The sequence below is a fragment of the Dromiciops gliroides genome, chromosome 1 (assembly GCF_019393635.1).
Source record: "Dromiciops gliroides isolate mDroGli1 chromosome 1, mDroGli1.pri, whole genome shotgun sequence".
Taxonomy (NCBI): Eukaryota; Metazoa; Chordata; class Mammalia; order Microbiotheria; family Microbiotheriidae; genus Dromiciops; species Dromiciops gliroides.
The window spans coordinates 585,186,878-585,331,056 of NC_057861.1; the positions used below are offsets into that span (position 1 = coordinate 585,186,878).

The following is a 144,179-nucleotide window of genomic DNA, read 5'->3' on the forward strand; positions in this document are numbered from 1 at the left end:
CTCCCAGAAAAATGGAACCTATTATTTCAGCACAACACAGAGATGGAACAGAGTCCTAGATAAGAGATTGAGAGACCCAATGGGAAAGCCAAACAGCTTCCTCTTGGAGAATAATGTGTTTTGTGTCCTCAGCAGGTGGGCTCTATCCTGAGGAGCAGACGGGTAAATAATCAATTGTCTAGCTGGGAAAAGGCTCACCATTGCCTCTGGCAGCCTGTGTTGATCATGAAATAGGGCTTTGTTTGAAATTTCCAATATGCCAGCTCTGTAGATTAGACTAGAAGGAAAGGGGGGAAATGCATTGATACTATACATTCTAGCTCCTCCCCAGTGCCCAGACCTTCCCACACCACATCTCCTCAGGCTAGTTACTGGATGCAGAGTACTGGGTCCTCTTAAATAAGAAACTTAAAGCAAAGCCTTGTTCAAGACCAGTCAGGAAAATTGCTCTCTGGAGAATGTCCACACCCCTCTGCTAAAATGATGCTTGTTTTTCCAGCCCACTGTAGGAAATTTAAAGATATTGTATCAGGGCAGCTAGGTGGCGCAGTGGACAAAGCACCAGCCCTGGATTGAGGAGTAGATTTCAAATCTGGCCTCAGACACTCGACACTTACTGGCTGTGTGACCCTGGGCAAGTCACTTAACCCCCCCATAGCCCTGCCAAAAAAAAAATATATATATATATATATATTGTATCCATCTGATCAAAGGAAAAGGTCAATGTTATGATCAGGTTCAAGAAAGCAACTGTCACAATCTTCAGAAACATACTCTTTCTCAGGGAAAACCTTTCTAGGCAAAAATCTTGGGGTCTCCTGCTGGAGTCCCATGGCCCAAATGACCTAGAGCTCCCAGCAAAATCAAACTCCTTTAGTTGTCTCTCAGGGTGGACATCTTTGGAAGAAGTCCTCCAATTATGAAGCATGCACTTTGTGCCAAGCACTGTGCTGAGCACTGTGGGTATGAAAAAATAGCCAAAGGCAGTCCCTGACCCTCTAGGAGCTCACAACCTAATGGGAGAGAAATTGTTCAAACAACGATGTACAAACAAGCCATAGACAGGCTAAAGAGGAAGTAATCAAGAATTAAGAGGGGTTGGAAAAGGCTTCCTATAGAAGATGGGGTTTTGCTTGGGACCTGAAGGAAGCCAAGAAAGCCAAAAGGAAGAGATGAGGAGGGGGAACATTTCAGGCATGGGGGACAGCTGTGAAAATGCCCAGAGCCAAAGGCCTTGAAGAATAAATTAACAAAAGGATGGAGATGGTTCATAGGACCACAAATTTAAAGGTAAAAAGAAGCTTAGGGATCATAAGTCCATAAAGTGTGGAAAGGGTCCAGAGGTCTACTTCATCCCACTCATTTTATAGATGAAGAGACTTAAACCCAGAGTGCAATGACTTTCCCAAGGTCACGCAGGGATTAAGTAGTAGAGTAGGAATTTGAATTCAGGTCATCTGACTTCAAACTCAGCACTACTACCATAAAACTACCTTAAGGTCAGTCATCCAATCCAAGCCCCTCATCTTACTGATGAACTGAGGACCAGGAAGGTTAGGCAACTTGCCTGGGGTCACACAGTTAGTAAGTACATGTGATAGGATTAGAACCCAGGTCTTCCTCCCTCCATGTCCAGTGTTCTTTCACTATATCACAGTTGACCAACAGAAATAAGATCTATCAAGTTTAAATGACACCAGCGACAGTACTAGGGTTTGTGTGGTGATTAGACTGGGGTCAAGCTGAGTGAACGATTTGGCATTCAAAGACTCACACACATGAACACTCCTTTATTTTTTTGCTTATCTCATAATACTTCATTCTATGCACTTATACTAAATTACTCTCTGAATCTTCCACACATCCCCCACTCTTGAAGTCACTCAGTACTCTCCCACATCAGTGCCTTTTCTTAGTCTATTCCCTATGCCAGGAATATCCTCCCACCCACGTGGGCTATTGCAACAGCTTCCTTTCTTTCCACCTCCACTCTTCTCTCCTCCAATTGATACTTTATCATTTTGCCAAATTAATCTTTTTTGTGCATATATCTGGTGGAGTCACTCTTTTGCTGAAAAAATACCCAATGACTCCCTATTGCCCACCATGTAAAGTTCTAATTCCTGGGGATTCAAGGCTTCCTACACTCCTACCTTTTTGGACATCTCATGCGCCAGATCGTGCCCCCCAAACAAAATTATTTTCTGTAGCTACAAAGCACACCTTTGTACCTTTGTGCCTTTGCTCAGGCTATTCCTTATGCCTGGAATGTTTTCTCTACCCCTATTGTATTTCTACTTATCCTTTTAAACCCAACTCAAATACCACTTCCTCTGTGAAGCCTTCTCTGATCTCCATGAGTGATGAACATCCCCCACAGACCTCCCTACTTTAACTCTATAGATAGATAGAGATAAACCTATCTATAAAATCCCTATAGCTAGATAGGAATGGATATAGATCTATCTATACATAGAACCATCTATATCTTTTTTGTCTACCATGAAAAAATAAGCACATTAGAGATTTAAAGTACTATGTGAGTGAGGTATGAGGGGGAGGTTTGTCATTCATGGAGACTAAGACAGGCTTCCCAGAGGAAGTGGTGTTTGAGTTGGGCTAGAAAGAAAAAAAATAGAGAGAGAGAGAGAGAGAGAGAGAGAGAGAGAGAGAGAGAGAGAGAGAGAGAGAGAGAGAGAGAGAGATCAGGAACCAAAAGAGCAAAAAACCCTCTGCCAGCATCCACTTCCTACTGCGTGCCCTCCTCCCAAAAATGGGAGGCTCCTCAAGTTGATTGGCTGGTAGCTTTGATAGTACCCACGAGCAAACGTCACTTCCTGATGCCAAGGAAATGACTACATGGCATGTCCTCAGACACCTTCTCCTCATGGCGGAGCTTTCCTACAGTAGCTCTCCAGCAGGTAGCATCATTCCAATCATTACAATACACACACAGAGGTATGTATGTGTTTGTATATATGTGTGTACGTATGTATATATGTATGTATATGTGGTATGTGTGTATGTGTGCGTGTGTGTGTGTGTGTGTGTGTGTGTGTGTAGAGAGAAAGAGAGAAGGGGGTGGTGGTATATGTGTGTATATGTGGGCAGCTAAGTAGTGTAGCCAATAGACTGCTGGGCCTGGAGTCAGGAGGACCTAAATTCAAATTTGGCCTCAGAAACTTACTACCTGAGTGACCCTGGGCAACTCACTTAACCCTGTTTGCATCAGTTTACTCATCCATAAAATGATGTGAAAAAGGAAATGGCAAACCACTCCAGTATTATTGCCAAGAAAACTCCAAAAAGGGGTCACAAAGAGTCAGATATTACTGAAAAATGATTAAACAATATTTATGTGTGTATCGATATATATATATATATACATGTTCCATGTAGACACACACATATATATGTATATACAAAGCAAAATACACAGATATACTTACATGTATGAAATGTATACTCACATGGTCATTTGTATCTACACGCATGTGTACATGCATTGTACATGTACATGTACATGTACATATATACCTCTACCTCCACCTCTGCTTCAGCATGGACACAGACACAGACACAGACACAGACATAGACATAGACAAAGACAAAGACATGGACATATCACATGTCATGTGGATTGGTAATTTCCCCCCTACTAGATCAGAAGCTTTGGAGGTCACATACTATCTATAATCTAAGCTTTGTATCTACCCCCAGCACAGTGATACAGCCCCAGGTCATGGGGTGCTATTAAGCCTGCAGGTAGGATAGTGGGAAAATGTGATCATCTCTACCCAAGGCTGGATCTATGAAGAGGTAGCCCTAGGTCCAAATATTGACTACCCCAAATTATTAACAGACTGCCCCACCACCTACCACTACCATGATATCCACTGTCTTTCCATATGGACTTTGAATCATCAGAATCACTTATTTGGTTTAGGGTGCAGTGTCTCCAAAAGATCACTATTAAAATGTCAATATGTTACCTCAGAAGGGGATTAGGACCCATTCAGACATTAGCAGGGATTTACTCACAAAGTAGTTTAGAAAGAAGAGAACAAGGCCTGTAAATAATGTAACACAAGACATTTTAATTACAAGTCATAGGGTCAGAGAGACAGTGCAGTTTAGTGGGCAAAGCACTGATCTGGAAGCCTAGGTTCAAATTCTCTCTCTAATATACAGTGGCTGCCTTTATGCCATGGAGCAAATCACGTGCTTATTATTCATTTATTTATTTTAACATTCATTTTTTAAAAATGTTAAGTTCCAAATTTGTTCCCTCCAGCCCCTCCCCCACCCATTAAGAAGCAAACTCATTATACATATGAAGTCATGTAAAAACATATTTCCTTATTAGCCATATTATAAGGGGGGAAAGCAAGAAAAATAAAGTGAAAAGACTATATATAAGCAACATTCTAAGGTTATAAGTGTCAGAACTAGAGCTGACCTGCCCTGGTTGTAGGAGGTTCCCCCTGTTATAGGATCATAGTCAGATCTAGAAGGAATCTTGTTCAGTTGTGTCCAAGTCTTCATTACCCCTTGGGCCATACTGTCCATGGGGTTTTCTTGGCAAAGCTACTATAGTGGTTTGCCATTTCCTTCTCTAGTGGATTAAGGCAACAAAAGTTAAGTGACTCACCCAGGGTCACACAGTTAGTAAGTGTCTGAGGTCAGATTTGAACTTAGATCTTCCTAACTCCAGGACCCATGCTCTATCCACTGAGCCACCTAGCTGCTTCTAAGAAGTTCTTAGGAAGGCATCTTAGAAACCACAAGATCCCATTCCATTTACAATGGAAACTGAGGATGAGAGTTGAGATTAAGTGTGATACAGTCATAGACTCCATCTCTCCCCAGTGTTACAGATTAAGATCTGGAAGGGACCTTAGACATCTTCTAACCCAACCTCAGTTTACACACTGAGCCCCACAAAAATTAGGTGCCTTCTACATTGTCACACAGGTATTCAATCAGTCAACAGGCAATTATGAAGTGCCTACCATATACCAAGCACAAACAATCCCTGCTTTCAAGGAGCTCACAATCTAATGAGAGAGATAATAATCATATATTCCATGAGTGCATTTGTAAATGAGTGCACTAACTACCTTGACCTGCTTGAGCTCCTTAATTATCCAGGTAACAGAGAAGAGCAATATGAGGATTGGCTGTATTGACTAAGGAGCACAATTGCTTGACAGTCCTTTGTGGTGACCAAGAGTAACCTAGCTGGACATGCAGAACTCAGAAGTCAATTAAGCTTGTATCAACCCTGACGCAGATCCCGAAACATTTAGTGGTGGTGGTTTATGGACCTTCAAGAGACATTCCCTCAAACTTCCTGTGCCAAGATGGCCGAGGGAGGAAGGAAACCCCTGGAGCTCTCTGAAATTTCCCTTCCAAAGAGACATAAAACTGCCTCTGAATCGTGCCAGGAACAGGGAAGCTGCCAACCAGCCCAGGAGGAAAGGTCTGTCTTACCTGGGTAGGGAGAGAAGTGAGGTCCAGGAGCAGCAGCAGCTTCTGGCTCATAGCAGTGACCTTCACCAAGCAGCCCACAGCTAGCAGAGACCACCAGGGAAGCTTTGAGGCCATTGCTGACCAGTAGTGAAGCCCCGCCCAAGACTGCGGAACAGGAACAGGAAGTTCCTGCCCCTGTGAACTCCCAGCGGAGAGACTCTTTCCGGAGCAAACAAGCAGCAGGGGGCTCCAACCCTCAGCAACATGGCAACAAAATTACCCTAACAGGGCCTGCTAGCAGAGGGACTCAGTTACCATAGCAACCCAGCAGCAGGACCCCTATACTTTGGCAGATTGGAAACAAAATTATTCCTCCAGGGCCTGCTAACAGAGAGACCCTGCTAACAGAGCCAACCAGCAGCAGGACACCACCCCTGGAGTAGGCCAACCCACACCCAAAGGGAAGACTAACCACCACCCCCCCCCAATACTAATTAGAAGGGAAGCTTACTCTACAAAGAAAGCAAGCAGCTAAGTCCTGAAGTCCAGTGAAAGCCACCAGCAAGACCCAGAGTCTCAGCACAAAAATTTGGGACAGTGTAGGAATAGAGCCCAACTCTCTCAAAAAAAAAAAAAAAAGCCATGGCACAAAAATGGGCAAAAAAAAAAAAAAGCTTGGCAACTGACAGTTACTACAGTGATAGGGAAAAGCAAGGGATAACTATAGAGGGGGACAATAGTAACAAAGTGGCTACAGGTGAAGCTTCAAAGAAAAATGGAAATTGGTCTCAGACCCCCAAAAAATGAATTCTTGACAGAGCTTAAAAAGGACTATAAAAAGCAAATTTGAGTAGTAGAAGAAAAATTGGGGAAAGAAATAAAAGTAATGAAAGAGAACCATGAAAAAGAAATACAAAAATTTACTGAGGAAAATAAATCCCCCAAAACAGATTTAGCCAAATGGAAAAGGAAGTAAAAAAAGGTCACTGAAGAAAATAATTCTTTAAAAATTAAAATTGAATAGATGGAAACTAATGATTCTATAAGAAACCAAGATACAATAAAACAAAAAAATAAAAAAGTAGAAGAAAATTTGAAATTTCTCATTGGACAAACAACTGACTTGGAAAATAGATCTAGAAGAGATAATACAAGAATTATTGGACTACCTGAAAGCCAGGCCCCCCAAAAAAAGCCTGAACAATATATTTTTGAGGAATTATCAAAGAAAATTGTCCTGATATATTAGAACCAGGGGGGGAAATATAAATTGAAAGAATCCACTGAACACTGCCTGAAAGAGATCCCAAAATGAAAGCTCCCCAGAACATCATAGCCAAATTTCAAAGCTCACAAATCAAAGAAAAATATTGGGTGAGTTTATCCCATTCACATGTATAGCTAAGATGACTGTTTATTTCTCTCCATGCTATTTTTCAACTGTTTATCTCCCCCACTCTTACTCTCCCACCCTTTCTCTACTCTCAAGTATTTTACTTAAGATCTCCACCATCCCCAATGTCCTCTCCCTTGTATCAGTCCCCCTCCCCCTTCTATTATTACTATGGTAAGATAGATTTCTATAACCAACTAAGTGTGTTTGTTATTCCCTCTTTGAACCAACTTTAATGAGAATAAGGTTTTAATTTTTGCCCATCCCACCCCATCTTCCCTTCCATTATGATAGTTCTTTCATGCCTCTTTTGTCTGTGTGTGTGTGTAGAATAATTCATCACATTCAATTTCTCCCCTCCTTCTTCCATGCAATTTTTTTTACCCTTTTATTTTGTTTTCTGGGGTGTCACTCCATCAATGTCACCTTATAACCATACGCTCTGTCTACATATACTCCTTCTAACTATTCTTATAATAAAGCTATTAAGACTTACAAATATTATCATCCCTTCAAACACCTTGTGACCAAATCCTCTCTCTACATATACTCCTAATTGCTCTAACTGATCTTCTAATAAAGCTGTTAAGACTTACAAATATTATCATATAGAAATATAAACTGAATTTCTTAGTTTTTCATTCTTGTTTCTTTTTTACCTCTTACATATCAATATCAAACCCACAAAGATCATATGATTATCTCAATAGATGCAGAAAAGGCCTTTGACAAAATATAGCACTCATTCCTATTAAAAACACTAGAGAACATAGAAATAAAAGGAGCCTATCTAAAATAAGTACTATTTATCTAAAACCATCAGCAAGCATTATCTGTAATGGGGATAAGCCTTCCCAATACAATCAGGAGTGAAGCAAGCATTCCTATTATCACCTCTATTATTTAATATTGTATTACAAATGTTAGCTATAGCAACAAGAAAAAGAAATTAAAGGAATTAAAATAGGTAATGAAACAAAACTATCACTCTTTGCAGATGATATGATGTTATACTTAGAAAATGCTAGAGAATCAACAAAAATGTTACTTGAAATTATTAACAATTTTATCAAAGTTGCAGGATATTAAATAAACCCACATAAATCATCAGCATTTCTCTATATTACCAACAATCAGCAACAACTAGAAAGAGAAATTGCATTGAAAATAACTGTGGCCAATATAAAATACTTGGGAATCTACCTGCCAAGAAAAACACAGCAAGTATATGACCAGAACTAAAAAACACTTTTCACAGAAATAAAGTCAGCTCTAAACAATTGGAAAATTATTAATTGCTTATGGGTAGTCAGAGCCAATATAATAAAAATGACAATCACACCTAAGTTAATTTATTTTAGTGCTATATGAATCAAGCTATGAAAAATATTTTATAGACCTAGAAAAATAATAACAATTCAACTGGAAAGACAAAAGTTCAAGTATATGATATGAATCAATGAAAAAAAATACAACAGAAGGAGGTCTAGCAGTACCAGATCTCAAACTGTATTATAAAGTATTAATTATCAAAACAATCTGGTACTAGCTAAGAAATAGAGAAGTAGATCAGTGGAATAGAATAGATAAAAATTAGACTATAGTAAATGACTATAGTAATCTAGTATATGATAAACCAAAAGATCCAAGCTTTTGGAAGAAGAATTCATTATTTGACAAAAATTACTGGGAAAACTGGAAAACAGTATGGCACAAACTAGGTATAGACCAAAATCTCACACCATATACTAAACTAAGGTCAAAATGAGTACATGATTTACCCATGAAGAATGATACCATAAGCAAATTAAGGACTATGCAATTGTTTGTCAGATTTATGGGCAGAGAAAGACTTTAGGAACAAAGAAGATATAGAAAGTAAAACAAACAAAAAAAAGAAAGTAAAACAAAATGTAAAACAGATAATTTTGATTCTGTAAAATTAAAAAGCTTTTATACAAACAAAACCAATGTAACCAAGATTAAAGCAGAAACAGAAAGCAGAAAACTGGGAAAGAATTTTTGAAATAAATATCTCTGTTAAAGGCCTCATTTCTCAAATATATAGAGAATGGAGTCAAATTTATAAACATACAAGTCATTCTCCAATTGATAAATGGTCAAAGGATATGAATAGGCAGTTTTCCAACAAAGAAATCAAAGCTATCTAAAATCATATGAAAAAATGCTCTAGATCACTATTGATCAGAGTAATACAAATTAAAACAACATCTCACACCTATCAGAGTGGCAAATATAACAAAAATGGAAAATATTGGACGTTGGGGGGGATGTGGGAAAGCTGGGTTATTAATCCACTGTTGGTGGAGTTGTAAAAAAATCCAAACATTTGTGAGAGCAATTTGGAACTATGCCCAAAGGGCTATAGAACTGTGCATACCCTCTGATCCAGCAATATCACTGCTAGTTTTGTATCCTAAAGACATCCCCCAAAAGAGAAAAAGACCAATTTGTACATAAATGTCTCTAGTAACTCTTTTTGTGGTGGCTAAGAATTGGGAATCAAAGGAATATCCATCAATTGAGGAATGCCTAAACAAGCTATGGAAATGATGGTGATGGAATATTATTGTGCAATAAGAAATGACAAGCAGGATGACTTCAGAAAGGCCTGGAAAGATATGTATGAAATTATGTATAGTGAAGTGAGCAGAACCAAGAGAACATTGTGCACACAGACAGCAATACTGTTTGATGAAGAACTGTGAATGATTTAACTATACTCAACAACACAATGATCCAAGATGATCCCCAAGGACTATTGATGAAACTTACTATCCACCTCCAAAGAAAGAACTAATATTGATGGAACAGACTGAAGCATGCTATTTTTCACTTTCTTTCATTTTTTTCTTTTAATCAAGTTTTCTTGTACAAATATGGTAATGTTTTATTAATCATACATATATAACCCATATCTGATTGCTGCCTCAGGGAGGGTGGGGGAGAGAGGGAAGGAGGGATAAAAATTGGAACCCAAAACTATACATAAAAATGTTTATTACATTTTTTTTAAAAAAAAGAGATATTCCTATCTTCAAAGACTTACCTGAGTGCAGTTAATGAGACTATGAACTTATCCTATTTATGGTCTATTTTGGAGACAATTTTATTTTCAGCATCTCCGCTAACTTTGGTTATGAGGCTCTCAGAATAAGCCTGGGTTTTTTGTTTGTTTTGTTTTGTTTTGATTTTTTTTGCAGGGTAATGAGGGATAAGTGATTTGCCCAGCATCACACAGCTAGTAAGTATCAAGTATCTGAGGCTGGATTTGAATTCAGGTCCTCCTGAATCCAGGGCAGGTGCTCTATCCACTCACTGCACCACCTAGCTGCCCCAATTACCCTGTTTTTTGAAAGATCTCTTTACCAAGACATCTCCTAATCAAGCCTTGAACTGCTTATCAGCAAGGATGCCTTCTGATTTGTGTATCAAAGACCAGTCCTTGACCCCTGGAATTCCTCACTCCCCCTCCTCTTGGGAATGAGACCCACTGACTCACTCCTTTCTAAGCCAACCTTTCCTTCCAAAATTCCTTACTTTCCTTTGTTTAAAATGTTTATAAACCCATACAATCTATTACCTGGTGTCCTATTCAGCATAGGCTAGTTAAAACTACTCATGCAGCATGTAAATTTTTCTTTTCTTCTCTGCTTAATAAAAACCTTTCTTTAATTTTCACAGGCATTGCCTTTCTCTGGTTTCCTTCCCTTTTAGGAATAAGGGGATTTAAATCTCAAGACCTGGTCTTCCTGTTCTCTGGTCTTCCCCTTTGGGGAAAGAGAGATCTAAATTCCCTCAAGAGAGAGTTTGCCTAGGTTTACAGTATAACAAGTTATATGGAGGATAAATTCAGGGTAGTCTCAGAGCAATGACACGAAGATTAAGGGGAACTGGGAAAACATTTTACAAAGGTGAGACGTTAGCTAAAATGTGAAGGGAGCCAGGGGAGTAAGGAGGCAAAAATGAAGGAGAGAATTTCAGGCGTGGGGAAAACACCTGAGTTGGAAAACAGGGTATTCTATGGGAGGACCAGCATGGAGACCAGGATCATTGCATCATGGAGGGGAGGTTTTCTAACTCTACTATACCCCTCCAGGTCTCAGTTTCTTCATCTGAAAAATGAGGAAGCTGAACTAAATAGCATCTAGGGTTTCTTCAAGCCTCTGACAGTAGGGAGGTGTCCTTCAGGGAATAACAGCCCCAGAAAGTTCAATCAAGCTATAGGCCTGATGATACATTATGTGTCTGCCATCCAAAGATCAGGTAAACTCGTTCTGAGAATGTGAATCACCAGGTCGGTGGTAACACTATAAATTCTTTGACATAGCTAGGTGGTGAAGTGGATAGAGAGCTAGGACTTGAGTCTGGAAATCCAGAGTTCAAATCTGGCCTCAGACACTTAATAGTTGTGTGACCCAGGGCAAGTCACTTAACCTCTGCTTGCCTCAGTTTCCTTAACTGTGAAATGAACATAAGAGAATCTACCTCCCAGGGTGGTTGTGAGGATCAAATGAGATAATATCTTTAAAGCACATAGCACAGTGCCTGGCACATAGTAAGTAAAAATGGCTTAAAATAAATATTATTTTTAATAGGATTAAATGAGATAGTATTTGTTAATCACTTAGCATAGTGCCTAGCATGTAATAGTTGAAAAATGCACTTCACACATGCTTGTTTTCTTCTTTCTTTGGCCCCAACAATCACTGAATACCACCTTCTAAGTTGCAAAGGCGTTCCAGTCTTCATTGGTGAAGGGAATGCCCACATTAATACAATCGGATTATTTTTAAGTATTGAAATATAATAATGGAACCTTCCTCGCCCAGTGGGCCCCACACAACTTCTAAAGCCCCTTTATTGCTTCTGAGTGTGCTGTTTGAGGTAATCAACTGTTTAAAACCACAACTCAACTCTCCATGAGTATATGTCTATGACTGGCCTATGACTCTTAAAATAAAAGGCATTCAATTTTTTAAAAATCTTCTTGTAATCACTTTTCCTCTCCCTGCTGACCCCTCCCTCCATGGAGATAGATACATTGAAGCCCACCTAACTCTTGGCACCAGTGGGAAGGCAACATGCATTTATTAAGCACCTACTTTATACCAGACACTATACTAAGCACTTAAATATTATGGCCTTCACCAGTGGGGAAGCCTAGGGTCCACTGGCATCTGCCTTGAGCTTGTTTTTTTTTGTTTTTTGTTTTCTCCTCTAGTATCAGCAGGGTAGGCTAGAGAGCACTGAAGCCTCAGGGATAGACATCTGTGGAAACCTGTTGCCACAGCTCCCAAATCATCATACCATAACCAGGCTGCACCACACATCCCCTCCGGGATCCCCAAAGGCCCCACCAATGTCTACTCCCCACAGCTCAACTGCTGCTCCTGAAAGCCGTCATTTCCTGCTTCCAAGTCAGTGCCTCCTGCTCTCTCTCCATGTGACTACTATCTCTTTCTCCCAGTCTATGCTGTCTTCTCTCTCACACACATCTGGCTATTCCCCTTACTAGTCTACAACTACCCAACACAATCTCACATCCAGGAACAAGGTGTCCCCAAAGGCCTCTGCAGCTTTCTCCAATAAGAGGTAACTCCACCAAACTGGGGCAAACTGAAACTGTGCTAAAAAGCTGTCCATGAAAGACAAAAAACACCTCTGCCTATATTACGGAAGTAATTACAGATGATAACTATAAGAATAAGAACAGAGGAAATGAAGTATAATGAATAGAGAGCTAGCCTTGAACCCAAAAGGACCTGGGTCCCACATCGAATGTTCCCCCTGGGCAAGTGTTTTAAGGTTTCAGTCCTTAGGCAATTCTCTAAGAATATAAATTGTAAAAAAGGAAAAAAAAGGTGCTACTGTGTACTGGTAGAGCAGGTTTCCTCACATTAGAATTTCTAAACCAGCAAAAATCACAAATATAGTCCCTCTCCCCTAGTATAAGAAGATAGAAAATACATAGCAAAGGGGAAGTCCATACCCAAGATGGCTATAGTTTTGTGGCTTCCCTGTGAATAGTTGCTGTCTGTAATTCTAGCTAGACTGTCTAAAAATCTAATGAGTGGTCACCAATAAATTAGAAGCTTTAGCAAGAGTTTACACTTTTAAGCATTTATTAAGGAGCATAAGAATTTGGTGAGGAGAAAGAGCCCAAAGTGCCTTCATCTATCTATCTAAGGGAGCCCACATTTCTGCTCCACTCCACACGAGGTCCCAGCCAAAAGAGAGAGCCTCGCCCCTTCTCCATCCCACAAGCCTCCCCTGAAAATGAAAACACCCTGTCCACACACACACACACACACACACACACACACAGAGCTTCAAGCTAATTGGCTGGTAGCTTTGATCGACAGTTCCCACAAGCAAACATCATTTCCTAATGCCAAGAAACTGACCTTCCAAGCCACATGGCTTGTCCTCAGACACCTTCTCCTCATTGTGGAGCTTTCCTACAGTATCTGTCCAGCAGGGGCCATCAATCCAATTCTCACACCTGACTGGTTCAAATGTGAAAAAGATGTCAGTCTATTGGCATTTACGAAGCACCTACCATGTGCCAAGCATGATGGTAAGTGTGGGGTTTACAAAGAAAGGCTAAAAATAGTCCCTTGTTCTCAAGGAGCTCACAGTCTAATGGGGGAGAAAAACAGCAAACCATTATGTATGAGCAAGCTATATTATATTGGATAGATTAGAAATGACCATCTAGGGAAGGCACTAAGAGTAAGGAGGACTTGGAAATGCCTCTTGCAGAAGATGTTTTTAACCAAGACTTGAAGGAAACCAGGGAAGCAGGAAGGGGAGATAAGGAAGGAGAGGGATCCAGGCATGGGTGGAAGCCAGTAAAAATACTTGGAGTCAGAAGATAAAATCTTTTATATGAGGAAGCAAAGCAAAAGGAGGCCAGGGTCACTGGATCAGAGAACTTGGCAGAGAATAAGGTGTAACAAGACTGGAAACGTAGGAAGCAGCCAGGTTATGAAGGGCTTTAAAAGGCAAGAAGAAGATTTGATATTTGATCCTGGAGGCATTAGGGAGTGACTGGAAATGATTGAACTGGGGGGATGGTGATATGGTCAGACCTGCATTTTAGGAAGATCAGTTTGACAGCTGAGTGGAAGACAGCAAAGTATAGCTCATGGAGTGGGTAAAAGAGAGGGAAGGTCAAGACACTCAATATCAGGAGAAGTAGGAGGAAAGAAGAAGGGGTGGATAATAGCATCTCAGTAGTTGGAGCTGGTAGATGAACTCAATAGGGTGATTTTCAGTAGCACCAAATTTACCTCCCCATGCCCCCAAAAAATCTCTTAGAGGAAAAGATTGTTCATAAAGTGACAGCTGCAGCTAGAAACATTTGAAAAATAACAGAGAAGAGTGCTGGATAAGAAGGAAGGCCACAGGCTCTCAACTGGGCCTTCTACCTCTGCACAGCTGGGCTATTAGAACTTGGCTTCAGGCTTGCATCCTCAACAGGTGGCAGTTCATCTGAAGTTCAAGCCAAACAAAATAATATGTAAATAAATACGAACCAGAGTTCAAGTGTCTTATAGACATGTATGGGTTATAAATGAATGAACTTCAAGTGTATTCATCTTCCTCATGTGGTCTATAAATATTGATGATATGTCACATGAATCATTTAGGGCCGAGCTGATGGTCTTTTAATTTTTCAGGGATGGTTTGGCTGACTCAGACCTAGGGATGTTGGCAAATGGGAAAATTTGGGATTCCTCTGACTCCTTAATAGCCCACCTGGGAAGCAAATCAAGACTTTGAAATGGGAAAGAAAGGTCCTTAGTGCCTAATTTTATTCAGATACCTCTTCAACAGCATATATCAGGAAAGGAAGACAGCTTCATAAAGTGGAAGGAGAAATTGATTTGGAATCAAAAAATGTTGGGCTTTGTCACTAATTAACTAATTAGCCTCTTTGGACCTCATTTTTCTTAGCCATAAGACAAGGGGGGCCTAGGTGACCTCTAAAGTTTTTCCTAGCTCTAAATGTGCCAGACCAAGAAAAAACAGTCTAGCAAAGCTGAGTTTTGTTTTATTCTTTTCCCCAGCTTACTCTGACAACCCAAGCCTAGCCTCACCTTTCCCTTCACTTAGCTGTTACACTTGGGCTTAGTTCCACAGTTCTCTAATTGTTTTGTGTGGGTTGGTTTCTTTATTATAATTAGAGTATAAGTTTTTGAAGGCAGGAACCATGTCACTTACCTTTGTGGCTCTCTTAGTAATGATTAAGAGTAAAGCTAACATACAGTAGGTGCTCAATAAATATTTGTTGAAATAGAACTTTAGAAGAGGAAACAAGCAAGCGGAACAATGTTGGAACCTCGGTGATTAATGTAATACATACTTTTTTTAAAAAGCTATATGGAATAGACTCATAGTGTCGCATGCAATCTTCTTCCGTTAAGAATTGTTCGTGTTTGTGATGTTCATAATGAAAAAGAAAAAGATGGAGTCAAGAAGACTCATCTTTGTGAGTTTAAATCTGGCATCAAACACTAGCTGTGTGACCCTGAGCAAGTCACTTAACCCTGTTTGTCTCAGTTTCCTCATCTGTAAAATGAGCTGGAGAACATGGCAAACTGCTCCAGTATCTTTGCCAAGAAAACCCCAAATGGGGCCCCAAAAAGTCAGACTGAACAACAACTACAACACCAACAAATGTGTCAGATGTGGGACTTAAACACACTTCTTGGCTCTGAAGCTGGCATAGTTGTCCCACTGCCTCTCCAATATTATAGTATATAGTATAGCATGGGATACCGTGGCATAACATGGGATAGCATGGGATAGCATAGCATAGCATAGCATAACTGGCTGGGGCCAGTGACTTTGATTCCAGAAGATCTTGCTTCAGATACTGCCTCAGATTTTTACTGGCTGTATGACCTTGTACAAATCACTCATTCTCTTTATCTTAGTTTCCATGTCTATAAAATGAAAGAACTAGACTTGATAGTCTCTAGATCCCTTCCAATTCTTAATCTACGATCGATAATTATTATCATCCCCACCAATAACCATTCCTTATTTATTTAGTACCGTTAACATTTCAAGTATTTTCACTTCTAGGAGCTTATACCATTTCATCACCATGGCCCAGCTGTTCTCTTCTGATATGCCTGGCATTGGCCAACACCAGCCCCTTCCCTAGGAACACTACTTTGTTACTTCGTGGATATGCATTGAAGCCAACTGTTAAATTTTCAGTATGAGGCTTTACACAGCAGAAATCAGCAACTGCTACAAATTTAGGGTTGATTTATTGTTTTGTTGATCTCATAGATAAGAAAGTGATGGAGAAAATGTGAATAATACAGATTAAATTTTAAAATGTGTGTGCATATATTTTTTCCAAAGACCCCAATTGTTAAATTTTTATCACCATACCCCAGGCATATGCCCATCTAGAGTGGATAAGAACAGCATCCACAACTCCCCAGAATACCCATCACCCTTACAACGGGTTGCTTTTCTAAATGTCATTTGTCATGTTGGAGGGAAAGGGATTAAATTAGTTTTTGCTGGCAATTGTTTCTCCTGGTGACCTCAGAATTTATGTACCAAGTAGTAATCCAGTGTTGCCAATCAAACAGTTTCATCTGACTTTTTAAAAAGAAAATGCTATTTAAAAAAAAAAAAGAGTTTTGCTAGGCAAGGAAATAGATCACAGAGGTTTAACTAGTTGAAGTTTTAGTGCCCAGGAGCCAACTATCCCCTTTTCCTTCCCAAATCTCTAATTGCATTATCAGACAGTTCTGCCCTTCTTTGGGTAGAACATTAAATTTATCTATGGCCTGAGGAATCTAAACTCCCTTTAATCATAAAAAGCAATGAAACAAAATGGAAATATTTCTAGTTTTATATTAAGGCACTTTAAATGCATTTCTGAGGACATTTCCAAAAAAATTGAAACCTTTTATTGACCTATAATTTCATCACTAATCATCTGGTTAGCAGGAAAAAAAATACTATTGCTTAGCATTTTTCATATTCAAGGTGCTTCTTCATCATGCCAAATAGTGAATTATATCTCCAACACCAGGACGCATTGATATGTTTAAGCTTCTTGAGGGCAGAGGTTGCATCTAATTTGTTATTTTATCTCCAGGAAAAACTAGTACAGGGCAATACACATAGAAAATGTTCAATAGGTGTTGACTGATTAACTTATGGATGAGTACTCACAGCTCATTGGCCAAGGCACACATCAGACTTACAAAAACAAATTCGAATCTTTTTTATTTGGGGGGTTTTTTGTTTGTTTGTTTTTGTGGGGCAATGAGGGTTAAGTGACTTGCCCAGGGTCACACAGCTAGTAAGGGTCAAGTGTCTGAGGCTGGATTTGAACTCAGGTCCTCCTAAATCCAGGGCCGGTGCCTTATCCCCTGTGCCACCTAGCTGCCCCCAGATTCATATCTTTTTGCAGAGAAATCCAAGAGGTTATGGGGAGATTATTAAAAGAGGTGACCTTTCTTTTTTCCCCACACAGAGTGCTAGACTTGGAATCAGGAAGTCCTGAGTTCAAATCCTGCCACAACCACTTACTAGGTATATGACAATGGGACAATCACAACCTCTCAGTGTCTCAGTTTTCTCATCTATAAAATGTGGATGATAATAGTGTTTACATCACAGGGTTGTTGTGAGGATATAATAAGGCAGAAGAGGTAAGATTACATTTAATATCATCCTTCCTCTCCATGCTGCACTCTAGACTTTCTCCACTGTGCTCCAAAAACATCTTAGAAGCTCAGTTTAGCCTTTGAATTCATTCCTACATTGGAGGTACTCACTCCTATGGCTTTTCTCCCAAGGTATCCAGAGAAGGGGAAGGTCCAAGTTCGCCCACAGTTTGGGCACCATGAATTGAACTGGTAAAGGAACAGTGTTAGCTTCTGAACCTCCCCTTTCTCTTTTATTCTATGACCTTAGAATCAGGCTTGGATTTTCTCAGGAGGCAGATAGGTGGCATAGTGGATAGAGTTCTAGAGTTGGAGTCAGGAAGATTTGAGTTCAAATCCTATTTCAGACACATAGTAGTTGTATGACCTTGGGCAAGTCATTTAACCTCTGTTTGCTTCAGTTTCCTCATCTGTCATATGAGGATAATAATAGCATCTACCTCCCAGGGTTTTATGAGGTTCAAATGAAATAAAAATTCTAAAGTGCTTAACACAGTGCCTGGCACCTGTCAAGTAATATAAAATATTAGATTTTTTTCCCTATTTCAGTTCTGGGCATAGATGCTAGAATCCCCACTACACCTGGAAATTCCACTTGGCCAATCTTGGAATAAGAGCAACTAGGTAGCCTAGTAGGTAGAACGCCAGGCCGAAGAACTGAGTTCAAATCCAACCTCAGATACTTTGTGTGACCCACGGCAAGTCACTTAACCCTGATCCCTTCCATTTCCTTATCTGTAAAGTGAATTGGAAAAGGAAATGGCAAACCACTCCAGTATCTTTGCCAAGAAAATTCCAAATAGGGTCACAAAGAGTTGGACACGAATTAAACAACTGAACACCAACAACAATCATGGAGTCAAGATTCTAGCCAGATGTGTAGCCCGTCAGCCCAGGAGGGAAGCCCTAAGAAGCCAGGGTGCCCCAACTTGAGGCTTTGGACTTGGAACTTGGTGCAACTATGCTATATAGAAAGTAAGTTAATGGCCTCAGACACTTGACACTTACTAGCTGGGTGATCCTGGGTAAATTACTTAACCCTCATTGCCCTGAAAAAAAAAGAATAAAAATAGAAAACTATGAACCTAATCTTCTTCCTCTTTCAAAAATATGAGACAGGAATTATGCCTTCAGTTGTTGGGAAGATGTTTATATGTTTTCTTCTTGCTTTTGAAGCAATATATTACTTTTTTTTTTTTTTTGGTGAAGCAATTGGGGTTAAGTGACTTGCCCAAGGTCACACAGCTAGTAAGTGTTTAGTGTCTGAGGCATGACCTGAACTCAGGTACTCTTGAATCCAGGGCCAGTGCTCTATCCACTGCGCCATCTAGCTGCCCCAATGTATTACTTTTAAAGAAAATATTCCTTTGTAAAGGCTAATCCTACTGTTGTAAAGAAAAGTGGGATGCAGACACACTAAAATTGAGGGAGTATCATCAATGAGGGAATACAGCCCCTAAACCCCTTTAAGAGTACTGAATGGTACTCCTGGGAGAGGAGCAGAAAGGATGGAGGGTGGAATCTACTTCTAGATTCTCTTAAAGATAGTGCCCAAGGCAATCTCATCATTTCCCAACTAGCTACACTACTGGCCTTCACCATGCCCCAGTGCTCCATTACTTCCTTTCTTCCCTCCCCACTTCAGGTTCTTTTTATGAATGGTATTCCCTCTTAGATTGTAAGCTCCTTGAGATCAGAATTGTCTGCCTTCCTTTGTATCCCCAGCACTTAGCACAGTGCCTAGCACATAGTAAGCACTTAATCAATGTTTATTGACTAATTGCCTGATTGAAATATAATATACCTGACTTCCAGGCAATAGGGGTCAGAGTAGACACTGTCACAATAATAAATATATGTTTATTGATGGATGGATGGACTAGGTGGTCTCCAAGGTTTCTTCAAGCTCTAATATTCTGTGATTATTTGACTCATGACACAGAAGTCTAAGATCAACAATCCACACATATGATTCACTAAGTCCTCTATGGCAAGTAAGAGGCCAGAGATCAATTTCCCTTTGTAAAGCAAGCAGGCATTGAAGATCCCAAAGTGACAAAAACTCCAAATTATACTTTTCAAACCACTAATCTACCCACCCAAGCTGCCACCAAGAAAGAAGGGGGAAAAAAGAAAGGTATGTAATTCATTCTTCTTGGCAGCTCAAACTGCTAAGTGTGATGCATCGCTATGACAACAAGCCATCTCTCCCTGCTCCCCATTCTCCTTGTTGGGTGGGGGGTTGGGGGGGGGAATGGTGAGTCCTTCAAGTTAAACAGACATGCACCAGAACATTTTGTGAGCAAATAGTGGTGTGCTGGCTTACACGAGTTCCTGGCATTATTGCTTAAATAGGGTGAATCACCTTTTAGCCGAAGATGAAAAGCTGGCTCCTTGTCTAAAGGGTTGAGGTTAAATGAGCCTTTGGAAAGTCTTTCAGTGACATTGAGAACTAATCCATTTTGCTCTGGGACCTGAGCTCATCAATGTACGGATTAGAAATCAAATTGTGAAGTTGAATGGGAGTTTTTGGCAAGTTACTTGATAGTGGCCGCAGCTCCCTTTCGGAGACTGACATCATCTTGTCGGTCCTTTTGATTTGAGCAGAGATCCTTTTGGCTTAGTCTGTTGGAATACTGCAAAGTGAAGTAGGTGATTATTCACTTGGAAATGAAAGGCTTTATTTTGATCAAGAGAGTTAGCTTCTCAAGGAGGTTATTTTAGCTGCCACACAATTCCTGACACTGTTGTTATTGTTGCTAGGTGATATTATTCTTGTCCACCTTTTGTGTAGGGAGTGTTGTTGTTGTTTAGTTGTTTTTCAGTCACGTCTGAATCTTTGTGACTGCATTCAGGGTTTTCTTGGCATAGATACTGGAGTCGTTTGCCATTTCCTTCTCCAGCTCATTTTACAAATGAGGAAACTGAAGCAAACAAGGTTAAGTGACTTGCCCAGGGTCACACAGTAAGTGTCTGAGGACAAATTTGAACTCAGGTCTTCCTGACTCACCAGGCTAGTACTCTAGCCACTGTGCCTCCTAGCTGCCCCAGCAGGGTAGAGAGCCTAATTGGAAATGAAAACTTCTCAACCCTCAAAGAAGGGGCTTGCATTCTCATGTTATAAGTGGAACAATGGCATTCTCTGAGTGGACCAACATTGGCATACTTACTAATAGTGATACTACTAAGAAGGAAGGAAGGAAGGGAGGGAGGGAGGGAGAGAGGGAGGAAGGATTTATTAAGTGCCTACTATATATGTTAGGCACTGTGCTGAAAGCTTTAAAAATATTATCTCATTTGATTTTTACAACAGACCTAGGAAGTAAGTACTGTTTTTTCTTTCTTTCTTTCTTTCTTTCTTTCTTTCTTTCTTTCTTTCTTTCTTTCTTTCTTTCTTTCTTTCTTTCTTTCTTTCTTTCTTTCTTCCTTCCTTCCTTCCTTCCTTCCTTCCTTCCTTTCTTTTTCTTTTTTGTTTTTTTTTTTTGCAGGGCAGTGAGGGTTAAGTGACTTGCCCAGGGTCACACAGCTAGTAAGTGTCAAGTGTCTGAGAATGGATTTGAACTCAGGTCCTCTTGAATCTAGGGCCAGTACTCTATCCACTGCACCATCTAGCTGCCCCCACCATCTCTGTTTTATAATTGAGGAAACTGAGTCAGAGGCAATGTGATTTACTGAGGGTGGCACAGCTCGTGTCTGAGACCAGATTTGAATTTAGGCCTCCTGACTCAAGGCCCATCATTCTATCTGATGTGCCACCAGCTGCCTCTAATAAGAATCCTAGCTTGTTAGAGCCAGAAGGGGCCTTACAAATCATCTCACAAAAATCCTTTATTTTACAAATGAGATATTTGAAATTCAGAGAGGAAATGTCTTTTATCCAGGGTCACAATGCCAATAAGCAATAGAGAAGGCAACTGAAACCAAAGCCTTTTGACTTCAAGTCCAGGGCTCTTTCCTCTACTTCAAAAAGCTTCCATTTTCATAATAAAATGAGAACATGTGAAGGATGTGTGATTTTATCAGCATAGGGAACTCCTGGTCTGGGAATTCCCTCCACTAACATGCATGGCAACCCAGCTATGACTTAAAACAGAGGTTCTTAACCTGAGGTCCAGGAATTCATGGATATATTTCAGTGGACACATGGACTTATATTAAAAAAAGAATTCCATCTTTATTTTCTAAGTGAATATCTAACAGAAATTTGGTATTTCAATTATCTAAAAACATTATTCAGAGAAAGGGTCCATAGGCATCTCCAGATCAACAAAGATGTCTATGACTCAAAAAAGGTTAAGAACTTTATCTTAAAAGATAAGTCCTAGGAAGTTGCATGTAGAAGTTAAGGGACTCATTCAGGTCACATAGCTAGCAAGTGTCAAAGGTGGGATTTAAACCCAGGTTCAGTTTTCTGACTACAAGTATATGTATTACACCATACCGCCTCTTATCATAATAATAAAAGTAATAGTTGTAAATTACATAGTATCCCATGGCTCATAAAGAACGTATTAAAAGCTATGGCTAGAGGTTGAATAGAGGCAGATTCAGGTATTATTTAAGGGAAAACTAAACAGGAATTAAGAGCTATTCAAAAGCCCATTGGGCTGTCTTGAAAGGAAACGAATTTCCTCTCCCGTGTGGTCTTCAAACAAAGTCTGAATGACCAGCTGCTGGAGTTGTCCTAAATGATTTCTTGTTCATCTATAGATTGGACTAACTGGCTTCTGAGGCCTTTTCTTTCCAACTCTAATTTTCCGAGACTCTGAGCAAGATACATTTATGTCATTTTGTTCTCAAACCAACCCTGGGAGGTGGGAGATAAAAGCATTATTATTTCCATTTTCCAAAAGAGGAACATGATATAGACAGGCTCCACTCAAAACTGACTAACAAAAACATACTCAGATTAGGATGTGTTGTTTGGCTCAGAAGACAGTGGAGAATACTGAAAGCAAGTGTTTACATGTTTCCTATTGTTTGTGGATTCCCCCTCAAAGACAAATCCTTTGTCAGGAAGCCAGGTAGATCTCACACACTGTGCTTATCTTATTTCATGCTTATCTCACTGAATGGAATATCCTCTCTAGCAACTAATAATCTCCACCATCCCCCAAGACCCAGTTCAAGTGTCATGTCCTGGGGCAGTTCATTAAAAAGGTAACTGAAGAAAGAAGAGAGAGAGAGAGAGAGAGAGAGAGAGAGAGAGAGAGAGAGAGAGAGAGAGAGAGAGAGAGAGAGAGAGAGAGAGAGAGAGAGAGAGAGAGGGGCAGCTAGGTGGCACAGTGGATAAAGCACCAGCCCACCAGCCCTGGATTCAGGAGTACCTGAGTTCAAATCCGGCCTCAGACACTTGACACTAGCTGTGTGACCCTGGGCAAGTCACTTAACCCCCATTGCCCCGCAAAAAAAAGAGAGAGAGAGAGAGAAAAGGAAGGAAGTGTTATGGGCCCAGAGAACCCCAGAAGTTCTCTGGGGTACATCAATGAACCTTCTCCTTGAGAAATGAATCCAAAGGACAGACACACCTAAAGAGATAAGTGGAACCAGATCAGACTGAGCTAGCTCTGGGACTCCCACCCTTCATTAAAGTCTCCTCCACCCCTGGGGAGATAAGATTAGGTGTGGCTTCTGCCTTTGTGGCAGGAGGAGGAGAGAGAGATGGCTTGAGATCTGCAGCCACCCCTCACCCAACTCCCCCAGCCACCACCAGAGGGGGGTGGTGCTCCCTCAATAGGGGAACTTTCCACAGTCTCTGACCACCATCAGTCCTCTATAAAAGTATCTGCCTGTCCCCTGCTCCAGGAGATTGGTATCTCAGAGCCACACTGCACCATGCCTTCTCCCCATGAGAAGTTCAAGGATTTCTCTCTTGGTTTCCCTTCCCTTCCCCAGTCCCTAAAAAAGCTACTATCTTATTCTAATTGCTTTTATGTGCAAGAGGGTATAATTCTTTTTTTTTTCCTTTTTTTTAAGTGTCAAAAGTGGGCTTATTTATTTATTTATTTAAGTTTTCAACCTTTGTTTAGATAAGATTTCCAATTTCAAATTTTTTCTCCCTCCCTGCCCCCCTTCCCTAGACAGCAGGTAATCTGATATCTAACATTAAACATATTTCTGCATTAGTCATGTTATACAAGAAGAATCAGAGCAAAAAAGAAAAACAACGGCACCAAAAACAAAAGAGACAGTATGGTCCAATCAGCATCCATATTCCACGGTTTCTTTTCTTTCTTTTTTTTTTTTTCTAGATTTGGAGAGCCTTTTTCATCATGAGTCCTTTGGAGCTTTCTTGTACCATTGGATTGGTGAGAAGAATCTAGTGTATCACAGTTGATCAACACACAATGTTGATGATACTGTGCACAAGGCTTCTCTGAACTCCTCCTGCTCATCGTTTCTTACAGCACAATAGTATTCCATTACATTCATATACCATAACTTGTCCAGCCATTCCCCAATTGATGGGCATCCTCTCAACTTCCAATTCCTTGCCACCAGAAAAAGAGCAGCTATAAATATTTTTGTACATGTGGATCTGTTTCCCTTTTCCATGATCTCTTTGGGGAAAAGACCCAAAAGTGGTATTGCTGGGTCAAAGGGCATGCACAGCTAGACATAAGAGGTGATACCATACGTAAATTAGGAGAGGAAGGAATAGTCTACCTTTCAGATCTTTGGAAAGGAGACAAGTTTATGACCAAACAAGAGATAGAGAATATTATGAAATGCAAAATGGATGATTTTGATTACATTAAATTAAAAAGGTTGTGTACAAACAGAAGCAATGCATCCAAAATTAGAAGGGATTCAGAAAGCTGGGAAACAATTTTTATGGCCAGTACTTCTGATAAAGGCCTCATTTCTAAAATATATAGGAAATTAAATAAAATTTATAAGAATCCAAGTCATTCCCCAATTGAGAAATGGTCAAAGGATATGAACAAGCAGTTTTCTGATGAAGAAATCAAAGCTATCTATTCCCATATGAAAAAATGCTCTAAATCACTAATGATTAGAGAAATGCAAATTAAAACAACTCTGAGGTACCACCTGACACCTATCAGATTGGCTAAAATGACAAAAAAGGAAAATAATAAATGTTGGAGAAGCTGTGGAAAAATTGGAACACTAATACATTGTTGGTGGAGCTGTGAACTGATCCAACCATTCTGGAGAGCAATTTGGAATTATGCCCGGAGGGTATAATTCTTCAAAGAGGAATTCCTAAGGACCCCTACCCAAACCCCCTACCCTATCTTCCCCATATCAAAAGGAAGGAGAGGAGAGGAGAGGAGAGGAGAGGAGAGGAGAGGAGAGGAGAGGAGAGGAGAGGAGAGGAGAGGAGAGGAGAGGAGAGGAGAGGAGAGGAGAGGAGAGGAGAGGAGAGGAGAGGAGAGGAGAGGAGAGGAGAGGAGAGGAGAGGAGAGGAGAGGAGAGGAGAGGAGAGGAGAGGAGAGGAGAGGAGAGGAGGGAAGGGGAGAGGAGGGGAGAGGAGAAGAAAAAGAAAAGAAAAGAAAAAGTCCACTGGTCCTGAATTCAGTGTATCTATGTTTAAACCCCACCACTTATTAATATCTTGCCACCCTAACTCCTGGATAGCTAGTATTAATTAGGTCCTGTGTGTGTATACGTGCATGAAGGCATGTATGTATGTATGCATGATGTATGTATTGCTTTTCTGTATTTATATGCTATATACATGTGCATGAATGCCATATATATAAATACTCACACAGGCACATATGTACATGCATGTATGTGTATACAATATGTGGAGATTTGTGGTGATGATAATGATGATGATAACAGCTAATGTATAAAGTCTCATTTGATCCTCACAACAACCCTGGGAAGTAGGTACTATTATTATCCTCATTTTACAAATGAGGAAACTGAGGTTAAATGACATGCTCAGGATCACATAGCTAGCAATTATGTGGATTTGAACTCAGGTCTTCCTGACTCCAGACCTAGTACTCTATTCATTGTGCCACCCAGCTGCACGTTTATGCATGTATGTGTATCTATGCATATGTACAATTGCATAATGTTTTTATATACTGCTATATCAGCATTAGATATATACATATATTTCTATATAAAGAACTGGCCCTTAAAACTTCCTTATATGCATATGCATAAATGTTATCTTTATGTATATATTAAAGTGACTTTATCAGCATCATATATGTATCAAGATGATGTATCAACATGTTGTACAAATCTGCTTTAAATGTTTATATATATATGTCAGTATTATGTATATATTAAAGTATGTTCTATTACCTGCTAACTATAAATTCAATTGAGAAGCTGAGATTCTCTAGGTCATTTTATGCCTGGCATCAGATTTTGGCTCTGAGGTTCAAAAAGGCCATGGGGATACTTGTTGACGAGGTCCTAAGATATATGATAGCCTTCACACATTCTGATTGGTGGCAGCCCTGCTGAGAATCCCTCATTCTGACATATCACCCACAGAGTGGTATGTGATGTGAGCAGTCTATTCAGAGATCCAACATGGCACATGTCTAAGGAAACAGAGCCTAACTCTTCATTCTTCACAAACAAATTATTTAAGTCTCTCATATCCCAGTTACATCACTCTCCTTAGTAAATGCTATATTTTTGGCTTTGTCACAACTGTCATGTCCTACCCATCCACAGATCCCTACAATTTATATAGGAAACCAAGGCAGGATGTTTTTTTTGTTTTTTTGGGGGGTTTTTTGGGGGGGGCAGTGAGGGTTAAGTGACTTGCCCAGGGTCACATAGCTAGTAAGTGTCAAGTGTCTGAGGCCGGATTTGAACTCAAGTACTCCTGAATCCAGGGCCGGTGCTCTATCCATTGCACCACCTAGCTGCCCCGAGGCAGGATGTTGTACTACTTAATGAAAGGTTTATCAAGATCTGCACAATTTAGGTTCTGCACACAGCAGCCACCAGTCTTGTTTGTAAGCCTCTTCTACAAACACCAGGCAGATGCACTGATCTGAGTGCAAACGTGTGCTATCTGGGAAGCACAGCAGAAAACTTAAACACCATTTAGCCAATTTAATGGCAACAATAACAACAAAAACCATCTAGAATAGAATTTTTTTAAATGGCAGAAATGCTTAATATCTCTAATCAATAATTGAAACTGAAAACCAAAAGGTTAGGGTGATCCAAGAAGTCAAAGTTACTTGAGGAAATAAAAAATATGTAGTAAACAACATAAATTTAAAACTATACTATAGAGGCTTGAGAAGCAAAGAAATTAGAGAAAGGTATCCCCAGAGAAAGGGGATGTGGGAAATTTCAGCCAGTTATACTGTCAAAAGAAGTCCAACACCACAAAAACTTAAGCTATGATGAAACTCAAAATAGATATCATAATGGTATATAAATATAAGATTGATAAAATAGTGATGTCAAGGGAAGTTAACTAAAACTCTAGCTTCTCTGCAAAAGTAGAAAGCAGTGTGCCTGTTTAAGATGCATCCACTGGTGAAAAGGCTGAAAGTGGTCCACGAATTATTTGCAAAGAACCTCACCAGCTTCCTTTCTGATGCAAGCTGGATCTCATTTTTCTTAACAGAAGCTATCACATATTTATTACCAAAAATGGGAAAGCCAAGGTCCCCTCCAAATGTAGGCCAATTACATGTTTCTGTATTTTATACAAAGCATTCACAGCTTGTGTAATTTTTAAAAGCCCTATAAACACAATAGGATATGCCAAAAAAAATTGCAGAGGTTGGAGCAATTTATTCTAAATTCACTGATAATTAAAACAACCGAGAGTTCGATAACATTTATTAAACCTTTATCCATTATCACAAAGCTTTTAGCTACTGACTTAGTCATGTACTACAAATATACAAACCCAAACATAGTAGAAAAAGCCACAGCATTTAATATCTATATGGAAAACTATTCCTTATTTAAAACATGCCACCAACACAAGAATGTCAAGAATAATTGATATAAAATATGACATCTTCTAGTGAGACTGTTTAAACCAACTATGGTTCTACCAAGCCTTAAGGACATTATCATCACTCCTGAATAGAAATTAATATGGAGTTCACATTAAAGAGGGCATCATACCGAAACATTGGATTAATCATTTGATGTAACTTAAATAATATCAAGTTATATGACTCCATTGAAAACCACATTAAGCTGCCACTTCATCTTGTAGAAGCTTTAGCCAATAATGTTAAAAATAACACTTGAATTCAATAAGTATAAAATTCTTTATATGTGCCAAAGTTGAATAGAAGCCAAAGGCTTTGAGTTTGAATTTAGAGTTCAAATTCAACCGATGGATGATGGCGACACTTGCAAATACTTTGGTCTTCTCTAGGCAAGATACACAGAGCCTAAGACTATCAAGGAGAAGAAAAGCAAGTTGTATAAGTATGTCAAGAAACTAAATGACATCCTGAAGTCAAGACTTAAGAGTAAAAGATAAAAATAAAATTATACTAAATATAATATTAAAATGAAGATAAAATAGATTTGGATCAATTCACATCTATATAGTATAAATCTTAACATAAACTTTTGGCACAGTAAGATGTATGACAATGAGTCTAGAAGACACCCTAACAAAAACGTGTATCAATTAGTGAAATGGAGCCATAGAAAGATGAACATATCCTTGCCATAAGAGGAGGACAAGGATTGATATATATCCTCAAAGCACATGATAAATGGGTTAAAAATTAAGGAAATCATTTGGAAAAAGTAGACTTCTCTCTACAAAGCAATAGTAAAAGATAATGACAGGTATATAGCACTAGTTTGGTAAATGTAACTGAAAGTGTTTTCTCCCCGGGAGACCCCATGAAAAGTCAAAGTTCTGTGAGCAGAATCAAAAGGCATTCCACGAGTGACAATTATATGAACTCAACTAGCAATATGCTGACAAAGTGTTGAATAAATATCTGTCATGTACATTTGTTTATAGAAACAGAGTAATTTATGATGAGATAAACTCTTGATTCTGAATCAGGTCATTGTCATCAAAAATAATAGAACAGTTATGTTAAAGTGATAAAGACTTATTGATCCTCATTGGATTCTCAAAACAACCCTAGGAAATAGATACCATTATTATCCCATTTTACAGATGAGGATACCAAAGCTCAAAAAGTTGTGACTTGTCTTGAGTCAAACAAGCTGGTAAGTGTCAAATTTCCTGACACTACATGTCTCTATGCATTCTGCCCCTGCATGTCTCTATCAATTTGGCCATCTAGCTGCCTCTAAGAGTCAATGATGGAATCACAAGGCCCTTTATGGGTGACATACATACGTACTCAGCCAACAATTTTACAACAAAAAAGTATGAAACAAATGCTTGTCACGTGGCTTTTTTATTGAAATAGAGTGGTTTATGATGCAATTCAGGTTCAGGGCATTGCCACCAGAAATCATAGAAGGAGGAGACTGGATTTAGTGATCATTGCAGATTTCAAAACCATTTACATTCTACCATACAAATTGTAGGAGCCACAACACATCACTGCTATTTGCAAATATTTATCACTTGTCAAATACCTAGCAAGACATGATCTGATGGCTGGCATTACCCATCAGAAGTTCAATATTTTTAAGGACTATCAGCAAATAAATACTCATATTACAAATATAATGGATCCCCAAAGTCATAGTGAAAACTTAAAACTGCACTAAGACTTTTGAAACACTATACATAACTCAATATATCCTTATCTAAAATGATAGCAGCTAGCATTTACATAGTATTTATGGTTTGCAAAGCTAGTGGTGTCAAACTCAAGTAGAAACAGATCCCTATAGGGCATATATTTACTTAGAAAACCACAAATTAACATTATCTATGTTGTATTGTATTTTTATTTTGTTAAATATTTCCTAATTGCATTTTAAGGTATTTCTAGCACTTTACAGCTCTGTGCAAAGAACTTTACAAATATTACCTCATTTGACTTTTATGACAATCCTAGAAGGGGAAAGATGTAGTATTATTCCCCCAACCCCATTTTACATATGAGGAAAATGAAGTCATGACTTGTCCAGAGTCACATTTTAAAGGGTGTCTGAATCAGGATTTGAACTCAGACCTTCCTGATTCCAGGGCTAGCACTCTATGCCTTGTGTCAGCTAATAGGTTGGAATGTAAACATTAAAATGTACTGCATAGAGAGCATTATCACAGACTGCTCTGTTGCCCCACAGTCACCCACATACTACCCTGACCAATAAAAACTGAAGAATGTTATACCAAATACTCATAATTTCCAAGCAACATGGAACAAAAAGTTCTCAAAACATAAAGACCAAAATAATGTGGGAACAAGATAAGATTCAGCTCATGCCTATCATCCTACCTGCTTGTGGAGTTTTACTGAGGAGACTTTCAGTAACACTGAAGACGATGAGATCACATCTGAAAACATTTGTTCAACTACAAAAAAAAGTTATTTTATCCACCTGCGCAATAATCAATAGAACCTAAAATATAAAAGAAGAAAAGCAAGACAGTGGTTTGTCTTTAGGATAATTTCTATTTGAATTTCATTAAATAAGATAAGAAAAATAAAATTAAGAGCGTAACAGCAAATATTGCAACATTTATATTCCTCTTTCAGGTTTGCAATAACTTTCCATATATTTCCTCACTTATCCCCACAGCCACCCTTTGCAGTAGGTACTAGATGTACTATTACCTCCACGATACAGGTGAGGAAACTGAGCCTCTGAAAGGTTAGCTCCCTTGCCATCATGATGTAACTAGCAAGGATCAGACCAGAAATGTCAGAACTAGAAGAGACCTTAAACATCTATTCCAACCCTTTCATATCAACTCTTTCATTTAAGACAAGTAGGGACTAAGAATCAAGTAGGAGGAAGGATTTACCCAAGATTACAAATCTAGTAAAGGGCAGGATTCAGCTCTAGGTCTTCCAAGGATTCTATCTCCACCCCCACCCCCCCTTCCATTTGTTCTGAGGAAAGTGAAAGGATCATTAGTAGTAACACACAGTTTGGCTCATACTAGTTACAGTCAATTCCAGATTGTCAAATGTTGGATTTCTTTTTTTTTTCTTTAATTACTACTACTATCTTTTGTTTTCACATCATTTTCATTTCCTAAAAATATCTCTGCCCTTTTTTTGCCTCACAGAATACCATTCCTTTATGGCAAACTGGATTTCTTTTATTTTTTTTCCCCTGAGCAGGATCAGCTCACATATTCATTAATCATCTGCATTCGGGCTGAAATTGACCAAAGCAATGTATTGATTAACCAGCTGGAGATTTTCTCCCAGATTCCTTTGGTTGCTCTCCAATGGATTCTGTCTTGAATGCTTTTCATAGTATTTATCCCAAGTTTGAAGTCAGTTCTCTTGGTTCACTGAGTTGGATCATGAAGCAATTATCTTCACTACCCATCATGTCCATTTCTACTATGCCTAGGTTTCATGATTAATGTCAGACTAGCTGAAGTTCTCATGGTATAATGGGTTCTTTGACATTTTTTTTTACAGTCTATTTCTCTTCATGTTCCCCTTTCTTTCCCAATATTTGGAGGGCTATCACAGATCCTTCTCATCAGCTCCTATTTTCCACCTTGTTCTGATTTACCACCTGCATAAAGAGGAGACCAGCTAGAACCTGCACTAGGCTACTCACAGCAATGAGGTCTCTTCCCCTCCCTGCCTTGCAAGTGATGCCTCTTTCATCATGGGAGACTTTATATCTCTACAAAGCAAAGCCTTTGAAAACAAGCAGCCTCATAGTCAGAAGGGCAGAATGGAAAAACCACTGGATTTCATTTCTAGCTCTACTGTTTGCTAACTGTTTGACCTTAAGAAAGTCATATCATGGGGTCAGTTAGGTGGCCCAGTGGATAGAGCACCGGCCCTGGAGTCAGGAGTACCTGAGTTCAAATTCGGCCTCAGACACTTAATATTTACTAGCTGTGTGACCCTGGGCAAGTCACTTAACCCCAATTGCCTCACTAAAAAAAAAAAAAAGTCATATCACCTCTTTAAGTCCCTTTCCAAGTAGGGTTGTACCTTACTGTTGTCTGTGTCCTGTGTGGCCTAGACAGCCATGCCATATCTGTTACTGGGGATGCTAATGCGTTATGCAAGAGTCTCTAACCATGGGAGTAATCTGTCTTTCCTGCTTAAGATATTAATGTATGAAGGTATTCTGATAACTGTCCCCCTACAGAGTTCTAATGTCTTTCCCCTCTTCCCTCAACCCAAATAAATTTGTTCCACCCCAGCATCCTAATTAACAGTTCAGAATAACTTATCTCTACTGTCCTTTGCAGTTAGAACATTCTAAGACAGATGGATTTGGAGTCACAGGACCAGATCCTTACTATGTGTGAATTTTGTGGGCCTCGATTTCCCCATCTACGAAATGAGGGGGGTGGACTAAAGATCACCCGGCAAGATAAAATACCAGACATAGAAATCATTTCTTGAACTGAACTGCTAAGCATTCAAACTCTACTGCAGAGAGCACAACTCAGACGGGCTGGCCAAAAGGTTCAAACGCTAAATTTACACTTGCCTAAAAGACAAGGCAAGTGCTCACATGGAGGTCAGAACAAGGAATATAAGGACACTCTTGAGGTCTCTCTAAAGAAGTTGCTTATTGATTAGGAGACGTGGGAGACCCTTGCATAGGACTGCCCAGCATGGTATGCCTGCGTCAAGAAGGCACAGTGCTCCATGGGCAAAGGAAAATTGTAGTAACTCAAAAGAAATGTGAGATGTAGAAAATTAGAGACATCCCCACTACCAATGTTCTGAGGTTGTATCAGTCTGATCAGTCACAGTCAGACACCCTGTACCTTGATTCCAACACAGTGATGTCATTTGGGTCCTCCTCAAGCACACAGGATAAACAACAACATTACCAATGAAATCATAGGTCCATTTCCTATTTCTATCCTAGGCAACTAGAGAAATATCCATGACAATGTATCACCACATTCATTCTTGTAAGGCACAAACTACACAAGTGTTGAGAGAGTTCAAGATAAGGGGAAAATGACCATGAAGGGAGATTAATCCAGAAAAGCTTCATGGAGGAGATGAGTCCAGAGGTGGACCTTGAAGGAAGGATAGAATCAGAATTAATGGAAAGAAAGGAGATAACAATTCCAAGTGGGGCTAAGATCAGAGCATGTATCAAAAATCCAATTATTTATGTCATCCTGAGGATATTTGGAATTGTGAAGTCCTTACAATAAAATCAACAATCAACACAGAGGCTTAATTGAGATACAGAAAATGGAATTTGGAGTCAGAAAGCCCATGCATTTCATGCACCAGTTGACAGAAATGGCATTTAGAGGCCTGAGTCTCTTCTATAAAATTTTCAACATTTATGTTGAATAGTATGGGGCAGCAGGCAGTCCCACCCCTAAAACTAAGGTTTCAGATGCTCACAAAATTGCTGGGAACACTGTTAGAGCTGAATCCAAAAATAATCACATTAGTCACATTTGAAGAGCGAAGCAGAAACAAAAAGAAATCAAAATTAATTTCAATACTTGCAGTGACAGCAGCAATTAAGGTGACATGATTATGGAAATCATTGCTATCACTGAGACTCTCAGCCTAGGGGAGGGAAAAGAACCATCAGTGCAGAATATTGAGAAAGAGAAGAGCTTAGACCTGAAGATGATGGAATCTATGCCTCTCCAAGATCAATGCCTTCTCCCCAAGAGGGCTCTGAGATTCCAAATGGAATGTTGGCCTGGACAAAGAGGGAAAGAGATTGTAATTGTCCATTGCTCAGGGAGAAGAAATTGCTTAAGTCCCAGAATGCCTCCAAAATCTTAGAAAATTTTCCTTAGACTGAGAACAGGTACAAAATGTTAGAGTATCTACCCCACCTTATAATATAAAGTACCAATAGTTAGATTTTCTGCCATTGGGGCAGGCAAGCCAACCTACATGAAGGAGTATGGAACCCTGAGAGAGAAATAGGAGTCTGCATTGCCAGGTTATTCAACCTACTACTCAGGTTCAACCACTTCCACCATCACCTCTCCTCAGAGCATAATGGAGGTAGCCCCAAAGCCTTGGGAATTAGCAGTGCCACCCAGACCACTAGCCCTGCTTCTAGCCTGGCCCTCATAGCCATCATCTCGGTGGAGAAGAGGCTGACCATCTTTGCTGCCAATAGCATTCACCATTGACCAGCTTCATACTGAGTCCTGGGAATAGCAGGCACCCCCAACCCCCACTCCAGCCCATGAATTCTGTTTCTAGCCCTCTCCACAGCCATCATTCCCAAGGGAGTGATCCTTATGGAGACACAACATCCAGATTCTTTTGTGGGTGTTGCAGCAGCCCCTCCGTCCTCAGGAGCCACAACTACTGTAGTCCCAGAAAAGTCCTTGGGATGGTCAAATGGTTCAACATCAAAAACAGATGCAGATTTATCAATGAAAATGGCATTAAAGAAAACACATTGCCATCTGCTTTGTCACTGTACCCCAAGGACTACTGGGCTTTTCCATCTGTCTTGCAGCTGAAGCCTCCTAAATGTGTTTTCTCCCCTGATTACAATATGAGTTCCTTGAGAATGGAGACTGTCTTGCTTTTCCATTTGTATCCCCTGTGCTTAGCCCAGTGCACTTAATAAATGCCTTTTTGCAGTAAGTACTGAATAAATGCCTCTTTCATTCATTCATTCTCCTTCTTCACGGTTAATATTGTTCATTATAAAATTTTGGAAATGGTCAAACCAGACAAAGAGGAGCCTCCTGTTCTGAAATCATAAAGCTGAGAACTGAGGTCTTGATATACAAAATAGTTCAAAAGGTCATTAAAGTGGAGTTGGGCTTCCAGGAACAATCAAAAGCTGCTCCAAGAAGCCACTAATAGCTCAATCCCACAGCTCAGCTCTCAGCTCTGCTGGGGACACAGTAAGTATTTGCTGATTATGTGCCTGGTTGATCTACCGACCAAAGACAGGGCCACAGGGAGAGATGGACTGGATTCTCCAAGTTTAGACAAATGAAGGCAGGCTGAAGGAAATTTGTTTCTAGGAAGATGGTAATGAGCCATTAGCTGATCACAACTAGGTCTGTCAGCACACTTTTGTACTATGGGGGGGGGGGGGAGTGTTTCAAACTAAAGCAGAAACAGCTCTAGACTTAATACAAAGTAGGCATGCCTCACCATGACGACTGTGCCTGTTATCTTCAAGCTACTGGTTCCTGACCCTACTGGCACCTGACTCCAGTCTGTCTTCCTCTGACAGAGCCCTGTTTCCCAAGAAGCGTTCCATGTCTTTCCCCTGAAATTAGATACACCTGCTTCCTTCCCTTAGAATAATCTTCTCTTCCAAGTACGAAAGAGCAATTAAGACATGCTAATGATGGAATGTGTTTCCCTTCAACCTACATAACATCACAGAAAGTACAGCATAAAACATAGTATATAGCATAAAGCTCAACAAGATATGGTTTCTGAAGGACTTATGAAAATGGCAACCCATCTATAGAGAAAGAAGTGATAGTATCTGAAAACAGATGGAAACACTTTTTTTTTCTTTTTTTTTGGTGAGGCAATTGGGGTTGGGTGGCTTGCCCGGGGTCACGTGGCTGGTGGGTGTTGGGTGTCTGAGACTGGATTTGAGCTCGGGTGCTCCTGGTCCCAGGGCCGGTGCTCTGTCCACTGCACCACCTAGCTGCCCCTGGAAACACATTTTTAAAAATCTTTTTTTTCTCTTTGACAATTCCTCAGTTTGAAGTTTTGGGAGTTTTTTGACTGTTTTCTCTCACAACCTAGCTAATGTGGGAATGTTTTCCATGACTACTCATGTATAACTTATTTTGAAATGCTTGAGTTCTAGTGGGCGGGGGGTGGGAATAGAGGAGGAAGAGAAGTTGGAACACAATTTTTTTTTAATTGATGTGAAAATTTGTTTTTACATATATTTTGGAAAATAAAATTCTATTCAATAAAAAAAACAGCAAAAAAAACCCCAAGATATGGTTTAATCAGTTATGTGTGTGTGTGTGTGTATTTGTAAAGCACCTGTTGTGTGTAGCACTTTGTGCTAGGGAGTTAGAATTAGAAAGTAAAATTTAGATAAGACGAGGTCCCTATCATCACAGAACTTGGCTTCAATCTGAGGGATAATAAACATACTGAAACAAATATAAGACACAATAAGGTTTGGTAAGTGTGTTGGAGAACACACACACAAAGTCCTATGTGAGATAGGAGGATAGTCATTACCAAAAGTAGGGTTCAGGAAAGGCTTTATAGCAGAGTTTCCATCCTAAAGACTGAGCTGGACTTTAAAAGGTAGGTGGGAATTTGATGGGTGTGGAGGGGAAAGGAAGACACTTTAAGCATAGGAAACATCATGTACAAAGGATCATAGAGTAGGATCATAGATTTAGGGCTGGAAGGAAACTTAGAAGTCAGTAAGTCATACCCCCTCGTGTTACAAATGAAGAAACTGAGGCATGGAGAGGTTGAGTGACATATAGTGACAAAACTAGAATGTGTTTGAGATAGAATTTGAACCTGTCTTTCTGACTTCATGTCTAGTGTCCTATATACAAAATTACTTTACCTCTCAGACCAAGAAAGAACATTTCTGGGGGTCGATTTAATGCATATAATATATTAGGGAAGTAATATGAAATATGCCCAGAAAAGTAAGAAAGCACCAATAGGAGAAAAGCACCACACCATGGAAAGGTTTCAATGCCAGACAAAAATCTTTGAACTTTAGTTGGTGGACAATAGGGAGCCAAGGAAGAATTTTGAGCAAAGGAGTAATGTGACTAGATTTATGCATGAGAATTTTTATGGCAGTAGTCTAAAGTATAGCTAGTTGGGAAAAAAAAAAGAGAGAGAGAGAGAAAAGGCAGGAAAGCTCATTGGGGAACTCTTGTCTGTGTATATATCTATTGATTGAAAAGTAGAGATAATTCAATGGAATAGACTAGATAAGAAAGAACCAGAAACACTGGAACTCAATGACCTAGTGTTTGATAAAATGGAAAAGATAAAATGCTTAGGAAAAAAGCCCCTTATTTGATTAAAAACTGCTGGGGAAAACTGGAATCTGACAGAAACTAGACTTACTTAGATCAACACCTTATACCATATTCCATATGCCTTCGGGGAAGCTACTTACTAAAACTCCATTTCCCTATACACCATTGCTCATTCACATAGTTTGTTCTTTTTCTTACTTTGAGGGTAATTATAATATCATTTGTCAGTATAATCTCTTTGATTCATAATAAACCCCTAGCCAGAAATCCTGATGATTTGGGGGGGAAAAAAATCTGTCTCCTCTCTCTTTCTGTGTGTGTGTGTGTCTTTCTCTGACTGTCTCTCTGTCTTTCTTTGTCTCTATGTCTCTGTCTCTTTCTATCTCTGTGTCAGTCTCTGGATCTGTCTCTGTCTCTCTGTTTCATTTCTCTGTCTTTGTGTCTCTCTGTTTTGTCTCTCTGTCTCTGTCTTTGTCTGTCTGTCTGTCTCTTTCTCCCTCCCTCCCTCCTTCCCTCCCTCCTTCCCTCCCTCCCTCTTTTTCTCTCTCTCTCTGTTTTTCACATCCTACACCATCTTGGGAAAGTCCCATCCTACCCCAACTGCACTGCCCACCTCTCATCTCTTAAATCTCTTAAGAGGTTTCAATTCTCTCCTGTCTTTTGATGAGAAAGAAATAGTATTTTTAAACATGTTCAAAAACACAGTTCCCTGAGGTCAGCTAGAGGAGAACCTCAACTTTTCTATTATCTAGCAGATAACAGAATTATTAGTTAATGGGTCTCTTGTGACCCATTAAGTATATCAGCATGCCTTAGATTTTCATCATCTATGCTGGATGCAAAACAGATATGGTCAAGGTACTTTGACCTACTAATAGGCTGGTGAATCAAGAATTAAATATTGGGTAAGAAGATCAGGGTTAAGGAGAATTATGATCTAAAAGAAACAGTGTGGCATGATGATTAAGTGCTGAACTAGGAGATTTTCCTGAAAATTAAAGCTATCCATAAATGAAATAGGCTGCCTTAAGAGGTAGAAGATTCTTTCTTTCAGAAGGTCTCCAGACAAAGGCTAGATGATCAGTTTGGGGGGATTTTTTAGAAGGGATTCTTATTCAGGTAAAACCGTATTATATGGTATATGAAGTCACTTCCTGTTTTGATATTCTGTGATTCTTTGACTCTTCCAAAACGAACCCATGATGCCTTTCTTTATTCCTTGATCTGGTAGGTCAAAGGAGACCCTGACCTGGTCAGTAAGAATGATGATGAAAAGTAACCCCTGCCAATTCCTCTGTAGCCATCACCTGCTCTTTCCCTGACTTGGGGTGCCATGCTGAGGGGCCCTTGGGAAATAGCACTATCTTTATAACATCTGGAGCATGAGTCAAAAAGCTTTTTTCCCTATTCTATGCATGTGATGTTTCCAACATATGCTTCCATCAATCAAGGCCATTTCTTAATCATGCCTTTTGGGGCTAGGAAACAGGAGAAGGAAAGCTTACAAAGATAGAACAACTCTACATAAATGCCATTAAAATTGTCTACCAGGAGAAAGTGGAAATAATCTCACACTTAACATATGGAGATTGCCAAAGGCAATTAGTAAACTCAATTCATAGTGTAGCATCACAAGTGTAGAGCTTGGAAGTGATTTTAGACGTCACCTATTCCAAATTTCTCCTTTTACAATTGAGGCCCAGTGAGATTAAATGGCATATCTAAGGTCATAGATGGCAGAGCTGAGAATTCAAGTCAGGGCATCTGACTAATTCCACACAGTATCCTACTTGGAAAGAAAAAGACAGTGAATCACCTGGACAGTTCAGGTCCAAGGGGGAAGGGATTGCTTGTGAAGCAACCATCCTGTCACCCTATTCAGTAAACATTTACCAAGCCTCTACTTTATCACAGCAGGGCTGGGGGGGGGGGAGGGGGGAGAGCTAAATGCCGCTTAAACAGTTCCTGTAAAGAACTAATGTCCTGGAGTCTAGAATTGCTTCAAGAGACTAAGCAGTAACAGATAATGGTTGAAATGCCCTACCCCACTAAGATGCTCAAAAAGTATACTTTGAGGTAGTTTAGGCTATCTAAAATGCTGCCTTCACCTTTAATATACCCTTCAACGAAATCCTATGTACTGGGGGCAGCTAGGTAGCTCAGTGGATAAAGCACCGGCCCTGGATTCAGGAGGACCTGAGTTCAAATCTGACCTCAGACACTTGACACTTACTAGCTGTGTGACCCTGGGCAAGTCACTTAACCCTCATTGCCCTGCAAAAAACAAACAACAACAAAGAAATTCTATGTTCTTATAAGAGGTAACTACCATGTTGAGGTTGACTTGTATCTTATTCTTCAATACTTCATGGATCCATGATTTCATTATAATGAATCTTTTCTCCACCTTTTGCAACCTTATTGATGGTTTTTGAGACAGATGATATGGCTAAAGAATTGTTTACTCTTTGGCCAATCTGGTGATGATTGCATGTGAAACTTCAAGTCTACCATGTAGAAATTGCTATTCCCTCCAAATATCCAACAAAGTTATCATGTATTTTTTTCCATTTTTTATTCCCTCTTCCCTCCCCCTGTTCTAGAGATGGCTACCACCAGACACAAATAGTTTACATATATAAAATTATTAAATACATACTTTTATTTATTGGTTCTTTCTCTGGATACAGATAACATCTTTCTTCACGTCCTTTATTTTTTTTTAATTTTTTTTTTTTAGTGAGGCAATTGGGGTTAAGTGACTTGCCCAGGGTCACACAGCTAGTAAGTGTTAAGTGTCTGAGGCCGGATTTGAACTCAGGTATTCCTGACTCCAGGGCCGGTGCTCTATCCACTGCACCACCTAGCTGCCCCCACGTCCTTTATTTTTAATTTGTTCATTTATAATAGTCAAAATGACTTAGTCACTCAAAGTCTTTCTTAGAATAATATTGTTACTGTATACAATGTTCTTTTGGTTCTGCTCACTTCTCTCTTCATCATTTCTTAAAAGTCTTCCCATGACTTTCTAAGATCATTGTGCTCATCATTTCTTATAACAGTAGTATTCCATCACATTCATATGTCATGACTTGTTCAGTCAATCCCCAATTGATAAACATCCCTCCAATTTCCAATTCTTTACCACCACATAGAGAGCTGCTATAAACATCCCATTCACATTCAAAGTTATAATTGATATTTGTTAATTTCCCTCCATCTTACTTTTATTCACTATTTTTTTTCTAGGTCTCTCTTTTTACCCTATCCCTGTTACCTTTGCTTATACCTTCTTTCTTAGACAGCTTTTTAGATACTTCCAAAAAGAAGCTATGAGAATATGAATACATTTTCTACCAGAGACTTATTCCTGAGAGGCCGTTTTTAAGAGCAAAGCCATAATTTTCAACGGATGAGATTCTCATATTACATATAATCTTGAACAGTCTCTTCCTTCCTTGGTTCCCATTAATAAATTCCAATCAACATGAAGGAGACTGATAAATGTGGCAACTGCACACAATGATTGCTACCTGCAGCAACAATCACTGGCATTCCTTGCAGACTGATGAGCAATTTATTATCAAGGATTTAATTGCTAAAAATCTGGAAGGAAGAGATTTCACACAAGATTTCCGGGTTTTCATGGAGGGGTGCTTCTCAGGTACAAATTGACTTTGGAGAACACAAATTTCAAATCAGATGGTTTCACACAGATAAAACATGATAGTGAGCATAGCAAAAGTATGTGCCTACCCTAACTTTGAACTTAAATTATCAACATTAAAATTAATACTGAATTACAGAGAGGATTTGAGGGAAAATAGTTTTCTTAATCAGTGACCTATTAGAGGAGCATTAGGTAATAATGCTTTTGCAATAAATGTGCCAATGCTATAGAGAGTAGGGCATTTTTTCCTGGTTATATACTGTCAAAAAATTGCCATCATTGCATAGTTTGGGGTCTATTAAACGTGCCATGGACTATGTCTGTGATCCTGGGAGCTGTGGGCAGATGAACAACAGTACCTGGTTTTGACTGTACAAGTCAAATGATTGGCCTTGCCCTATCAATCAATCAATAATCAAAGTACATGGCACTATGCTAAGTGCTTGGGGATATAGAGACAGAAAAAGCAAGAAATCCCTTGTCTTCTAGGAGTTTTATTTATACATATACACACACACACACACACACATGTATGTATATGTATATACACATACACATGTAAGTGTATGTGTACATATACACATTTGTACACACATTGTGTATGTACATATATACATATAACATACATAGATATATGCATATACACATACACATGCACAATACATACATAATAAAACATGGAAATGAACCATATATAGGGGAGTGGTGGCCAAGGAATAAGTTCTGGTCTAGATAGTCATAGTCATTATGAATAGAAACAAAGGGCAATAGATCATCAGTTTCATTTCTAGTAGTAATTTGTTGTTACTGTTGCTGCTGCTGCTACTGCTGTTGTTGTTGCAGGAGTTGAAGGCAGGGAGGCAGAAAAAATTAGATAGGTTTATTGTGTTAGCAAGACAAATGGCTAGGTGCCCATGCTTGGCCTTCCTCTCCCCCCACCTTATCCCATATAACCAAATAAATACTTTCTTTGCTACTGTAAAAAAAAAAATGATGACTTACTGTCCTATGCATTAGATTCCTGAGGCTGGCTAGATAACCTTTGGATGACATCTACCAATCTGTATGGCTCAGCCCCAGGGCAATATCCTCAAACTGAGTATATTAGCTCCCCTGGGGTACAGAATGGGGTCTCTGCAGTTCCATATCTGAAAAGTCTTTGATCCTGGTTGGGAAAAGTGGGCAGTAGCAGGCCAAATGACAAGATGCCATACTGGGTAAGTCCAAGTGTTGTGATAATGAGACAAGATCAAACACAAAAAAATTGCATGATCTAGCTTCTTAAGTTTACATCATAATGTTATATGTCATATGTCAGGAAGGGAACAAATATTTATTCAACACCTACTAAGCACCATGCACTGTGCTGTGTTTTTACAGATATCTCATTTGAATCTCATCCTATCCTAGGAGGTAGATGCTATTATCTCCATATTACAGTTGAGGAAACTGAGGCAGCAGAGGTTCAGTCATGAATCCAGAGCCACACAGTTAGTAAGTGTCTGAGACTGGATTTGAACTCAGGTCTTTCCGACGTTAGGTCCAGCACTCTAACCTCTCCTTTACCAAACTGCCTGTTAGGAGTTCAATACAAAACAAAACAAAACAAAACAAAACAAAACAAAACAAAACAAAAACAAAACAAAAAACACGCCCCTTAGATTTTGACCTCAGAACAGAATCTTAATGAATTCCTTTAAAAGGGTCCTGATTATAGATGTATTGAAAGAATAGTCATTTGTTAGCTGGAGTGAGACCCTGATGCTCAGAATATTCCTTAAGAATAGGTATATGTATTGGGGAATGGCTAAAAAAACCTGTGGTATATGGTTGTGATAGAATATTATTGTGCTATAAGAAATGACAAGCAGGATAATTTCAGAAAGGCCTGGAAGACTTATATGAACTGATGCAAAGTGAAATGAACAGAACCAGGAGACTGTTGTACACAGTAATGACTTAACTCTTCTCAGTAATACAATGATCCATGACAATCCCAAAGGACTAATGATGAAGTATACTATCCACCTCCCATGAAAGAGTTGACATCGATTGAATATCAGATTGAAGCATGCTATTTCGAACTTTCTTTCTTTTATTTGAGTCTTCTTGTACAAAATTACTAATATGGAAATGTTTTACATGATTGCAGATGTATAAACTATATCTGATTACTCACCGTATCAGGACGGGGGGAGGGGAAGGAGTAAGGCAGGAAGGGAGGGGTAGAATTTGCAACTCGAAACCTTAAAAAATGTTTGAAAATTGTTTTACCATGTAATTGAGGGGAAATAAAATATATTTTTAAAAATAATAGATATGGGGGCAGCTAGGTGGTACAGTAGATAAAGCACTGGCCCTGGGTTCAGGAAGACTTGAGTTCAAATCCAGCCTTAGACACTTGACACTTATGAGCTGTGTGACCCTGGGCAAATCACTAACCCTCATTGCCCTGAAAAAAAATAATAGATATATGCATTTCATATGACAATGGAAACATTTAGTAAATGCTTACTATGTATTTATAAGAAATGATACTAGGAGCCATGAGGGGGAAAAAAACAAAGTAAAAAAAATGGTCTGCTCTTAAGGATTTTGCCATCTACTGAGATACTAAAAATTCAAACATATCTTTGAGAGGTCGGGATGTCGACAATCAACTAAGAAAACCTCATTTAATAAAACATTTGACAACAGAAGTGTACAACATGTAAATATTCCATCCTTCCTCTCCCTCGACCCATTTGGTAACATCACCCCCTACTTAGGCTGTGGCTGTCCTACATGCCTTTTCTCACATATGTTTATTATATGTCCATCTTCAAAGATGACACTAATTAATAGTGATTATACTCAATGGGGATCTGCAGCTGAAGATGTAAGACCAATCATCTATTTTGAGTGAACACGAAAGTTTCCTTTAATAGGCTTTTGTGGCTTGTTTCCAAGAACCTCATTGCCATGTGCATCCTTGACCTTCAGACATCCATTTACCCAAATGGTTGTGGAAATGTCCATCATGTAAATTATGCTGCAGATTTAGTCATCATGGAAGTGTACTCAAATAACTAAGACTCTCAATTAAAAGTGATAGAGCAAAGGGTTTCCTTAAAAGAGAAATGTGAAATAATTCATATCACCAATTTTTAAAATGTCTGCTATGATTGTGTTTAGCACAACGCTAAGCCAAAATTGTGGGGAGATAACAAAACATATTTTTGCATTAGTCATGCTGTGAAAGAACAATCAGAGCAAAAAGGAAAAACCTCAAAAAAGAAAAACAAAAAAATAGAAATAGTAGGGTTCCATATGCATCTAGACTCCACAGTTCTTTTTTTCTGGATTTGGAAAGGTTTTTTCCATCATGAGTCCTTTGGAACTATCTTGTACCATTGTTTTGCTGAGAAGAATCAAGTCTATCACAGTTGATCAACACACAATGTTGTTGATACTGTGTACAATGTTCTCCTGGTTCTGCTCATCTTACTCAACATCAACTCATGTAAGTCCTTCCAGGTTTCTCTGAAATAAGCCTGCTCATTGTTTCTTATACCACAGTAGTATTCCATTACATTCATATACCACAACTTGTTCAGCCATTCCCCAATTGATGGGCATCCCCTCAGTTTCCAGTTCCTTGCCACCACAAAAAGAGCAGCTATAAATATTTTTTGTACATGTGGGTCCTTTTCCCTTTTTTATGATCTCTTTGGGAAAAAGACCTAATAGTGGTATTGCTAGGTCAAAGGGTATGCACAGCTTTATAGCTCCTATGCAGTTTTCTTGACAAAGGTACTAGAGTGGTTTGCCCATTTTCTTCTCCAATGGAGTAAGGCAAACAGAGGTTAAGTGACTTGCCCTGGGTCACACAGATAGTAAGTATAAGAGGCCAGATTTGAACTCAGGTATTCCTGACTCCAGGCCCAGCACTTTATTTCCTGAGCCATTTAGCTGCCTCTCAGACTTGCCTAATATGACCTAGTTATTATAATAGGTCCAGGTCAAAAACTATACTTTTTCTGCCTGGGTAAAGTATCATAAACCATGACAAAGGCAAGGGGCAGGAGGACAAGAGAAGGAGACAGAAACTTCATCTAGCATGAAGGCTTATGCTGGAGAAGCCATTGGGTAGGAAGGAACCAGCTTACCCTTGCCTACTATCTAAGAATTTCCTATTTTGGGGCAGCTAGATGGCACAGTAGATAGAGCACCAGCCCTGGAGTCAGGAGGACCTGAGTTCAAATCTGACCTCAGACACTTAACACTTATTAGCTATGTGACCCTAGGCAAGTCATTTAACCCCAATTGCCTCACACAAAAAGAATTTCCTATTTTAACTAATTATTCTTGCTAAGTAGGTACTAAGCTCCATTGTTTCTATTGTTAAGGCTAAAATTCTAGCTATTCTGTCTAAAATATCTAATGAGTGGTCGCCAATAAATTACAAGCCTTAGCAAGAGTTAGGCTTTTAAGCATTTATTAAGGAGAATAAGAATTTGATAAAGAGAGAAGAAAAGGCCTAGATTCCTATCTATTAAAGGGAGAGCACATTTCTAGCTCCGCTCTCCACCGGAGTCCTCAGGAAAGAACACAAGTCAGAGCACCTAGCTCTTCCTTCTTCCTCCCACTAGCAAACGTCACTTCCTGACGCCAAAGAAAAGACTCCTGGTCTTGCCCTCAAAGACTTTCCCTTCATGGGTGGAACTCTTCTACAGTAAGTCTCCAGCAGGTGGCGTCATTCCAATCGTTATACTATGTTGTTGAAGACTAGCAAGAGCTATCAGGATACTCTAAATTCATTGTCCTACAAGTTCAGTGAGCTGGGGTAGAGCCCCATCACCTCATCATTGTTAAGGGTCTGCCTAGAAATTTATGATCCTAGAACAGGAATGAACTCTAGATGTGAATTTGTCCAACCCATAGCTGGTGTTAGCATTTCACAACCACTGAATGCAAAGGACCTACAACCTGTTATGTAAGTACATCTAAGTGAATCAGAAGGCATTGTCAAGTATACAGCCATTGCTACCTTTATTTGTAAAAATGAATGCTAAAGAAACAACATCAGAACCCAAGAATATATTTATGAAAAATAACTGAGGTTTGGTCGGTAAATTTAATTTAGTTTGGAATTCCCAAATGCATCCCTGAGACTATATCAAGTCTTTGCTGTTCTGAAAATATATCAGGACAACTCATGAGATGAGATTGTCTTTGTGCAATAGATCAGATGTAATACATCTCCCTGACTAAATAACCCATTTTCCCATTTCCCTTTTGTTTCCTGTATTCTTCTTTATCTCCTATTTACATGGCCTCTGATCAAAAGCATTAAGACATATTGAATTTGCCTGCTTCTACACACAAGCCTCACATACGGGGACATGGCCATCCATTGTAAAGCTACAATGGAGATGAACAACTAGGAAAATTTACTGTTGAAAGGGATGGATGGGGAAAAGTCATATTATTCTAATAGATTTTTTTCCTGTAGCTTTGTGAAACCGGTAAAAAGGCAGGGCTATGCAAAAGAGTCTGAAACCCTTCCTCAGCTGACATTGCTGATCTCTTCCTCAGAAAACAGCAGAGACTTCACAATCAAAGCATGATTATTACCAGGTCTCTCTGCAGCTAAGGGACAAAAGGTAATAGTTGGAAAAACATACAAAATCACTGAAGGTGTGTGTGTGTGTGTGTGTGTGTGTGTGTGTGTGTGTGAAGAATCTCATTTCAAAATAATTTCCCTGAGAAGTTCACTCTCTCTAGGAATATATTTTTAGGGGATTTTGTGGAGGAATGTTATTACCAGAAAAATAAAAGAAAAACCCAAATCCAATACCAAAACCATTGATTTTGCAAAGGCAAATCCTAGACCCTTAGAGGTGGCAAGGAAATGGCTCAGCAGAGTGAATAAAACAGTAGATTTGGGGTCAGCAAGCCCTGGGTTCAAATTCCAGTTCTTCCATTTAATACTTGTGTGACCTTGGGCAAGTAATTTTTTTCCTCCATGGTCCTTAATTTCCTCATATGAAAATGAGAGGATTGGACTAGATGGAGTCTAAGGTCCCTTCTAGTTCCAAAGCTCTTATCCTGACCTAAGTGTTTGTCTCTAAGTGATGCTATTATATTTCTGCTTCCCTCAATGTTTAGTCATATTCTTTTTTTAAGTAAGTCTTTATTGATATCTTTTCTTTTTTGTGTCATCAGAGTTTCCCCCAGTATCCACCCCCCTCCCAGATGCATCCAATGTAACAAATAGCATTTTAAAGACAAAAAAGAGGAAAAAATTTATAAAATTTATATTCATCAGAAAAAGTCTGAAAATATGTACAATATGCAACAACTGTGAACTTCACAGCTCTGCAAATGGGTAAGAGTGTCATGTCATGTCTCTTCTTTCAAATCAATTTTGCACATTATAATTTTACAACATTCACTTTTGATTTTTTTTTGTATATGTTTGATTTTCTTTCAAATTCACATTGTTGAAGCCATTGACCCTTACTGGGTATTATCTGAGAGTCTCCAAGGGTCTAAATGTTTACATTCTCAGAATGATTGGCCTAGCAGAAATCTTCATTTTAGTATCATTCTGTTAATTGCTATACTAATGTAAAAGCATGGGGCAGCTAGGTGGCAGAGTGGTAGAGTGGCAGGCCTCGAGTCAGGAAGACTCATCTCCATGAGTTCAAATCCAGCCTCACATACTTGCTAGCTGTGCAACCCTTGTTTTCTTGTCCCAGTTTTCTCATCTGTAAACTGATCTGGAGAAGAAAATGGCATTCCAGTATCTCTGCCAAGAAAACCCCAAATGGGGTCATGAAGAGTCAGACATGGCTAAAAAAGAATTCAACAACAACAAAATGTAAAAACTGTGCATGTATTAATGCATTCTAAACCAGATACTTTATTCTGGGAGTATTTTTACATCTCTAGTATATGGAAGCATTGTGGAACAGTGGTTATATTCCTAGATTTTGAATCATGAGACCTAAATCCAAATTCTTTCTCAGATGCTATGACCCTGAGCATAGGGACTTAGGTCCTCAGAACCTGTTTCCCCATCATAAAACTGATAAAATAATATTTGTCCTACCTATTTTATAGGGTTATTGTAAGGAGAGTACTTAGCAAAACTTAAATTTTTAAAATTAAATGTGGATTATCATAGTTATTTGTTTTGTACTGTATTCTTTTTAAACATTCATACCTATTCTCTCATTTGATACTGTCCTCTGAATAGGTTAGCACACTCTTAGAATACTTACCCATAATTCTGAGAATCATATTTAAGAAGGAAAGTGTTAAATGTAGAGTATTAAGAGAAGTCTTCCTGACTTCTAAGTACAACATTCTATAAAATGAGATAATACTTGTAAAGTGTTTAGCATAGTGTTTACATGTGTGGAAATTTATTTTGATTTGGGGACCCTACCTTTAGGCTGAGATTAGAAAGCCTTAGGCCTTCAGGGTCTCTCCCCCTCCTCCTCAGCTTCAGCTAAGTGAAAAAGCCCCGTGGGCTATACAAGACCCCAGGTCAGACAGCTGGGGTGAAAAAAAAGCCCCCAGCTCCCTCCAACCTGAGCGGAGCTATCTGAAAGATAGCCTGTGCTGAGGCATGAGGCTCTAGAGCACACGGCCACCAGCCCCCCCCCCCACCCCCCGTTTCCCTACCAGCCGCAGCTCGGTCTGTAGGGGTGAAGGAAGCCCCGAGATTTGAGTGGAGAGAAGAAAAGGTATATATAGACCTGGGAGTGAGACAGGAGGGGAGAGATGGGCTAGGAGAGAGACTCGAGGACGGACTAGATAGAGGGACTCGAGGACGGAGCAGAAGACAGACTGACCACTGACCGGGAGGCAGCGAAGGGCACAGAAGCAGGTTAGCACAGGGTATGGGTGGGAGAAAGTGAAGATTAAGAGGAGTTAGAAGAAAATGGCTGACCAGGGAAAGTGTATCGTGCCCTGAGGCCGGAGGCGGCTAAGGCCCTTATTGTATTCAAGAAATTCAGCAGGTGGGAAAGAGACACAGTGGAAAGGGACCACAGGAAAGAAGTCAGGTTGTACTTTATTTCCCTGTATTCCTAATTTGAAATAGTATCTCATAAATAAACTCTGCTTAGATTATTTAGTTAAGAGGCTTCTTAATCCTGTGCTTATCAATTTGGGAGTGGAGCAGTGTGGTGGAACTTTATAAACGGCCCACATTAAATTAACGAAGTCAGATAGCCAAATAGTCAACAGTCCCCAGTTTAGTCCTCCAGTCAGATTAGCCCCCCCAAATCAGGCCCGATCATTTAAAAATATTTCAACACATGTAACAGGTGGTGGTCCACCCTCCACTGTGGGAATAAACTTATCCTGGTTGGACGAGGGAGTAGAATTAGAATATTGAGTAAAAGTTGCAAAGAGGCAAATTTAGACTTGAAGTAATGAAAAAATTTCCTTAAAAATAGAATTATTGCAAAATTCAATAGGTTCTCATGGGAGATAGTTGTTTCTCCCTCAAGGGAAGTCAAGCAGAGGTTGGAAGGCCACTTGTTGAATATGTTGTAGAATGGGGTCTTGTTCAAGGGGATGTGAGTGAAAATTTCCCCCAGTCCTGTTTCTTAGCGATTTCAGTAGCTGATAATGCTTTGAGTGATAACCTATTGGACAAGATGTAAGAGTAGATTTTGATCTACCTCTCTTCTATGTATGTAATTTAGAAAGCCATTTTTTAGCTTCATTATATTATATAGTATGCTTTGGTAGCTTCATTAGATGATGATGAATTAAGTCTAAGTTTTGTATGTTTTGACTAGTGACAAGATGCATAATAACTAATAGTGTTAAAATACTTATACAAGTTACATCATTTGCTTAAAAATGTGTAATCAAATTAAAGTTCAATTTGCTAAAGATAGATAGAATTAACCAATCAGAATTGTTAATGGTAATACAAAAGTATACAAAAAGTGGTTGTTACAAATGATGGTGCCATGTATTCTATCAAGAGAGGAAATGCATGCTGTTTTTTCATATTTAAGGCATATTTGAGGCACACGTATTGCAAAAGTTTATCCCTTATGCTTTAAAAAATATGACACTGTAAGAATTATTGTGCTATAAGAAATGACAAGCAGGATGGCTTCAGAAAGGCCTCGAAAGACATGTACAAAATGATGTGCAGTGAAGTGAGCAGAACCAAGAGAACATTGTGCACAGAGACAGCAATATTGTTTGATGAAGAACTGTGAATGACTTTTCTCAACAATACAATGATCCAAGACAATCCCAAAGGACTATTGATGAAACAAACAACCTCCAAAGAAAGAACTGATATTGATGGAACAGACTGAAGCATGCTATTTTTCAATTTCATTTTTTCTTTTAATCAAGTTTTCTTGTACAAAATGACAAATATGGCAATGTTTTATATAATTATACATGTATAATCCACATCTGATTGTTTTCCACCTCAGGAAAGGGAGAGGGGAGGGAGGGAAAGAGGAATACAAATTGGAACCCAAAATTATAATTTAAAATGTTTATTACAAAAAAAGAATATATATGCAGACAAATGATGATGCTGCCATTATAGAATTATACTTCTTGTATCTGTCTTTAGATGTCTGTGAAAGATTTAGGGTACAAATTCTTAGGGATCCTGAGGGTTGGGGTCTTTAGGTCCTAGTCCTGAGACCAGCTTTATTGTGAAACGGGATCCCTCTCTCAATAAACCTATTTTCTTTGGCTTGGAGACTTTTTTTTCTTCATCTAATACTTTTGCAAAAGGGAGATTAGGTTAGATCAATCACCCAATCCATTAGTCAGCCTTTATTAAGCCCCTATTAGATTCTGGGTGCTTTGCTAGGCACAGAATATACAAAGACAAAAATTAAACCATGTCTGTCCTTTAGGAGCTTATGTTGTATCAAAGAAGACAATGTGTACCAGAATATGTATATGCAAAATAGATACAAATTGACCTATGAAGTCACCTTCAACTCTGAGATTTTAGTATTTCTCATTGAAACATCACTCCACCCAACAGAAATGTCTATTATCCATCATTCCCTGATGTCCATAATAATGACTCTGAGATAAGGAAAAGTCTCAAAGAGCCTCTGGAAACATCAAAGAAAAAATAAAATATGTTCCTTCTAGTTTGTGTTTTAAGCATATTCTAATTCTAAGGTGTTTTTTATTAACTCCATCAATTTTATATATATATGTGTGTGTATGTATGTATGTATGTATATATATATATATATATGATAATGCTCAAATTGGCAAGATGTTTTGATAAGCCAGAATATGCTATCCAAGAAAAAATTTGCTTTTTAAATTTTTAACAAGAATGATTTTCAAGTTAGAGGCAGGGGTGAAAAAGGTTCTTTGCTTGTAAAAAAGAATCCAGGCAAATCTAACATAAATCCTTCTGGCTTCAGTGCAAACCTATTTCCTTGGTTCTCTCCTTTGTGAAGAAAAATCTGTGGCCACCAACTGTTCTCAAACAATTTCTTCGCTTTAACCTGAATTACCCACCATCCTCTTTCCCCATCATCCTCCCCACAAAAAAAATGGGTCAGGTTGGTGTAAAGATTTCAAAACATTTGAAACACCTCCCTCCTTGGTTAGGGAAAGAGAGTGGTAAAATTTGCTATATCTCAAAAACTAGGCAGTTCAGCAATTTCTTAAGAGTCTACTGGGGGCAGCTAGCTGACACAGTGGATAAAGCACAGGCGCTGGATTCAGGAGGCCCTGAATTCAAATCTGACCTCAGACACTTGACAATTACTAGCTGTGTGACCCTGGGCAAGCTACTTAACCCTCATTGCCCAACAAAACAAACAAAAAAAGAGTCTGCTATGTGCCAGGCACTGTCCTAGGCTGGGGGCAGGGGTGGGAGGGCACAGTATAAAGACAAAAAACAGTCCCTGCCCCAAAGTATAGGCACAATGGTGGGAAATTCACTGGATTTGGAGTTAGAAGGCATGGGCTTAAACTTGGGCTCTTAGATTTGTCAGCTATGTAATCTTCACACAGTGGATTGAGCACTGGCCCTGGAGTCTGGGGCCATCTCTATTCATTCTGATATATATCTTGATACTGGACCCAGATAGCTCTGGGGGAGACGGTGAGGTTGGTAACCTTTCACAGCTTTCTGTCATTTAAATCCAATTCAGTGCAAGTCATGACATCACCCCAATATCATGGTCCTCTTTGAGAACGAAAAACAAACAATAATCCTGGGCAAGTTAACCTCTCTAAGCCAGTTTTTTCATCTCCAAAATGAAGGGGAATCCATTATCCTTTAGGATAGTGAAATAGGATGGAGTTGGAAATTTCTGTGAGCAAATTCTAATTTCAGTTTTCCCCTTCCCTATAACTAGTATTCAATATGAATTGCCAAAACATCATTCTTCCCTCCAACTCCCACCCTGGAAGTAAGAGCCCTCATGTATCCATGCTTCACATTTTCACCCTCCAATGTCAGAAAGAAAACAATTACTTGAAAACCTGTTCATGAAACAAATCCTCTGAAGAAGTCAAAGGGCAGAGTCACCTTATTATTATTTGTACAACAGATGTACCTAATCTGAAGGGAAGCACTGAGGTCCACGAACAGAAGACTTTTAATTGAAAAATCTGACAGATACTCCCTGGAGTAGGTTTTTATTCTTCCACAATATAAGAAGATTGTTCAAAACCATGTCAAAATCTCATTTCCAATAATTCCACACATTGAGATAAAGGAGTTATCCAAAGGGTCGTGTTGGAATCTAAATGAATTTTTCAAGTTATTATTTCTTTGAGGTCTGTCAGCTTTTACATCGTGAAGCTCTGAGACTAAGGGAAGAGAAAAAGGCAGGCCAGGGTTATGTGAGATGTGTGTGTGTGTGTGTGTGTGTGTGTGTGTGTGTGTGTGTGTGAGAGAGAGACAGACAGACAGAGACAGACAGAGACAGAGACACAGACAGACAGAGACAGACAGAGACACAGACAGAGACACAGAAAGACAGAGACAGACAGACAGAGACAGAGAGGGAAGGAAGGAAGGAAGGTTATTTTGCTACAAAAGGAAGGAAGGAAGAAAGGAGGGAAAGGATGAAGAACTTGAAATAATTTAGGAAATCTCTTTTGAAATCTTTTTAAAGTTTTTGAGAAAGATAGTAATACTAAAAATTGCAAGGCATAAAGACTCAATACTACTTACCTCCTAGCTACCACCTTCTTCCCACCATTACTTTATTATACAGAGGCAAATTTAAAAACATGGTTAATAATGTTGGCCTCCTATTCCCAGGGAGCCACCACCATAGTGGGCTTGTTCTGAAAGCCAGTCCTCTATACTCTACTTCTTAAAACAACAATAAATTTGGTTTCGAGGTCTAATTTGACTTCAGTATTTCAAGGCATTTAAGGGATGTCTGGAAGGGTCATTCTTTCTCTTCCCTCTTTTTTTTTTTAAATCCCAAAGACAGTTTTATAGTCAGTGTTAGCCTGACAAAGTAGAGGTGGTATCACCTCAAAGAATGGACCCAAAGTACTCTTCCACATAGAGGAAGAATAATGTAATAGTGAGAACACTAGACTAGGTATTAGCATAACCTGAGTCCAAATATCATTTCTGATATTTACCAGCTATAACCTAGGGCAAATAATTTCACCACTAGGTACTTCAAACAATTCCTTAGAATAGTTGGGTCTCCATTGGTGGATTGGATCTAGAGAATTCATACGCTGGGACCTGTACTTGATTCAAAAAGTCCAGCTCTAATCATGTCACTCTCCTGCTCAAACACCTTCAGTGCCTCCTCTTTGCCTAATAAGAAAAAATATCCAAACTCCTTAGGCTGGCATTTGACACCCTCTAAAGTCTGGTCCCAAACTACTTTTCTAACTTTGTCTCACATTATTCTTTTTTATGAACATTATGCTGCAAAAACTGACAGCATAGTATGGGGATAATGAGCTAGCCTTGGGGTAAGAAATATTTAAATTGAAGCCATTTCTCTTACACATTCTTATCATATACCTGCCTTATTCATAGAGTGGATAGGGATCAATTGGAGGTTTCACTACTATAGAGAACTCCCAAATGAGGTGGGACCTCTCCCAATGCAGGTCAGCAGCTTATACTTTCAGCTGCCTAGAACAGTCAGAGGTTGTCAGAGTTACACAGCCAGTACATGTCCAAGGTAAGACTTGAAGCCAGATCTTCCTGGCTTTGTGTCTGGCTATGTACTACACCATTCTGCCTCTTGAGTATATGCAGCAAGTCTTTAGCAAAATTTTTGTAGAACTATTGAAGCTCAGAGCTAGAAAGGGATTCTTTCTCTTGACGAATATGATGGTATTCCATAGACATGCACCATGTCCTTAAGTCATGTGTGTCATTGATTATAAGGGGAAACTGGAAGATGATGTGGTTGGGTCAGAGAATTCATTCCTGCCATTGAACATATAACTCAAGGTGTGTGCCCCACTAACAGTGAATCAGTAGCATTATCTATGTAAATAAAGTATATTGTGGTAGTGTCATATATATATATATATAAAATATATATATATATAATCCTTATGGTAGTTCATCCTCATCCTAGTTTTAATTCATAAATTCATAGAGTTTATTTAGATCAAGAGGTGGAAGGGAATTTAGAAGTTATCTACTCCTGTGGTGTCAAACTCAAATAGAAACTAAATGGTACATAAGGATCCCTATAAGCCCCTTATTGACTTAGAAAACCACATATAAATATTATATATAGTCTATTGTATTTTTATTTATTTTGTTAAATATTTCCCCATTACATCTTAAGCTGATCCTTCCCAATGCTGCAGCCCAATGTGACAGAACTCTGTGATTTACTTCATTTTCCCATTTTATAGAAGAGGACACTAAGACACAAAGAATTAAAATAATTTGGCCAAAGTCACACAGGTAGTAAATGGCATATCCCTCATATGAGCCATGGTCCTCTGGCATTGGCTCAGGAGTCACAGGAGCTAAGGTTAAATCCTGCCTCTGATGTTTACTATCTATGTGACCTTGGAAAAGTCACTCACTAGGCTTCAGCTTCCTTAGGTGGTCTGTGAGGTCCCTTCCCCTTCTTGATCAATTCTCCTGTGGTTTCCAATCCAATCCTGGTTGCACTAAACCGTGCTGCTTCTCAATTCAATGTGTTTTCATTCCACTTACACAAATAAATTCAGACTCAATTTCAGCTAACTGCCATGTCAGCCTGCTAGCCCCTTCCCCTTAGGTCTTCAAAGGCTCTTCTTAATAGGCTACATATATCATTCCAAATATAAGATGAAAAATGAATAGAGCCAAACAAATTGGAACCAATAAGTCTACTTGACACTGACAAGATTCACCTAAGTTTCAGGGTTTTTTTTCTTATAATTATTTTTTCAAATGAATCAAATACCAGGATATGTTCCTTAATTGTCTCTGCCTTGGTGCCTTCCACACATGCACTAGTGTCACAAAGTCTGTACCTTCTTGGTTCCTTCTCTTTGTAAATATTCCATTCTCTTGTCTGCTCATGAGCACACATTAGCTTTTCCTGATGGCACTGATTCTTAGAACCCATAAGCTCTTCAGGAATTTGCTTGTCATTTTAAACATAATAAAAGAAAATATGAACTTTGCATTTAACCTTTAACCAAAGGTTATCTGGCTCAGAGATAGCTATGTACTTTCCTTTCACCTCATCTCCCCCCAACTCCCATGGCTGCCCTCCTCAAACCCTGTACCAATGAGCAGCCAAACTTCTTCTCTGCTCTTAGTGTATATTAGGGTATATAATTCAGCCCACGTTTTCTGAATGCCCATTGTCTCATATTTAGACACTGTTAGATAATGTGGGTCTCCTATCTTCACCCAACTTGGTGAATTTTATTCATTTATGTACCATGTATACATGGAAATTATACCCTGCAATGGCTATTTGCTACAAAAGCCAGTTTACAAAAAAAAATGATTAAGCACCTATTAGGCCGTTAAGGAATAGAGTAGCATATTCATCTCATATATAAACTAGTTTCATGACTATGGGTACGTCTTCCCACCACTTCTCTAAAATGAATTGTCCAATGCCACTAACAAAAAAGCTCCAGGAAAACTCAAAACCCCCTGAGCCATCCTGTCAAAATAAGCCCCTTTCCTGCCAGTGGAGAATTTAAATATCCATTTGCAGTCCATTGTCCAGGACTCTTTTCTCCCCTCCGTAGCTTGGATTAGCACCAATCCCCAGGTCCAGGCTCCTCCTCCCTTGCCCAAAGCCTAGTTCCAATTGACATATATAAGGGAAAACTTGCCAAACTTTACTGGTTTGGAGAGAGGGTACATGATTACCCTTGGTGCTATACCAGGGTGCTTCATTCCAACTAGGTCCCAGTTGGCCTGACCCAGTTCCATCTTTCTCCCTGACTGCCTTCCATTTTGTGAGTATTTCCACTTGATAAAGTTGGATTGCTTTGGTATCTTGTGAGATAGTATCTTGTAAGATGACTCTGATACATGTTTTTATGATAATGGGTAAATCATTTGTCCTCTCAATACTGCTTTAAGGTGAAATACTAATCTGTATAAGTGAAGGGAGTTTCCTCACACCAATGAAATCTGACATGTGGTACCCCAAACAAAAGCCCTATAGAAGTCATGGTGCAAGGCACTGGACATACAGAGACAAAAATGGTACTGTCCTTGTCCTCAAGGACTTTACAATCTACTAAAGATCATAACATCATAGATTCAGTGCTGGAAAGTGTTTTTGAGGTCATTGGGTCCAAACCTCTCATTTTACAGATGAGAAAACTGAGACTCAGAGGGTTTAAATGAGTTGCCCAAAGTCACATAACTAGTAAGCAACTATGGCAGGATTTAAACAGTTCTTCCTGACCCCAAGCCCAGAACAATGTATAACACTGCCTTAAGGAGGATAAAACATATATGTAAATAAGTATAACACAAGGTAGAGTGTGATGGGAGAAAGAAGAGGGCCAGTACTTTTTCCATATGGTAAGGAAGGAAGGAAGGAAGGAAGGAAGGAAGGAAGGAAGGAAGGAAGGAAGGAAGGAAGGAAGGAAGGAAGGAAGGAAGGAAGGGAGGAAGGGAGGGAGGGAGGGAGGGAGGGAGGGAGGGAGGGAGGGAGGGAGGGAGGGAGGAAAGAAAGAAAGAAAGAAAGAAAGAAAGAAAGAAAGAAAGAAAGAAAGAAAGAAATAAAGAAAGAAAGAAAGAAACAGCGGAGGGAGGGAGGGAAGGAAGGGAGAGAAGAAAGGAAGAAAGCAAATATTTATTAGCTACTCACCAGGCTATGTTCTAAGTACTGAGGATACAAATACAAGAAAAAAGAAATATAATCCCTTCCCTTAAGGAGTTTACATTCTAATGAAGGAAGACCATCCGTGGAAGGAAGTTGAAAGGGGAGGGGACAGAGAATAGAAGGTGCCTAATGCAGGGGCAATGATTTTGAAGCCTAGAAATTCAGGAATAGGCAAAGGGGAAGTGAATGAAAGCTGGCTAGTCTGGGCCCCTCCATAAGAATCGAAGGACTCACCAATAGGAAAAAGGCCAACCCTATAGGAGGAGTATTCCAGGATGAGAATCATTTTTGACTTTGTAGTCCTGAACATCTTGAACAGAGATGTGAGAGGAATGAAGGCTGACCAGCCTCAACCCCTACACAAAATGAAGGGCACAGGAGGAAGTCATCAATAGGAGAAGGAGATCAGCCTGGCAAAAGGCTATTCCAGGGTGAAAAGACCAAAATAATAGATAGCTGGGAGAAAAACTGACATAATAGCACTGTAAAAAATGAACAACTTTGAAAGGCTTGAGAAAATTGATCGATGTGATGACCAACCATAATTCCAGAGAACCCATGATGAAGCATACCACCCACCCTCAAAGAAGTGATGGACCCAGTGTTTAGAATGAGGCATATATTTTTGTATGTAGGAAATGTATGCGTGTGTATGTGTATGCATATTTAAAATTTTTAATTTCATTTAATTTTTTCCCAAATTACATGGAAATACAAATTTTGACATCAATTTTTTTAAAGCTCTGTGTTCCAAATTCTCTTCCTCCCCTCCCCCCCGCCCCAGAACTCAAGAAATTCAATATAAGTTATACATGAGTAGTCACACAAAACATTTCCACATTAGCCAGGTTGTGAAAGAAAACAGACAAAAACAAAACTTCTGATAAAGGAACTAATAAAAAATATGCTTCAATCTGTATTCAGACACCTTCAGTTCTCTCTCTGTAGATGGACTGCATTTTTCATAAGACCTTCAGAGTTGTCTTAGATCATTATGCATATTTTTATTATATTTTTTCAATCAGCAAAAATCTGCCTTCTCCCCCTCCTATCTTAACCCTCCTCTCCAATTGAGAATGAAAGAAAAATAAAATGATGTTTTAAATATATAATCAGGCAAAACAAATTTCCATGTCCAAAATATAATAGATGATAGATAGATAAATATGTATGCAAATATATACACACATGTACATACATGTTTACACATATATTTGGTGGGTAGCATGTTTGTGTATATAGCTAGCATGTTTCTGGACCCCTGGAAGTTGGTCATTACACTGATTAGTTCCTAATTCTTGCAAATTTGTTTTTCTTAGCTATATTGTTGTCATAAATTTTTCTTTTGGTTCTGTTCTCTTATCTGAAACTATGCCCTTTATCATTTCTTACAGCACAATAGTATTCCACTGTAATTATATACAACTTGTTCAACTATTCACTAATTGATGGGCATCCCCCCAAAAAAGATTCCCAGTCTTTGCCAACTCAAAAGAGCTGCAAATATTTTTGTACATCTTCAGATAGAGTTTGTTTTGCTTAATCTACCCTCCCTTTAACTCATCTTTTTTCCCTTTTCCCTCCTATTTCCTTGTTCAGTGAAATGTATTTTCTATACCAAAACTGAATATTATGTGTGCATGTGTCTGTGTGTAATCTCCCTTCCTTTGACTAGTTCAGATGAGAGTGACAATCAAGTCCAACTCCTCCCCCACAACCCCTTTCTCTTTTTTGTATAGACATGTACTTCCTGGTTATGTGAAATTATTTTCCCTAAACTTCAAATGATAGGGTTCGGAGGGGATACATCTACCATCTCCCCATATTTTAATATAAGCAGTTTATCCTTGCTTAATCCTTTATCACTATTCATTCATGTTTACCTTTTTATGTTTCCTCTGATTCTTGTGTTTGAACTTCAATGTTTCTATATAACTCTGGTTTTCATCAGTAATGCTCAGAAGTCCTCTGTTTTATTAAGGATCTATATTTTCCCCTACAGGGTTATATTCAGTTTCGTTGGGAAAGTTATTCTTGGATTTGAGCCTATGTCTTTTGCCTTCTGGAATATTGTATTACCAGCTCTCTGCTCCTTTATACTAATGGTTGCTGAATTGTGTGTGATCCTGAATGTGGCTCCTTAGTGGTTGAATTTTTTCTTTCTGGTTTCATACAGTATTTTTTTTTCTTTGATCTGAGAACTTTGGATTTTGGTTATAATGTTCTTGGAAATTTTCATTTTGGACTGGTTGATTCTATTTTCACTTTGCCCTTTGGTTCTAAGATATCTGGGCAGTTTTCTTTTAAGATTTCTTGAAATATTACATCTAGGATGCTTTTTTATCATAGCATTCAGGTATTCCAATGATTTTTAAATTTTTCTTCCTCCTTGATTTGTTTTCTAGGGCAGTTGGAGTCTTTAGCTTCTATTTGGCCCATTCAAATTTTCAGAGAATTTGTTGCTTGGGCAAAATTTTGTGCCTCTTATGAAAGCTGTTAGCTCCCTTTCTAATTCTTTCCTCTATACCTCTCACTTATTTTACAATTTGATGTTCTCATTTAATTTATAAGAACATTTAAAACTCTTTTTGAAAGTCTTGCTTTATATCTTCAAGGAATTCTAGTTGAATTTGTGTCCATTCTGTATTTTACTTTGAAGTTTTGCTTATATGTCTTGGAGTCATTCTCTTCTAGGTTTATGTCTTGAATGTCCCTGTCACCATAATATTTTATGGTGGGATTCTTTTTTTTGTTTGCTCATTGTCCAGCCTACTTTCTAATTTCAGACTTGGTGTTAGACCTATATTCTGTGTACTTCTGGAAGAAAGGTCTGGGCTGATCATGTTGCTGCTTTCTGGAAGGTCTTGAGTTTGAGCTTTCCCTGTTTCTCTCCTAGGATGAGAGATACACAGTTCCTGCTTGTATCTAGACCACTACTCCTAGATGCAAGATGTAAGTCCCCTCCTCATTCTGGATCTGTGACCTAGAACTAAGTAGTTGACAACTGTGATGTCATTTGGCACCTTTCCTTGCACTCTGCACAAGATCTCTATTCAACCTGGGGCCTCTTCCCATCCATAGCTTCTCCCTGTGGCAGAAAGCCCTATGTAGATAGACTGTAGATAGACCTGGACAGACCCTGTTCCCAGTGTCTACAGTCTTATCTCCTTTTGCTGACTTGGGCTAGAAAAATGACTCACTGTGGATTTGTTTTTCTTGGATTTCCTGTTCAAGATTCTATCTGATACAATGTAGGAGTATGAATAGAGTGATACAAGTGAATATTTTGGGTTTCTTGCAGCAAGATCTATGGAAGTACACCAACTAAAATGGTAAATCCATCACCATTATTCTCATCAAATGAGATAATATATGTAAAGTCCTTTGAAAACATTAAAGTTCTCTCTCTATATATATATATTAGTTGTTGTTATGATTATTCTTCCCCTCACCTCCATCAACACCATGAGCTCTAAGGTAAAGGAATTTATATAGGCCTGGCCTATAGATGAACAAAAATAATAATTAGTGAAAATATAATGATCTACCTTTTAAAGAGGAGGAAACTGAGTGGTCAAAGTGATGAAATCTGGATCATATGACAACCAAGAGATAGAACAGTAACACTCTGAAACCAAGTGAAAATAGGTGGTTACTTCTATGTTATGATTTGAGAAAACCAGGTCCACACTGCCACCAGCCTTCAATCAAGCACACCCCAACCAAAAAACAAAAACAAACAAAAAGAAAAGTAAGTCCCTTATTAATGCTTAAATTTCACCATTAGTAATTTATTCCTTTGGTTTAAGTATCACTTTCACCTTGTGATCATCTCTCTCTCTCTCTCTCTCTCTCTCTCTCTTTTTTTTTTTTTTTTTTGGCAGGGCAATGAGGGTTAAGTGACTTGCCCAGGTTCACACAGCTAGTAAGTGTCAAGTGTCTGAGGCCAGATTTGAACTCAGGTCCTCCTGAATTCAGGGCTGGTGCTTTATCTACTGCACCACCTACCTGTCTGTGATCATCTCTTTAAAAGCCTTGGTCATATCACTTCTATACTCCAGCCTCAGTTCCCTCATTTATAAAATGAGAGGATTGGACTGGATGACCTCTAAGGTCCCATTTAGCTCTAAGTCTGTGAGTAAGTTCCTGAGACATTGGTGTGAATATGTTTATTATCAATGTTTTCCTTAGTGCCAGAAAAGATTCAGGGAACAGAGGCTATTGGATACCTGCTAGGGTAGAGAATGAAGAAAAGTGACAAGGGAGGACACAAATGGGAGAGATGGATATGTAAATGTTGAAGAACAACTTTTTTTTACCCATGACTAGTCTTTCTGTTTAAAACCCACATCTCCTGATCAGTGCAGACTGTAATCAAAAACCAAGTAAGAAGAAATAGCAGTCATAATGACACTGTTCAGGCTGTGTTTGCCAAAGTACCAGCAGGCTCAGAGGGAGTCAACTAAATACAAGGTAGACTGTGTCACATAAGGGCCTCAGGGTACCAAAAAACCCTGCAAAATCTCATTCCATTTACCCTTAGGAATCCTAACAATTCAGGTGGTTTCCAATGGCAGAGATATTGAAACAACTGAAATGGTCAAGGTCAGACATGAAGCAGTACATTCCTGTTCTCATCAAGGAGACCTCTGGGGTTATGATGTCTTAACTTTGCTAGCTGGCCAGACCGAAGGAGATGAGAGAATTATGTTGTTGGGAATTCTTGGCATTTCCCAAATGCCAGCCTCCTCACTCATGATACATTGCAGCCTATAAAACTAAGACTCTGCACTGGGCAGAATCACAAGGGAAACCTCAGCTGCACAAAGGACGTGGCGAGTGGAATTCATTATATCCTTCCATGCGTGAATAAAAGGGAGACCTGAATGACCTGAGAGAAGTGATAGACTGGGACAAGAGTGGTATAGGGGAAAGAGCATTGCAGGCAAGAGACCCAGGTTCTAATCTTACCTCTGATGCTTAACTGTGGACAAGACATTTAACTCCATGGGTTCCATTTTTCTCATCTATGTAATGAGGGGTTAGAATTAGAAGGCTTCTGAGATCTCTTCTAGCTCCAGACCTCTGACCCTATGACCAGCTTCCTTGATCAATGCTGTTATATCACTTAGTCAGGTCCACTATTTCCACAAAATTGAGTCATTTTGTGGTCCCCAGTACTTCTATGCAACTTGAAATATTGCTTTTTGGCAGGCTTTAGCATATCCGCATCCACCTCAACCAGGGACAGGATTCACCTGCAGGTTTTAAAATGGTTTATGATTAACACTTGTGGGCCCAGAGCCATGCCTACACACACCAGCAGGTAGTATTAGTTATGGATGAGAATACTCTTCCATGCAATCAGGTTTCAATCACACAAACTAACCCTACTCCTTAACTATTGGACTCTGGTCCTCTTCAAGTGTCTTGACCAAAAGCAACTGTTCTCTGACTTAACTGATCTCCCTAGACTTTACCACTCACATATTAAATCCTATAGTATTTGCTAGACTAGCAGGTCAATCTGGGATTCACAACTATGGATTTTATTTGATACATGAATTTGGATGGGAAAAATTATACTTTAAAATTATAAATTAAGTACATAAAATTATATTTTTCTTTTCACTAACTTCTAACTGAAATTTAGTATTTCCTTCAACTGTGAATGTAAGGAACAAATATTGTTCTGAGAAGGGATGCATGGGTTTCACCAGTCTGCCAAAGGAGTCCATGATGCCAAGGAATTTGAGAACCTCTGTACTAGACCCTGTACTCCTTAGATGGATTCCTCATTCTGGATGCTCCTAGACAATCCTATTCCCTTGCTACCCATAACCTAGAAGAAGAACTATCTTTTGCAACAGAGGAAATGTCCATTGGAATAAACATAAGTGTTAGGGACACTTTTCTTATCATTAGAGCAGGTGCAGAGAGTCAGATGGTAGAGGTGATGGAAGGCAGGCCTTGAAGTGAGAAAGACCCAGGTTCAAGTCTGCATCCGATAGTAGTGGATAGCTTAAACAGTCAATAAGCATTTATTAAGTGCTTTCTATGTACCAGGCACTGTGCTAAGTGCTGAAGTGACCTTGGACAAGAAACTTAACTTCTCAGTACCCCAGACAACTCCTTTGAGATTGTAAGGAGAAGGATAAGGGAAAGGATTAGACCTCTGATTTCATAGATGTAGAGAACACTCAGATAATGAAGATTCAGTGTGGAACCTTCTCCACAAATTACACAGCCTTTGAGTGTTGCTTAAAGTACTGAGGTTAAGGAAAGAATAGCTGCTAGCGAGCATTGGCAGAGGAAGTCTCCAAACCCTGGAATTCCTTGCAGTAATGAAATCATAAGCCAGTTAAGTAGCCTTAAATTGCATGCAGAGCAAGTGTCAATCTGCATTGGTGGAGAGACTTATATACTTGGTAGTTCCCTGTACCTGAACTCAGAAGTACAGTTCAAATAAAAGGTGTGTATTTATGTATAAATTTACTTATATCAATGCACCGCGTGTAGGTATACAGAGGGTATATATGTGTGTGCAAGTGTGTGTGTGTGTGTGTGTAGAGGAGTGTATGCATATTCTTCTTTGGAAGGACTAGATCTGTGATTAAATTAGCATAAAGAAATGCCCAGTGAGGAAACTCCCTTTACCCCTACATACACATATATACACTATCCATGTAGATATGTATACTGGTGCATGTATATTCCTAAATGTAGACATGCCTATCTATGCATATTTTATATATATATATATATATATATATATATATACACACACACACATGTATGTATATATACACACATATATGTATATACACACACATATATGTATATATACACACATATGTATATATACACAATATAAAGTATATATACTTTATAATTATCTCATTTTAATAGAAATGTATGCAAATGTACATAAATATATATGTTATAAAGCAAGTACTGATTTTCATATATATAATTTTAGGTTTGAAATCATAGATCAAGTTCAGATCAGGACCTGTTCTACAACACATCTGGGTAGATATGTAAATTGATACAAATGTATGTGCGTGTGTATACACATATGTATACATCATTTTAATGATTAAATCATAGATCAACTTCATATCAGCTCCTGTTCTATAACATATATATGTGTGTGTGTGTATATATATATATCCATATGTATGCACACATATACATATATGTATACATATACAAGTGAGTTTTCCATTTGGTCTCCCCTGCTCTTTGTTCCCTAAATATATTCCATGTATGAAAATCAGCATCTGCTTTACAACATATATATTTATATACATTTATATTCAAATGAGATAATAATTATAAAGTTCTTAGTACAGTGCCTGACATAGTAAGTGCTATATAAATTTTAATATTATTATAATTATTTATATATATATACACTTACAAATGCACATGTGTGTATACTGGACATATTATAAAAAACATGTTACAAAGCAGATGTTAATATGTCTCAACTATTATTTCATCTGTAAAAGAAAGAGAGCCAGACAGAGACAGAGACAGAGAGAAGAAGAAAGGGGAGAGAAAGAGAAAGGGAGGGAGAAAGAAAATGAGGGAGAGAGATAGAAAGAGAGAAAAAAGAAAGGGAGAAAGAAATGGAGAGATAAGGAAAGAGATAGAGAGGGAGAGAAGGAAAGGGGGAGATGGGGGGGGAAGGTAAATTGAAAATCAGATCAGTCATTTTGACTTCTTGCCAATAACTCAGGCTTGGAGAGTGATGGGACTAGATAAAAGGAAGTTTCTAAATCATCTATGACTTTCATTCTCATCAATGTCCATGCCTGTCCTTTTATCAGAGGTTCCTCAGACTTGCCTATTTTGTATCCTTAATAACAAACACCCAAGGATCAGGTAAAATCCAAGACTTAGTCTTAGGTGAGACAATTTCCTTGTTTCCATGGTTCTGACCTCACAAAGAGCCAAAGGTGGGTTTGGGTGGCCAATTTAGATGTTATATCTCAAAGTGTCTGAATTAAAGGAGATTTGGGCAAGAGGTCATTGCAGAGAAGGTCTTAATTAGGCAGTATGAATCAAAATTGCCTTACTAAAAGAAAAGTAGTTCATTGACTAAAAATGAACCAAGATCCTCATTAAAGACTTGAACCCTCTTCTTACAGATCCCTAGAAAGGGGAACATGAAGAAAGAATCTTTGAATAAGAAATGACTGTTTTCTCCCTAAAAGCCCCCCTCCCCCCAAAAAGGAATATAAAGAAATGGCCTTGGGGCATTTTCATGCCTTTTTCTCATAAAATAATTTCCTATTCTAAATCATCTGATAATAACACAAAAGTGGAGGTAGGGAGGTGGGGAAGACTTCAAAAAGGAATGGAAAGGGGTGTAACGACTGGAATGACGCCACCTGCTGGAGACTTACTGTAGAAGACTTCCGCCCATGAAGCGAAGGTCTTTGAGGACAAGACCAGGAGTCTTTTCTTTGGCATCAGGAAGTGACAGTGGGAGGAAGAAGGAAGAGAGTAGCGCTCTGTCTGACGCTCTTTCCTTTGGACTCTGGTGGAGAAGGGAGCTAGAAATGCGCTCTCCCTTTAATAGATAGGAATCTAGGCCTTTCTCTCTCTTTACCAAATTCTTATTCTCCTTAATAAATGCTTAAAAGTCTAACTCTTGCTAAAGTTTATAATTTTTTGGCGACCACTCATTAGATATTTTAGACAGACTAGCTAGAATTTTAGCCCTTAACAGATGGCTGACCCGGAAGAGGAAAGCTGAACCTCGCTTCTGATCTTTCGGTTGGGTAAGAAATTTCCCCTACCCTATCCCTTTAAATCCGAAGTACTGCTGAATTGCCAGGTGTTTTCCCTTTAAATTTTTTCAAATGGACCTTTTAAAGTCCCTAATTACCCTATTTTTGATTTTAGTCTGTTTAACCAGACAAATGGGGGATAAGATGATGTTAATGCTTTGTTTTTGTGGATTTTCTATTTTTATTTTTATTTTTGTTAGAAGAGCCAGCAAGGTGCTCAGACAAGGGACTATCTCCCCCTCTCTAAGCCATGCTTTTTTCAGAGAAACCTCAAGCACTCCGGTATTTTTTTAAAATTCTAATGTTGAGAGATTCTCTAATTTTGCATGCCTGGAGGCAACGACCCACCCTCTAGAAGCTTTTAATCCCCTAGCGCCTGGAGGCAAAATGGGGGAAGAAGAATCCAGGCCTGAGTTCAAAATCAAGTCTGATTCAAATTGCCCTGGTCCCTCCCCTCCTCTCCAGACCCCACCCTCTACTCCTCCCATGGCCAAGCCCATTGATTCCCCTGCCAGGGAAGTCCAGAGATCTAATGCTCATGCGCAACTTTCTCTAACTACATTTGCAGCTTCAGGCTCAGCCCTTCCCCAGCCTGGCTGTGCTTCTGAGACAACCCTATAAATTCCAGATATGCTCGTTTTGTTCATAATTTTGCTAACCTGCTTTTGTCTTTAATTAGTAATCTTATAAAGCATTTGTATGGTGAAAAGACTGACAGACAATATAGAGGGGTTAAAGAAGAAAGACTTAAGCTGAATAAGAATGACAATCATCATTATAGTTCAAGACTCCACTTCTTTTGCCATGGAAGGGTATAGCACAGTGGATAAAAACACTGGCCCTGGATTCAAGAGGACCTGAGTTCAAATCTGGCCTCAGACACTTGACACTTACTAGCTGTGTGACCCTGGGCAAGTCACTTAACACTCATTGCCCTGCCCCCCCCCCAAAAAAAGGAATGGAAATGAATTACTACTAACTCAGCAATCCTCACTTTACTTAAATAGCTTCCATTTCTGCTCTAGCCACTAAGAAGTTAATCATTTTCTTCAAGAATTCTGTTTTTCTATCTAGGCCCAATTTGACTCATTATCTCCCTGTCAACCAATAGAATGAGAATCAGCCATTGTTACCATTTTAGTTGTATTCTGAATATAATCTGGAAGGGAGAATGCCACTAGAGAAATCACCTTGTCTATCCATCACCAATGCATTTGAGGCAATCCTCTATACCTCAGTTTGTTGTCAAGCTATCTCCCCTGCACAGACTATGCTCTCTTCCCTGCCCTTCCTTGGCAAATCAATTCAACTCTACACTTATATCCCTTGCCTCCCTGTTCATCCTGAAGAAGATGCAATGCCAAACCCCAACCTTGGGTTATTTTCACCATCTACTTCCTCTACTCCCATTCATGTGATGCTGAAGGGACTTGGAGGAAATCTAGAAATTGTGCTGATTAGGTCTATTGCAAATGTATGTTACATAATCTAAATTGGGCCCTCACTACAGCAAGGTAATTTTTTAGACCTTCCTAGTGCATTTCCTATCCTCCAGCCTTCCATAGAATTCCCACCTTTACTCCCTCAGCTAAGGATTTTACCTCATACTCTACCAAGGACAACTGAGGCTGTTAAGAGCTCCCTCTTCTCCCCTCTTCCTTATCTCATCACTCATACATATTCTCCCCTTATCTCCTCTTTCATTCCTAAAGTTGCCCTTCTTCTTGCCCTTTGGCCATGCTCCTTTGATTCCATCCAAACTCATATTCTTCAGTAGATTTCTCCAACTTTCATCCCAATTCTCTTGCTAATCTTCAATCTCTCTATTGGTTCCAATTTTCCCTTCAAGCTATCTTCATGTTTCTCTCCTCCTCTTCTTGGCTAAATTCCTTGAGAAATTTGTCTACAATAGGAACCCCATTTCTTCTCTTCTCACTTCCCAAACCTGTGCAATCTGGCATTATTCAACTGAAACTGCTTTCTCTGAAATTGCCAAATCTAGTGGCCTTTTCTTATCAGGTCTTTCTTCATCACTCTGCATTCTCTGTCATTGATCGCTTACTCCTGGATACTCTCTTCTAATTTTCATTCTACCTCTCTGATGTTTCCTTCTTAGTTACCTTTGCTGAATCTTCATCCAGATCATGTCCACTAATGTCCACTATGTTATGGTCCCTTTTCTCTTTTTTTTGCTCTATAGCAGGGTTCAGCAAACTACAGCCTATGGGCTAAATTTTGCCTGTCACCTTTTTTGTGTGGCCCGTGAGCTAAAATAGTTTTTACATTTTTAAAACGTGAGGTCCATGTTTTACATTAGTTCACATGCATAACTGATATCATATTGCTTGATTTCTCAGTGAGTAGGGGGAAGGGCTGGAAAGAGGGAGAAAATTTGGAACTCAAAATGGAAAATAATGAATGTTAAAATTTAATAAATTTAAAATGTGGGCTAGATTTGGCCCATAGGCCATAGTTTGCCAACCCTCTACCAAAGCTTCTTAAACTATCAATTGTGACCCCATGTGGGATCATATAACTGAATGTGGGGGTTGCAAAAAAAATTTGCAACAGTAAAAGGTTATTTATACCTATTTTATATACCTATATACCTGCAATCACATGAAAATTTCTCAGACAAAAACGGGTCATGAGTGGACAAAGTTTAAAAAGCCCTGCCCTATACTATTTTACTTGGTGATCTTCAGCCCACATGGGTTCAATTTTCATCTTTATACAGATGATTCCTAAATCTATATTTCCAGACCTAGTGTCTCTCCTGTGCTCTGGTCCTCATTTTAACTGCCTTTTGGACATCTTCAACTGGATGTCCCAAGGACATCTAAAGTTCAACATATTCAAAACAAAAATCATTATCTGTCCTCCCCCCAAAATCTTCATGCACACAGTAATCTGGGCTTAAAACATTAGTGGCATCCTTGACCTCCATTAGGTCACCTTACATACCTAATCTGTTGTCAGGCCTTGTCATTTCTACCTTTACCACCTCTCATTCTCACCACCACATTCTCTTCTCTCTACTCACATAACTAGCATCTCAGTGAAGGTTCTCATCACCTAGTGCCTGGACTACTGCAATAGTCTTCTAGTTCATCCCTTGTCTTCAAATCTCTTCCCACTTCGATCCCATCTCTACTCAGGTACCATTGTTATTTGTCTAAAACACAGGTCTGACCTTGTCACCTCCATATTCAAGAAACTCCAGTGGCTTCATATAACTTTAAGGATCAAATATAAATTCCTGTGTTTGGCTTTGAAAGACCTTCATGAACTGTGGATGGCCGAGCTGGAGGTGCTGCTGCTGATTTTCCCTAGGGGTTGCTGTAAGTGCCACAGAGACTGAGCTAGGGTGGCATATAACAGTGGGCAGTGATATCTTTGAAGCTTCTGTGCTCAGGGTCTTTCAGCTACTTTTATTATGTCCCATTTAAGATAAGAAACAAATTTAAAATACCACCTAAAGTTGGCCTGCCTATTGGATTCTCTTTGCCCAATTGGGTGAGGAGAGAATGGACAGAAGACATAAAGAAAATCCAGGAAGGTCAATGAGAAGCTGAGTGAAAAGTTGTCAGATCCAAAGTGAATTCCAAGAGTGGCCCAGAAAGTGACACACTGCCTGACAATAATGCTACCTCCCATTAACCCCATCATTGCCAGCTTACAGCATAATATTCTCAACCCCAATCCCCAACCTGTGTCAGCAGCAGTGCCATAAAACAAAAAGTTCTCAGCCTACCCCACACAAAGCCAGACTTCAACTCCACTGACTTCAAATGTGAAGAGAACCCATTTGATAACAAAGAATTTTAAAATATTGAGAAAGAAGAACTGAGAAACATTCTCATTGGTACAACTACACCTACTGTGTCCCAGATCTTACACAATAACTTCCCCAAAGGAGGCTCTGGGTCTGTGTTACAAGACCAAGAAGTCTTGGCATCCCTAGAATGGGCTGCACTATATTTTAAACCCTTTCACAAACCCAATGGCTTTATCACTTAACCACACTCAGGTAACTATGAAAAGATGTTACTGTCTTCCAAAGTGTCCCTCCCCCTCACTGCTGTGAGCAATATCAAGCTTCTTTCCTTCCCCAAACTTGACTCAGGTGCAATGAGCAAAAAACAGAAAAACATGCAAGCACTTTTTACACCACTGCCTACCTCTTCAATGGCACTTTCTTGAATTCCCTAAAGCTTTGCTCCCAAAACAATGCTAGAAAGCTCAGTGGACACCTTGGGGTAGGATTTTCAGCTTTAAATATGGACTGGGCCAAGGAGACGCAAGCACTATCCCCACCATCCCAGATGCCCTCGTCTATTTTGTCAGTGTGTATAGAAGGGTCATCACCTCCAAAGACAATGTCACACCTTTATGTATCCTATGATCTAGTAACATTGGCCTTTTTGCTATTCCTCACGTGTTTAACTCTATCTCCCAACTTCATGCCTTTTCTTTCTTTCTTTTTTTTTTTTTTTGGTGGGGCAATGAGGGTTAAGTGACTTGCCCAGGGTTACACAGCTAGTAAGTGTCAAGTGTCTGAGGCTGGATTTGAACTCAAGTCTTCCTGAATCCAGGGCCGGTGCTTTATCCACTGAGCCACCTAGCTTTCCCCCTTCATGCCTTTTCAATAGCTGATTCCCATATCTGGGATGCTTTCCCTCCTCACCACTACTTCTTAGCTTCCCTTCAGATTCAACTCAAATCCTATCTTCTTTAGGAAGATTTTGCTAGTACTCCAAATGGCTAGTGCCTTCCTGCTGGGTTTATTTTTCATTTATGCTGTATATCTGGTCTAAGTGCTGAGTTATTTCTATGTTCTATTTTCTATTAGAATACAAACTCCTTGAGAACAGGAACTCTGTTTTTGCCATTCTTTGTAGCTGCATCTGGTAACATAGTGGCTAGCACATAATAGCACTTTAAGAAATCCTTTTTGACTGAATCCCTTCCACAGCTTCTCTGTACCCCTAAAGTATAGTTTATCTCCTGCTTCTGTCACTTTCAATTTCTGTCTCAGTTTCTGTTTCTTGTCAGTTCCCACCTCCTTCAATGCTCTTCTAGATCTCTCTTTGATTCCTGGCAGGTGATGGTCATATCACTGCAGAGCTGTCAGCTCTCCCTCTGTCTCACTGTTCTCTGAAACCTGCTGCTCAGTTCTCACCCTACTTGCTAATCTCGACCGTTTGGCTCTACTCCAATAGGTGGCGCTCATCATCTCTTTGCTTTCTTGATCCTCGACTCTTGCTTGGCTCAACACTCTCAATAGTTTAGCACATCATTTTCTGTATTTTGGTTTTCCTCTTGAAAACAAGACTTGTTTGTTTTTGTTTTTCAGATGACCAACTCAAATCTGTCCTTAGAAATTTACTAGCTATGTGATGATGGGCAAGTCACTTGACTTGTTTATTTTCTAATCTGTAAAAAAAGGGAATAATAACACCTACTTCCTATGGTTAGTGTGTGGATAAAATGAAATAATATATAAAGCACCTTGCAAACCTTTAAGTGCTATATTCATGCCAGCTATTGTTATTCTTGTTGTTAATGGTGGTGTCCTTAGTCTCAAAACTCACACAGTAGGATTTGATATTAAGTGAAGGAATGTGAGGGAACTTCTCCTTTTGCCAGCCCAAGAAGTTTTTGTTTCTAATTGAATGCTCGTTTATGATGTCACTGGTACCTGTCTCCTTTCTTTTTTCAGTGTCCCAGGAGGTACATCTATTCATTTCAGCACCTCTTACTGGAGCAAAGGAATGCTGTTCCTTCTTCCCTAATTGTTCCTCCTCACTTATCTTCCTTTTGGAAGATAGATCAAGTTATTCAAGGTATGGGGATGCTTCTGGAAGGGAACAGAAATAGTGCTATTTTCTTCCAATGTGGGTATCTGGTCATCAGGATAAGGAACTTATCTTTACCACAGTAGTTTTTACCATTTAAAAGGTAAAATGGAGTATTGCGCTGATCAGCCACTCATTTGGAAGCTAGAAGCATACAGATTCTGGGGGCAGCTAGGTGACACAGTCGATAAAGCGCCAGCCCTGGATTCAGGAGGACCTGAGTTCAAATCCAGCCTCCGACACTTGACACTTACTAGCTGTGTGACCCTTGGCAAGTCACTTAACCCTCATTGCCACCCCCCCCAAATAAAGAAGTATGCAGGTTCTGCCACTAAAGGTATCAGAGAAACTCTGCATTTAAGGTAAAGGAGCTAGGTGATAGCCAATATACTCTAAGCAATATGGATTAGATCTACCACTTTTTCTAAAAAAGGAGCCAGCTAGGACCTTCCACCTTGGTTTAGGGAAATGAAATAAATCTTCTGGGGGTGGGGAGAAATAAGATGATGAGATAGTGTAGAGGAAAGAGAAGAATAGTTAGCATAGCTTCCCTTGGTCATAAGAGTCCAATCAGATTACAAAAAATACTGATAGTATAAGAAGCTTGTGGACAATGCATAATTTCTGTTTAAGCAACAACACTGAAAAAATCCCAATCAGATTCTGGTTTTTGTTAAATTCAATAGAAACTCATTGGAACACTTTACAGGGAAAACATGTGCTGCTAAGTGAAAGATATTGTTTTTAGCATGGTTCTTGAGAAAATGTCCTGCATGTAGAGCAAGAAATCAACTGATCAACCAAAATACATAATAATTTACTTAAGTCATATGCTTCACATATAGTTATATATGATAGATGACAATACCCCCTGAAAAGTCATCATTCAGCTCTTATGAAAAGATCTCCATTGATGGGGAACTTGCTGTGGCACCACATTCCACTCTTGTATAGATCTAAATGATTTGAAGCTTTTCATTATATTGAACCAAAACTTTTTTCTCTGTAACTTTCAACCTTTGTCCCTAATTCTCTACTCTAGTGTCAAGTTGATTGGTTGTTGTCCTTCATTCACAAAGAGGACCAAAATGATGTCACTATGTTGGAGTCAAGTTAAAGTGTGTCTGACTGTTGTTGATCAGACTAAAATGAGCTTGGAACACTCTACCACAGGTCCAGCACAAATAGTCTATATGAACATCTGGAGTGGAAATATCTCTAAATTTTCACATCTCACATTTCTTTTGAACTACTGCAAATCTGCCTTGCTTATTAAGCACAGCACCTTCTTTGATGTGGTTATTCCATGAAAGGTAGTCCTTTGCCAGCACCTCCCAGGTCACACAATCAATTGCAAAGTTTTTCAAAGAACCCTTGAGAATGTCCTTGTATGGCTTATTCTGACCATGATGTGAGTGCTTTCCTTGAATTAATTTTTCATAAAAGAGTCTTTTATGCAAACATGCATTTGGCATTAGAACAACATGGACAGCCCATTGGAGTTGTATTCTTTGCAATAGAGTTTGCTTGGCAGTTCAGTTCGAGAAAGAATTTCTGTCTGGTACCTTTTCTTGCCAGATGATCTTCAGAATCTTCCTAAGATAATTCAAATAGAATAGGTCCAATTTCCTGGTATGATGCTGGCACACCATCCAAGTTTCACAGACATATAACAATGAGGTCAGCACAATGGCTCTGTAGACCTTCAGTGTGGTAGACAGTCTATTACTCTTTGTCACACTTTTCTTCAGAGTCTCCCAAAAGCTGAGCTAGCTCTGGCAATGCATGTGTTACCTACATGTACATCTCTGGAAGGTATACTACCAAGGTAAGTGAACTTATCCACAGTATTCAGAATTTCTCCATTTGTTGTTATCAATGGTTCCATGTATGGATGGTATAGTGGTGACTGGTGGGCATCCTGTGTTTTCTTGGGTGTTAATTGTTTGGCCAAAATTAGCATAAGCAGCAGAGAATTGATCCATTCTTTGTCATATCTCAGCTTCAGAGGCTGCATTGAATGCACAATTATCTCTGAACAAAAATATCATGCACCAACTCTCTCTTCACTTTAGTCTTGACTTGAAGGCTTTTCAAGTTAAATATTTATCATCAGTGTAGTACCTGACCTTGATGCCATGTTGACCCTCATTGAAGGTATCTAACAACATTGCTGAAAACATCATGCTAAAAAGCATGGGAGCAAGCACATAGCCTTTGGTGACTGGGAAAGTGAGAGACCATCATCCATTATCAAACCTGGGCAAGCATGCCATTATGAAATTGATGTACAATACTGATAAATTTCCTTGGGCAACTGAATTTGGACATAATTTTCCAGTATCAAGTAAAACAATTTAAATCACTTCTACATGACAACTCTCAAAAACTTGAAGATATTGATCATATCTAGACTAAACATTCCCATTTCTTTCAACTAAGTCATCTGTAGTATGAAATTGAGTGTCCTTAAAGCCTTGAACCCCACACTTTGGACATGCTTCATCTTGTTAATTTTCTTCCTAAACTCACATGTCCAGAACTGAACACAGTGTTCCAAATATGTTGTGACCCGAAGAGAATACATTGATACTATGAAGTCCATTCAGACACTACCCTTCTATTAATACAAACTAATGTTATTTTAGCCTTTATGATGTTTTTTCTCTGATGATTATTATGTCAATTAACTCATATTGGATTTGCAATTCAGGAATACATCCAGCCTACTTTCTAGTCATACCTCCCTCAACCTTCAACTGCACAGTAGATTTTTTTAACCCAAGTATAGGACTTTACACATAACTACATTATATTTAATCTTATCTACCATCTATCTATCTATCTATCTAACTGATCTAACCTATATGACAGCATACACACATATCCAATAATATGTATACATACTGTGAGGGACAACAATCCTCTTCTCAATAATTCTCAGGAACTCAGCATCGATATGACAAAGGCTCTTTTATTTCCTTCTCATGAGAAGGAGGCACCCTAGTGTGCAGCTAGTGGGTGCAAAGAAAGGGGGCTCGAAGACCCTGTTTTATACCCTAGTCCCTAATGCGAATGGACCCTCCCCTTTTTCATCATTGGTCTGATTACTCGAGGGTTACAATCTATGCACAAAATTATGTCCAAATCTGAATGCAGTATTCCCAACCCTCTTCCTTATATGGGTATAACTCAGGAGTGGACCTTATTCTTCCTTATATGGACACAACTCCAGAGCGGACCTTATTGAGACCAGGGCTCCTTGAACCATGTCATTTTGTTAGCCAGAGTGGGAGGAGGGGATCAGAGACGTTTATCCTACAAACAGGTCAGGAGGAGTATGATCGACTCAATGAGTCTTGAAAGATAATAAGAATGATGGGAGGTAGAGATGAGAAGAGAGGGAACTCTGGCTATGGGGGAGGGCATTTGTGAATAAATGCACTGAGGCTAGAGATGGGTATGGTGAAATAGGGAAATAGTAGTTTGATAAGAGAATAAAACAAGGAGACAACTACCCATTTTCTCACACATACATACATATATAAAATACATATACACATACATGCATATGTAGTTTTGCATACCAATTCCATTATCAAACATATTGTCCAATTTGATAAACATTCAACTAAAATCATTGATGAAAATGTTGAACAGAACAGGCAAAAGAGTGATATTCTTTGAGACTTTCTTGGGCTAAAGATTTTCTTCCATACTGATATTTATCATTGTTCTCCATCTTTTCAATCTGGATATACAAACAGTTCTGATGTCACTATCATCCAATCCACATCTTTCCTTTTATTGCTAGTTATCGTGGGATCCTTTGCCAAATGTCTTGTGAAAATTCAGGCATGTTTTGTATGCAACATTCCCTTAATCTGCCACTCTAACAATCCTTCAAAAAAATATTGGAAGTAAATTTGGCCTTCTTTATTCTTAACGAACCTATGCTGGTGCTTAGTGATTACTACTTAACTTTCTAAGTGCTCACAAACCATCTTTTCAAGAATGATTTCTACAATTTTGTCAGGAAATGAATATGTACAAATTTGGCAATGAATCAAAGCACAAAATTAACACATGTACAATGTATATTAACAATGTGCAAGGGATATTGAGCAACAAAACATGCAATGTCCAAACCTATGGCTTTGCAAAAGAGGGAAGTTTTATGTAAATGAATGTTTCTTTAATTGCTATTCTATTCAAAGTAAGGGCATAATATTAAATAATAACTCAATGAAAATATTTTAATGGAGATAATATGTTCTAGGTACATTGCTTTATTATGCCCTAAATTCATATAAGCATAGAACTGGGAGAAACTAGTTGAAAACATATTTAATTTAGCCAATCAGCTACCTTTCTCAAATATCAAAGGTCTGAAAAGAACCTTTGGTCAAAAGATATAAATGGGCATTTTTTAATGAAGGAAATCCAAAAGATTAATAGATGAATAAAAAAACAAAACAGCTCTGATGTTCCATTTTATATACATCAGATTGACAATGATGACAAAAGAGGATAATGATAAATATTAAGGGGACTGTGGAAAAACAGGCACATTAATGCAATGATAATGGAGCTGTGAATTAGTACAGCTGTTCCATTCTGGAAAATAATTTGTAACTATTCCTCAAAAAACAGTAAACTGCACTACCAGACCCATATGATAAATGAATGTAATGCCATATTATTGCAATAGGAAATGATGTAATGGATGGTTTCAGAAAAAACTCAGATGATTTCCATGAACTAAAACAAAGGAAAGTGAAAAGAACTAGGAGATCAATGAATATGGTTAAATAACATTGTAAAGAAAAAACATTTTGAAAACCTTAAGAACTCTTATCAATAATATGGCCAACCATGATTTCAACATACCAGTGATGCTACCCACCTTCTGACAGAAAGGTGACAAAAGTATACAATAAAATATGCATTTGGAGGTATGGCAAAAGTATGGAATTATTTTTCTTGACTATATTACAAGAGTTATGTTTTTGTTTATTTGCAAGGGGTGGAGGATTTGAATGGAGGAGTAGGAATACTGCTGCTGAAAAAAGAAAAAAAAGATTCACTGAAGTATTTTAATGCACACAGAAGAATAGAAAAGTACATAGGAAAACACAGATAAGCTGAACAACTTTGAAAATAACTGGTTGGATTTCTTATATATGTGTCTATATTTTTTAAAGCAAGCTGTATGTAACAGAGATTCACGGTTTCACATAAAGTATATTTTTCTATTCTGCTTTTCATAAGGAGTTTTCTTTCTTTTTATATTTCTCAAATTCAAAATAAAAAAATAAAATTTTTTAAAGGTATTATTTTAAAACAAGGAATAGAGAACAGGGAACCAGTTATTCAGCTCTCTATCGTTGCCAGCAACCAGCATAGTACTCTGCAGAGGTTTAATAAAATGTTGAATTCAACTGGAAAAAAGAGGGGGGGAAGCATCTTTGCAAAGTGCCAAATTGCAAACCATTTATTGCTGAACTCTTTAGTAAGTACCTGAAGTAATAAGATTCTATTTTTCTGATCAAATAGGGGTCCATATGGCCTGAATCAGATTGCAAGAAGCAGAGCTGGCATTCCACATTGAGTATTTAAGACCCTGTTTTATTTTCTTATCAAACTACTATTTCCCTATTTCACCATAGCCATCTCTAGCCTCAGTGCTTTTATTCACACATGCCCTCCCCCATAGCCAGAGTTCCCTCTCTTCTCATCTCTACCTCCCATCATTCTTATTATCTTTCAAGACTCAGCTCAGGTACAACTCCTCAGCAAATTTCCCCTGATTCCCAAGTTGTACCTGTTCTCTCCAACCTTGAGTTTTATTGTCTCAGAATTATTTGTGTGCTGCTGGGGAAAATGTTAGCTCCTTGGGGACAAAAAGGTTTCATTTTTCTCTTTGAATCTCCAGCACCTAACACAGTGCCTGGCATATAATAAATGCTGAATAAATATTTGTTGAAGAGCTCTGGGTTCTGTATTTGGAGTCAGAGGACCTGGGCTTGGATCCCAGCTTAGCTATTTGTTACCTATTTGAACTTGGGAAATTCACTTAACCTCTTCTTGATCTTGGTGTCCTCATCTATTAAGAGAAAAGGATTGGGGCAGCTAGGTGGTACTGTGGATAAAGCACCAGCCCTGGATTCAGGAGGACCTGAGTTCAAATCTGGCCTCAGACACTTGACACTAGCTGTGTGACCTTGGGCAAGTCATTTAACCCCCATTGCCCCACCAAAAAGAGAGAGAGAGAGAGAGAGAGAGAGAGAGAAGGATTGAACCACAGTTCCAGGACAGAAAAGAGTGACTGTGGTCACAGAACATAAGAGCAGTGACCATGTCTCTACTTAGATCATATGGCCTTGGAAGCAACAAAAACTTACAGACCCCCAGAACTAGCTCTGAAAACAGCAGCATAAAAATCCTGAAACTTGAGGTAGTGCCTCCATCCCAGCAGCAGAGCCCAACTTAAAATAAAGTTTAAAGTCAAGAAATAGGCTGGAAAAATGAGCAAAATAACAACAACAAAAAAGAAACAGACTATGCAAAGTTACTATGATGACAGGGAAGATCAAGGCATTCAAAAGAAGAAAACAAAATCAAAACAACTATATGCAAAGACTCAAATTAAAATGTGAATTAATCACAGGCTCAAAATAGAATTCCTGGAAGAATTTTAAAAGGATTTTTAAAATCCAATAAGGAAGGTAAAGGAAAAAAACAAAATGAGTGTGATGTAAGAAAATCATTAAAAAATAGTAAATGGCTTGGTAAAGGAAGCACAAAAATACTTAAAAAAAAAATAACACCTTAAAAACCAGAATTGACCAAATGGTAAAAGAGGCACAAAAGTCCACAGAAGAGAAAAACTCCTTAAAAATTGGAATTGGCTAAATGGAAAAAGAGATGCAAAAATTCACTGAAGAAAACTACAGTTGGTCAAATGGGAGTAAAGTACAAAAGCTCACTGAAGAAAATAATTCCTTAAAATTTTTAATTGGCCAAGCAGAAAATAATACCTCCATGAGACATCAAGAAACAATTGAACAGGGGCAGTTAGGTGGCGCAGCGGATAGAGCACCGGCCCTGGATTCAGGAGGACCTGAGTTCAAATCCAGCCTCAGATACTTAACACTTACTAGCTGTGTGACCCTGGGCAAGTCACTTAACCCCAATTGCCTCACCAAAAAAAAAAAAAGAAAGAAAAGAAAGAAAGAAACAATTGAACAAAATCAAAAGAATGAAAAAATAGATGAAAATGTTAACTGTCTCATTGGAAAAACAACTGATTTGGAAAAACAGATGTAGGAAAGTTAATTTAAGCCTTACTAGACTACCTGAAAGTCATGGTCAAAAAGAGCCTAGACATCATATTTCAAGAAATTATCAAGGAAGACTTCCTCAATATCCTAGAACATGAGGGCAAAAGAGAAATTGAAAGAATATACCAATCATTTCCTGAAAGAGATCCCATAATAAAAATTCTCACAAATGTGACCCAAATTCCAGAAAATATTGCAAGCTGCTAGGAAGAAACAATTGAAATATGATGGAGTCACAGTCAAAATAACAAAAGATTTAGCAGGTTTTGCCTTAAGGGATTTGAGGGCTTGGAAAATGATATTATGGAGGGCAAAGGAACTGGGATTACAATGAATAGTCTACACAGAAAAACTGAGTATAACACTTTTGTGGGGCGGGGGGGATAGATAATTAATGAAATAGAGAACTTTCAAACATTACTAATGAAAAAAAATGGAGCTAAATAGAAATTTTGACTTTTAAATACAAGACTCAAGAGAAGCATGAAAATGTAAAGATAAAAGAGAAATCATAAGCAAGACAATGCAGTTAAACTGTTTGCATTCTTGCATAGGAAAATGATACTTTTAAGTCCTAAGAATTTTATCATTGTTAGGGCAATTAGAAGGACTATACATAGGCAGAGAGTCTAAGTGTGAGTTGAATATGATGGGAAGATATAAAATAAAATAAAATTAAGGGCTAAGAAAGAAGGATGCACTGAGAGAAAGGAGAAGGGAAAGGTAGAATGGGGTAAAAGTATCTCATATGAAAGAGGCATGAAAGGAAAAGCTTTTATAGTGGAGGGGAAAATAGGGTGATGGCAGGCAACGCTTGTACCATATTCTCATCAGAACTGGCTCAAAAATGGAATAAGATCCATACTCATTTGGGTACAGAAATCTATCATCTCCTACAGGGAAGTAGAAGGGGAGGAGATAAGAAAAGAGAGGATTGAGGGTGGCCTTGGTCAGAAGCCAAAGAGTTTTGAGGAGGGACAGACTGAAAGGAGAAAAGAAGGATAAATGGGGTTGGGGTAGATAGGATGGAGGCAAATACAGACTTAGTAATCATAACTGTGAATGTGAATGGGATGAACTCACCCACAAAATAGAAACAGATAGAGTGGATTAAAAATCAGAATTTTAAAATATGTTGCTTACAAGAAATAGACTCCAAGTAGAAAGACACACAGAGAGTAAAGGAGCTAGAGCAGGAACTATTATGCTTCAGCTGAGTTTTTTTTTTCATTAAAGTATCTTATTATTTTCTAGTTACATGTAGAGGTAGTTTTCAACATTTGTTGTGTTTTTTTTTTCATTTAATAAGCATTGATAATTTTGTGTATGTGTGTTTGTTTTTGTGGGGCAATGAGAGTTAAGTGACTTGCCCAGGCTCACACAGCTAGGAAGTGTCAAGTGTCTGAGGTCAGATTTGAACTCAGGTTCTCCTGAATCCAGGGCCAGTGCTCAATCCGTTTTGCCACCTAGCTGCCCCCTCAACATTTGTTTTTATAAGATTTCTAGTTCCAAATTTTTCTCCCTCCCTCCCCTCTGTCCCCCCTCCTCAAGACAGCAAGCAGTCTGATATAGGTTACATATGTACAATCACATTAAACATATTTCTGCATTAGTCATGCTATGAAAGAAGAATTAGAACGAAAGGGGAAAACATCAAAAAACAAACATAAAAGTAGAAATAGTATGTCTCAATCTGCATCTAAATTCCACAGTTGTTGGTTTTGTTTGTTTTTTTTCTGGATGTGGAGAGCATATTCCATGATGAGTCCTTTGGAATTATCTTGGATCATTGTATTTCTGAGAAGAGTTAAGTCTATCACACTTGATCATCATGCAGTGTTGTTGATACTGTGTACAATGTTCTCCTGGTTCTGCTCATTTCACTCAGCATCAATTCATGTAAGTCTTTCCAGATTTTTCTGAAATCCACCTGCTCATTGTTTCTTATAGCACAATAGTATTCCATTACATTCATATACCACAACTTGTTTAGCTATTCCCCAATTGATGGACATCCCCTCAATTTCTAATTATTTGACACCACAAAAAGAGCAGCTATAAATATTTTTGTATATTTGGGTCCTTTTCCCTTTTTCAAGATCTCTTTGGGATAAAGACCTAATGGTGGTTTTGCTGCATCAAAGGGTATGCACCATTTTATAGCCCTTTGGGCATAGTTCTAAATTGCTCTCCAGAATGATTGGATCAATTCACATTCAGCTGAACTTTTTAAAAAAAAAAAAGGAAGGATAGTAATCATGATCTCAGACAAAGCAAAAGCAAAACCAGATCTAATTAAAAGTGATAATCAGGGGCAGCTAGGTGGGGCAGTGGATAAAGCACTGGCCCTGGAGTCAGGAGTACCTGAGTTTAAATCCGGCCTCAGACACTTAACACTTACTAGCTGTGTGACCCTGGGCAAGTCACTTAACCCCAACTGCCTCACTAAAAAAAAAAAAAAAAACCTAAAAGTGATAATCAGGGAAACTGCATTTTGCTAAAAGTTACCATAGAAAACTGAGTTCAAATCTGGCCTCAGATATTTACTAGTTATGTGACCCTAGGCAGGTCACTTAACCCTGTTTGCCTCAGTTTCTTCATTTATAAAATGAGTTGGAGAAGGAAACAGCAAGCTACTCCAGTATCTTTGGAAAACAACAAAACAAAAAACAAAACAAACAAACAAAAACAACAACAATGAAAAACTCCAAATGGGGTCACTAAAAGTCAGACATAACTGTAAACAAACTGAACAAAAACTATAGACAATTAAGATCATTATGAAATATATGTGACCCAAATGGTATAGCTTTCAAATTCTTAAAGGAAAAGTCCAATGAGCTACAGGAAGAAATAGACCATAAAATGATGCTAGTAGGGACCTCAACTTTCCCATCTAAGAACTAGATAAATCTAAACAAAAAATAAACAACAAAGACATTAAGGAGATGAATAAAATTTTAGAAAAGCTAGCTATGATAGATCTCTGGAGAAAACTGAATGTGAATAGAAAGGAATATGCCTTTTTGCCAGTGGTACATGGAACTTACACAAAAATTGAACATGTATAAGGATATTAAGTGCATCCTTTTCAGATTATAATGCAGTAAAAATTAGAAATATAAATTATTGGTAGAGTTGTGAACTCATCCAACCATTCTAGAGAACAATTTGGAACTATGCCCAAAGGTCTAAAAAAAACTCAGTGCATACTCTTTTTGACCCAGGCCTTGACCCTTTTTGACCTAGCAATACTAGACTAGGTCTATATCCCAAAGAGATTTTTTTAAAAGTTAAAAAAAAATTATACATACAAAAATATTTATAGCAGCTCTTTTTGTCATGGCAATCAATGAATTGGAAATGGAGGTGATACCCATTATTTGAGGAATGGCTAAACATGTGGTATATGCTTATAATGGAATATTATTGTACTGTAAAAAATGATGAATAGGATGCTTTCAGAAAAAACCTTGAAAGACTTCCATGAGCTAATGCAAAATGAAGCAAGCAGGACCAGGATAACATTGTGCACAGTAAGAGCAATAGTGTATGATGATCAACTATGAATAACTTAGCTATTTTCAGCAATACAAAATGCCAAGACAATCCCAATGGACTTATATTTTAAAAAATGCAATCTACCTCCAGAGAAGGAAGTGTCAGAATCTGAATGCAGACCAAGCATACTTTTTAAAACTTAAAAAAAAACTGAGGGAGAGGCATATGTTTTTTTTTCAATATGTAGCTAATATAGAAATATGTTTTACATTACTACATATATGTAATCTATATCAAATTGCTTGCCTTATCAAGGTGAGGGTAGGGGAGACAAGGAGGGAAAGAAAGAGGGAATTTGGAACTCAAAATTTTTAAAAATTTGTTTTATATTAAATTGGAAAAATAAAATATAAAACATCTTAATAAAAAATTTTTAAATCTGAAGAGCTCCACAAGTTGTTCACAAATAAATGAAAAAGCATAAATAGAACATAGTTTCCTTCCTTAACCAATGCCCTCTTTGAATCTCTAGCTTTCTTCCAGAGTTAAGCCAAAACCTTCCATATGAGGCCTTCCTTGAACCTCCCTTTCCCCCACCTTTAGCTACTAGTGACTTCTGCTCCAGAATTATTTATTTGTTTTTACATATCTTGTATATATTTATATAGGTATGTTGTCTCCTCTCACATAATGTAAGTGACTGGATCCCAGGGAATATTTCATTTTCATCTTTGTATTTTGTATTCCCAGTTCCTAGCATAGTGCATGACCTGGAGAAAATGCTTAATAAATGCTTTTACTTTTGATACCATTTGGGATTAGAATTTAATCCATCGGGGGCGGCTAGGTGGCGCAGTGGATAAAGCACCGGCCCTGGATTCAGGAGTACCTGAGTTCAAATCCGGCCTCAGACACTTGATACTTACTGGCTGTGTGACCCTGGGCAAGTCACTTAACCCCCATTGCCCCGCAAAACTGTAACGATTGGAATGATGCCACCTGCTGGATACTTACTGTAGAAGAGTTCTGCCCATGAAGCGAAGGTCTTTGAGGGCAAGACCAGGAGTCTTTTCTTTGGCGGGAGGAAGTGACGCGGACTAGTGGGAGGAGGAAGGAAGAGACTGGCGCTGACTCTGGGGCTCTTTTCCTCTGGACTCTGGTGGAGAGCGGAGCTAAAAATGTGCTCTCCCTTTAATAGATAGAAATCTAGGCCTTTCTCTCTCTCTTTACCAAATTCTTATTTTCCTTAATAAATGCTTAAAAGCCTAACTCTTGCTAAAGCTTATAATTTATTGGCGACCACTCATTAGATATTTTAGACAGACTAGCTAGAATTTTAGCCCTTAACAAAACAAAAACAAAAAACAAAACAAAAAATAGAATTTAATCCATCACAAAACCAATCTTGCCTATGGAGTCAAAAGCAAACCAAATAGGTATTTTAATTTTTAATGCTAATGTCTTAATTTAACAAAGGTTAAGTGAATTCACATAACTCGTAGTGTCTCATACCAAATATGAACTCAGGCCTTCTTGATTGATGGATAGACACAGGGCTCAATCCATTGCATCATCTAGCTGCTGTAGAACAATCTCAACTACATAATCAAAAGCTGAAGAGAAATTGATGAAAGCCAGAGAACTCTAATATTTTCCCAATGAGATAAAACAGTGTCCAATAGTATATGGATTGTGCTGAAAATTGCGAGTTTTCAGGACACAATATGAAATTGCTTCAGGACTTCAATCTGTTAAGAGTTTTGAAGAAGTCAACAGCAAACTAGTGAATTTATAACTTTGAAGCAGTAGATGGTTTTCCTTTTTGAATATAGGGGACACTAAACTATGATTCTATCTAGAATATTCTGGATCAGACCTAGATCAGACTAATCTAGTGATTCAGGTTCAGGATCGGAATGCAACCAAACCCTTGTAGCCCATCAAATGCAACACAGATAACTTTATTTATTATTAAATAATAATAATAATAATAATTACTGAAAACAGATGTAGCCCCTTTCTGACCCTGCATACTCCAGAACAGCAATACTGGGTCAGAAAAACTCAAGGTAAAGGAGTTGGAACTCTGCCCAGTCCTTAGGCTAGAGCCAAATCTACATGGGCTGGGCTATGGACCAACCAAGTCCTAAAGACAGCTTCCTTGCCTCCTTACAGGGAAACTATCCCAACTTATATAAAATCAGCATTCTTGCAATCCATCTACAGAGAAAGAACTGGTGGTATCTGAAAACATATTGAAGTATAATTTTTTTGTTAGTTCCTTTTTCTAAATTATTTTTTCTGTTTTCTTTCACAACCTGACTAATATGGAAATGTTTTGCATGACTACATATGTATAACTTATATTGAATTGCTTGATCTCTTAAGGGGGGATGGGAAGGGAGAGAGGAAGAGAATTTGGAACACAAAGTTATAAAAATCAATGTTAAAAGGAAGTGCAGGTAAGGGCAGCAGCCAGCCACACCCACAGGCGCAGGGGAAAAGGAAGCAGTTGAGTCCGTGTATCAAGTTCACAGGTTATATATCTTACTTTTCTTTGTCCTTATCTCTAAGTTTATTCTTATCAATAAACCCTGGTTTGTTTGTTTTTTTCTTTAATTGAAAAGTGGTTTTTAAATTTTGTTTCTTGTTAGTCTAGGAGAAGCAGTTGGGGAGATGGCAAGCCCTTACAGATTGGCCCACATAGGGCTTAACAAACCTGGGGGATCTTTTAAAACCCCCTTACAGATTGGAAGATCCAGCCAGCCAGGAGTTTACAGACTAGCAAGGCAGGCAAAAGCTCACATTAGGAACTTGGATAAGAACTAGAAGAAATATTTTCTTATTACTTACATAAGGGTCAAAAACTAAGCCTCTGATGTACTTGAGATCATTGTGGCAAAAGCTTGCCCTTGACACAACCAAAGTAATTTCCAAAAAAAAAAACAACTACATGAATCACAGAAGCTGATAATTGGAAAAGATTTTAGTGATCTCCTAGTCCAACCAAAGGAATCTGCATTAAAACATGTCCCAAAAATGTTGAGTTTAATAGCTCATGTATTTTACATAGGATGTCCCAAAAAGTCTTAGGGTAGCACCTGAAGAGAGCTCAGAGATCGATTAGGAAATTATTTCAATAGTTTGAAAAGAGATGAGGTCCTGAAGTGGGATGGTATTCTATGAGTTGAGGAAAAAAGATAAATATGAAAAGATAGCAAGGTAGTACATATAATAAGCATGCCACATGGGTACTCTAGACTCTAAGTGTTATGAGTTTAGTAGGAAAAGAACATAATGTATGGTGGAGAAGTCAGGGAAGCTTCTGGAAGAAAGTGGTTCTTAGAAGATAAGTAGAATAGGGATAATCAGCAGTGAGATGGGGTGAGTCAGCTACCTCCTAATCCTAGAAGCAAGTGATCTGGAATGCCAAATATTCTCTCTTTTAACACTCAGAATTTTTCATTCTGGTGTTTTTAGTTTATTCAGACAATGAATAGGGGTGGGTTCTGGACATTATCTACATCCCCTCTGCAAATATCCCTTTCACATCCTGGGGGTTAGAGGAAACCCTGCCCCCCCCCCAACCTAGAAAATCCATGTAAAAATTTTTGACCCTCCCTTCATACCAGAGAAGTCTGAATTATTATGGTATTAAAAGATAAAATATGTTGATATTATACAATACTAAACATACTTTTTATGCATTTCTGAGTTTCTAAACTTTTTCTGTGTTGTCTGCAGGCCTTCACGTGTCATCTCCAGCTTCTGCAAAACTCCCACAAAATTCCCATTTAATTTCTTATGCCAACTCACAATATATCAAAACTGGGATGGGCAAAGTTACTATTTGGAAGGGATCACTGTAGTGGGAAAGATTAGGGTATGCTTGGGGGAACAGCATAGAGGTCAATCTGGCTGGAGCAGAGGATTCACATTGATAGACAAGAAGAAATGAGATTGAATAAGTAAATACAACTATGAAAAATAATATCTTAAAACAATTCTGTAACCACTGTGGTTTCTCAATTCAGTTCAGTATCAGTCTTTAGAAATGTATTGTAACCTCAAACCTAAGCTGTTGCTAGTCTAATTATTTCCTCTCTGGGTATTGTGAGAATAAATAAGATGATAATTATCTGAGGAAGCTTTTTAAGTTTTCTGGAGCTGGGTGACAGCTATCTTTGGTGGTGCTATACTTTTTTTTTTTTTCTGGGACACTGACTTGGTCCTGGTGAGGAGAGAGGCCTTCCCTGAATTTCTCCAGATAGTTGGGTAAGACTAAGACACTGCTTTCTCATGTGCCCTTCTAACAAGTGCTAGAAGTGTGAGAGAAAAGCAATCAGGGCAATTTTGGGAGTTGCATCAGTCAGAGAACTTTGGAAGTAAGATAGGAACAGAGGTGATTATTCTTCACCCCCAGTAATGAATAGAATCTTCAGAAGTCTTTCCATCTAGTGCATAAATCTAGGCCGGCTCATTCATTGTTAGAACACTGCACCAGAAAGAGCACCAGATCTGGTGTCAGAAAGTTCAAATTCGGGCACCGCCACTTAGAACTTTTATGACCTCTGGTAGGTTTGTTGATTATTCAGAGCTAAGAAGGATAGCTCACACATTCCACAAGAGAGTCAATATGCGAAAAGATTTTGACAGGTTAGAACACTGGGCCAAGCTACATGGGGCGAAATTGAATTAGGTTAATTGTCTAGTCTTACAGTCTGGTTAAAAGTATCAACTTCCAAAAAAAATAAAAATATCAACTTCATGTTAAGCAATGGGGTGTACTGGAATGAATGATGGATTTGGAACCATGGAATCCTAGATTTAAACTGGAAGAGACCTCAAAGGTTATTTCATCTTTTCATTTTACAAATGAAAAAACTAAGGCTCTGTGTAAGTTAAGTCACTTGCCAGTGGCCACCCAGTCAGAATCAGAGATGGGATTTAAATCTAGATCAATCCTCTGACTCCATAGTCAGTGTTCTTTGAGTAAGGTAGGCAGTACAGTGGATAGAGCCTTGGACCCGGAGTCAGGAAATCTTGAGTCCAGCTCTAGTCTCAGCACTTAGTAGCTGTGTGACCCTCTGCAAGTCACTTAACTTCTGTTCGCCTCAACTTTAGTTTCCTGAGCTGCAAAACAGGGATAAAGTCTGCCTCCACAGGGTTGTCATGAGGAATAAATGCAACAATATTTGTCGAAAAAAAAGATGCTTACCATAGCGCCTGGCACGTAGTTGCTGTTTGTCCTTCATTTTTCAAAGAGTCTTGATGACATCACGGAATGATGTCTTGACTTGCCATGAATTGGATTTAAGTGTAGCAGAGTTACACAAAGTCATCAGCTTCATTCTCTCTTCTAGAATCATCAAAGTCCAGTGGCGAGAGAAAAGTCAAGACAACTGGCAATGGCCCAGGATACAGTGGGATGAACTTGGTGTCTTTGATGTCTGACCAAGCTTTAAGTACTCCACAACACCTGCTTCAACCGCCTTCTTTGGAACAAATTGTTCTCATCTGCCCATTCCACCAAGGAAGTCTTCACATGCTTAGGGTACGTACCCCCATAACTCACTGATGAGTTTGAGACGCGTCAGTTATCCTCAACCTGGTTTAGTCCACGGCTTCTTAAACTTTTTCCATTTGTGACCCCTTTTTTCCTGGGAAATTTTTATACAAACCCATATGGGGCATATATGTATATATAGTTATACATAACCTTTTACTGTTGCCAAAGTTTTCACAACCCCCACATTCAGTCATGCGACCCCATATGGGGCAGCACCCACGGTATAAGAAGCTTTGCTTTAGTCCATCTGCTGAGATGGTTTTATCAGTGTGTGGCCACCGCACATACTATAGCTTCTTGGAGCCACAGGTGAGAGCTGGGCACCTATTCCCTTTCTTCTTTTCTACTGTATTTACTTACCACCTATGTGATATTTGACAAGTCAGTTTTCCTCTCTGTTCTCATCTATAAAATTAGAGGGTTTGAATCAGATGGCTTCTATGCTAGACTAAGTCCAGACATAGACACATTATAAGATGAGGACACATCCTGTGTCATTTCAAAGGGGAAGTCCCCAAGCTATAGGATAGATAAATTTCCAGCCTCATTGTAGCTAGGAAATATTACTGAATATAATACTGCCACACTGATAGCTTCAAGCATATCAGAAAGCCTTGCCCTGGTGTTGTAGTCTCTGGCTATCCCATTAGTAGCTCTCTGAGAGAGCTTAGAAACTGGGATAAAGGGGGGTAGTAGGTGATATAGAAATAAAAAGTCGCAATGAAATTATTTAAAAATAAATGAGAATAAAGGGACCTAACATTGGGATAGTAGATTTGAGTCTAGGCTTCCTGAAATCTGGAAGGCTTTTCATTTAAACCACTATACCAGTAACTTTTCTAAGGAAGTAACCAGACAGGAGATAATGAAACAATAAACCCTTACCAAGAGAGCCATTACCCTTGATTTGTTGGTGAAAACTGTATCTTTGCAAGATAAGTCCTATTTTTATATGTATAGGCAGCTAGGTGGTGGAGTGGATAGAGCTCTGGGACTGGAGTTAGGAAGACCTGAACTCAACGACCCTTCAGACCCATGGCAACTCAATCTCCATCTGCCTCTGTTTCTTCAACCAAAAAATGAAGATCAAAATAGCAGCTATCTGCCAGGGTTTTTGTGAAGATTAAATGAGCTAACAGTTATAAAGAGCTTAGCCCAGTGCCTGGTATATAATAGGCACTTAATAAGTACCTGTTTCTTTTCTTCTTTTATATCCCTGGTTTTTGCTAGGTGCATCATTTACTCTATTTCAATAACTGGGCTTAAGAAAACCCTCTCAAAAAAATAAGATACCTTACAGATCTAAATTAATGATCCTATAAGTCTAAGTACAAGATGGAAGAGATACAACCAGATATCAGGTCATTTAGAGCCCAGAATCAACAATATGAGATGGCAGCCAAGAGAACCAAGACAACCTTAGACTATATTAAGAAAGACATATCCATCATTAGAGCTATCTAAAAATGGAATGGAGGAGCTAGGTGGCACCATAGTGCATAGAGCACTGGGCCTGGAGTGAGGAAGACTCATCTTCCTGAGTTCAAATCTAGCCTCAGACACTTCCTACCTGTGTGACCTCAGGCAAGTCACTTAACCCTGTTTGCCCCAGTTTCCTCATCTGTAAAATGAGCTGGAGAAGTAAATGGCAAACTGCTCCAGTATCTCTGCCAAGAAAACCCAAAATGGAATCATGAAGGGTCAGACACAACTGAAACAACTGAACAACAAAAATGGAATAAGCTGCCCTCATGTAGAAGATTTCTCTACATTGGACATCTTAAACATGGACTGAATTGCCCCTTATTGGATATTTATTTATTACAAGATAATACTTTTTTTTTCAGATATGTGTTAGAATAGCTGGCCACTGTGGCTCCTTCTAACTCTGGCATTCTATAAAGTCATTTTGAACTTCAATTTCCCCACCTGTAAAATGAAAGAGTTGGAGTAGTTGACCTCCAAGATTTCTTCCAGCTCTAAGAGCATTTTCAAGATGATGATGATAATAACCAGCATTTATATAGTCCTTTAATGTTTCAAAAGATATATATGTGTGTGTGTGTCTATATATATGTGTGTGTGTATATGTGTGTATATGTGTGTGTGTGTGTATATATATATATATATATATATATATATATATATGTGTGTGTGTGTGTGTGTATATATATATATATGATCCTCATAATAGCATCATGAGGAAAGGTGCTATCATTAACCCCATTTTATAGAAAAAATGACTGAGAAAGGTTAAATTACCTGGCCAGGGTTATGTGACATATATAATATGACACAAATATTCCTGGCAGAGCAGGAACTATGAATCCTATCTCAAGGATCTTTCTACTAAACCCAAAGAGCTTTTTCTTCAAAATACCCAATAAATAAAAGGATTTTTGTTATATGCCCAAATTCTTTATTTAATTCTTAAGTACTCATTATATTGTTGACTTTAAAAGTCAGTCAGTCAATCAATCAATCACCATTTACTAAGCACCTGGCACTGTGCTAAAAAAGTTTCTTTGCAAAAGTAGCAAAAAAGATAGTTCCTGCCTTCAAGGAACTTACAGTCTATTGTGAAGCACTATGCTTGGGGTTGAGTATACACATGAAAGACAAAAACATAGTGGCTGCCCTCAAGGAGTTCATGTTCTAGTGGGGGAAACCACATAGAAACAACCAAATTCTGTATATAGAAGATAGCTATTTGGATAAATAGGAGGAAATCTCAGAGGGAAACGACTGATGAGGACTAAAAATTTTCCAGACGGGGTTGACCAATTTTCATTTGCAGTTTCACAAATTGTTTCTGGACCAATTGGCACTTGATTTTGGTATTCTGAAAGTCTCCCTACCACTATCATCACTCTCAACCAGCAGAGAGAAGCAGTCAAAGTTTGCCTTTTACAATATGGCTGTAAGTTGCTGTAAATCATCCGTTGCTTCTCCCAAGGGTATTTGCATTTTAAGCCATATAACTCAAATCTTTGTTTCCCTAAGAGAATAATTTCAGACACTGGATGGATATAGGAATGATAGCTTCTCTGTACTCCTGAAATCACATCCTTTGCCCACTCTGTCTATACAGAAGTCAAGCCCTCCCTGTCAGGATCTTTGCTTTACATTGGTAAGTGTAAAATATGCAAGCTGACCTAAACTTCCTCATATTCTACCCTCTCATAAGTATTATTGTTATTGTCATTGTTGTTATTTTTGTTAACATAATTTCTAAATGTCTATTACTATAAAATTTACTATTATATTATATATACTAGAATACATATACTTGGGACAGCTAGATGGCGCAGTGGTTAAAGCACCTGCCCTGGATTCAGGAGTACCTGAGTTCAAATCCGGCCTCAGACACTTGACACTTACTAGTTGTGTGACCCTGGGCAAGTCACTTAACCCCCATTGCCTGCAAAAAAAAAATGAATACATATACTAGTGCATATAATATACCATAAATTACTCTATAGTATATAATATATAACATAAATTACTAAAAATTTCTATAGCACTTTCCAAAGCACTTTACATCCACCTTCTCATTTGATCCTCACAGCAATTCTATGAGAAAAAAATGTGATTCTTAATCCCCATTTTACAGATGAGGAAATTGAGGCTGAAAGAAGTCAAGTGGAATTCCCAGGGTCCCAAGGCAAGTAAGTATCTTAAGGCAGGATGAAGTCAAGTCTTCCTGAGTCCAAGTCCAACACTTTATCCACAGCACTATCCAAGGGGCTCTCTCACTCAGATTACTAAATGTCACATTGGACCTAGAACAAAAGTTAGTGGTAGACCATAGAAGATTGGATGTAGGGGGAGGATTAAAAGATCATTTCATGACATTGCTGTGTCTAACAGGAAGACACTTCAGTACTTGTTCAGATCTAGCTCTGATTATCCAAGCATTGTGAAAAGGCCGTGGGACACCAAACAGCATCAAAAGACTTGTTTGGGACAGAACCTTTTCTTAATTAACTTTCAACTGTCAAAGTTCTTGCTTTACAATTAACTCCCTTAGACCATTTCTTTTCTGAATATGAATCAACAGTCTCTTCTTATCAGTCCTTTTCACATTTCCTGTCTGATGGCATATTTTAATCCCACAAAGATTGTGTTATTAAATTTTTGTGTGAGGCTGTGATTGCCATCGTTGGAGCTAAAGATGCAATCAAGAAGAGAATTGATGCCTTATAATTCAATGAATAGATGAATATGCTTCTGCGGTAATTCCTTTAGTAATTACTTGTGTAAACTATGTGTTTCTGTAATTGAAACTCTGCCGAGTGGGGTAATTTATCAAAATGCATCATTTATTAAAGCATTTCCATCTTTTTTGTTGTTGTTGTTGTTGTCTCTCTACTTGTCCTCCATACTGTCTTGATTTCCCACACACATACCTTAAGTCAATCAAAACCACTTGGGTTTTGTGGAATACACACACTCTACTTTTTAAAAAAAAAAATACACTTAAGTGGAAGTTTAAAACTCCATTTTCAAAAAGACACAATTGTTATTGCAGTTTGCAATATGTATTTTCTGCCAGCCTCTCAAATGTGATTTCTAAAATGGTCTTGCAAAGACTGTCTGTGCCAGTTTTCCAGATAATAACACCATTTTTCTTTTGTGTTCACTAAATAGTATACGTGTTGACCCCATTCATCTAAAATAGCACTATAAGAGAAACAGAAATAAGGATGTCCACTTTTGCAAATGGGAGAAACTGAGTCACAGTCATCCAGAGACAAAGCTGCCCATCTACCTCTATCATATTCCTATGTAGCCCAAATCTTTTGAGTACCAGTCCAGATGCTACCTCCTCCATGAAATATTCTCTGATCCCTGAACCATATGGTATTTCTTCTTTCCAGAATACCCAGAGCTCTTTGTGCTTCTCTTGTAACACTTAATCATACTTGACTATGGTATTACAGTGCAATAGGGTATATATGATTGAAACCAGATGCAGTGAGTACTGGGGCACACAGTGATCATAGCATTTTGTCGATTTTCTTTCTCCCTTTTTTCTATTCTACCTAAAGAGGAGGTTGTCACATGATCTGTCCATTACTTAGTCAATATTAGTAAATAGTCAAGAAACATTTTACAATCCTTACTCCATTTCTTAAGCACCTACTATGTTCCAGGCACTGTGTTAAGGACTATGGGCTCCTTGAGAACAGGGACGATAGTTTGCCTTTCCTTGTACTCCCAGTGAATAGCGCAGTGAAAAGCCATTCAAGTCTCTTTGCCAAGAAAACCTCAAATGAAGTCATGAAGACTGAATAACAATAACAAATAACACACAGTAGATGCCTGATAAATAAATGCTAAGTCACTGAAGGAGAGGGCAATAATACTCTCTGGCCATTATTTGCATGATCCAAGTAGACTCATGAGTAGCCTACTCCTTGCCCCACTCTTCACAAGCTTTCTCTTTTCTAAGGCTTTATGTACTAGCTGCCATCCTCCAGGTTCAATGTAATTACTATGTGGTCTTCTATATACTAAAAAAATATTAAAATGTGTAATCTCTCTTCACTTGACTCATCTTCATTTTCCCATGGCTTTCCCCCTCTGTCATGATCCCCTCATCTAAAAGGATTTGAGGATTCACTGTTTTTAAATTAAACTCAGAGATTTCAGAAATTTCTTCCTAAACTAGCTAATTAGTATTGATAAACAGTCTCAAAATTGGGTGATTCTTTACACTCTATACATTGATGGTTGGTGAGATACACTGGTGGAAGGAATATCCACATCAATAGGACCACAAAGCAATTTGAATAGTGAAGCTTCAGACAAGATGGACCTTAGAGGTCATCTAGTCTAAGCAGCTTAGTTTTTAATTTTTTTTTTAATTATTTTTTAAGTTTAATTGTGTTTTCAATTCTGGATTCTCTCCCTCCCTTCTCTCTCTTCAAAAATTTACTGTTGATTGCAATATGACTTCTTGATACTCAGTGTAAAAATACAAATAGACATTTACTGCTGCACAATATTGTAACAGGCGTTGATTTTTTTTCACTTTGTCACTCCTCCCAGCCAGTCTTAGAAGAACTGGAGAGGAAATAGATTTGAAATCTGAGAACCTGGGTTCAAATCATGGTAATGGTCAATAACATCTGTGTGACTGTAAGGAAGTGACCTCATCTGTCTTTGTCTCAATTTCTACCTCTGTAAAATGAAGAAGTTAGACTAAACAACCTCCGAGGTCATTTCTATATATAAAATCTATGATCTTTTTGAATTGAATTGTAAACTATAATGAGAATTAATTTATCAGATTCCTTTGAGATAGCAGGTTTGGGAGAAAGGGGAGAAAGTATCTGAAGGATGGGGAGACATCTAGAGGGGCAAAACAGAAAAGGGAATTTAGGGATTCAAAGACACTTCACTTACTTCACAATTTTGCCAAGATCCAGACCAACTTTGACTTTACCACTACCCACCAACCCTCTGCTCACTTCATAATCTTAACCTCAACTAGCATTCAATACAAGAAAGTATTTGATCACATAACTTGAGGACAGTTTCAGAGTCTGTCTGCCCTTTCTATAGGCATCTGCATCTTAAAATAGGATTTTTAGATTTATAAAACTAAATAAATCATGGCAGAATTTTGGATACTGTTAGGCAGTTTGGCTTAATGGATAGAGTAGTGGACCTGAAGTCAGAGACCTAAATTCCAATTCAGACTCAAACATTCTCAGACACTTAGTAGTGTGTGACCCTGGGCAAGTCACTTACCTCTCACTGCCTCAGGCTCCTCATCTATCAAATGGGGATAAGAAAAGCACATACCTCTCAGGGTTGCTTTGGGAATCAAATGAGATATTTGTTAAGTGCATTACAAACCTCTCATCTGATCTTCACAATAACCCTGTAAGAGAGGTGCCCACTTTAGAAGCTGAGAAAATTGAGGCAGACAGAGGTAACATGACTTGCCCAATAGTCATACAGCTAGTAAGTGTCAGAGGCCAAGTTTAAACTCAAGATTTTCTGACTCACTCCAGGGCTCTTGACCACTACACTATCACTGTTTGTTTGAATTACATGTAAGTCCAATTACTGACTTCTGTTTAAAGTGGTGTTTCATGCATGTTGACTCAGTAGCTAAGTAGAAAAGTACTGCAGGAAGTTTTTATAACCATTTTGTAGTGAAATGTATACTTGATTTGAGGTTAGAAAACTTGTGCTAAAATCTCACCCTACTATTTACTTAGCTGTATGGGATATGTCATTTAACTTCTTCTGAACCTCAGTTTTACTTTCTTTAAGATGGAGGTAATAATAACGTTTGCCCTAGCATGTGACAATCAAACTAAATCATGTAGGTAGTTTGATTTGTTTGTTTTTTTCAGGGCAATGAGGGTTAAGTGACTTGTCCAGGATCACACAGCTAGTAAGTGTCAAGTGTCTGAGGCTGAATTTGAACTCAAGTCCTCCTGAATTCAGGGCCAGTGCTTTATCCACTGTGCCACCAAACTGCCCCTCCCCACCCCTTTTTTTTTGAACAGCAAAGTCCTATGTAAATGTAAAAGATTACTAACCAGTTAAACTAGTAAGAATATGCATTGATCTTTACTCAGGGATTAAGGGCCAATCCATCAGGAATGGACCAGCCTTATCCACAGTGGCTGTTTCTATTTAATCCACTTCATCCAATACCCTTTAGCCAAAAACACATTAGTGACTTTTTTCTTGCTTTTATCCCTATGCCTTGGCATTTGATCTATTTCAGTTTAAGGACGTATTGAAGACTGAGCTGGCTAATAAAATGAAAGCAACAGAGCTTAATGAATTAATTGCAATCAATAATGATATGGTTTCTAGCCAAGCCCTTCCAAAAGACTGTCTCTATACCTTGGCATCTTTGGGAGGCAGAAGTAATGAATGACTCAAACCAATGGCCACAAATCTTCTTTTATTTTACTAAGTGCCATAATTCCCCTTCCAGTGTTTACTGCCTCTAAGGCCCACTATCACTTTCAGTTTGTGGGAAAGGAAAAATGTCATTGGATGAGTCAAATGCCTTCTGTTGCTATGGTGTCCCTGCTGTTCCAGGAGCCTGTGGAGATCTGAGAGGAGTGTGATGCTGGGCAGAGGTAGAGGAAGCAGGCTCTGAGGTGCTGATACCTCCCAAGGAATGGTTCTACTATCACGCCCCCACAGTGTACTAGCTTTGCTGGTTAGAACAAGGTCACAAGGCTAGTCCTGGCTAGTCTCTTTCATGGTCATAGCCAAGCATTGCTACCTGACCTTGCTGCATCACAAATGTGTCTATTGGTTAGAAAGGAAATTGAATAAGAAGAGAGTGTGAGTGACTGGAATAAATAGTCTCCACCAGCAGAATAATAAGCCAAGTAGCTTGTTAAGGATGACATGAGAAAAGGCATTGGTATTAGCCAATTGGACCTAGATCACAGACAGTGGAAAGAATGCTGAACTTGGATTCAAAGGACTGAAATCCAGACTCTGACACTTATAGCCTGTGTAACCTTGAACAAGCTACTGGGAGATGGGGGAAAGGAAGAGAACAAGCATTTATTAAGCACTTACTATGTGCTAGGCACTATGCTAAGCAGTTTACAAATATTATCTCATCCAATCCTCACAATAACCCTCTGAGATAGGTACTATTATTCTCCCCATTTTATAGTTGAAGAAACTGAGACAGATAGAGGTTAAATGACTTGCCCAGGCTGATACAGTTATTAAGCATCAGAGGCCAGATTTGATTTCAGGACTTTCTGATTGACACTGGGGCCAGGGCTCTTATCCACTACACTACCTAGCTGATTGACTTCTCTGAGACTCAGTTTTCTCATATGTAAAATGAATGGATTAGATTATTCACATTCTAAGGTTCCTTTCTGTAATAAAACAGAATCCTGAGTCCTAAGATCCTAGAAGCAGAAAATTCTTTAGAGATCATCTAGTCCAATCGTCTTTTATGGATCGGGGAAGTGAACCCCAGAGAAGTTAAGTGACTCGCCTATCATTGCACAGGTTGCATGGAACAGGACTGGCCTCTGAACCCAGGTCCTCTGACTCCAAATGCAGAACTTATCTTTGGCATGAAGTACAGGGCACTTTAAACTAGGTTTTGATTTAAACCACCACAGTGAGTGATGCCATTAATTCCAGAGTTTAGCCTTAGAAGATGGATTTCAGGGTTTTACAGGAAGATGACTGTTCTATTTCTGATAAATACCTCTAAACTCTTACTAATCTAGGTCTAAATGGAGGTTATAGCTGGGTCCCCTAGACCCAGAGCTATAACTAGAAATATTTTCACCTGGGACAAATGCGAGAGATGTTCACCTTAGGTACAGTCTAAGGGACAGGAAATATATCCTAGTATAGCCTAAGGTTTATATACTACTAAAAGTGTGACCACCAGGGAAAAAGGGAATGTCACCATCGATTTGGATAGAGTTGTACAAGAGAGGAATCTCCCCTTTGTTGTTGTTCAGTTCTTTTCAGTAATGTCTGATTCTTCGAGACCCCATTTGAGGTTTTCTTAGCAAAGACACTGGAGTGGTTTTCCATTTCTTTCTCCAGCTCATTTTTACTGAGCAAACCCTGTTTGCCACAGGGTTAAGTGACTCAGTGCTATCAGAACCCTCTAAATGTCTTACCCTAAGGGTAAGCCCACATGTCTCTAAATGTATGTTAGGAGCTTGTTGACTTCCTAAGAACTGTAATTATGGGGAAATATTAACTGACAGGTTCTGTTACAAATTATAAAGATGTATAATTTATACTTGTGAGATTCAAATATATTCATTAATTCTTTTTGGAAATTCTGCCCATGATGCTGGTAACTGTCATCAGTTGAACAGTGGACAGCTATATAGAGAATCCAGAGGCAGAACCACGAAGATAGTGAAGGGAATCAAGTTTGAGTTCAAGCCACATGTGAATCAATTGAAAGAACAGGGAATGTTTAACCAGGAGAATAAAAAGATGGGGGGGAGCGGGGAGGAGTGGGCAACAGATTTCTTTGAGGGATTGACACCTAGAAGAGGGACTAGATTTGTTTTCCATCTAGGATTGGAACTTGTAAAGGGCCACATTTGGCTTTGATTTTTAAGGAAAAGCTTCCTAAAAATAAGAGCTATCCTAGAGGAAAATGTATTCCCTCAGGGTATAGTGGGCTCCTCCTCTCATCCCACCTCAAAAGTCTTCAAGAAAAACCACTTGCCAAAGGCATAAGAGATAGTAAGTTACAGAGCCAGGATTTGAATCCTGGTTCCTGGATTCCAGATTCAGCTAAAGGTGAAATTGTCTCCAGGCTTGCAGACTAACTAATAATGTATGTAGATTTCAATAGATTCAAGGAAGGCTTCTGACCTTTTTTGTGTCATGGACCCCTTTGGCAATCTGAAAAAGCCTCTGGACCCCCTATCGGAATCATGTTTGTTGCTTACATTCATAACTGAAAGATATGCTAGATTTCAGTTAAATGTTAGTGAAAATAAAGCTGTAATTTTTCCCCATCCAAGTTCATAGATTTCCCTCACCTCACCCTTTAGAAATCTATATTGTTCATGGACCTCAGGTTAGCAACCTCTGGAAGGAAGGAAGGAAGGAAGGAAGGAAGAAAGAAAGAAAGAAAGAAAGAAAGAAAGAAAGAAAGAAAGAAAGAAAGAAAGAAAGAAAGAAAGAAAGAAAGAAAGAAAGAAAGAAAGAAAGAAAGAAAGAAAGAAAGGAGGGAAGGAAGGAAGGAGGAAAGGAAGGAAGGAAGGAAGGAAGGAAGGAAGGAAGGAAGGAAGGAAGGAAGGAAGGAAGGAAGGAAGGAAGGAAGGAAGGAAGAATGGAAGGAAGGAAGGAAGGAAGGAAGAATGGAAGGAAGGAAGGAAGGATCAGGTGGAGATAGAAAATAGAATCAGGGGAGCAGCTAGGTGGCACAGTAGATAAAACACTGGCCCTAGATTCAGGAGGACCTGAGTTCAAATCCAGCCTCAGACACCTGACATTTACTAGCTGTGTGACCCTGGGCAAGTCACTTAACCCTCATTTGGCTGGCAAAAAAGAAAATAGAATCAGATAGAGATAAACAGATAGATGGATAAATTATAAAGAGCACTTATTATATAGATAATGCATTTATTAAATGTTTACTGTATGTCAGACACCATATTAAGCACTGAAAATACAACTATAAGCAAAACGATAGTTCCTGCTATCACTATTCTAGCAGGGAAGACAACATATAAAAGGGAGTTGAGTGGAGGTGGAGGGATACTACAGATTGGTTTGTGTAAAATGGAGAAGTAGTCTGAGAAGTGGTGGACTGGTTTGGGTTTGAAAAGAACATGGTTGGCATGGGTGCTTCCTCAAGTTGAAGTTTGCAGTATAATTCAACAATTCAGGGAAAAATCCATGGGATAGAGGTGTTTCCAGCATAAGAAAAAGGCCTCTGGATTGGAGAATCAATTGAAGGAACTCAAGGTGTTTAGGTTTTTTTGTTTGTTTGTTTTTTGAAGTGAGGCAATTAGGGTTAAGTGACTTGCCCAGGGTCACACAACTAGTAACTGTCAAGTGTCTGAGGCTGGATTTGAACTCAGGTCCTCTTGAATCCAGGGCCAGTGCTCTAGCCACTGCGCCACCTAGCTGCCCACCTGTGTTTAGTTTTAAGAAGAGGAAACTTAAGCAAAATATAAAAGCTATCTTCAAATATTTGAAGGGTTACTATGCGAAAGAAGATTATTTTGGTTGTTCTCTGAGGACAGAACAAAGAACCATAGGAGAAAATTGTTGAGGAACAGCTTTAAGCTTGATTTAAGGAAAATGTTTCTTAGGATGAGCTGTCTAAATGTTGAATGGGATTTCTTAAGAAAGAGCAAGTTCCCTATCATTGGAGGTATTCAAGCAAAGGTTGGAAGAACATCTGTCAAGAATGGTAAAGAGTCAAATGCTATTCCAGTTTGGGTTGGACTAGATCAGTAGTTTTCAGGAACCCCTGGGAGTCCCAGAGACATATTCATAATAATATTAAGATATTTTTAAATCTAATACAGTAAATATTTATGGGTATACCCCTCCCCATAAACAAAAGCTCTTGGATGGGGCAAGGAGGATACTCAATAATTTGAGTTTAAAGCAGTCTTGTGACCAAAGAGTTTGAGAAAAGCTGGACTATATGATCTCTGTAGTGTCTTTTAACTCTGAGATTCCATGATGCTGTGGTCTTTGAATTTTCAATGACTGTTATTTGAACTGGGTAAGCTTTCTTCCTGGCATGTACAGTTCCTTTTCAAACTAAAAGCAGGGATATTCAGTCTTACCAGCCGCTCCTCTCAGAAGACAGATTGCATCTTGCCACTCAATTACTCTGGTACCTCCATGATTTTTTTTTTTCCAGAAATATATTTCAAAGCAAAATTCTCATATGGCTTCCCTTCATCTGTTTACCGAGAAATGATCCTTCTTCAGCCCCTGACTGAGCTGGTTCTGCCTACACCACCTTTCATACCAACTGCCCCATCTCTTATGGTGAAAAAAACTCTAAATAGAGAGGCAGTAAAATATTTATGGGAGTTTCACAGTTATGCCAACTGTCCCATCTGTACAGACCTCTGTTCCCTGCATCAAAATTATGCCTTTCCCCTCCTTCAAAACTTACTCAAGATTCATTTTCTCCATGAAGACTTTCTGGATTCCTACATGCCTTTATTTAATCCATCAATCTAGCCCCTTATTTATGGCCTTTTTACCATTTTTGCCTCTCTGACAATAGATGCATATATCAACTGTGAAACATATGTAGTTGTCACTACATATTATAGCCCATGTGCAAAGTATAGGGAAATCTAGCTTTCCAAATCACATGTGCAATTAAAACCAACTCTTTTTGGTTGTCCAGGAAGTAATTGCAATGCAAATTGGGCTTCACAAAGGTTAATGTTTATGCTGAAGGAACAATTAAACCAGGAAATGGATAACTCATCTATGTGATATACAATTTGGAGGAAGGGGTGGAGAGAAAGAAGGAAGGAATAATAAGACCATGACTTCAGAGGGGATATTGAAAAGTTCAATAAATGTATGATTCTGAGAAAAGATTTGCAGGGTCTTGTTTTTATCTTTAGGAAAGAGAGATGTGAAGAAATGAAAAGAAATGAGATAGGACTTCAGAATGAACAGTTTATGTGAAGTGGGGATTTGATATTAGAGAAAGCAAGAGAAAATTGAGAAACACTAGATAAAGACTTGCTGAAGGACCAGAGGAATAGCATCCAAGCAGGGTTCAGGTGGAAATAGGAGCAGTTGATTTAAGTTGACTCTTGAGGACAAAACAAGGAACTGTAAAACGAAATTGTACAATGGCAGATTTAAACGATATGGAAAAATCCTAAGAATTAGAGCTTCTCCAAAGTGAAATAAGTTGCCTTAAAAGAAGCATTCCCAATCTGAGGAGGCATTCAAGCAAAGGCTGGATGAACACCTGTGGGGGATGATATGGAGAAGAGTCCTATTCCATTATGGGTTAGACTGGATGGTCTTAGTGGAGAAATGGACTTAGGACCTAGGCAGAAAATTTACCTTGCTTTTTGCCTTGGTGAAGGGCCCTGGCATTGGACTAGGAGAGAAGCAAAAGGTGGGAGTGGAAGAAGCAATTGTTAAAAACCTGATGGGGGCAGCTAGGTGGTGCCATGGATAAAGCACTGGCCCTGGATTCAGGAGGACCTGAGTTCAAATCCAGCCTCAGACATTTGACACTCATTAGCTCTGTTACCCTGGGTAAGTCACTTAATCCTCATTGCCACACACACACACACACACACACACACACACACACACACACACACACACACACACACACAAAGCCTGATGGATGAGCAAATTGTGTGTCTAGTCTGAGTAACAAGAATTTACCTAATTCGTGAGTGCCTGAAATTTACCCAATCTGCATATAATATGTTTCCTCTGAGAAAGGCAGAAGACCGTGGCAAACAGAACACTGAGGTCATTAGAAGAACTGTCACTTACTAGCCATATGATCTTGGGCAAGCTGCTTCAAGTCTCTGAGTTTCAGGTTTCTCATCTATAAATTATAGACAATTATCCCTGTCCTACCTTGCTCACCAAGTATAATTCATTTCTACAAAGATTTCTAAAATGTTTGGTATATGATTGTTATGGGAATGCAGTGGAACCCCAAGAAATCTAAAGATCCCCCCACCCCCAAGCAATCCTTGAACTCTCCCAGGGGAGGGGCAGCTCTGCCTCCCACCTCAGGAATGGTTTCCCTGGTACAGTGATATGCAAGATATGGATGGGTGCTGCATATCTCACTGCATATCTTACTGATGCCCCATTATTCCAAATCCCCTCCCTGATGTTACATTTCCCTCCCAGTTCTCTGTAATGCCCTTCCCTCCCTTCTGTCTGGTAAAAATACAAAAGACCAATCTTCTCTTACTCCAGCTAGACAATCACCAAAGTGATCTGTTCCCCAGCCATATTTCTCTCTCCTAATAAATCTCTTTTTATTTTACAAGATTCATGGTGAGCCTCCAATTCTTTGGGTGAGCTAGCTCCCCGAACCAAGTCTCAAGTCTCCCCCAAAACATGATAGGGCAGTGAGGTGGCACAGTAGATAGAGTGCTGGGCCTGGAGTTCAGAGGACCTGAGTTCAAATCCAGCCTCAGACACTTAGTAACTATATGACCCTGGGCAAGTCACTTAACTTCTGTTTACCTTAGTTTCCTCAAGTGTAAAATGGGAACACTGGAGAAGGAAATGGTAAACAACTCCAGTATCTTTACCAAGAAAACCTTATTGATGTCATGTAGAGTTGAAATGAAAAAAGATTGAACAACAACATACTACATGATAGGCACTGTGCCAGGTGCTAAGTATACAAAGACAAAACCAGAAACAGTTCTTAGCGTCCTGGAGCCTCTATTTGGATGGAGGTGGCTGCTACCACAGATAAGCAAATACAAAATGTGTACAAAGCAGAATTTCAGGAGGAGAGAACACTAACAATTGAGTGCATCAGACAAGATCTTATGTAGAAGACAGTGGCTGAGCTGAGACCAAAGTGGTACTAAGGATTCCAAGAGGCAGGGATGAGAAGGGAAAGCATTCCAGATAAGGAAGACAGCCAGCCTGTGGTACATATGGGAAACAAAGATTAGGCTAGGTTAACTAAACACAGATGGGGGAGGGGGTGATGGGGAGTAATATAAAATCAGTATAGAAAGACAAGCTGGGTAGAGTCAAACTGTGAAGGGCTTTAAATATCAAACAGTAATTTGTGTTTTATCTAAGAGGAAATAAGGAGCCACTGAATTTTCTTGAGCAGAGCAGATCTGTGCTTTAGGACTATACATTTGGCAGTTATATGGAAGTAAGGAACAAAGGATTTGTTAAGTGCCAAGCACATAGAAAAAGAAGACAGTCCCTGGCTTCAAGTTTACATTCTAATGGGGAAAGAAAACTCACACACAAAAAGGAGCTCCACAAAATTGTTGTTGCTGTTGTTATTCATCCTTCATTCTCAAAGAGGACCAATGACATCAGGAAGGTGATATCTTGACTTGCAAGTGAATTAGATTTAAGAGATTGAGCTGTGCAAAGTCATCAGTCTCACTCTCTCCTCCAGAATCATCAAAATCCAGTGGAAAGACATAGGTCGAAACAACTGGCAATGGCCCCAAATGCACTAGAGACCATGACCTTTTTAACCTAAAGTTTTTTCCAGATTTGTTTGTCTGAAGCAACACCCATTCAATAATTAGAGACTAGGTAAGAATTGAAGCAAAGTATGACTTAGTTTGCCTTTACAAAAGAATCAGTCTGGGAGGGGAAGACCCTGAGTTTCTGCCCAGAGCAGAGACAGTTGTTATTTACACTCACTCAGAGCCATCAAAACCCAAACAATGAGCTGGGACCTATATGGGCCAAAAGACCAGAGTGATTTGAATTTAAAGGCATAGTCAAATAGTTCCATTTGAATCACAATGGGTTTTATCAAAGCTTGGTTTTTCAGAGTTATATTTCAAGAGATCATAAATAGGCCATAGGGAAAACCCACCAATGGGCAGGCCTTATAGAGAGATATCCCATGATAAGAAGTCCAAAGAGATGGTAGGATATTTCAGGTAAGGAGACCCCAGGCACTGAGGAAAGTTTCAGGATGAAACAACTATATAAGCATGGGTTTAAAGTAAGAAAGTCAGGAATAGAGTCAAGAGGAGAAGGTATGTGAAGAATGGATTGGAGAAAGGAGGGAATAGAGGCAAAAAAAAAAAAACCAATTAGGATGCCACTGCAAGAGTCCAGGCAAGTGGTAATAAGGTCTTGAACTATGGTTATGACTGTGTGAAGAAATAGGAAACAGATTTTGGAAAGGGGATTAACAAGTAATTGACAAGCAAGAAATTCTAAGAGAGAACAGAGTCAAGAAAGACATAGGTTGTGAACCTGAGTGACTGGAAAGAGGAAAGTGTCAAAAAAGATAACAAAGGGATAGGGACTTAACCTGTGGCCTCACTGGTATAATGACCTCCTTGGTGAGAAAACTGTCTCAAACAATGCAGGTGGGAACTTTCTCTGTAACTTGTGGTTCTAGAAAATTACCTAGAACACTGAGGAGTTTGGTGACTTGCCCAGGGTCACATCATCAGTATGAATCAGAGGTAAAATTTGAACCCAGATCTTCCTAATTCCAAGGTCAGCTCTCAATTCACGATGCTATATTGCCGCTCAAATAGTATACAAAAAGTGCTTTGAAGATTGCAAATGGTGTGAGGATTGGGTATCAGAAGCAAAAGAAACATGAGCTACAAGAAATTATTAGTACATACTTTGGCATACTAACAGGCAGAAGGAACATATGCTATGCTGAAGAGACCTTGTGGGGGTGGTGTACCATAGGATAAGTAAAGGGGAAAAGCAATTTGACAATGTCAGTGTTCATACTGAAGAGAGAATGAAGCCAAGAAATATGTCCCTGGCCTATGTTATAGCCTATGAAGAACAGACTTGGTGCCAGGGGCTCAGTTATTGGAAGAAACAGCCTTGAAAACTCATGTTTCCAGAAGCCTAGAGATAATATTCTCTTGGAAAATGCAATACAGACATCCCTAGGTTGTTAGAAACTGTAAGTAGTATAGCTAGCATATTACCCAGGAGAGGAAGGATAACAGAAAAAGGACCAGAGTGGCTGATGAAAGATGCAGGAAAGTCACTCATTAATTCAGTTCAATTCAGTTCAAGAGATATTTGTTAATCTACCACTATATGAGGTCCCTTTTGGTTGATGTGGCTATGGAGATTATTAAGTCATAACCCCTGGCCTTAAGGATCTTACAGTCTGGTAAAGGGGATTATGTAAAATGAGCTGGAGAAGGAAATGTCAAACCACCTCCACTCTCCTTGTCAAGAAAATCCCAAAACGGGGCCATGGAGAGTCAGACACAACTAAAACGACTGAACAACAAGGGGGAAGAAGAGATGTGTAGTAATATCTAGAAGACAAAATAGAATTTGAGTGCATGAGATCCTAGGTTTAGAGCTGGAACTGACCAGGAAGGAACACAGGAAGTAGGGAGAGGGGGAAGGAGGAAACAGAGGATGGAAGGAGAGAAGGGAGTGGTTTTTAAGTACCTACTGTTTGCCAGGCATTGTGCTAAAGGTTTAAAAAATATGATGTCATTGGATCCTCACAACAACCCTAAGAGGTAGGCACTATTATTATCCCCATTTTAAAGTTAAGGAAACTGAAGCAAACGGAAGTTAAGTGACTTGCTCAAGGTCACACAACTAGTAAGTATCTGAGGTCAAATTTGAACTCAGATTTTCCTAACTATGGGCCTAATACTCTAGCCACTGTGCCACTATAGAGCTGCCCATCTTGAGGTCCAGAATGACTTGTCCCGTGTCAGAGAGCTATACAAGTGGGAAAGGTGCTATTTGCCCTAAGGTCTATGATTTGAGAACCAGTAGATTTTCTACTACAACATGCACTTTTATCCCTTCCACATTGGGGGTGGGGAGTGGGCAGGGTTAAGGATGCCACAATCCCCCACACCTCAATCTTGAAAATCCACATAAAAAATGTTGGTCCTTCTTTATTACCAGAAAAGAAGTCTGAATGATTATGATATAAATAAAAATAAAATATATTTATGCATTTCTGGGTTTTTTTGTATCATCTGCTGGTCTTTGGGTGTCATCTTCAGCTTCTAAAAAACTCCCCCAAATTTCCATCTAATTTCTTATTCTAACCCGTGATATATGGAAATCATGCTGGGGAAAGTCACTATGTGGAAGGGATAACTGTACTGCTTTTCCTAGAAAGCTATTATAGAAGCAAGGAGAGATTATTTTTAACTGGGAGGAATTTTTCATGAAAGAAGTTGCATCTGAGGTAGGTCTCAAGAGGCAGGTGAGACTTGAACAGAAAGAACTGGGATAGGAAGACTATATTCCAGGTCTAGTGTGAGCAGTAGTAGGAAAGAACAGATTCCATTCAGAGAATAAGGAACAGTCCAGGGTTTTAGGAACATATGAGAGGGAGTCATATGGCATGAAGATAGGAAGAGAGTCTAAAGCCATATTAGAAAAGCAAAAATGCCAAGTTAAGGGAGGTCACAATTGATGCTATAGCCAATGGGAACCCATCCTTGGGTTTTGAGCAGTAGGGTGTTGTGATTTGAGTTATGCCTTAGTAATATTATTCTAGCACTGATTGGAAAGATGGGTTAAAACAGGAATTGATCCAAGTCATAGGTGTAGTGGATAGAGTACTGGACCTGTAGTCAGGAAGACCTGGATTCAAATACTGCCTCTGATTTACTACCTATCATCAAGGGCAAGTAATTTCATTTCTTGGAAGTATTTTTCTTATTAGTTTTATACGTTCTCTTCTATTTTTTTCATCCTTTTTTGTTTCATTATTTCTTGGTCTTTTATAATGTCATATGCTTCTCCTTGCCCAATTCTAGTTTTCAAAGAGTTGTTTTCTTCTATAGGATCCTGGATTTCTTTTTCTAGTTGATTGACTTTTCATAATTTTCTTGGTTTTCTTGGATTGTTCTTTTTTTTTTTCTAATTTTTCCTCAGTTTCTTTATTTGATTTTTTTTTTTGGTGAGGCAATTGGGGTTAAGTGACTTGCCCAGGGTCACACAGTTAGTAAGTGTCAAGTGTCTGAGGCCGAATTTGAACTCAGGTCTTCCTGACTCCAAGGCTGGTGCTCTATTCACTGCGCCACATAGCTACCCCTCTTATTTGATTTTTAAAGTCCTTATTAAGTTCTTCCAAAAAGTCTCTTTGGGCACATGTCCATTTGACATTGCTCTTTGGGGCAGGAGAGGCTTTTTTTTTTTTTTGCTTCAGTATCCTCCTCTGAAAATGAACCCAGGTCTTCTCTATCCCCATAGTAGCTATCCATGGTTGGTTTCTTTCTCCTTTGTTTACTCATCTTTATTTTGTTTTGGGGTTTGTTTGTTTTTTAGCAGCTTGTTATTATAATCACCTCCATTCCTGGGGTTTGGGGGATGGTACCTCTGTCCTCAGGTCCTTCTTATTGATATTCTTCTGAGCTTTGTCCTGGGACCAACCTCAGAACTCCTTTCCACCTCCAAGACACAGCTGAGTCCCCAGCCAAACTATGGCAAAATACTCTTGCTCCCTGAGGACTCTACAATGGCTGTAACCTTCAGTTCTCCCCTCTGGCCTGGAACTGAAACCAGAAACTCAGCTCTCTGGTAAATGCCCACAGCCAGCAGCACCCCCATCTCACTGCTTCTGCACTCACTGGGCTTGTGCTGATTCCTTCTCACCTTCAGTCACAGGCCAGGACAGCTGGATCTGGCATCCCTAGGCAGCAAAGGGTCCTTCAATCTTCCCCCGCTCAGATGTCTAACCCCCACACTGTCTGTGAGGTGAGAATCCCTGTGGGTGAGGCTGGGGCTGCCTCCCAACCAAGCTGCTTCCAAGGATATGTTGTTTGTGGTTTTAGCAGAGATAGCCTGGAGATGTTCACCCTTCAAGAAAGTTGAACTTTCATCCCTGGGGTCTTTCCTTCTGTCTTCTCCAGTTGTCTCTGGAGAACCACTGCTCTACCCCAACTCTTGTTTATTTTTTCTGTTCTATCTTCACTCCGAGTTGCTATTCGTATTGATTATGGAGGAAATCTGGAGTTTTTGGAATTTTTCTTACCTCCTCCACCATCTTTTTCAGACTCCTACCCGCCCCCCCCCCATTGTTTCTTTAGCTACAAAATAAAGGGAGAGGGGTCTGGGCTTGAATATCCCTTAAAGTCTCTTCCAACTCTATATCAATGAACTCAGTCAAGAGGCTCATACACTATGTCAGGTGAGAGATAAAGAGTGCCTGAATGAGTATAGTAACCCTATGGTTGGAAAAGAGGTGGCATGTATGTATAATATGAAGGAAGAATTCATAGGAGTTAGCAACTTACAGAATGAGGGAGAAGAGATGGCTCAAAGATGACTAAGATTTCAAGACTAGGTCAACCGTTCAATATCTCTTGAAGACCTACTATGTGCAGGGCTTAAAGCTAGAGTTGGGATACAAAGACATTACAGACCTTTGTTTCCCCAAAAGTAGGATCAAGTGTTTCAAAGGCACATTGCCACCACATCACTCTACTTGGAGAGTGCATGTGACAGATATCTGCAAAGCTGTCCTGTTAGGCAAGTCTTCCCCACCTACCCTCATCAAAAGGGGATTAACAGGCTTCATTTAGTTTGCTCCTTCTGTTCTTGCTCTCAGATGCAGACATGTTTCTGCTTTGCCCAGACGTGTGGCTTGAAGCTTTGGGGGCTATAGCACAGCTGAGAAACCAGATGCTATTTTGGCTGATGAATTAACATCCTAACAGTGATTTCTTTTGCCAGGCATTGAACAAGAGAAAATAAATAAAGGAATGGACTTCAGAGAATGCATCTCATCAGGATTTGCTGGCCCAGTTACTCTGAGTTTCTCTAGCCTCCTAAGAAAACAGAATTACATCCAGTTTGCTAAAGAAATATCACCTGTATACAGCTTGGACTATGTCTGACCACTGTAAATCTGACACCACAAAAGCACTTACTTACTCTAGGGTACAATGTGTAGCTCTCCTTAAACTAGTCATAAATGTGTACTGTAAAATGTCAACTCTTCAGAAAGTTTTCAGTGGCAAATGATCAGATATGAATTATTGAGAATAGGAATATTTCATATTAGCACTAACCCAGCAGGGAAAGGACAGGGACTTCATATGAAGTATCTGTGTTCTGCAATGTTACTTTAATAGTAAGGACCAAAAATAGATTTCTGGCACATTTGAAGCCCCAGAAAAAATGCCCTGAAGGATAGCAAGATGGAGGTTGCCTCCTTGCTAACCTTGTTACCACTAACGTCAGAGACCATGACCCTGGGGGGGAAATTTCAACCTAGGGCCCAATTCTCTTGATTTGTGGCTGCCACTCTTGGAGGACTATTTCAGGAAAGCTCCAGCCATATGTGACTTCACTCTCTTCTCTCTGGCCACCTCCTCCACAGCCTCCTCTCAAACTGTGTATAGCCATCTCTCCCTACTCCCTCTAGTTCTGGAATCAGGAACCATGATCCAATTAACTCTTGCATTTTTCCTAAAAGGGATATGTAAATCTACTCCACTACCCACTTACCATCCTTGTAACTTCTTGGACCAAAGTGTCCCTCTATAGTGCTTGGCATATGATAGACATTTAATATTTTTTTTCATTCATTCATTTATTCACTCCATTCTTTCCTTCCTTCCTTCAGTCATTTGTAGCTGACATCTTAAACTATGACACTAAGGGGTCTTGTGTCTCCTCAACTACATTGTATTGTACAGACAAAACCAAGGTAGTAGAAAAAATTAAAATTTACCCATCTTATTCTTCATGATACAAGTCAATTCAAGAAGTATTTTATAAAGTATCTACTAAGTATCTGGCACTATGCTGGGTGCTGGGGGATACAAAGTTAAAAACAAAACAATCCCTGTGCTCCCAATACCTTACATTCTTCTTAGTGGAAAGAAAACAATGTGCACACAGAAAAATAAATACAAAATAAATGCAAAGTAATGCCAGGGAATACTAACAACTTAAGGAATCTGGAATGAATTATCAAAGAAGGCAACATTTGTGGTTAAGGGAATTTAGGTGGTAGACTTGGAGGCAAGAAGACTAAGATTCAAATCCTGCCTCAGATACAAACTAGATGTGTGACCGGGGGGAAGCCCTTTTATCCTGCTCCTCATCTGTAAAATGAGGGGCAGAGGTGGATTCAATTAATGCTTTTTGAAATTCCCTTTGAGAACAGGGATCATAGCTAAGAATGTATAATATGTATTAATGCTGAAAATGATCTCAAGATCTTATTTATTCTTGAAATCCTAACTCATGCCTCTCTCTCTGAGACACTTACCACAATTCCTCTAGATATTACTCAGCTATCTCCTCCTTCCCTCACCTTCCATGGTTATGCCATATGTTATATTCCTTTTTTTAAGGTAATTGAGGTTAAGTGACTTACCCAAGGTCACACAACTAGTATCTAAGGTCACATTTGCACTCAGGTCCTCCTGACTCCAGGGTCAGTGCTCTATCCACTACACCACCTAGCTGCACCTATTCTATTCATTTTGAATGATTAATCATGTACTTCCTGGTATTTAGCTGTGCCTGTGTGTGTGTGTGTGTGTGTGTGTGTGTGTGTGTGTGTGTGTGCTGCCTTCCCATTCAAGTTGTAGAACAGTGTTGTGCTCAGGATACATCAGTTGATTGAATGCCAGTCTCTAAAGCCCTGTTAATAGAAAAGTGTATTCCTATTTCCTTAACTGAGAACAAAGGAAAAAAGAGAAAACAAACCCAGAGCCATAACCTCCTGGGGTTTAAGCCTCACCTGTGGTTCTTCTAGATAATGATCTGCTGCTGAGTTACAATGCCACAGCCAAGTCAAACCAAAGAGTCTGGGAATTTTCTGGGAGGTGAGACTCTAGTTGGCTATCAGTCATGAATGATTTCCTTTAAGTCACTGTAATACAAGCTGCAAATTGAGGTTCTCCAGAAATGATAGCCTTTAAAGGTTTTCCTCTGTCAGGCAAGGGCTTGTTTAGATGCCAAATTAATGGGAAGAAACGTGGAAGAAAAATGTATCTAGCTTTGTTCAAGGCGAGAAAACAAGTCAAAGTGGGATGCATGGAAAAGCAAACCTGCAGCTTTTCACACAGCCAATATGCTGTGCAATCAGTAGGCTATTTTAAGCACTTCCAAAAAAATTTAACCCTCCCCACCACAAAACAGAACTCTCACAAACTCACTATGTCTTAAGCATACAAATAAGATAATTCTAGATAAGGCCCACCAATAGCTATAGCTAGCATTTATCCATTACTTTAAGGTTTGCAATGTGTTTCATGTGTTATTTGATGTTTTTCTTTATAAAAAATGAAGGGGGGAGCAGCTAGATGGCGCAGTGAATAGAGCACCGGCCCTGGAGTCAGGAGTACCTGAGTTCAAATTCGGCCTGACACTTAACACTTACTAGCTGTGTGACCCTGGGCAAGTCACTTAACCCCAATTGCCTTACTAAAAAAAAAAAATGAAGGGAGCAGCATTATAACAATAGTAGTAAAGTAGTCGTCGTCGTAGTAGTAGTAGTAGTAGCAGCAGCAGCAGGAGCAGCAGTAGCAGTAGCAGTAACTAGGATTTACATAGTGCTTTAAGCTTTGAAAAGTACATTTGATTCTTACAACAACCCTGGGAACTAGTTGCTATTATTATGCCCATTTTTACAAGTGAGGAAAAGTAATATAAGTAGCTAACCCTGAGTAATATAGCTAGTAAATAAATGTCTGAGGCTACATTTGAACTCAGGTCTTACTGACTCCAGGCCCAGTACACTTAGTATACACTACAATGGAAAGAGCACTAAACTTGGAGTCATAATATCTTTGATTAAATCCTAGCTCTGCCACCTCCTACTTATATGATCTTTGGCAAGTCATTTTATCTTAATGTGGCTCAGTTTCTTCATCTGCAAAATGAGGAGGTTGAATTAGGCAACTTCTGTGGTTCCTTCTAGCCCTAGATCTAGGAATTTGTGAAGCTACCCAAACATCTTTCTTGCACTTCATGTCCTAGTGGATCAGTTATTGATGAGGAGAAAAGATGAGAGACAGAATAATGTAGTGTACAGAGACAGTCACGAGGTCAGCAAGACCTGGGCTTATTCTTGCCTCTTCCACATACTGCTGATAAGACCTTGTCAAGTCACTGTGCTCTAGGCCAGGGCTTCTCAAATTTTTTCCACTTGTGAGAAATGGGTAGTTGTCTCCTCTCAATGTGGATATAACAAGTCAGTCATACTCCCCTGAACTGTTTGTAGGACAAAGGTCTCAGATCCCCTCCTCCCCCTCAAGTTAGCAAGGTCACATGGTTCAAGGAGCCCTGGTCTCAATTAGGTCCTCTCCAGAGTTCTGTCCATATAAGGAAGTATAAGGTCCACTCCTGAGTTATGCCCATACAAGGAAGAGGGGTGGGAATACTGCGTTCCAATTAGCTAGTTTTTGCACGTAGATTGTAACCCTGACCAGTGATGAAAAAGGGGAAGGTCCATTCGAGTTAGGGACTAGGGTATAAAACAGGGCCTGCAAGCCCCCTTTTAGGGCACCCACTAGCTGCACACTAGGGTGCCTCCTTCTCATGAGAAGAAAATAAAGCCTTTGTCACCTCGCTGCTGAGTTCCTGAAAATTATTGAGAAGAGGATGAATTTTTCTCTCACACCACTCATGACCCCTTTTCAACACAAGAAATTTTTACATGACCTCGGGTATATAGGTATATAAAATAGATATACAAATCAAACATTTACTGCCAAATTCTTCATGACCCCCACATTAAGTTTCCAGCCTCCCCCAACATGGGGTCACAACCCACAGTTTAAGAAGCTGGGGTCTAAGCAACCCTCTAAGACTCCAAGACTTTCTAAGCCAATGAAATCCGAGGTTGAGCCCAAAACAAACAAAAAAAAAGAATGTTTCATAATGTGGACCTAAATAAGCAGTGTTTGCCTTTAGAGATATACACAAAGAGATACACATCCCCATTGTGCTTCTTATTTCTGTCTTCTTGCATATCCACATAGAGAGAAATTCAATAAGAGGGTTATTTGAAAGAAATTGTACCTGTACCTTTGTATTCTTGTTCTGCTCAGAAATGAAAAATCAATTCTGTTAGAATAAATGAAGGACACTAGACATATACCCCAAGGATGTCAATAATTAAAAAGGGAGGGCCCATCCATACAAGCCTGAATTTTTAAGGACCTTTTGTAGTACCAAAGAATGGGAAACAAAGTATAATCAATTTGGGAATGGCTAAACCAGTAACAAACTATGGTGCATGAATGTGATGTAATAATACTTTACTGGAAGGAGCAATGAATATGCTAAATATCTAAAAGCATGAGGAAACAAAAGAATTGATGCAAAGTACCTTCACAATGACTATAACAAATAATAGCCTGAGGACTACAATTGGAACTGAAAGCTGAAAAATTATCATGAACAAACTTCACCCCAAAGAAGTGAAGTGAGAGTACAATTTCCTCTCCTCTTTGCAGATGTGGATAATGATGATTGTGGAAGTACTCCCAGACTCCCCCAGCAAAAACCAATTTACCCTTCCCCTAAGCCCTCATAGTAGGGTTGTTTTTTTTAAATTTCATTGAACTTTCACATTTTACCTTGTAGTATGGTCATTTGTGTATCCATCTTATCTCACCCATTTAAGCTTCAAAAAGGCATCTTTGTATTCATTAAGGTACCTAGGAAAGGCTCTGAATTTAACAAGTGTTTGTGGAATAAAGTAATGAATGGTCCCATAGAGCAGGGCATCTTAAATTTTTCCACTCATTACCCCTTTTTGCCAGAGAATTTTTTTTTAATTTTTTAATTTATTTATATTTTGGGGGTGAGGCATTTGGGGTAAAGTGACTTGCCCAGGGTCACATAGCTAGTAAGTGTTAAGTGTCTGAGACCGGATTTGAACTCAGGTCCTCCTGAATCCAGGGCTGGTGCTTTATCCACTGAGCCATCTAGCTGCCCCACCAGAGAAATTTTTACACAGCCCTAGGTATATAGGTATATAAAACCTCCTTCTCTCCTATAACAGGGATTCCTTTTCCCTTAAAGGAGACAAATCAGTCCCTAGAACTGATTGATCCCCCTCTCCCCCCACTTCCCTGATGCAGGTTCCTGGTCATCTAAGGCCATAATAAAGCTACCCATGTGGAGTCAGAGACTCTCTGACTTGGTGGATTTTGGAAGAACACATGAGACATCATATCCTTCAACAAATTCTGCCCTAATGACCAGCATTTCCATATGGTGAAGTGGAGGCTCCAATGAAAAGAAGCTAATAGTTCTAATTGCCTATCCTACCTCTGTTCAGTAAAATTCCTTCTGTTAAATATTCAATGACTCATGGATGATTCTTTTTGCACTAACATAAAATCTGATTAGGGCCACTACTAACACTTTGAAATCTCCACTCTATTATAAATAAAACTCCCTACATCCTTCAATATTTCAACTAATAGTCCTGCCTTTTCACATGCTTTTTTCCTTCCCTAAAGACAGCATCTTCCTTTTAACCCTCATAACTTGGTGTCAACTCCTCCCAATTTCCCTGATTCACAGGTTCAGGAGAAGGGATGTTCATACTCCTTTCTACCCATTATCCCTTTGGAACTGTTCCTCTTCCATCATCTCTCAACTACCTTTCCTTTTGCAATCCACACAATCTACCTGTACCATCCTGTTCCAATCTTTTTTGCTATAATCTCTCAATCTCTTGCTCATTCTTTCAACTTTTTAATGATGGTTGCACTTGACTCATAGTTGTCCTCTTTATCCAATCTCTTGCCAACATCCCTGAGAATTTCAGTATTCACACTGATAATCTCTCAGGCAGACTGACTACAAAACTCTTCAGAATTCTCAATTCTAATGATCTCCTCCACTTTCACTTCAGTCATGTGGCTATGGTAACATCCTAGATCTCATTATTGAAAAGTATACCACATGGAATCCTAGATTTAAAACTAGAAGGGAACTTTGAGTCTGATCCCATCATTTTATTGATAAAGAATATAAGGCATAGAGAAGTTGAATGATAAGCTCTGTGTCACAGAGCTAGTAAGTGTTTTAGGTAGGATAAAAACCCAGGTTTTATGGATTACAAATACAGTGTCCCCATCCAAGTCCCAGAATTTTGAAATTCTACTTTTCAACAAATTCCTATCTTTCTCTCCTACTCTCTCACTCACTATACTCTTACCAAGGTCTCCTTTCCCATGAAGCTTCCTTGTCCTCCTAGTCTCTATCATCCTTACTGGTTTCACTTGCTTCCATACAAAGGCTTGATGCTATGGTTTGAAATTTTAATAATAATAGTTAACATTTATATAGCACTTAAAAGTTTGCAAAGAGTTTTATAAATGTTACCTCATTGTATCCTTACAACATCCCTAGAAGGTAGGTACTATTATTATCCCCTTTTTACAGATTAGAACACTGAGGCCCAAAGAGGCTAAGGGGTTCTGAGACTGGATTTGAACATAGGTTTTCTTAATTCCAGGCTCAGAGCTATAACCACTAGGCGACCTAACTATCTCTATTTAGTGTCTCATTAATTACTCTCTTAGCATCCACTGATTCCATGACATTCCATGACTCCTAATTTCCAAATCTTCATCATTACCATCTCATCTCTCCACTCCTCCGGTAATAAAAAGCATCAATTATTTTTAAAATCACAAAATTAGGTTGATTTCACCCACCACATATTTAGGGTACATAATTTATCTGGTTCCCTTCAAGATTTCTTCCTGGTTCCCCACTGGGGTAGGACAACTGAATTCCTCCTATGAAGAAAGGGTCAACCATTTCTACCAACTGCCAAGTAATTGATCCCCTCAAAGCGATCAAGTCAGCTTAGCTGAAGTAGCAAATCACCCTCGGAGGGAGAGACAGTATCAGACAAGGCAAACTACCACCATCTCTTTGACCGCCAGCTGCCCTGAGAACTCAATGAAGATAGACCAGGACCCTGAATCCATGAGGTCTGGGAATAGTAATGCACTTTGCAGCCATCATTCTGGAAAGCAAATCCTGGAGAGACAGAGTCTTTCAACTGCTCCTGCAAGTGTTATAGCCATAGCTTTTAAAAAATCAGGGTGAAAAAAATAGTTCTTGCCACCAAAGTTATTGGCATTATCAAATGGTTCACCATTAGAAACTGATATTTATCAATGTGAATGACCTCAAAGAGGAGACATTACCATCGGTTTTTCCATTATGCTCTAAGCATCTTTCCATCTGACTTGCATCTGAAACATTCCACATGTCTTCTCCCCCATTAGAATATGAGATTCTTGGGAGTAGAAACTGTCTTACTTTTCTGTTTATATTAATGCTGCTTAACACAGTGCTTTGCATGTAATAAGAACTTAATAAAATTTCTTTTTATTCATTCATTGTTTCATTCCCAAGTGTGGGAACTCAGCATTATCTTTTGCCATTCCTGACCTTTCAAGCTTGAAAGATGAAGCTATTCAATAACCTATTTGCTCCTCTCAATTCTCAGGTCCACTGACTTAGTTCAGGCCCTAATTATCCAGCACCTAGACATTTGCAATAGCCTCCTTACAGGTCTTTGCACTTTCAATCCATATTTCACCCCCTAGCCAGAATAATTTTACTAGTTCATGGACATGACGAGGTCACTCCTTTGCTCAAAAATCTCCAATAGCTCCTGATTGTTTTCCAAGAAAAGTTCAAACACTCATTTATATCTGGCATTCAAGGATCTCTATAAACTGATGCAATACTACATTCCCAATTTTATATCATATTGCTCTTTTCACACACTTTAAATACAAGTCAAACTGGATAGCTCCCAGTGCCCTGGAGAATTAATTGATTTCTCACTCCTCTATTCCTTTGCTTATGCAGTTCCTTGTTTCTGGAATGTCCTCTCTTATGAAATACTACTCACTTTTTAAAATAATAAACATTTTTATTTATAGTTTTGAGTTCCAAATTTCATCCCTCCTTCCCTCTATCCCATCTCCCCTCCCTGCAGAGGTAAAGTAATCAGATATGGATTATATATGTGCAAATATATGAAACATTAATATATTAGTCATTTTGCCAAGAAAACTTGAATAAAGGAAAAAACATGAAAGAAAGTGAAAAACAGCATACTTTGGTCTGTTTTCAATCAATGTCAGTTCTCTCTTTGGAGATGGAGAGTATGCTTTATCCTTAGTCTTTTGGAATTGTCTTGAATTATTATATTGTTGAGAAAAGTCAAGTCATTCACAGTTCTTCATCAAACAATATTGCTGTCTCTGTGCACAATGTTCTCTTGGTTCTGCTCATTTCACTATACATCAGTTCACACAAGTCTTTTCAGGCCTTTCTGAAATCATCCTGCTTGTCATTTCTTAGAGCACAATAATATTCCATCACCATCATATACCGAAGCTTGTTTAGTCATTCCCCAATTGATGGGCATTCCTTTGATTTGCAATTCTTAGCCACCAAAAACAAAAAAAAAGAGGTGCTAATAATATTTTTCTACAAATAGTTCTTTTTTTCTCTTTTGGGGGATATCTTTGGCATATAAACCTAGCAGTGGTATTGATAGATTAAAACGTATGCACAGTTCTAAAGTACTTTGGGCATAGTTTTAAAGTGCCCTCCAGAATGGTTGGATCTTTTCACAACTCCACCAACAGTGGAATAGTGTCCCAGTTTTCCCACATCCCCTCCAACATCCAATATTTTCCTTTTCTGTTATATTTGCCACTTTGATAGGTGTGAAGAGATGCCTGAGTTGTTTTAATTTGCATTTCTCTGATCAATATTGATCTAGAGCATTTTTATATGATTATAGATGACTTTGATTTCTTTATATGAAAACTGTTCATATCCTTTGACCATTTATCAATTGGGGAATAACTTATATTTTTATAAATTTGACTCAGTTCTCTATATAATTGAGAAATGAGGCCTTTATCAAGGTTACTTGTTTCATAAGTTCTTTCCCAGTTTTCTGTTTCCCTTGTAATCTTGGTTACATTAGTTTTGTTTGGGCAAAAACATTTTGAAATTGTATATAATCAAAATGATCTATTTTACATTTTGTTTTGCTCTCTGTATGTTCTTTGATCCTATATTCTTCCTCTGCCCATAAATCTGACAGATAAATGATTCCATGCTCTTTTTTGAGGGGAACGTGGGGTGGAGCAATGAGGGATAAGTGACTTGCGCATGGTCACACAGCTAGTAAGTGTCAAGTGTCTGAGACTGGATTTGAAGTCAGGTCCTCCTGAATCCAGGGTCGGTGCTTTATCCACTGTGCCACCTAGCTGTTCCCAATTCCATGCTCCCTTAATTTGCTTATGGTATCATCCCTTATGGGTAAGTCATGTACCCATTTTGACCTTATTTTAGTATACAGTGTGAGATGTTGTTCTAAACCTAGTTTCTGCCATATTGTTTTTCAGTTTCCCAGAAGGTTTTGTCAAATAATGAATTTTGGTTCCCAAAATTTGGATCTTTGGGTTTATCATATACTAAATTACTATAGTTATTTACTTTAATATGATTTATACTTATTCTATTCCACTGATCCACCTCTCTATTTCTTAGCCAATACCAGATTGTTTTGATAATTACCACTTCATTACGGTTTGAGATTTGGTATTGCTAGACCACCTTCTTTCTTATTTTTTTAATTGATTCCTATGCTATCCTGGAGCTTTTGTTTTTCCAGATGAATTTTGTTATTATTTTTTCTATATTGATAAAATATTTTTGGTAGTTTGGTATAACACTAAATTTTAAAAAATTAATTTAGGTAGGGTTGTCATTTTTATTATATTGGCTATTCCCTTGTTAAAGGCTATTTCAAATGTTGTCTTCTCCAGACAGCCTTCCCTTAACCCTCTATGTGTTAAGTGTCTTCCCTTTCAGGTAATATTGAATATGAAAGCTAACTGTGTCAGTATCTTGTCTCCTTACTATTTACTTACAGTAAATACCTCAAAAGTAGGAATCATGTCTTAATTTTAGATGTCAACAGCAAAGTTTTAATACATAATTTGACCCAAAAATCCAGAGCTCTTTTTCTCTGTACCACCTTGACTCCCATGAGAACTATTTAAATGTTGTTCCTGACTCTGCTACTAGCTAGTTGTATGACCATAATCATTTCACTTCTCAATTGCCTCATCTGTCAAATGAGGAGGTTAACTGGATGATCTTTGACACTCCTTCCATTCTGAGTTCTCTTCTCTTCATCAACAACATGCCCCTGAACTCAGAGCAATGCTCTGCATACAGAAGGTATTTCTTAAATGTTTGCTAACTGGTTAGTTGTTAATCAATTATATACTGGTGTGTACATATTTTGAAAACAGTTTACACTTTTCGTCTCACTTGGTCTTCCTTGACTTCCAATGAGATAGATGCAATTGGACAAATTAGAGAATAGAAACAGGTTAAATGCCTTGCCCAAGATCATATCATCTCTAAATGGCAAAGATAGGGCTAGAAACCAAGACTCCTAACTTCCAGCTTTCATGAACAATTTAATTTACCTGGTACTTGGCCACTGTTGTCATGTATTAGACATAGTTTCTAATCTCTTTCTTGAATTGGGCAGAAGAAGAAGCTATCAGAAAATTCTTATCATGAAGTAGCTTTTGACAAACCAGTGGCCATGGCTAAGATAAGCATCAGGGTGGTGGACAGTTGGTGTTGTACTCGTGTACCAGTGAAAATCAGAACAAAGGCAGCCAAAACTCACGGTAGACCATGTTGCTACCATCTGAACATCATTATCCAGCCAATAGGAACCACTCTTTTGCCAAATTGAAATTTGTGAATGCAACTTGCTTGATGAAGGCTATGTTAAACTATTTTTTAAAAATTTATTTAAAATTTGCCCCAAGTTACATGTAAAAAAAAATCAATTTTTTTTCACATTGATTTTTTAAAACTTTGTGTTCCAAGGGGCAGCTAGGTGGCGCAGTGGATAAAGCACTGGCCCTGGATTCAGGAGTACCTGAGTTCAAATCCAGCTTCAGACACTTGACACTTACTAACTGTTTGACCCTGGGGAATTCACTTAACACTCATTGACCCACCAAAAACAAAACAAAACAACAACAACGACAAAAACCCAACAACTTTGTGTTCCAAATTTTCTTCCTCCCTCCCTCCTCAACCCTTCCTAAGAAATCAAGCAATTCAATATGTTATACATGTGCATTCATGCAAATTATTCAGGTTGTGAAAGAAAACAGACAAAATAACTTTAGAAAGAGGAACTAAAAATATATACTTCAATCTGTATTCAGATATCATTAGTTCTTTCTCTGTAGATGAATTGCATTTTTCCTAAGTCCTTCTGATAGCTTCCTGCTCATCACTTCTTTCAAAATTACTATCGTTAACTATATTACCCTCCATCCTATTCCCTTCCCTTGATATTTACTCTATTTTCTATCTTTTTTCTCCCTATCTCTCCTCAAAAGTATTTTGTTTTTTACTGCGCCCTCCCCAAATCTGCTCTCCCTTCCTTCAACTCTACCCCTTTATCCCCTTCACCTCCCACTTTCCCTCCTGGCAAGATATATTAATATACTCAGTTGAGTGTGTATGTTATTCTCTCTTAGAGACAATTTTGATGAGAGTAAGGTTCACCCACTCCCCCTCTCCTTCTCCACCTTCCCCTCCACTCCATAAGCTTTTTCTTGTATCCTTTATGTGAGCTACTTTACCACATTCTGCATCTCCCTTTACCTTTCTTCCAATTCATTCCTCTTACCCCTTAACTTTATTTTAAAGTTGGCATCATAGGTCAGCTACATGACACATTGGACAAAGCACCAGCCCTGTACCCAGGAAGCTCTGAGCCCAAATCTGGCCCCAGACATAAGCCACCCCACCCTGCCTGCCCCACAAAAAAAAGGATAAACAAAAAATAAATGCTTTACAGATATCATCCCTTCATATTCAATTCACACCTGTGCCCTCTGTCTAAGTATGTTCCTTTCAGCTGCCCTAATACTGAGAAATTCCTTATAAGTTAAAAGTATTATCTTCCCATTTAGGAATGTAAACAGTTTAACCTTTGAATATCCCTCGTGATTTCTTTTTCCTGTTTACTTTTTTTTTGTTCTCTAGAGTCTTGTATTTGAAAGTCAAATTTTCTATTCGGCTTGGGTCTTTTCATCATAAATACCTGGAAGTCCTCTTTTTCATTGAATTCCCATTTTTTCCCCTGAAAGATTATAATCAGTTTTGCTGGGTAGTTGATTCTTGGCTATAATCCCAGTTCCTTTGCCCTCTGGATTAGCATATCCCATGCCCTCTGGTCCTTTAATGTAGAAGCTGATGGATCTTATGTTATCCTAACTATAGCTCCACAGTGTTTGAATTCCCTTTTTTTAGCTGCTTGAAATATTTTCTTTTTTATATGGGATCTCTGGAATTTAGCTCTAATATTCCTCTAAATTTTCATTTTGGGATCTCTTTGTGGGGGTGATTCTTTCAATTTCTATTTTACCTTCTGCTTCTAAAATATCAGGGCAATTTTCCTTGACAATTTTTTTGAAAGATGATGTGTTAGCTCTTTTTTAAATCATGGTTTTCAGGTAATCCATTGATTTTCAAATTATGTCTCCTGGTTCTATTTTCTAGGTCAGCTGTTTTTCCAAGGAGATATTTCATTTTGCCTTCTATTTTTTTATTCATTTGGATTTGCTTTATTGTGTCTTGATTTCTCATAAAATCAATAGCTTCTATTTGTTCTATCCTAATTCTTAAGCAATGATTTTCTTCAGGGTTTATGTACCTCCTTTTCCATTTGGCTAACTTGGCTTTTCAAGCTGTTGACTTTTTTTTTCATGACCCTCCTGCATCACTCTCATTTCTCTTTCCATTTTTTCTTCTACCTCTCTTCAAAGTCCTTTTTTAGTACTTCCATGGCCTGAGACCAATTTATATTTTTCTTGGAAGCTTTTGATATAGGAGCTTTGACTCTGTTATCTTCTTCTGAGGGTTTTTTGATCTACCTTGCCAGCAAAGAAACTTTTGATGATCTGCTGCTTTCTCTTCCTGCTCATCTTTCCCACCTATTTCATGGCTTTTAACTCCTTCTTAACATGGAGTGCTGCTTCTAGGATGCACTGTCCTAAGCTACAGGGGTTTCCAGGTGGTATGATTTAAAGAAAGGCTTGTTCTCTGCCCACCTGGCCTGTAAGTAACCACAGCGTGCTTACTGTTTAACCAGGAAGCTGAAATATGATTGAAATCTGATTCTCTATGGTTGAAAGCTTGGTGCGCCTGTGCCCCTCCCCACTGGGCCACTGCCACTCAAGTGCACTTCTTGAGTAACACAACAGTGCTCCTGCCTCTGCTCCAGTAGAGACCCCCTAATATTTCTCCCCATCCAACCACTGGACTCCCTCATTGGTCTGTGAGCTGAGTTTCAGAAGAAGCTGCTGAAGCCTGGGGCTGGATCTGTGCTGTATGCTGAGCTCCTGACTCACCTTGGTACAGCAAATGATCCCTGCCACCTATTTAAGTCATCTTTGTCTGGAAAATGGTCTCGCTCTGTTCTTTTTTGGGGGTTGCTGCTCTAGGAGTTGTCTTTTGACTTTTTTTGGGGGGGGTTATGTGAATGAATTTGTCAGGAGCTCTGAGAGTCACAGCCTTTCCTCTGCCATCTTGACTCTACCTCCTCCACCCATTCTTTAACAAAATTCTCAGTTAAACTATTTACCTTCTGGTTAGGAGAAAATAAAGGTCTTGGGGTTAGGAAGATGGCAAGATATTATTTTAGTTTAAACTGCATGCAGTGTGGTATACTGGAAAGAGAACTGAATGAGGCATCATAAAATCATGGAAATATAACTGGAAGTAGCTTTAGAGGTGAATTAATCCAACTCCCTCATTTTATAAATAGAAACTGAAGCTAAGACAAGTGTCTTGCCCAAAGTGACACAGGTTAGTAAATGGCAGAGGCAATGATTAAACTCGAGCTTTGACCTAAATCCAGAGATCTTTTCTATTGTACCACCTTGGCTCCCATGAGGACTAAATGTTGATCCTAACTCTGCTACTAGCTATCTGTGTGACCATAATCATTTCAGTTCTCAGTTCCCTCATCTGTAAAATGAGGGGGTTAAGTTGGATGATTTGTGATACCCCTTCCATTACAGAATTTCTCTTCTCTTCATCAACAAGTATTTATTAAGCACCTTATGCCACACATTAGGCACTAGGCATATACTATAATATATGAAGAAATCACTACTTGCAAAGAGTGCATATACACATATATTTGTTCTATGTACATAGGCATATATATGTATATATTCTATTTGTTCTGTTCTTTTCTGTTCTGCTTTATTCTATGAAATCTCTTGCCCACAGAAAGGCTACTTAGAGTAATGTGCCTCCAGAAATCTCCTTTGCCTTCTCTGAGAAGTATTTGCATATTATATTAAATACATTTTTCTGGCCTGCATAGACAACTATAAAGTAAGATTTTTTTAGTCTTCGTTTTTAAACTTCTCTTTTTAAAAAAAGCCAGCATCCATTTCATCTGTTCCTGATTCCTTCTCACTCTTCATTTTACCCTGAAGGACATTCCATCAGGAATAGAATTTGTAGCAAACAAAGGGATTTGAGAATTTCATGTTCACCATCATATAGGAGACCAGCACAGCAGGAGAGATGTGAGTGAGGTTCAGAGGAGATAATAACTGCCTTTTATGATATATTTTCCAGGCTGGCAAACTAACCTTCTGCCCTTTGAAGCCTGAGCTATTGTAAAAATAATAGTAACTAACAGGATTTTGTGGCACTCTCATGCAAACTTGTTCAATCTTAACTATTATTTCTGTCTAAGTAACCACCAAACAAATTGTAACCTTATGCTTTAGCTACCTCCAATTAACTCATTTACAATGGAGCATATATCTTGCTAATGCTCAGTCCTGATAGAGTCACCCAACTATGACTGGCCCTGGAGAAAGCACAATCTAACTTAATTGTGATTATCTTCATCCCTTTATGATAGAGATAAAATGAGGCAATTCTGTAAGTATTGAGATCTACCACTAAGGGGGGAAAGATGAGGGGGAGGGGGAAATCTACTTTAACCTAGCAACAGTAAGAGTCTTTAAAAGGGAAAATAAGACAAAATAGAATTTCCCAATCTCTGAAGCTCCTATTTTGCAATTCTATTCCTTAGGAAAGAAGGAAAGAAAAGTGTCAGTGAGCTTGGTCTGTGTGCAGGGTAAAGCTCATGCCTAAGCAGTGTTGATGGCCTGATATATGTTGACATTGAAAAGAGATCTAAAGGAAACTAGATAGTACAGAAGATAAAAGAAATAAGGAAGATATGAGTTCCAAAACTGTTTCAGATGCATACAATCTTTGTGAGTCTGGACAAGTCATTTGGCTTCTATCAACTTCAATTTCTTCATCTTTGAAACAAAGAGATTTGACTAATAGCCAATAATGTTGCTTCCATTTCTAAATATATGATCATATGACACTAATAAGGACCATCCCCAACTTTCAGTATATTCACCTAGTCCCTAAATAATTTACCCAACTAGTATAGCATTCCTAAAATTCCATCATTAGTGCTAAGATGGAATAGGAAGAAGTAAAGTGAGCTCCACTCCCCAAACTTCTCCAAATAGAACTAAAAAATGCATCAATTATATAAAATTAAAAAAAAAAAACTTCTGCACAAACAAAACCAATGGAACCAAGATTATAAGGAAAGCAGAAAACTGGAAAAGAATTTCTACAAGAAGTATCTCTGATAAAGTCCTCATTTCTCAAATATATAGAGAACTGAGTAAAATTTGTAAGGATACAAGTCATCCCCAATTGAGAAATGGCCAAAGGATATGAACAGTTTTCAGAAAAAGAAATCAAAGCTATCTATAGTCATATAAAATGTTCTAAATCACTATTTATTAAAATAATGAAAATTAAAACAACTCTGATGTATCACCTCACACCTATAAGAGTGACTAATATGACAAAAAAGGAAAAATGTTGGATGTTTGAGGGAATATAAGAAAATTGGGACTTTAATCCACTTTGCGGGAGCTGTGAATGGATTCAACCATTCTAGAGGGCAATTTTTAAGTATGCCCAAAGGGCTATCTATAATATATGCATACCCCTTCAACCAGGAATACCATTGCTAGGTTTATGTCCCAAAGACATCTTCCAAAAGAGAAAAGACCTATTTGTACAAAAATATTTATAGCAGCTTTTTTTGTGTGGTGACTAAGAATTGGAAATCAAGGGGATGCCCATCAATTGAGGAATGGCTAAACAAGCTGTGGTATATGATTGTAATGGAATATTACTGTGCTTTAAGAAATGACAGGCAAGATTGTTTCAGAAAAATCGAGAAAGACTTACATGAACTGATGTGTGCTAAAGTGAACAGAACCAGGAAAACATTGTACATAGTAACAGCAATATTGTTCATCAAAGAACTGTGATAGACTTAACTGTTCTTGGCAATACTAAGACAATCCCAAAAGACTAAGATGAAGAATATTATCTACCTCCAGAGAAAGAACTAATATTGATTGAACGCAGACTGAAGCATGCTGTTTTTCAACTTCTTTCATTGTTTTCTTTTAGTTGAGTCTTATACAAAATTACTAATATGGAAATGGTTTACATAATTGTACATTTATAACCTATATCTGATTGTTTACTACCTCAGGGAGAGCAGAGGGGAGGGAGGGAGGAATAGAATTTGAAACTCAAAACTTTACATAAAATGTTAATTTTTTAAAAAAGAAAATTCATCTGACTGCATCCTATTAGGAAAATCAAAGAAAAAGACATAGAGAGTCATTTTTCTAGCCCAGATCAGTATAAAGAGACAGACAGTGAGGTTGTAGACACTGGGGAAAGACTCTAGTCATATGAACAGGACATGCATAGCCAAAAGAGACACTGTGCACCAGAGCAAGAGGAGATCCAGAACCATACCTGGGCACTGTGAAACAACTATTGTCAACTGGCAATTTTATCACCCACTGCCCAGTTCCAGGTCACAGATCCAGAGTGGATAGAGGAGACCTGGTCCTGGAGTAAAGAATGGTTAGAAACCCTGCCCCATATACCAGGCAAGAAGAAAATTCAATAGCAAGGATCAGCGGAGTGACTCCAACCGCAGGAGAAGAACAGGGTCTCTCTTACACCTTCAATAACCAGGGCAGGAATTCTAGACCAAAGAGAAGCCTACAGTTCTGTCATTGAACCAGAGAGTTTCCCAGTTGGCTAATACCAGCTAAGTACAGCAACAGTCTACTGATGTTCATACCCAAACTCAGGTCATGAAATTCCAAAACTTGGAACAGGGGAAGAGCAATAAGATTTTGCCATGTTGGTCTGATGATGACTCTGGGAATATTCAAGGCTTGCAAGTATTCAGCCTGAGATGTCCCTGAAAACCTGGAGTAACAGCACTCCATATTCCAAGAAAGCAACAATAGGACGAGCCCAGACCTTCTCTCCAGAAGTGCTCTGAACCCAACCTTAAGATGAAGTTCAAAATCAGGAAATAAACTGGGGAAATGAGCAATCAAAAAACTAACCCCACCATAAAAAACTTTTATGATGACAGGGATGCTCAAGTTACAAATCCAGAGGAGGAGAATGTCTCCAAAACATCTACAAACAAAACGTCAAAAGAAAAAGAAAAAAACCACCAAGGTCAGGTACAATTAGAATGCCTTCTAGAGTTTATTTTTAAATAATTTTAAAATGTTTTTGTAAACGAAATGACAGTGCTAAAACTGAAAAATAAATAAGAGTTATGTGAGAAAGAATTGGAAAGAGAATTAACAGCTTGGCATGGGAGGGAAAAAACCTTCCCCAAGCAACAAAGACTCTAAAAATTAGAATGGACCAAATAGAATCTACTTGCTCCATGAGAACACAAGAAATAATGTCAATTATTACATTAAATAAATTAAATATTTAATTTAAAATGAAGTCAAAATATTGAAAACATAGAAGAAAATATGAAGTATTCCCAAAGCAAAATAATAATAATAATAATCACCTGGAAAGCAGACTAAGGAGGGAAAAAAAGAATCACTGAGCTACATGAAAGTCACAATGTTTTAAAAACAAAAAAAAAGGAGCCTAAATATTTTAGAACTAAAAGGTTAATTAAAAATAAAAAGAATTGGGGCAGCGAAGTGGTGCAGTGGATAAAACACCAACCTTGGATTCAGGAGGACCAGAGTTCAAATCTGGCCTCAGACACTTGATACTTACTAGCTGTGTGACCCTGGGAAAGTCACTTAACCCGCATTGCCCCACTGAAAATAAATCAAATCAAATAAAAAGAAACAACTGGTCATTTTCTTAAAAAAAAAAAAAAAACTTCAAATGTAAAGTCTCAGGAACATTATAACCAAAATTCAGAACTTTCAAGACCAAGAAAAAAATATTGCAAGTAGTAAGAAAGAATTCAATTATCAAATATCCACAGTAAGAATCAACATATGATTTAATAGCCACCACTATAAAGGACCAGAGAGTTTGGAATAAAATATTCTAGAAGGCAAAGGATATAGGCTTACAACTAAGAATAATCTATTCCATGAAACTGAATACAATCCTAAAGGGGTAAAAATGTACTTTTTCTTTTCTTTTCTTTATTTAGAATTTTATTTTCCAAATTACACATAAAAACAAATTTTGACATCAATTTTTTAAAACTGCATTCTAGCTTCTCTTCTTTTACCTTATCTGTCCACCATTAGAGATATGTTCCTTTGGGTTAAATATTGACAACTCAAGACTCCTTTTTAAAAATGCAGCTATCTGTCTATAGGGGATGGTATTGTCACTAACACCATAATGTTAGTTTTTCTTTTTTGTATTAGCTTCCTTCTGTGACAAGAGCCACTGGGACTGAATGATAAAAGGTTTCTAATAGCTGTGGGGAATGATATAGGGAGTTGATAAGGGTTCATTAGAAGGAGCAGCAGTGAGGGTCCAGATAAATTATATACTCTGAATTTGTAGTTGCCTAAATTAACTTGATTTTGTGATTTTCCCCCATATATATGTTCTGCACTCCCGGAGGAAGGAGAAATAGGATAATGGGGATCAAAATTTGCAAGTAAAGAGTCCTAGAAAGTAATGGGAGCAAGGAATTCTCAGAGTAACTAATGAAACATTAAATTGGCAACCCATGGTATCCAACTTTTGTATGGATGCCAGTGAAACCCTCATACAGATATTTGAGGGATGGCTAGAGACTGAGTAGTGCAATGGATAGAGCACCAGGCCTGGCGTCAGTAAGACTCATCTTCCTGAGTTCAAATCTGACCTCATTTATTAGCTCTGTGACCCTGCCAAGTCACTTAACCCTGTTTGCCTCAGTTTACTCATCTATAAAATGAGCTGGGGGAGGAAATGTCAAACCACTCCAGTATCTTTGCCAGGAAAACTCCAAATAGGGTCACAGAGTCGGACACAACTGAAACAACTCAACAACAATAATAGCCACAGGGACTAAGGGAAGGATATAGGATGCAGTAGGGTTTAAAAAGGGAGCTGACAATGCTGACAATAGATTCTGCCTACTTTACAGTTTTTCATATCTTACATTTCTAAAACAAAGTCACAATTCAGGAAAATATGAACTCAGAGGGTAGAGACAATTTTCCTTTTTTCTTTATAGCCTCAGTGCCTAGCATAGTGCTGGGCAGATAGTAAGTATTTAATAAATACTTGTTAAATTGTTGAGCCATCAGGTAAGAGGGGGGAGGCTTTGTGGCACCCGAAGTAGATAACAAAAAGCCAAGGGTAGAAAGGGACTTTAGAAATCACTTAATACCAGTATTTTATGTTCAGATGAGAAAATCAATTACTATGAATGTTAAATGTTTTTGCCTATAGTGACATAAGTAACATGTAGGCAAGTCAAGATTCGAACCCTTGCCCTCTGACTCCAAGTCCAGTAGTCTTCATTTTGTGGTGCACCAGGTCCTTACACCAAAGTTTATGTACTTTAGTAATTCAAGACCCTGCTTAGATCTTTATTCAAAACCTCTTTATAACTGTTTTACAAACAATTATAATTAATATGGCCATCTGCTTTCCACGCCCATAGCAGATTAGAAGCAGCAAATTAGAAGAGAAGGAAGCAAATTAGACACAGACACAGAAGCAAGAGGAAGAAATGGCAGCTATCGACTTAGTATACACAGGGCAGCAGTAGAGGAGACAGGAAAACAAATATTCAAAAAAGATTTTTATGATGAAAAATGCTATCCACTTCCAAAGAGAAAACTGATGAACCCTGAGTGCAAGTTGAAGTATAATTTTCTCACTTTATCTGTCTTGCTTCTTTTCTTGTAATATGGCTAATATGGAAATATGTTTAGCATCATTTCACATGTATAATTGATAGCATATCACTTGCCTTTTCAGAGGGTGGGGGAAGAATGGGAGAGATGGAGAGAATTTGGAACTCAAAATATTTTTCAAACAATACATGTTATAAATAAATAAATTTTAAAAGATTGTTAGAATTCCAATAAGCATAATTTTACATAAAATTACACCTCAGTCAGTAAAATATTGACATTCTTTTATTGACTTTTTTTTTTGAGGCAATTGGGGTTAAGTGACTTGCCCAGGGTCACACAGCTAGTAAATGTCACGTGTCTGAGGTCAGATTTGAACTCAGGTCCTCCTGAATCCAGGGCTGATACTCTATGCATTGTGCTACATAGCTGCCCCAATAGTTGACATTCTGCAGCTATTAGTTGTGTGACCATGTCAAGTCCATGTCAAGTGATTTAACTCATTATTGGCCAAGGCATCTCCTTCAGATTACAAATTTCAGAGAAGTTACATACGATATACTTCAGTGGTAAAGGTTTCCACACTGGCAACTTTTCCATGCCAACAAATTTACAAGTCTAGACCCCCCCAAAATATATTATTGTCACATAGAGCTTTTAAATTTTATAAATCTCTTTACATGTCTTACTTCATTTTAGTCTGATAACAGCTCTATGAGACAGGTATTACAGATATTAATATTGCTATTTTATAGATGAGGAAATTGAGTAGATAATTTAAGTGACTGGAAACAGGTGGTGAGATGGATAGAGTGCTAGGCCTGATGTCAGGAAAACCTGAATTCAAATCTGGCCTCAGATATTTATTATGTTGTGACCCTGGGCAAATCATTTGGTCTCCATTTGCCTTTGAAAATATGGATAATAACAGCACTTACCTCCCAAGCTCATTGTGAGTATCAAATGAGATAATATTTATAAAAGTATTTAGCACAGTATTTGGCACATACATGGCAATATATAAATGTTCATTCCATTCCCTTCCCTCTATCTATGGCCACACATGTGTCAGAGGCAGGAATTGAGCCAAATGTTTCCTTATTCTAAATCTAGCACTGTGCACCAAGCTGTTCACTCAATCATGAGTCAATCATGATCAATCATGAAAGATAAAATTCTGCATAGCACATACCGTTGATGAGGACAAGAGGTGGACAGTAGATTAAATGATCAAAAAATTGAGCAAACAATTACCAAAAGAATTTACCAAGCGATTAACAACCACATGAAATGCCATTACAAATCTAAGTGATTTGGGGCGGCTAGGTGACGCAGTGGATAAAGCACCGGCCCTTGGATTCAGGAGTACCTGAGTTCAAATCCGGCCTCAGACACTTGACACTTACTGGCTGTGTGACCCTGGGCAAGTCACTTAACCCCCATTGCTCCACACACACACACACAAAAATCTAAGTGATTTGAAAATTCACAAATGAAAAGTGAAAAAGAAATTGCAAAGTTGATAAAAGATGGGAAATACTGAATGTTGGAGGGGCTATAGAAGAGAGCTACACTAATCTGTAGTGGAACTATTAATGGATTTAAACATTTTGAAAAACAATTTGGAATTATGTAAAAAAGAGGAAAAATGTTTAATAAAATGTCAATACCCTTCGTCCCAGAGATTCCATTGTTAGATTTATGCCTCAAAGGAAACCCAAAATAGAAAGGTCCCATTAATTAAAAAATATTAATAACAGTGTTTTTGTGTTAGCAAAACCTGAAAATAAAATGGATGCCTGTAAATTCAGGAACAGACACATTGTGGCCGATAAATATAATGAAATATTACTGTAGTAGAAAAAACCAGACTATGAGGAATCAAGGAAAAATGACAAGACATGAAAAAAATGAAGTGAAGACATAGGAACAGAGTGAAGTAAGTGTAATGAGAACAACATACACAATGACTACAGCAATGTAAATGGAAACTAGAGGAGTGATGAGAAAATATACTTTTCTTTTCACTGGGGAGGTGGGAGACTGAGGCTGTGGAATATTGCATGTTCTTTCAAACTTAGTTGATGTATCATATGGTTTTGTTTAGATGTTTTCTATTTTAAAATCTTAGTTACGAAGTAAGTCCCAAATGGGTAGGGGAGAAGAGAATGGGTGTATTAAGAAATTAAGGCAATTAAAAAGCAGAAGGCATCAACAAATCTTGGCAATCTTGTCTTCTTTTTGTAAAAAAAAGGCAAAGAGGGACAAAATGCATTTCAGAGAGATTTTTACCCTAGATTCTTTAATATCTTTCATTTTTAAGTCACTTTCACTTCTGAATATGTCCCTCCCTCTCCCCTTTTCTAGGCAGGGAGTCATCACTTGTAACAAAGTATAGGGAAGGGGCCAGCTAGGTGGTGTAGTGGATAAAGCCCTGGATTCAGGAAGACCTGAGTTCAAATATGGCCTCAGACACTTGATACTTACTAGCTGTGTGACCCTGGGCAAGTCACTTAATCCTCATTACCCCACAAAACAAAACAAAACAAAAAAACAAACTATAGGGGAAAAAAAGGAGTTCAACAAAAACAGTCAACATTCAATATTTCATGCCCATGGTCTTCCTCTTTAGCCCTGCAAATATTAGAGTGAATTCACCACACATTTTTTAAAAATAAAAGTATTTTATTATTTTCTGTTTACATGCAGCAATAGTTTTCAACATTTCTTTTTATAAGATTTCTAGTTTCAAATTTTTCTCCCTCCCTCCCCCCTACCCAAGACAGCAAGCAATCTGATATAGGTTATATATGTACAATCACACTAAACGTATTTCTACATTAGTCATACTCTGAAAGAAGAATCAGAGCAAAAGGGGAAAACCTCAAAAAAGGAAAACAAAAAAAGTAGAAATAGTATGGTTCAATCTGCATCTAGATTCCACAGTTCCTTGTTTCTGGATTTGGAGAGCATTTTCCATCATGAGTCCAATGGAACTATCACCACACATTTTTAAAAGAGAAAATAACTTAGGTATTCAAAACCTCAGGTATCCAGAATATTCAATTACCCAAAACAATTAACTCCCCAAGAGTTTTGAATGACAATATTTCTAACAAATGTTTCTGACTCTTTTGGTAGTGTTTGTCAATTGCTACATTTAGGAAGCTATTTTAGACATAAAAATGCCTGTTCTGGTGAAGGATGAGGGACACGTTGAGGGAAGGGGAATGTATTGTTAAAACTTGATTATAGCATGTGGTTTAGAGGATAAGGAATGGGTCATCAAGTCTTTATGATTGAAAAGTTTCCATTTTATAGCATATGGGAAAATTCAAAAAGTGAGGAGGAAAGGCTTGTTTTCTGCATCCCAGAGAAGCTTAGTTTGGGGGGCAGGGGTGGGAGAGATATGTGATGTGTCCCTTTAGTATTACTCACTGCAAAAGCCAACAGCTCATTCCTACTACTCAAACACATAGAGCCAAATTAGAGTGATTAAGAGAGTCACTGGGGCCTGCTTACAAGCCATTCATAATGTCTCCTAATTTAGGAAGCAAATGGTACAGCAATTTCTCTCATCCAAACCCTAAGGGACTCATTAGAATATTTCTAAGGTGTCAAGAGAGTTTTAGAAATATGGGGTTTTAATAAGAATAATGGCATTTCTATACTTCTATATAGTGCATCTCATTCTTTTTCAGACTTCCAAGATACTTAGAATATATATATAAAGTATCTTGTGTGTATATATACATATATACACACCTATTTATATATACATACATATATACACATATTTATTTTATTTGAAAATATCTCTTCCAGTCTCTCCTTAAAGCTGCGCCCAAAATAATTTTCTTTCTAGACAGATCTGATCATATTCCCAGCTGAAAATCCTCCAGTGGCTCTCCAGCACCTTCTAAGAAAAGCCTGAAGTCCTTAGCATTCTTAGAATATAAGCTTTTTGAGAGCAAGGGCCTTCTGGTTTATTTCTATTTATATCTCCAGTGCTTAGCACAGTGCCTATCACATAGTAAGCCCTAATGCAATGCTTTAGAAGGAGGTGAAATCAAGTTGATAAAGTAGCAGTACGAAGTACAGTGAGCCGCCCACCCCACCCCACCCCCAAATCCTGCAATTAAATCTAGAAAATGCATCAAACTGCATCCTGATCAGAAAATGCATGAGGGAAAAAAGAAAGAAAGAAAGAACAACACAGTATCATTTTACCAATCCAAGTCAGCAGAGGAATACATAGAGGTCTCTGGATACAAGAGAAAGGTTCTGGCCAGGGCTATGTTGCCAATAGCATCCTAGTGCCCTTGTACAGAGTATGGCAACAGATGCCAACTATCAACTTTGTTGCCTACTACCCAGTTCCAAGTCACAGATCCAGGGCAGACTAAGGAAGGGACCTGTTGCCAGGGGAAAGGAGTGATCACAAACTCTGCCCCATATAGCAAGCAAAGAGGAAGTTCAGAAGCAAGCAGCAGTTATGTGGCTGCAACCCCAAGAGTGGAATAGCATTGTAGTTCTAGCTTCTATCCCAATGTGAAACATGCATGGGAATAACCAGGGTGGTAATCCCAGATCAAAGGGAACTAGAAGAGCTTCCTGGCTGGAATCTAAAAGCAGTCTACTGATGCTCAGATCTAAACCCAGGTCAGAAACTTTCAGAGTTCACTTGGGGGCAAGAGGCACTGAGGGTACAATTACACTTTGCCAAATATCAGACCTCTTTAGGAGACCTGAAACCTTGCAGGTGCCCAGACAGAGCTGTCCCTGAAAACCCTTGAATAAAACAGAATCAGCCCAGACCTTCCCTCCAGGAATACACATAATCTGGCCCTAACATACAGTTCAAAGTAAGAAAATAGGCTGAAGAATAAGTAAACAAAGAACTCTACCATAAAAAATATATTATGGTGAGAGAGATGCCCAAGACACAAACTCAGAAGAAGAGAATGACAAAACATCTGCAACCAAGACCTCAAAGAAAACCTACTTGGGCAAAAATTCAGCTAGAATTCCTGGAAAATGAATATTTTATAATGTTTTTATTTTTTATAAATTAAATGATAGTGCTGTAGGACAACATTGTAAAAGAAATAAGAGTTATAAGAGAAATAATTAGAAAGAAAATTACCATTTTGGCACAGGAGGCATAAATGCTTTCTCCCAGCAACAAACTCCCTGAAAATTAAAATGAACCAAATAGAAGCCAATGATTCCATGAGACAACAATAAATATTAAAAAACAAAGTCAAAAGTCTAAAAATATGGAAGAAAATATAAGGTATCCCAAAGCAAAAACAACTTATTCAAGAAACAATTTGAGAAGAAAAAATTAAGAATATTTAGACCACCTGAAAGGCATGACCCTACACATACATGTGCGCACGCGCACACATACACACACAGAACTTTGACATCATATTTCAAATAATCTAAAAGAAAACTTGCTAAATCTCTTAGCACTAGCGTGAAACATGGAAATAAAAAGAATCTACCAGTCAACTCCTGAAAGAATCCCCCAAAAGAAATATTACAGCCAAAATCTAACTAGCTGTGTGACCCTGGACAAGTCACTTAACCCTCATTGCTCAGCAAAACAAACAAACAAAAAATAGCCAAAATCTAGTTCTTTGGGGGTTTTTTTTTGGGGGGGGGTTGGGGGGGAGGTCAAAGAAAAAATATTACAAGCAATCAGAAAAAAAGAATTCAATACTGAAGAGCCACAATCCAAATCTCACATAATTTAAAAGCCACCATTATAGAGAAGCAGAGAACTTCTAATATAATATTCCAGAAGGGAAAGTTATAAATATGCAGCCAAAAATAAATTACCAAAAAAAACAATACAAACCTACTGATGAAAAAAGATAGACCTTTAATGAAATAGAGGATGTCTACAAATTTCTGATGAAAAGACCACACAGCTATATAAAGTATTGAAATTAAAAGATTATAGCTAAGAGAAATATGAAAAGGTAAACATAAATGAAAAAAGATAAAGGACTAAGCAGAAATAACTTACAAGGAAAATTTTCATGAGGAGATACTACAAGTCCCCTCTGAACCCTATCATCATCAGGAGTTAAAGAGGGCATCTAATTAGACAGAAAGCTTGAGTTCTGTCTTAATGATTTTAAAAGAAGAATGGAGAGGGAGAAAGAAAAATACACTGAATTAAGAAGTGAAGGGAAGGAAGCTTAGAGCAAATTATGTTGCATAATTAGAGTAGGTAAGTTAGAAGTCTATACAAACAAGGAAGAAGGGATAGAGGAAATAACCTACACTAAAACCTTACTGTCATCTGAACTGGTCAAAGGAGAGAATACACTCACAGAGCTGGATACACTAAATATTTCATTCAACAGGGAAATTGGAGGAAAAAGGGGAGAAAGGAAGGAAAGAGAAGGAATGAGAGAGAGAGAAAAAGGAGAAGAGAAGAGAGGAGAGGAATCTTATGGGGTACCTACTAATGGAGGAACTAATAAACAATTGATGGTGTAAAAGGTGATGGTAAACAATTGTGCTATAAGAAGTGAGAAAGGGGATGGTTTCAGAGAAATCAGGGGAGATATGTTTAAACTGAAACAGAGTGAAGTGATCAGAACCAGGAGAAAAATTTATAATTTGACAACAATATAATGATAAATAATTTTGAATGACTTAAGAAATTTGAATAATGACCAATTAGGAATCCAGAAAACTAAAGATGAAAAATGATACCCAGCATGGAATAGAGGTTAAAAGACTCAAAATGAAGAATAAGACATTTGTTTTGGACATGGCCAAAGCAAAAATGTGTTTTCCTTGATTTTACATGTTTGTAACAGGGCCTTTATTTTCTCTTTCATTATAATTGAGGGAGGGGTCTTGTTGAAGAAGATTGTGGATTTGGGGAAGTGGCGGTAGATTTTTGCTGATTGGAAAAATAAAATTTAATTTTAAAATAACCACTCTATTTTCCTAGTTATCTGTCTTTATGTCTACGTCTTTATCATCTATCAACAAAGTAAAGCAAGTCATACTCTCAGGGGCCAGTCTTTGCAACCATTTCCCTTTATTAACAAAATTATGATTCCATATTATTGGGCCATTTGAAGCCCAGGCTACTTCAACAGTGGTTCGGTTGGTCCATATTTTCCCTCAGTTCTCACTGTTAATAGAAACCCTGCTGTTAGGAAGTCATGACAGCTATACTTGGAATTCTTTTTTTTTTTTCAATCACAAAAGTATTTGTATTATTTTCCAGCTACATGTAAAGATAGTTTTCAACATTTGTTTTTATAACATTTCAAGTTCCAAATTTTTCTCCCTCCCTCCCTTCCCACCCCCTTCCCAAGATAGAAAACAATCTGATATAGGTTATATATGTACAATCACATTAAATATATTTCTGCATTAGTCATGTTGTAAAAGAAGAATCAGAACAAAAAGGAAAAACCTCAAAAAACAAAAAACAAAAAAAGTAAAAATAATATGGTTCAATCTGTATTCAGATTCCACAGTTCTTTTTCTGGTTGTGGAGAGCATTTTCCATCATGAGTCCTTTGGAATTGTCTTGGATCATTATATTGGTGAGAAGAGTTAAGTAAATCACAGTTGATCATCCCACAATGTTGCTGTTACTTCGTACAATGTTCTCCTGGTTCTACTCACTTCACTCAGCATCCATCCACTTAATTCGTTCCAGATTTTTCTGAAACCTTCCTGCTCATAATTTCTTATAGCACAATAGTATTCCATTACATTCATATACCACAACTTGTTCAGTCACTCCCCAATTGATGGGCATTCCCTTGATTTCCAATTCTTTGCCACCACAAAGAGAGCTGCTATAAATATTTTTGTACAGGTGGGTCATTTTCCATTTTTTTAAAAATATCTTTGGGATACAGACCCAGTACTGGTATTATTGGGTCAATGGGTATGCACAGCTCCATAGCCCTTTAAGCATAGTTCCAAATTGCTCTCCAGAATGTTTGGATCAGTTCACAATTCCACTAACAATGCATTAGTATTCCAATTTTCCCACAGCTTCTAAAACATTTATTATTTTCCTTTTTTGTCATATTAGCCAATCTGATAGGTATGAAATGGTACCTCTAAGTTGTTTTAACTTGCATTTCTCTAATCAATAGTGATTTAGAACCTGTTTTCATATGGCAATAGATAGCTTTGATTTCCTCATCTGAAAACTGACTGTTCATACTCTTTCTCAATTGGGGATGGACTTGCATTCTTACAAATTTGATTTAGTTCCCTATATATTTTAGAAATGAGACCTTTATCAGAAAAACTGACTGTAAAAATTGTTTCCCAGCTTTCTGCTTCCCTTCTAATTTTGACTGCATTGTTTCTGTTTGTACAAAACCTTTTTAATTTAATGTAAACAAAATCATCCATTTTGCATTTCATAATATTCTCTATCTCTTGTTTGGTTATAAACTCTTCTCCATAGATCTGAGAGGTAAATTATTCCATCCTCTCCTAATTTACCTATGGTATCACCCTCTATGTCTAAATAATATACCCATTTTGACCTTATTTTGGTATATGGTGTAAGATGTTGGTCTATGCCTAGCTCCTGCCATACTGTCTTCCAGTTTTCCCAGTTTTTATCAAAGTTATCCCAGTTATCCCAGAAGCTGGAGTCTTTGGGTTTTTCAAACAGTAGATTATTATAGTAATTTACTACTGTGCTTAACATATTTGATTGATCTACCACTCAATTTCTTAGCCAGTACCAAATAGTTTTGATGACTGCCGCTTTATGTATAGCTTCAGATTTGGTATGGCTAGCCCACCTTGCTGTGCATTTTTTTATTAGTTCCCTTGATATTCTTGACCTTTTGTTCTTCCAGAGGAATTTTGTTATTATTTTTTATAATTTTAGGTAGTCTGAGTGGTATGGCACTGAATAAACAAATTCATTTAGGTAGAATTGCCATTTTTATTACATTAGCTTGGTATATCCATGAGCAAGTAATATTTTTCCAATTATTTAGATCTGATTTTATTTGTGTGAAAAGTGTTTTGTTAGAGTTCCTGTGTTTGTCTTGGCAGATAAACTACCAAACATTTTATATTGACTACAGTTACTTTAAATGGAATTTCTCTTTCTGTCTCTTACAACTAAGCTTTGTTGGTCATGTATAAAAATGCTGATGATTTTTGTGGACTTATTTTATATCCTGCAACTTTGCTGAAGTTGTTAATTTTTCCAAGTAGTTTTTTAGTTGATTCTCTAGGATTCTCTAAGTATACCATCATATCATCTGCAAAGAGTGATAGTTTTGTTTTCTCCTTGCTTATTCTAATTCATTTAATTCCTTTTTCTTTTCTTGTTGCTAAAGCTAACACTTCTAGTACAAAATTAAATAATAGAAGTGATAATAGACATCCCTGTTTCACCCCTGATCTTATTGGGAATGGAGCTAACTTATCCCCATTAAATATAATGTTTGCTGATGGTTTTAGGTAGATACTGCTTATTATTTTAAGGGAAGCTCCTTTATTCCTATACTCTCTAGTGTTTTTAATAGGAATGAGTGCTGTATTTTGTCAAAAGATTTTTCTGCATCTATGGAGATAATCATATGATTTGGTTTCATTTTGTTATTGATGTGGTTGATTATGTTGATAATTTTCCTAATGTGGAACTAGCCCTGCATTCCTGGTATAAATCCCACCTAGTTGTAGTATAATATCCTGGTAATAAATTGCTGTAATCTCCTTGATAATATTTTATTTAAAATTTAAGTTTATCTAGAATCATCTCTTTGCCTCTAATAAATATTTGTGTAAATGTCCTCTCCTCCATTAAAATGTAACCAGCCAGGTGGTATAGTGGGTAGAGTGCTGGACTTAGGAATCCAGAAGACTTGAGTTCAAATCCTGCCTTGAACACTTACTGGCTGTGTAACCATGAGCAAATTACTTAACCTTCCTCAATCTCACTTTCATCATTGTAAAAGGGGCTTAATATTGGCACCTATGTTATAGAATTCTGGAGGATCAAATGAGGCAGATAAATGTGAAATGCTTTACAAACTTTAAATTCCTATAAACATTCTGGCTATTATCAAAGAGAGCTCCTCGAGGGCAAGGACTGTTTTCCTTTGTATCTCCAGTGCTTAGCATTTAATAAATGCTTCTTGATTAATTCATTGGCAGCATTTCAAATGTGGGAGAACTAAGACCCAAAAAGAGGAAATGACTTACCCAAAGTCAAACAGCTAGCACTAGGTTAGTACTAGAGTGCAGGGCTCTTGCCACTATTCTATAGCTCGGCACTCCTTTAGTCCACATGCTCCAGGCATAAAGAGTACTCTATTTAAGGTTATGAGAACAGACCTGCTCATCCATTTGGGTCCCAGATGCTTCATGAAGTTAATTAATGTATATTTGGTGAGTATATGCCTGGTGGAAGACACTATCCTAAGCACAGACTGGAGAGAGCCTGGAGTTTTCCCCTTTAGGGTTTAAATTCAGGGTTTTACAGTGAATTTCCAAAGACCTTAACACTGTAAATGAACACTCCCAGGAACTAGCCTTTCAACCTCTCCATAGTAGAATATTCCAAGAGATGTGTTAGCATAAAAAATGAGGCAAACCTATATTTTCTTTCAGTGAGCAGAAGTCAAGAGCTTGAGATGGCATCCATTCTCCAGTAACTTCCAGCAAAATTAATGTCACCCCCCCACTCCCATTCTGTGAGCCAGGTCCATGAATAAATGAACAGGCTTCATGAGTATGCAAATTTATTACAGCTCATTAGTTTCTTTCAAGCACCCTATTTATAATAAGTTTTCATGAAAAATAAATAGAAATAAAATTTATTAGACACTAAAGCTCAAAGACTTGAATTTTCATAGCCTCCAGGCAAAGCAGAGACCAGCCAGCAAGAAGTCCTAAGCTGAGTTGTCACTGTCATGGATGGCAATCCTCTGGATAGGAATCCCACATTCCCCAAACATCAGGAATCTCAGCTTTATGGCAAGTAATGAGTGACCATATGGTATAGGAGACAGAGAACTGGCTTCAGAGCCAGGAAGATCTGGGTTCGAGTTCTGTCATTGACACATACTGGCTATGTGACCTTGAGCAAATCATTTAACCTCTTTGTGTTCTTGTTCATTTGTCCTTTGTACTTATGGAAGACCAATTACATCATGATGTTGGGGTCAAGGTACAATGTGTTCAATTGTGGTTGATCAGTCCAATATGAACTTGGAAGGCTCTACCCTAGGTCAGGCACAAATAGTCTGTTTGAACACTTGAGACAAAGATGTCTCTAGATTTGTGCCTCTCATATTTCCTGTGTGCTACTGCAATTGTTCTTAGCTCATAGAGCAATGGGCATTCTTTGAGGCAGGCATGCCATACTGGGCAGTGCTCTGCCAATGCTTCCCATGTCTCACAATCAATATCAAAGTTTTTCAGAAACACTTTGATACTGTCTTTGTACTGCTTGTTTTGTCTCCCTTGTGAGCACTTGCCCAGTATGAGTTCTCCATAAAATTTTCTTTTAAGTAAATGCGCATTTGGCATTTGGACCATATGGCCAACCCATAGGGACTGTGCTATCTGCAGGAGGATTTGAATACTTGGCAGTTGCACTTGAGAGAGAACTTTCAGTGTCCAGTACCTTTTCTTGCCAGGTGATCTTCTGAATCTTCCAAAGATAATTCAGATGGAAATGGTTCAATTTTCCCCTTTTAATTTTTTTACATTAATCTACATTTATGGAATAAAACAAACATTTCCATAACAGTACAATAAAAAACATAATTGTATATGAAACTGCAAATCTACTAAGCACAACTTGCTATTCCTTTCAAATATCAACAAAATTATGAGGTGTTTATTTTTTTTTCTTTTTTTCTACCTTCCCCCCATACACCCTAGAGATGGCTTCCATTAAACACAAATATATACATATATATCTCTATATATGTAAAATTATTTTATACATACTTTTCATGAGTTCTTTCTCTACATGCAGGTAGTGTTTTTCTTCATGTCCTTTAATTTGGGTATTTATAATAGTCGAAATAACTTATTCATTCAAAGTTGTTCTTAAAATAATATTGCTCTTACTTTATGCAATGTATTCTTAGTTCTGCTCTGGCTTCTGGGATAGGAACCCAGTATTTGACAAAAACTGCTGGGAAAACTGGAAGATAGTATGGCAGAAACTAGGCATAGAACAACATCTTACACCATGTACTAAAATAAGGTCAAAATGGGTACATAATATAGACATTAAGGGTGATACCATAGGCAAATTAGGAGAGGATGGAATAGTTTACCTCCCAGACCTATGGAGAGCAGAAAAATTTATGACCAAACAAGAGATATTATGAAACACAAAATGGATGATTTTAATTACATTAAATTAAAAAGGTTTTGTACAAACAGAAGCAATATAGCCAAAATTAGAAGGAAAACAGAAAGTTGGGAAACAATTTTTGCAGCCAGTTATTCTGATAAAGGCCTCATTTCTAAAATATATAGGGAACTAAATCAAATTTATAAGAATGCAAGTCATTCTCCAATTGTGAAATGCTCAAAGGATATGCACAGGCAGTTTTCAGAGGAAGAAATCAAAGCTATCTATTGCTATATGAAAAAATGCACTAAATCACTATTGATTAGAGAAATTCAAATTAAAATAACTCAGGTACCACCTCACACCTACCAGTTTGGCTAATATGATAAAAAAGTAAAATGATAAATGTTGGAGAAGTTGTGGAAAAATTAGAACATTAATGCATTGTTAGTGGAGTTGTGAACTGATCCAACCATTCTAAAGAGCAATTTGGAGCTATGTCCAAAGGGAAACCAAACTATCAATGGCTTTAGACCCAGTAATACCACTACTAGGTCTGTATCCCAAAGAGATCATAAGAAAGAGAAAAAAACTCACATGTACAAAAATATTTATAGCAGCTCTCTTTGTGATGGCAAAGAATTGGAAATCAAGGGAATGCCCATTAATCGGGGAATAACTGAACAAGTTGTGGTATATGAATGTAATGGAATACTATTGTGATATAAGAAATAATGAGCAAACAGATTTCTTTTTGGGGGGTTAGGCGGGGCAATGAGGGTTAAGTGACTTGCCCAGGGTCACACAGCTAGTTAGTGTCAAGTACTTGTCTGAGGTCAAATTTGAACTCAGATCCTCCTGAATTCAGGGCTGGTACTTTATCCAACGCGCCACCTAGATGTCCCCCTAAGCAGGCTGATTTCAATAAAACTTGGAAAGAATTAAGTGGACTGATGCTGAGTGAAATGAGTAAAAACAGAAGAACATTGTACACAGTAATAGCAACACTGTGTGATGATCAACTGTGATAGACATGGCTCTTCTCAGCAGTGCAATGATCCAAGACAATTCCAAAGAACTCATGATGGAAAATGCTCTCCTCATCCAGAAAATAGAACTGTGGATTCTGAATGCAGATTGAACCATACTGTTTCTACATTTTGGTTGTTGTTTTTTTTTTTCTTTTTTGAGGTTTTTCCCTTGTGTTCTCATTCTTTTTTTTATAACATGACTAATGGAGAAATATGTTTAATGTGATTGTACATATATAACCTATATCAGATTGCTATGTCTTGGGGGTGGGGGGAAGAGAAGGGAGGGAAGGAGAAAAATTTGGATCTAAAAATCTTATGAAAACAAATGTTGAAAACTATCTTTGCATATAAATGGAAAATAATAAAATAAAAAGAAGTTAAAACTAGTATTTTCCCCAATTATATATCAAGACAATTTTTAGCATTCATTTTTACAACATTTTGAATTCCAAACTTTTCTCCCTCCCTCTCTCCCCACTATTCCTAAAATGGTAGGCAATTTGATATTGGTTATACATGTGCTGTCACATAAAACATATTTCCATATTAGTCACAGTTGTGAAAGAAGAAACAAATCAAAAGGAAAAAATTCAAAAAAGAATAAAGTGAAAAAATTATGCTTCAATTTGCATTCAGAGTCCATCAGTTCTTTATCTGGATGTGATTGGTATTTCTATTCATCAAGTCCTTTGTACTTATTTTGCATCAATTCGTTGCTGAGAACAGCTGAGTCATTTATAGATGATCATCACAAAATGTTGCTGATACTGTGTACAACATTTTCTTGGTTCTGCTCATTTCACTTTGTATCAGTTCATAAAAGTCTTTCCAGGTTTTTCTGATATTTGCCTCTTCATCATTTCTTATTGCACAATAATATTCCATTACATTCATATACCATAGCTTATTCAGCCATTCCCCAATTGGTGGGCATCCCCTCCATTTCCAATATTTTGCTATCATGAAATGGGTTGCTATAAATATTTTTGCACATGTCAATCCTTTTTTCTTTTTTATGATATCTTTGGGATACAGACCTAGTTGTGGTATTACTGGATCAAACTGGATAGTTTGGTTGCCCTTTGGGCATAGTTCCAAATTGCTCTCCAGAATGGTTGGATCAGTTCATAACTCCATCAACAGTGCATTAGTGCCCCAGTTTTCGCACATCCCCTTCAACATCCAACATTTTCCTTTTTTGTCTATTAGCTAATCTGAGAGGTGTGAAGTAGTACCTTAGAGTTGTTTTAATTTGCATTTCTCTAATTAAAAGTGATTTAGAGCACTGTTCATATGGATATAGTTTTGATTTTCTCATTGAAAACCGCCTTTTCATATCCTTTGACCATTTATCAGTTAAGGGATGATTTGTATTCTTATAAATTTGACTCAGTTCTCTACATATTTGAGAAATAAGGCCTTTATCAGAGACACTGATTGTAAAGATTGTGTCCCAGCTTTCTGCTTTCCTTCCAATCTTTGTTGCATTGCTTTTGTTTGTGCAAAAGCTTTTTAATTTAATATAATCAAAATTATCTATTTTTCATTTATAGTGCTCTCTATCTCTTGCTTGGTTATGAATTCTTCCTTTCTCCATAGAACTGACTACTTTGTTTATGGTATCAACCTTTATGTCTAAATC

The 144,179-nt window shown here is 38.3% G+C and overlaps 1 pseudogene; it reads left to right on the forward strand.

Moving 5' to 3' along the window:
* Positions 1 to 33,176: 33,176 nt before the first annotated feature.
* Positions 33,177 to 119,649, forward strand: LOC122752178 (annotated as a pseudogene).
* The last annotated feature ends 24,530 nt before the right edge of the window (positions 119,650 to 144,179 follow it).